This window comes from Vigna angularis, chromosome 3 (assembly GCF_016808095.1).
Source record: "Vigna angularis cultivar LongXiaoDou No.4 chromosome 3, ASM1680809v1, whole genome shotgun sequence".
In the NCBI taxonomy this organism is placed as follows: Eukaryota; Viridiplantae; Streptophyta; class Magnoliopsida; order Fabales; family Fabaceae; genus Vigna; species Vigna angularis.
In genome coordinates this window covers 12,853,109-12,997,287 of record NC_068972.1, presented here as the reverse complement: position 1 = coordinate 12,997,287, position 144,179 = coordinate 12,853,109, and the positions used below count along the sequence as shown (strand labels likewise).

Sequence of the window (144,179 nt, the reverse complement as noted above, 5' to 3'; positions counted from 1 at the left end):
CCAGTTGTATGAAAACACAAAAATTTGAACTGACATAGTCCCATGTCTGGTCAAATTACAGATATATGACATAATAACTCATTTAAAATGTTGTCGTTTGGTTGTTCCTTGATATAATAATTGAGCAAAGAATCACAGTACCACAAAGGTAAACCTAGGAAGTTGATATGCAATTTCTTTCACAACAAATAATAGAGTTACAGTTCAGAAACACTCATCCACTCACATTTTTAACATCCATATAGAATATAAATAAGGGGGGAAATGGCACAACATATACCCTATATCTAATTGCTACACCAATGAGTAAACAATACTAAAGATACATCTGGAGAAATGACAAGTGGAAACCTAACAAACAGATTTGCCAACTAACACCTAATACAAAACAGTGCAACTTTTGAGTCAAAACCATCGCGTGACACCCATCTGACCATCAGAGTTGTCTTGTAAGTTAACTGTCAGCAGTCAGTCAAGCATGAGTGAGGAGCCTAAAAGAGTTGACTCTGCATGATATCAAATAATTCACAGGGAATGTTTAGCATGCAGCCTCAGCGTTTGATTGGCTTATATTAGACTCCTTGTCGGGTAAAGGATCTCTATCATCAGGAGCTGCGTTCCTAGAGTCTTGACCATTGTTAAAAGAAACAATATTCTCTTCTTGAAAAGCAGCAGGTGTCATAATAGGCTTTACTCCACCGAAACTGACTTTTAGTTCCTCACTAGAGATGATATTAACAGGAGAAGGGGTAATAGTTGATATATGCTCCACCCTTTGCTTCTTGTTTTTATGCTCCAACTGGTGACCAGGAAGAAAACTGCCAACAACAACCTGATCCAGAAGAGCGTGAGAGAAGTGACTACTGATATATCAGTTCGTAGGCATAATTTTGTTGTTCACAACATTTTTTGTTTCAATTCCTACTTTTCCATGGAAATTGACATAGCATAAAAACAATCAGGAAAATGTCTATCCAAAAGCATTGGTAATCTAACCAATAAAACAAATTAAAACTTGCTTTATGATGATGGGAATAATTTGAACAATCAATATCTACATAGAATTAATATTATCATGTTTCCTTACAAAGGTTATAAAAATCTCAGATTAACAAGTCATAAGGTTCTTGAATATTTTATTAAATATCCCTTCTATGTAACATAAGGTCTACCTGAACTGGACCAGCGGCTACCAGCAAACCAGCAAGCCCACCCCCCATTACTCTACCATCTGGACCGGCCAAAGAGACACTCATGCCACCAGATCTGCTTCTTGTAACTCCATTCTCAGTTGGCATAAAGGAACCAGACAAGGAAAGAATTTCAAACCGTCCCTGTAAAAACAAAAGAGTAAGTTTGAGCATATTTAATCAATTCACTTTGGTCATAGCTCAAACAAAATTTCAAGATACTTGCAAAATCAGTTTGATATTAATGAATAAATCACAAGGGATGAGTTATCTTTGTTGAGGAAATTACTGATTTAATCAAAAGCAATGTAAGTTTTATCCTGAGACCGGATAATTAATACCCATAACAAGTATGACATGCAAAGAGACATTAGTTTTCAAAAAGAAAAAAGAAAAAGAGGTGGTCCAAAGTGGTTTTTGAGATGTGAGCAGCATGGAAACTAAAACTAATTGTGGGTTTGGTTATAAGTTAGCATGTCTAGGTGGGTTGAATAAAGTGATCTGGGACAGGTGGATACAAAAACAAATACTGTACAAGGGGGATTCATCCACGGTCTTCAACTAACATGATGCCAACCACTACATTCATAGTGTTGAGTTATAGAGGTAAAAGCAACAACAAAAGTCCTATCCCAGCAGGAGAGATTAGTTACATGAATCACATGACACCATTTGGTTCAGTTAAAGACAAACTCTTCAGAGATATTATTTTATCCTGTTAAGGTAACTAACAAATAAATTTACCAAGAAATCATGAATATATATAAACATAACAGCCTCTCAAATATAGAATTCGTAGTTAAGAAGCAAGAACAATTACAAATTACAATAGCCTTTGTACATATGTAACTTTAAAATTAGTTAAAAAGAATATCATAGCTGAAATACAAGGGAAATTTATACACTACAAGAAAATATCTAAATAATGACCAATTTTAGTGACAAAAAATAATTAGTCCCTATAGTAGCCTATTTAGATACCAATTTATAAACTAAAAATTATTAAAGACAAACTTAGAGATCAATTATGTTAGCAGCCAAAACTTTTGGCAACTAATGTTAGTGATCAATTTAGAGACCAATTTACCATAATGACCAATTCACTATAGTGACCAATTCAGAAGTTATTTTAGTCACCAATAATTTTTAGTTTCTAAATTGGTATCTATATAATTACCAATTATTTTTTGTCACTAAAATTGGTCATTATTTAGATATTTTCTTGTGGTGATAATTTTCCTAGAATTGGAAGTTGAAATGTTTATTTCCCATGCTTCTGTTATGCTTTAACAAGTAATATGCCCACAAAACAATGTTCTCAGGAATGCTTTTAGCTAAGTTTACCATAAAATTGTTCTAATGCGGGAAGAGTGACTGTAAATTTCCCGAAATTAAATAAAAAATATTACGATAAAAAAACCATGTTACTCTTATTTAATAATTTAAGTAGCGAATGACTAAAATTGCTGGTATTACTCTTTAACTTCTGGGAAGCTTGAATAAGTCTTTGTAAAGATGCTTAAGGCTATCCAAACAGATTTTAGTCATTCTTAGGAATTATAATTCACAAGATTCATGATTGCCAAACCTGTAAAAACTTCTCTTGTAGCACCTCATAAGTATAATGCATTAATACTTTTGCATGAGAAGCTTGAATAACATCAGTTTCAGATAATTTTGCACGAGAAGCTTAATCAAATGATTTTTGGAATCACTTTTTCTGGGAAGCTTGTATTGGTAAAAATACTTACGTCTAACCAAACAGATTTTAGTCATTTAGGATTCATGATTCACAAAATTCATGATTGACGAACATGGAAAACTTCTCTTGTACAAAACACTTCATAAGACTAGTGCAACTAATAACATCAGCTTCGGATAAGTTTTCATGAGAAGCTTAATCAAATAATAAAGGTTATCCTGGTCCACTAGCCAAAATCAAATATAATGAAAATGTTTAACCAGCAAACCCTGATTATTTAATCAATTTCTGTTAAAAAATTAAAAAACTGCATTTGATGCATCCATTTGCACTTCCATCCAACTGCACAATTCTTTGTAAAGTAGAAAAGGCATTTAAAAAAAATAGCGTGTGATATCTAATACCAATATATTACAATGCCATATAAACAGAGCTGCATACATAACACAGGCACCAGTAACTAGTAATAAGTACTATGAAGTTGATTTCTAGTAGATAAACAAATATCTTAACTTATTTTGTTCTGACGAAGACATAAGATATAGCTCACCTCATATGTTAAAGTACCCCCACAAGAAGATGGTTGACGAAGTGTAACATTTGAAATTGTCCCAGTTGCAGAGAGAATGCATATAGCACGTGATCCTTGTTGTGAGAAGGACATGATTTTCATAGTGACATCCTGGTATAAGACCATAACAAAATGACAAAAACAAGTACACAGCACAAAAAATGAAATTAAAACATGTAGTCGGTACTTTTCATCCATAGTAATGAATACACAATCATAAATATGATCCACACAACTTAGTCATGTCACTGTTGCAGATTTAAAAAAAAAAAACTATTATGATAACATTGTAATGAAGTTAACATGCTTCCAATTCAATTCATAATTCATGGATAAATTGTACATTACAAACTTGTAATTTAGAGATCACTACAAATAACTTGTTTCATTTATTTTTACACAACTTCCAATCAAATGAAGCTCACCACCACTTGGCAAGTAGGGGCACTGTTCATTTAAAATGTCTAGCTAACTCTCAGACAGAAAAATAGCATTTAAATCAAATAATCTAATTGATATCCTAGTTCCTTACAATCAGTACTGAGCAGAAAAATTATCACAAGAAATGTTATTGGATATTAAACGTAAAGGACAAAATAAAAACACTATTAAGGGAATGAGCAATGAAAACATATACAGCATAGAAACAGATATGGAGTTTGGATAATATACATAGAGAAAAGAACATATTACGTTGTCTCCCTTCTCATGAAAAAATTGTTTTCATGAAAAAATAAATGAAGTGTAACCAAGATAAATGGACTTTGCATTCACAATGTATATATGGCATTTAAACACAAATTGACTGGATTTGAACTATTTTAATAAAGTTCAGCATATAGAAGAATACCTCGCCAGAATTTACTGTGAGAACATGTGGTGTGAAATTGGCACCAACGGAGTATGATATTCCATCACCTATAAATGCATACATGGGAAGATAAATACAAGGAGAGAGACACAAAATGAAAGAAAATGCAATAATAAATTCGTCATATAAAGTAATTGATTATATCAAAGAAATAAGTTTCAAAATAACAAGATAAATTTGGGAGAATAAATCATGTTTATACTCTTTAGCCAGAAATAGAAGATGCATTCAACAAGCCACATATGTCTTATCTTTACCTCTTTGTCTATTAAATGGACAGAATAGTGAATCGCACACATCAAAATATACACGATAGAGACTTAGGCTATTTAATGTACCCTATTATAACACTAATTTCAGATTCATCATTACCCTTAATCTACTCTGTGCCACCAGTTACGTCTATAAACATCCGTCTTTCTATGTGTTGTTTATTAAATTCTAACCTCTGCTAACTATACCATAATATAGTGGATACCAGAAGCCACACCTATCCAGTACCCACACAAGATACCCCATAACTTGGTCCCAACCCCGGAATTATGCTTAAACTATCAAGTCCATTATGTCATATTCTAGACCTCCTACAGAACCATCAAATGCAAAGACAGCCAAACCTATGAACCTGGTACCAATCTTGTTCAGGGCAATTATGAATGTGGAATTAGATTCAGGATAAACGATGGAACATCGGGAAAGATATGGAAGTCATGTTGAACACCAAGTACATACAGCACAAGTATGCCTAATATCTTGAAAAACACATTTCAGAGCTCACATATCTCCTTGTCAAGATGTGGAACTATATATAGCACTTAGCGGTATGTTCGGGTGTTACCCGAGAAAGGAAAAATAGAATAAAATACAAAAAATAAGAGAAAGAGGGATTATGTAATGATTTATTTCTTTACCTTTGATTCAATGTTTAAAATCACCCAAAATTGGAAGAACATTTTATTGTGCAAAAAAAAATGAACGAAGGAAAATTAATAATGATCTAACGATGATCCCATATGTGCTAACTCTCTTTTATAAAAACGTCAACACATGGGAAAGTCCACCCAATAACCTTCAATAATGTTCCGTCCAAATTTAGGAGACCACAGATCTCCTGCATGAACTTTGAAAATCTCTTCATTGCATTTTAATGTTATATAAATTATCACTATCAGTCTCTGAAGCCACTCTCGCATCCCTTAATTAATAAGCTCCACTTTTCAAAAATATTCCCGACAATATTGCAATTACGAAATCCAGTTTCCAATCATGCCAATATTCAACAAGGAAGTTTTACATGCTGCAAGAAATAATTATTAGAGTAGACTTTAGACCAATTCAAGCGTGGCACATCAGCTATCAAACACTGTTGGACTCAACCTACCAAATAAGCTGGTCCCTTCATTTACTCTAACCGTTTTTCCATGGTCAGAAAATTCAATCCTCTTCCCCTCACAAAGAAAAATAAAGAGTACCATATGCTACCCTGAAACAAAAACCAACCTGACTTGTCAACCACAAAATATCCCCATCCACCTCACAATTTGTATTCAGATCTGAAAAGGAATCAGAGCTTTGGGTCCACTCGCACCTCCCACACCACCCCCTATATAACCTCTCACAAAAGCAAAAAACCAAGTCCAAAAAGTTCACTGCACGCTAAAACACAAGATCAAAGTAAATAACTAACTGGTCCAAATGATTTACCCCAAAATCAAATCAGTTGGAACTCCCAAAAAAAAACATTATGATGCTCTTCCATTAAAGAGCTAAATGACAAGGGCCAACAGGTTAGAAGGATTCACTCGTTTATTATGACTTTGATACTCTTGTATCTCAAAAAACTGCAAATGAAACAGTAAAAAACTAAAAATAAAACCTAGGCGAAAAGATTAAAAACATCAGCGGTGACTAAAATTAAAAGACTACAATTCAAAGTCTTCAATTGAAAAGATCGAAGAACTATATAATACCTTGAACAGGGCTTTCAACCTCAAACTTGAACGATGACTTTTTGATAGATTCAACAGGCCTTCCTCTACCCCTCTTCCAAGCGGAGAACTCGCCGGTCAACGGAATCGACGATGAAATCGGCATCGGCGAAAGCGCCGTCACCGCCCCCACAGCCACCTTCCCGTCCGGCCCATACTTCCTCGGTCTCCCTCTCTTCTTTTTACCCTCCGTCGACGGCGCAGGCACGATGGCCCTTGAAAAGTCCAAGTTGTTCTCAATTATTCTAGGAGCAACATGGAAGCTCTCGGGGGCTTCATCACCCACCACAACACCAAAACTCTCTCTTCCCTCCATTTTTATGCAAATCAGAGAAAAACCAAGACACCTAAAAACCTTAAAACTTTACTTAAACCCTGACCATTGAAGATTCAAACTCTTCCACACCCAATCAGCCAAAAAATCACAAAAAAAATGAAATTCTCAAAGGGGGTAAATGCTAACTTATTTAAGAGAAATCAGATTTGGGTAACGGGAAATTTACAATCTCACAGAAAACTTTAAGGCACAAAAAAATTGCTGTATGAAATGGCGAAAACAATCCCAGAAACGAAATTGGAGCAGTTTGAGCTTGGCCTCCGAGAAAATCGCAGTGCTGTAAGCTCAAATCTGCACCATTGCGTAGAACACAGAAAGCTTGGAAATGAACAGAAAATATTCAGAAAAAAAAATCTAGAATTACAGAGAAAAATACAAACTCCGGTTCATAAATTCTCCGGAGTGGTATGTGAATTTAGGGTTTTCCAGGAAAAGGTGGAGTAAATAAATAAAGTTGATAAAAAAACTGGAAAATTAAATAAATGTTAAAATAAAGTAATTAAATAATGGGAATTTAATTATGAATTAATATTTTAATTATAAAATTGAAAGTATAAAATTTGGTTAAGAAATTGGTTCAAGTCCGTCTTGGAAATTTAATAAAGGTGATTTAATAAATGACTGTGAATGCAGATACTTAATTTGAATGCATTAAAAAAATACGTAACATTTTTGAAAAGGAAAGAAAATGGCTTTTTTTATATAAAACCGGCATTTATTTATTTAAAGGTTTTCTTAAAAAATAAATATTCAAAGCTGTAAAGCTAAGATAGGAGCCATTACATTTTCCCAACTACTGACAAGTTCTTTGTCTTTTCAGTTAAATTAACTTAAAGTTGACCAAGAAACTCAAATTCATGTTGAAATTTGAAATGCCCTTTTGATTTGGTGAATCTACTGGAAATGCCACTGTAATGAACACAAGGCATGCTCTCTGCATCTTCTTTTCTCCGCTTTCTCCTCCCCATTCACAGCTTCTTCTGTTGACCAAGCCAGTGTTTCCTTGTTTCCCCACTTTTTCCCTCTTTCTTACCAAACATAAAACCAAAAGACAGACACACTATGATGTTTGTTAATGTTTGGCAGAAAAATTTTGTTGAGATTTATTATGATGCTGAAAATCTGCTAGCTTTGAATTCTGGGTAGGTACTGTAACTAATGAGTGATGCAATGGTACCACTGTTCTGATATGATGGACCCGTTACAGTACGTCAGGTCTTTCAACCTCTGCTACCTACTGTACTCCTAAATTACCCAGCTTTTCAGCTACTGTATTGGTACCACTCTCTCACCATTTCTGTGGAACCCACTTCTTTAGTTTCCATTTCTCTCTCTCTCACCCTTCATTCATACAAATCAAAATTCATTTTTAACCTAATAAATCTCACATCTTTCTCTCTTTTATTGGATATTTCAAACACCCTTACCTTTTTATAAAACTTCCAGGTCTGTAGCACCACTTATTAACGTTTTTCTCTAAATTAAATTTTAGATTAATTTATTTCTCCTAAAAAATTAAAATATCTTTTAATTCTAATTAACTTTTAAGTCTTTTATAAGTTTAACTATTTTTAAAATTTATTAAATAATTTATTTCTATTAAAAAATATTCCAATTAATTTTTAAAATTTGTTTTTTATTTCAATATTTTATGGTTTGATTTTCTCTTTTTCTTATTGTCAACTCACCTTCTTACAATTTATTTTTTCCTCTTTTTTAATCTTATTTTCAATTTTTTTATTACAAGTATTATTATTATTATTGCTCGTGTTGAAAATTAGACTCACCTAAAACTTATTTCTGTTCTCCAATCACTTATTGGGGGCATTGTCAAACAGAGTAGAAATCGGCTTTTTAGGAATTATGTTTTGCCCTGCTTTTCTATCTTTTTTAGCATTTTAGAAAAAATTTAAAAAAAAATATTAAATAGCAAATATAGTTTTTCATCTAAACTAATTTATGTGAGAGTCCAGAAATTTCGTTTTATGAGGGGAACAAATGTTTCAAAATAAAGAGACCAAGTGTTGTATGAGTATATAAATAGAAAATTTAAATAAAGATGGTCTCATTATTTTCAGACTCTGTATATCTTTAAAACAGAATCATCTACCTTTTATCTACCTTCTTTCTAAAAATTCTCACTTCTTCTTCATCTGATCATCAATTAGGCCGTGGCTGAGCTTTCATGGTGTCAAGAGTTTTCCTTTGCACCGATCAAGTGTTGTTTTGAGCTGGTAAGTTCAATTCTTTTGTCTTTTTGAAAAATTATGCGTTTCCTGTCACATGCAAGCATTGTGCGATCTTGCATGTGTTCATCAGCCTTTCATTCTGATTCTATTTCTGGTTCGGTGGTTGGTTTCCTTTCACCGATCCAAAGTCTGTAGACTATCTTAGTATCACTTGCGGGTTAGCAAACTGTGGAGAAGTTAAAGTTGTCAAGTTGCTTTGAGGTAAGGGAAGCTAGTTAATTTAATTGTTTGGATTTTGATGTATGAATATGTTGTTCATGATTCTGCATGTGTGTGAAATTGAATTATTTGATGTTCGGTGATCTTGGTGTGGACTGTTATATGCTATGTTCGTGAGGTTTGGGATTCTACATAATTTTGGTTCAATGGCCGAATGAATTGTGAGGATGTGTGATGGTGAAATTTGGGAAAAATATTTTATTTTGGTAAATCTAGCTGGTTCATAAATCTGCAGAAGTATTGCAAAATTAGGTAGAAACTGAGTGTTCGTTGTTGACCGCTCGTTCATGTTTATTACTCGGTCATTAAGTGGGTTCGATCTCTTTAGTCTTACTCGTGCATGACCGCTCCGTCTTAGGTGAGTAGTCGGTCTCCTAGTCGTAATCGGTTTTATATTAGCGATCGTTCTTAGTAGGTGGTGAGATCTATTAGTAACGATCGGTCTTGTACTAGTAGTTATGCTAGTGTTAGCGCTCGGTCGTGTACTAGCCGTTATGCTAGTGATAGCGTTCGGTCTTGTACTAGCGCTCGTTCTTAGTAGTTCAGTCTTGTACTAGTGTTCGTTCTTAGTAGTGCTCAGTCTTGTACTAGCGTTTGTTCTTAGTAGTGCTCGGTCTTGTTCTAGCGCTCGTTCTTAGTAGTGTTCGATCTTGTACTAGTGCTCATTTTTGGAAGTGCTCGGTCTTGTACTAGTGCTCGTTCGGTATAGTGCTCGGTTTTGTACTAGCACTCGTTCTTGTTAACGCTCGGTCTTATACTAGCAGTATGCTAGTACTAGCGCTCGATCTTGTACTAGCATTTATGATAGTGTTAGTGATCGGTATTATTGGGTTGTGTGTCTCTTATTAGCGCTCGTTTTTATACTAGTGCTCAATATCGTACTTGTATTAAGCCATTAGTGTTCAGTTTAAGATAATAGTATTCGACATAAGCCAATAGAGTGCGGCCTAAGCTAATAGTGTTCGGCCTAAGCCAATAGTGTTCGGCCTAAGTCAATGGCGTTCGGTCTAAGCCAATAGTGTTCGTTCTAAATCATAAGTGTTCGGTATAAGTTAATGTGTTCGACTCTTGCTTGAGTCTTACTCTTTAAATGACCGTTCGGTCATGTTCGTATGTAGGGAGAGTTTCTCCTGTTCGGTCTTGTTCATAAGTTATATTGATCTTTTACGTTCGGTCGTGTTCAAGGGTGGTGGTTGTTTTACTATTTGGTTTGATTTGACTTAAATGTGTTATGGATAAGGAAGTATGTTGGTATTGAAGTATGGTATGATATGTGGATAAGAAAGAGAATTACAAGGAGGAATATCTCATGGATGGTTATGGAATTGTAAAGTATGAATGTGGTTATTGTTAAACTGACGTTTATCCTGATATTCTGTGATTATTCATTCTCACGTAAAGAGGAGTAACTCATGTGTGAGAATGACAGGAGGTCCTAGTCCATAAGTGTAACTTAGGCGAGGTATAACGGACTAACCCCGGTGGCAGCTGTTGAGGGCATCCCAACTACTACACCATCCAGGTGCAAAAACGTCGTAGCTACACAATTCATACAGTCCAGACAGTCAGAGTAAAAGTGGTCGGTTATAACATGATTGTATGGTTTCTATATATGTATGATTGTATTATATGTGTGTCTGAATTGCATGTTCACATGGTTAATTAAATTACACTAGCTTACCCTTATTTCCTGTCTTGTCATGTTGTCTGTTCGGTCGTCTTTGTCATTGCAATGATCACCCTATGGGTGTGAGCAAAAGGTGACGAGGGTTCTCTGGAGCAGGCGCTAGCAGGAGAGGATGATTTCCGTTGGAGTAAGACCGCCGGTCGTGTGCTTATTTTTATATTAGTGTAGGACCGTTCGGTGGGTTCTTATGGTTTGTTTCTGTATAAGGTTTCTTAAAGTTTTTAATTTATGGTTATTTTAGGATAATTATACTGTTAAAATACTTTAACAACTCATGGATAACTAGTCTACTATATTACTATCTGCGATTGATCTATAATATAGTTTATATTATATTTTGGGATGTTTCAATTTCAAATATTGTGATAATTTAAAATAAATATTTTAACATAAAGTAACATTAAATTTTGTAATAATTTATTTTCATCATAAATATAATTTATTTTAAAAAATTATAATTAATTTTATAACACTCCGGATCAGTAGAAGTAATCTATTAATTAAAACATTTTTTATGATTGGTATTAAGCAAAAATAACTATATAAATATCTCTCTTTTACTTACATAACAAAGTTTTTCAAAATATAATTCTTAATCAAAATAATGGAGAATTATCTACGACAAAAAAAAATAGATAAGCTATTCCACTGTCTACACCACTATAAGACTAACTGATTATTCAATCTCTCATATAGTGTTTTTTATTTTTGTGAAAAATGTGTGATTACACTGAATAAAAACAAAATCACAAAAGATAAATTAGTATATTTAAAAATAAATAAACTTATACATAGCTCAAATAATTAATAAAAACAACAATCAATTTCAAACAATTCATTCACTGCAAGCAATTATTTATACAAATTCATTTATAAAATTTGCATCATTCATAAGAATTCTAATAGATTTTGTCATATATTACTCCGGCTTTATTCGAAATAATAGATTTTGACATATATTACTCCGACTTTATTCGAAATTATAAAAGAGTTAGTTCATTATATCATGTTAGTAGTAGATCTTGGTCGATAAATTTAGAAGAGTCAAAATAATACATTCAAAATCTATCTATATAATTATTGTCACCAATACAATAGATATTAATTCATAATTTAATATAATTGAAACTACAAAAGATATTACACATATCTATCATAATGTCTTTCCTTCTTTCGTATTATTCAATTGATCAATATTGAATCAAAAATAAAATTTTCAGTTATTTCTTTTTCAATTTAAATAATCATATTATTGACAATAAATTCATCTTCACAGGTAGTTTCTCTTTTATTATTTTTAAAAAATTAAATCTATTATTTTATTCTTCATCATTTTAATTAAAAAAAATGTTAATATTAAAAAATAATTTATATGATTTAATTAAAAATTAAAATATGTAACTATTATAAGAAAAAATTATGATAATTCAACCACAATTAAAAATTGATTATGAAAAACACATAATACATTATTTTTTCTTCTACATCAATAAAAATGAATATATAAAAACTCATGAGATAAAAAAAAACAATATTAATTATTAAACTAATATTTTACTATCAAGTTAGATAAGAGAAATACCTCCCTTTCTTCAATAATGAAAGATAGCATCCGATAAATGAAAGAAACAATAGTTAGTTTGTATCTAACTTCATATTTTCTTTAGACAAAAAGAAAACATGTGGGAGTCAAATACGAGTATAACCTGTGAAAAACTCAAAACACAACAAGAAATAAAATAAAATAAAATAAACATCTTAATAAATATTTCTATTCATTGTAATATTTAATTTTGTTTTATTTTAATAACTTTAAATGTTGTGTTTTATAAAAAAATAAAAAGATATCTAATTTAATTTTCATAAGTTCCCAGTATATATTATATATAATTTTTATTTTTTTTAACTTTATAAATTTCTAATATATAAATTTCAAATTTCAAAATTTTTAGGAAACCATGACACTCTCGATCCCTTAAAATATCTGCATTGATGTAAGGAAGACTATCTTTCAAGTTTTCGTCATAGGAACCTTCATGGACTCTAGTTACTTAAATATGTGTCTATGTTATTTCATTGCACGTCATTATCACATTTATATCTACACATCTTCATCCCAAATATATTTCTTGTCAACAATTAACTATAATTTATCATATTGAAAAACTTTTCTACACATTAATCTTTCCCAAAATCCAATATAACCTTTTCATTTTAAAAAATATCACTTTTGTTGAGCGACACTATGATTTGTCCAGTGAGTCAATATTGAGAGAAATATCCCTAAAAATTCACCAAAATGATAATTGTGTTCACTCAATGAATAAAACTCATCGGAGCAATTTTCACAAATATATCAAATAGAGTTTTATATTGTCCTTTGAGTGGAAAGCTCTTCTTTGACTTTCACTTAAATATTATTGCTTAGCAAGCTATACACTCACTCAATGAGTATGTATAATTCATATGAAATATGTGAAGTTATTTAATTGGCTTAAACACGTAATTTTTGTTTCCTCTCACGAGTCAAAACAAAGTATACGAGTTCAAATATTATTATTAGGATAATTATTAATTTATTACTATTATTATTTATATTACTATTATCTATTATTAATATTATTATTTTAGCAATAATTTATATTATATTCTATTTGTTATATTATTTTAAAAATATAATAAAATCTAATTATATAAAAATAATATATATAGATAAATATAACAAAATAAGTATATATATATACCTATTTTATTTTGAATGTTAATCCTTGTCTCCAAATTTGTGCGACGAAAGATTTCAAAAATAATTTATATTATTTTCGTGTAATTCTTTGATGATTTTCGAGTTTTTAGCGAATTAATTACTCTCATAGTTTCCATCGTCGGAAACAAACACAAGATTAAAGTAGAATTGTGAAAATGGATGAGTTTGTCACACATTTGTTTTCGATAATTTTAGACTATTTGGAAACACAAATTTACTAGAAAAAATAACGAATCATTGACGCATAAAAACTGAAATAAGAAGAGATGTATTGTAAAACTCTATTTGAATGGCAAAAATGACTTTCATTTTAATTTTAAATAACGTTGTGCATGAGACAATGTTACGCCCACATAACTATTTGAATGACATATATTCACGTCTTATTTTAAATATTATTTTTACAAATCCTTTCTACAAATTTTGATATTATTTTAATATAATTTTCATGACTTTTATTTAAATTTATATTTATAATTATCTATTTTTAACCATTAAAATACATTATTTATTTGATTATTTCTACCGAGTTACCAAAATCATTTCTTTGAGTTACCAAAATCCATTTACACTTTTTCTAACATCAATTTCAATAGATTAAGGTTACAAATAAGTCATAAATGACTCAATAACAAACCCCAAATTATCTCTTCTTTTTCATACCTCCTAATTTAGAATCTCATCATTCAAACCCCTAACTTGAACATAAAACTTACTTAAAACTCAACATATTAACTACTAATCCTTGTTTACATCAATTTCCTCTTAATTAACAACCTAAACAAGTTTCAAATAACTAAAAACCTACGTCAAAAACTCAGTTTCTTCCTATGCTTATTCCTTCAAAATCTCAATTCCTCAAAATGGATCTAGAACCTTCCTAAAATCATCACATTGACTCTTCCTTCTTTCTTATCATATTTCATTAACTTAAGATACCAATAAGTCTTAAATAACATATAAATAGACCTGCAATACCATATTTCATAATCCAAACACTATCTCACAATCTTACCTATCGAAACCTCCATTTTAACTACAAAACCCTTAGATTTTTAACTCGTTACTCCGTAAACTTTGTAACCAATTCCAAACATCAATACAACATTATAACATACAATTCATGACAACAATATCATCCAAATTAATCACATCATAAATTCATCATCAAATAACTAATTACACACATTTAAATGAACCAACACTATCATAAATATGGAAATTATAACTAAATCATTTTAACATGCATACAAGCATCAAACTTACAACACAAACATATCTAGCTTCCCTTACCTTTTAGAAGACCAACCGTTCTAGAAAACCCTATACCGCTCACACAACTTAAGGAGCTCTGTATGTACTTACAAACAACAAAATCATGATCAAAGTATACCATTAATACCATAGATCAAGAGAGAGTTTTATAGAAGACACATACATTACATGTAAATGAGCGAGCCCCACATGCAACAGAAGAAAGAAAGGACCAGAAAAACGAGGTCGAAACTTAATTTACTCAAATGGAGAAAATAATTGGTTTAAATTGAAAGAATTCGTCGTCATAATCTCTTATACGATCTTAGTCCTTCAATTAGATGAACAGAGAAGAATAATTCCTAGAAAAAAGTCAAAAAATTTTAAAAAAATTATTTATGAAAAGATAATGTATTTTAAAATAATAAAATTTATTTATAATTAAATTATTTATATTAAAACTATTTATTATTAAAATATTTGAGTTTCACTGTTTTAATTTACTATCACTTTTAAAATACAATTTTCTATATCTTCACGATGTAAGTCATTTTGTCTCACAGAAACGACTCTTTGGAAGCACACAAGTAATAATTATTTTGTCATTGTCTTTATTTGTATAAAAAATAATTAAAAAAAGTTTATTTTTAAGTACGAACTTAATGTATTTGTGAATTAAGTTGTTTGGTGCCATTACAGTTTTAACTTCCCGATGGTGCCGTCAAAATGGGTTGAAACCCGTGAGCCAACCTGGCTCACCACGGGTTTAAGCCGGGTTGGGTTGGAAAAAAATGCAAATTTTTTTATACGAGTCAATTTTGACCCGGCTCACTAAGAACCCGGCTCACACGGGTTGAACCCGTGGTGGGTCGGGTTGGCTCACCAACCAACCTATTTTTTTAATTAAATTAAATTAATTAAATTAATTATTCAAATCCTATTTTTTTATTGAAATCAAATTAATTAAATTAATTATTCAAAATGCACAACCTTTACTTAGCGATAGAGCATTTCGCGTTGCTGTCTTTCCAAAAGTTCCCCTTCGTAATTAAAACCCTAAGATTATAGATTGGATAATATTATAGATGGAGATAAAGAAGAAGATGTTTCAAGAGAGCATAATATTGTGGATTTATCCATTCAGGACTCCAATTTAATAAATGAATAATATTATAGATTGGATAACTCGGGGAATATATAATTTGTTTTATCTTGTTTTTAGACCTATCTACAAGCATGACAATTTTATCTTGTGCTATATATTTTTGTTAACGTCTATACGTAGTTTCTTGTATGTCTCACTGAATTAAATTGACAAAATTTTACGCTTGATAGCTTAGAATATATATAACAATATATTTTTTTTGTTTCATTTTCTTTTATATCAATTGGTTCAATTATTACTGTTTCAATTTGATCGATCAAAGTAACATGTTATAAGAATCTGAGAAGAAGAAGGTTAAAAAAAAGTTACTTAAGTGAACCAATGAGCCAACCCGTTTAACCCACCAACCCGTGGTGGGTTGGGTCGAGTTCGAATTCTTTTGGCTCACTAATAAATGAGCCGGGTTGGATTGACTTACTAAGTGGTCAACCCGTGGTGGGTCGGGCCGGGTTACCCGTTTTGACAGCTTTACGATCCCCTAAACTCATGTTTAGAATCCCAAGTTTGCATTTAATTTAAGAGATCACATGTGTTTTCGAAGTAAATAATCTCAAACTAAAAATTATTAATTAAATTAGAATGATGTATGATTTGATTTACGCGTTTGGTGATATTAATATGTCAATTTTAAAATATCTTAATTTTGTCTCTCACATTTTTTAATAATATACCGTGTCATGTAATCTCTTTTATAAATATTTTTAAGTTAGATGTACAAAAACTAAATGTCTTACTGTTGTGAAAGTGATGTTAAGTGACCTTGAAATAACGAATAGTTTTTTAGATCTTATGTTTTAAAGAAAATAAAATAAAACTTTATATTAAAGAAATTAAAATTAAACTTTATATTAAAGAAAATAAAATAAAACTTCATATAGAAAACTTTAAAATAAAGTTGATTTATGTTAAAACGATAGGCTATTTAACCCTACAGAACTGAAAATTGTTATTTAATTTCAGTTTAGTAAGTTGTGTATCTATATAGGTTGTCATATTTGTAATGGTCGAATTATCTTTTACCAATTACATAATAAGACGAAAACATAAAAGAAGAGTATAATATTTTTATCATACTTTTAATGAAATTAGTAAAGTTTAGTATTATTTTATATTAATCATAATATCTTTTTATATTAACTACAAAAGTTATATATTTTTTAATATAAAATAAAGTAGACACAATAATACACCAATCATGTCACATATTTAATAGAAAATTTAAATGAAATATATTCAATGGAAAATATAAAACATTTAAGTACTCAACAAATAAATATTAATAATTTAAAATACTTAAAACTTAAAATTTAATTAAATCTAATTAAATTTCAATATTATAAATTTTCCTATACAAATATATAACTTCATATTGGTTCAAACTCGTGATTATATAATGTTATTTTAGAGAAATAACCTATAAAGTGAAAAATTAAACACACCCTTACAGTAATCATGTCATTAAATTAAAAAAGAAATAATAATGACCTGATTAAAAAATATTTTGAATATTTTATAGACAAAAAAATTATAATAAAAACTCAGTTAAAAATATTCATATTTGTGAGAAACTTAAAACTTAATTAAGCTTTATTATTATTATTATAAAATATTGACTTACATTTGATCACTGACTTATGTGCAAGCAAAAGAACACCAAAATTAAGTGGAAGGTTTTACTATTTTGGAGAACTGAAATGATATTTTATTGGAGAATTTTTACCTAAATTCATTTACAAATTTTATGTGTGAAAATCACCAAAAAAATCCATACGATTTTATTTATGTCCACACATATTTTATGTTCAATAATTTAAGGAGTTGTCTAATATGATGACTTTATATAGCTTTCAAGGCGACAAATGAAGAGCCGATGAAAAATGAATAGGTTCGATGGCACTATAATCAGCATCGATTGAAGTCAATAATAAATAATTTTGACGATACAAGTCGAGAAAGTGGCAAGACAAAAAGAAAAAGCTAGAGAATGATATGATACGATTTAACTTGCACGGGACACATCTTCCCAAACACCTATATCACCCCTTGTCAATCAAGGCTCCCCACTCAAGAGAATTACAATAAGGCAAGTAAATGCTATATTTCATCATCAAATATATTGAATCAAAGTGTTAATAATAATCCATCTCCATTAAGATATTTTTGTTGAACTCAAAATACGGCAAGGCCATTCTTAGATGAAACAATCTTTGCAATGAAAAAAACTAAATGACAATTAGACCGCAAAAAAAATCTCAAATCAGTGTACGTCTGTTTCACTTCTCCAAATGTACACCACAATCAGGAAGCCAATTACAATTGACTTGTGATTAATCCATCACAGGAAGTAAAATAAAACACCTAAGAAAAAATCATGCTAACATCATATAAGCGAGCCTTTTTTCCTCAAAGGAATAATCAATCTCTTGAACCAAGTCATTTCCATAAGGAACTACTGTGTTTGTGAGAGTTGGATTCAAGTTTATATTCTTTATAATTGATGAAGGAACTGGAGTCATAGCCATACTCATTGGAATTGATACTGTGGATGGTGTAGCTGGGAAAGGAATGGGCATTGTCTTTGGAGTTCTATTCTCTTCATCTACCAAAGTAGTAGCTGTCTTGGAGGGAGTAGTGAATGGTACATTGTTAAGCGACAGTGTTCTCTGCAACTTCTCACCCGGTTTATGTTCATCTGTAGCATTTGCCACATTAGCTTTTGAAGCTACATTGTTAGAACAGATAGGAGAAAAAGGTTGTCGTGTCAGAGGAGATTCTATGATTTGAGTCCCAGCACCAAATGAGTGTTTTTTAACAGGAACGCCAGCAATATCCAGCCCTCTTCTAGCTGCTCAAACACAGGGAAAGAAACAATTAGTTCTAAACAAGCTCATGAATTACAAATAAATATAGATAGTAATACATCATGTAGAATGTTTGTGCAACTTAGTATGAAAGACAAAACATAAAGGGAATGAGAAGTGCCGTATAAGACAGGAATAAATCAATAAATCAAGGGAAAATCTACCGGCTGTGATGTGTTCAGACTTCCATTTTTTAATATCAAACAAGTAAACAACTAAGTGTACTGAATCCGATGGAGCTTTTTTCTACTAAAACAGAGGAATAAATGGGCCGACAATATCGAGCCTGGCTTTTGGGGACAAGTTGAATAAAAGTTTGATACCAGTTATGTTTCTTAGTTGAGATTAATGAAAGCACCTGCTGATAAACCTGAAATGCCATCATCCAGGTAACTTAAATGCTCAATTTGGTGCCCTTTGTCAGTCTTTCTCATGGCACGAGTAGCTTTAGAATCAGGCTTTGGAGTTTGAAGCATTGCTCCCCCAAGCGAGACTCTCCTACTAGTTGCTCCTCCTGTTGACATCCTAGACCCCTTTTTTACACTCTGGGGCTTGGAAGGGCTTGGTTTTGACCCATATAGTGCCTCCTGTTCCGCTATCATTTGTCCCTGTAGTTTCTTCAAATCCTGAAACAAAAAAATAGCATTTTAACAAGTTTTGTTAAATTATATGAAACATCTATTTCTCGAATGATATACAAAGTAAAAAAAAAAGATGTTGCTCAGGGTTTCAAAACACAGAGAGCTAGGGGAAATATTAAAGGTTTTATGAGTTGAAAATCTATCTGGAATGCAATTAGAAGACATTACCCGCTGCCTACGGCGTTCTTGCTCTTTCTCTTGGCGTAATATAGTGTATTCTTCAAGCATAGAGAGTAGACGAATCTGGAAACCACAAAACAGAAGGACATTTTGAAGCAGATTTGCTTGAACAACCAACTAAAAAGAAACTAGTATTTAATTCACTCCTCACCGCCCGCAATGCATCTAAATAACTACTAAGAACTAGCTTCTTGAACAGAGCACTTACACCATCATATGTGAATTCAATGCCTTTTTCCTTCTCCCATGCAATAGTTCTGGAAGTCAGACCATCCACCATTGCTACACGCAAAAAAGAGAGGCCATTTTGAAATTATACACAAACACAGAGGCAGGAAAAAGAAGTTTCATCCAACAAACAGAATCAAATGGCACGGCAGAGAAATGAAGTTGAAAGACCAATATAGTTTAGCTTGAAGAAAACAATATCAAACCAAACAAATAACTAAACTGGCGCTCATTTACTCCATAATTGCTTATGGAACTTCACATCCAAATTGGCACCTTTGATGACGCTCCATGAAAACTTTGGTCTGACCCACAACACTACAATTTAATACGTAATCCACTATAATATTATGCTAGTTCGTGATTCAGTTTGATGTTGCATAAATTAAGCCATGACATAACAAATAAGAAAATCATGACAAATATGGTAATTATTGTGTACCTGGAATTTTGTTGACCAAGGCACGAGCTTTCTCAGCTCGCTTGAGAGTAAGATGAGCACCTCTCCCAGCATTGTATCGATTATCATCCTGGAGGATAAACAAAACAAAATACATAGTTAAATTTTCAAATGTAGCTATGGTTAAAAAGTGGGTCAAAATTGGCAATGTTGAAGCACGTTACAAATTACTAACCCTGTTGTACTCCTCAAGCCAAGACTCTTCATCGCATGCTGCCAACCATTTCTCAACCCTTTCAAGTATCTCTTTTCTGCTAAAAGCTTCTTCTTTGACTTGGGCAACCTGAAGTTCAATTTGTTCAAGCACACAAGCAGGGTCCACAGAACCTGCATAAAAAAGGAAGAGGCATACTTTTAAGTTCGCAGAGAAAATAATTGCAGTGAACTTGGTAGAAAGTAGAAAGTTACCAGATTCTATGGCTTCAACAGCATATTCCACTGCATTATCTATTTCTGGAATCAAATGAGTCTTTCGACAAATCTCCTCCAGCTCTGTTCTCTTTTTTAATACAAGCTCTTTCATCTTGCTTGATTTCAACTTTTCTAACCTAGCTACTTCCGCCTCAACCTGGATGACATTATTACTTTTCCATGAATTTTGAACCATAAAAATCAAGAAATATAATCCTATTACCCTCAAGCTACTTGTAACTCACCAAATTGATGAACTCCACAGACAAGGTGTTTGGTTCAGTTACTTCATGTTCTGAAGCGGCTATATTACATGTAACATTTTGAAACATCTGTTGCTCTTCAACAGGGGTATCCATTAAGTTCCAGAGCTCCAACATTGAAGTAGCAAGATCTTGGAGCTACGAAACCCTAAGTTATTACAAATATAACCAGAGGGGAAAACAACAAAATTCATAAAATACTAAATAAAAATTGGCAATTAATTTCTAACTCAATCTTTACCTTCTGCATTCTCTGCAATTTAACCTCCCGCAGTTCTTCTATAGCAACCGCTAATTGTTGAATGGTGTCATTACTTACACTCTTAGATCCTTCTGATTCCAATAAACTAGGATGAATTCCATTAATTGTCTGCTTGAAGTCCAAACCAAGCACTGAACATAGAGAATTTAATGTATACAGGTACTCCTGGACTTGCTTTAAGCGACTACTCTGCATGCGTATAAGATACGAGCACGATTACACATAGCCAAAAGGAAGGATGAAAAGGTGATGATATGAGTTGAGTCAAAGAAACAGTTCAAAATAACTTAAGTATAAGCAGATAATTGACCTTCTCAATCTGAAGTGCATGTAACTGCATATGCAATTCTTCAAGTTTTCTCACGGATAAATCAGTTTCATCTATGACAGCGGAAATATACTCTCTAGGACCATGTATTTCAATTGAAATGCTCTGAATCTGCTCTTGGACTTCTATGAATTGATTTCTACGCTCAGATTTCCTTTTTTGCATCTCCTCCAACTGCGGAAGAATTCTTGCATGCTCTTCCTTGAGGCTACCAACATTTTGATCAGTCTAGAAAAACGAAAGAGATAATGTACAAACGAATTAGCAGTCTAACTGTAAAACAAATTATCTTGACAAAAAAAAAAATCAAGCTTGTAAGCTATAGGGTGGTCATCCACTTAGGGGTGCAGTTTTTTTTAATACAAATCGAGTATTAAAACCAACAGCAAATAAATTATAGCAATTCTTAAAGTATCTAACCTGACGAATATGCACTGGTCTCTCTCCCATTGATGAACAAATAGCGGCAAGTTCTGCCTCACAATCAGCGATAGCCTGCCTTAATTGAGCCCTAGATCGATTTGCCAGATCTACCTTCCTTCTGTATACTTCTAGGCACTCTTGTTCAAGCTCAAACAACATTCTATCTCTGTCAGTTTCAGACTCCCCAACTTCGTCCCATATTATCTAAAAAGAGAGATGAGGCAAACAATGACAAATTTTCACAACCTTACAGAATATTCTCCAACCCAACTGCTGGAGATGCGAGGAAAGGGATAATTAGAAGGACGATCGCATCAAAATTTAATACGTACCTGAAGCTCATAGAGAAGTGTTCCACAAGTTGTTTCCGATTGCAGAAGGGGATCATTTTGAGGTTTGGACATTTTGGACACTTGTATCTGGCAGACACATTCCCATTAAAATTCAGAAAGATCAATGGCAAAACAACTCTGTCTAAATTAACTAGATATTTATAGAAAAAAAAACACTCGTGACAGAAAGATTTTTAATTTTGGTTTACGTCCAAAAGCAAATTTCGAAGCTAAAGCGGCAATGCGAAAAACGCAGCCGTCCCCATCATGTTATGACTCCACTATATTTGTGAGTGAAACCATCAAACAATTCTTCGTTGCTGAACCGTGAATTACTAATATAGAAATATAGTCCAAGAACCTCAAAAACCTAAAATCCACACCTTTATCTCAAGGACTCGGCAAAAGAACTCAAGAGAAACACTATATGAGTGAAATATCTACCAGTGCTGAAGTAGCACATTATTTTCTCAATCCATTCTCAAATTTGAAAAATAGAAACAACTAAACACTACTGGGAAACAAAAAACTTAAGCGACCCCGGAATTCAATCAGAACTCAAATTTGAAAAGGAAAGAAGAGCACAAAAATATATCGTACTAATCCGACTCAGATAAGCGCCACATCGATCTCAGCTAGCAGAAAGTGGAAGCAGCTATGCAATTCAAATTTCAAAACAGCGAGAAACGAATCATAAACTCGTGCAGGTTCAAGAAGCAAGAAACAGATCAGTCAACGACACAAACTGAATTTCCACGCATCTAGATTTAGAAAGGGGTTTCAATTTCGAATTACGAATTTGACTTGGTGCATTTCATCAGAATGTGAAGAGCGAGCGAGAATATAACTGACCTGAACAACAGAAGGGATCTATGAATTGTCTCGTGTTTAGATTTTCCGTCGTCGCTGTTGGAAGAGGAATGAGTTTATTTTCTCTCAGAGAATGAAAATGGGTTTTCGTGAGAAAGAGTTTGAAGTTTGAATTGTAGAGAGAGAGAGAGAAATATAGCCGTTTTGAAGAAAGGGACCGTTTTCGAAAGCGCTCGCTGTGGATTTGATTTTGATTTGAATTAATTGTTGCCCTTCTTCTTCTCCCTATCTGTCTTTGAAAAAACTGATATAAAAATAATCAAAATTTGTTTCTTTTTGAAAAAAAATATTGAAGTTAAAAAATACGATGAAATGGGAAATTATAAAGAAAAAGGCGTTTGAATTTCAAATTCAGAAGAGAGAGAAAGTCATTAAGTAATACTACCAACTTAAAGGATAGAATTGGGATTCTATTATTTATTTATTTTTATTATCGATTAGTTGATAATTTTTTAGTGAGGAGAGTTACCTCTCTTTTTTTTAAATTGGAATTCTATTTAATTTGATTGATAACTAAACTAAATAGTATTAATGTTTTTTTTAAAAATTGCTTGTTGGTTAAATTAGGATGATTTAATTTGGGTGGTGTCGTACTTAAGAGTATAACGTTTGACTTGTTTATGTTAAGGTATTGTTGTTAAATAGTGATATTTCTCGCACCAAACAAATGCAGTTATTAAGGAATGTAAAATGTTTATTAATTTTTATTTAACATTTTCAATTTTGCATAATTTTTTCTTGAAATAAAAGTAAAAGCTAAATATCAGAATATTTATATTTCTAACATTTTGAAATTATATTGATAATTAAAGTGGTACAATTTAGATCGGAGTTAGAGCATAATGGCTAGATATATTTTTTTTTTGTTTTTAAAATCCATATTTTTATGTATTTGTATTTAGTACTTTCTAAATATAATAACAACATATGTAGGTAACTTTTATTTATGATTCATTTTATATTTATAAACATTAGAATAAACATTTTTTAATTGAAATTCATTGATAACAATAAATAAATAAATAAATAAATATATATATATATATATATATATTATATTCATCACAATCATGACAATTTAGTGGACAAAAATTACCTGTAAAAGTTTCAACACTCAAACTAGTATAATCATATATAGTAGTAAATTTATTTACCTTTACAACAACTATATTTAAAAGTTACAGTTACACGTGTAATAATTGTTTTATTGACTGACAATAAAAATAACAAGTGATTTTCCTTATGCATATTACAATGTTTAAAATAAAGGTTAGTTAAAAACAAACAATATATGTTTTATATGTTCACCATTTATCAATAATAAAATAATGTCCGACTCATATTTAATTTTAATTTGAAACTTATATTTAAAAAATAAGAAATTAAAGTTAAAAAAAAATCTTTTTGGTGAGTCATACTTTAAATACCCATAAATATATAATTAAATTTTAAAACCGTTGGGTAAAGACTTTTATACCTCGAATATAAGATATACAAAAATGTTAAAAACTCCTAAGATTAGTTTCTAATTATTAATAATTTCTTGATTAAAAAGGGCTTAATTTCTTAAAACAAATTAACTTTTATCTCATCACCTGTCATCTAATATATATGTTTGTTGTACTCTCTTTGTGCTTTATGAGTTGATATAATTTGGTAACTTTTTCTAAGATGTATTCCAAAAAATAGTTATATGATTGAGATTGAATTTAGTGAAATAAATGGTAAATTTTTAAGTTATTTTATTATCTTTTTTATTATGGTTTTTGCTTTGTATAATGACATTTGTGTTTTTTTTTTAAGTGTACATGTCTTACTGCTTCTGTTTTTTGGTTTTTAATGTTAATTAATTTTAAGGTGTCGATTTTTTTATCTCTAATTGATATACTATTTTTAAATACATTTGTTGATTCTACTATATGGTTTTGTGTGCTATATGTTTTAATTTTGGGATTTTCATAAAATTTTCCAATTTTGTAAATTGTAAAGTTTTGGAATAATTTCAATTTGAATCTTATTAATAATTGATACTAGATTAATAGATAGTCCAAAAATAGATTTTAAATCTAATTCAATCTCACAATTTATAAAATAAAGTTTATATTCACCTTATATATTATAAATTGGTCTTACTTATATATTATAAATTGGTCTTACTTATATATTATAAATTGGTCTTACTATGTGAAACTGACAAAAGTGTCTTATATACTAAATTACTTATTTATACATGCATGTTACTTTTATTTAAGATGTTTTAAATTCAATTTCATTTTTGTTTTAACTCCATATGCTAATAGATTCGTTTTTTAAGTTGTTTATATCTTTATGTGCTTCTATTTAAAAAATTTAATATAAACTTCACATTTCTATATATTTCAATTTTTTAAGCTTCCTACATTTGCATGTATTTCTATTTAAAAATTGTAATCTCAATTTCATGTTGCTCTAATTTTATTATAGGATTAATTTTACAATATAATTTAGGTAATGTTATGAGAGTTGTATTATAAGTATTCATACATAATCAATTTTGTTATACTATCTGAAACACGGTTGATCAGAACTTTATTACTAAATATATATCATTATCAGATTATTTAGTATGATGTTTTAGTTATGATGAGAATATTGTTTCATTATGCTTTTTAATTATTATTATGTTATTATTAACTATGTTCTTTTGGAATCTGTTGTTGAATGATTTTGTAGATTGTAATTTAGCTTTGCAGATTGTTCATCAAAAGCACAAATAACATTTCCATGTTGTTGTACAATCATTGTATAATTCCCTAAAATAAACCAAATGAGAGTTTTTAAGTTGAGCCACAAGCTTGAAATTGGATGGGTTTTTTTTTTTTGCTTTTGGATTTGGGATTCCCATCGGTCTTGCTATCAGTTATTTTCTCTTTATTTATGTTTATGAAGGTAATAATTACATACAAATTACATGAAATGGATTTCAACATAATTTTGTATTCATTAGTTCCTTTATTTCCTTTTAGATACAAGTTTAAATATAATTTTGTTTGTTTTAACGAGCTAAGTAATGTCTTCTTGTGAATTTGTGTACATTGGAATTATATATAATAATGCTTCTTTTCTTATCTTAGTCTTGGAAACTTTGACATTAATTAGCAGTTTCTCTGTGAAAAATAAATAAACATATTCTGTCTCCTTAACCAGTATTGTTGCTTTAGGACAGTTCATTTGTTCTATTTTTGTTTCTGGTGAAATTTTATGATTTTCCAGTTATCATTGATTAATGAAAAACTGTGTTTATGTTGTAAATATTGGAAAAATGCTTACATTGAATACTTTAGTTTGCGAAGGAAGCTAAAAATTTAATTGTAAATTTTAATCACATGTTTTATTACTCATTACTAATTAATTAATGTCAATTTTATAATTTAAAATAAACAATTTCATATATAAATACTATTTTAATCTTATTATCATTATTCTTAGTATTATTGTTATTAATAATATTATTATTAGTATAATCTATAGTTATTATTAATATTGGTATTATTAACTGTATTTTTTATATTTCATTACTTTAACATAAAATAATCAATATTAAAATAATATTATTTATTTTTAATTAATTTTTTATAAAAATATTGTTCTCATATTATCAAATTCATTATTTAAATATTGTATATATGAGTACAACATGTAAATATAATTATGTAAATAAATTATTTATTTTAATATAATAACTATTATTTTAATTTTTAATCCATATTTAGAAAAGAAAAAAAAAAACAGAAAAAGAACCGTACTTTCGCACGGATCTTAGACTAGTTTTATAGAAAAGAAACTAAGAATAGATTGAAATACTACCTAGAAATAACTCAATTTGGCTTCCTTTGCCAAATTCTCAAAAGGCTGGATAGCTTAAAAAGGTAGCAAAATATGTTGAAAGGTTATTGGAAATCCACCATTTTCCTCTTGGCCTTTCAGACAATTTTCCAAACAAGAACAGTGTTTAGCTTTAAACTTCAAAACAATGTTTATCATTCCAATATCTAAGAATAAATTAACTTATCTATAACAAATAAATATATTATATTATTCTATGAAAATATTCAAGTGGTACAACTACCTTTATCCCTCCAAAAAGACAGTCAGATTTCTACACAAGTCGCAACCTATTGACTCGAGTGCAGAAGCACATCACAGAGCTTAATAGTAAAAAAAAATAAACAAATCTCATGATGCACTTCCACCTTCAAATTCTCTCCTAATAATTTCAAAAACAAGTTCATTCCAGGTATCAACAGGGCCTGGCATGCACCAGTGCAAGCAATCCTGTGGTGGTGGCCTTCCATCAGGGCCACGTTTTGTAATCTTATTTGGGTCAGGACTCCTGTAGGGGCCAGGGTGACCATCATGCCTGAACTGAAAGGCTTCAGTGATATCCATTAGCCTCAACTTCGATCCATCTGTTGACTTTTCCAAAGCACGTTTAAAACCTGTCACCTGTTGCTCATGCATTATGTTTGTGTGCAAGTTTTCCACCCCTTCACCAGGTGCTAGAGGCTTAACCTTCCCTGTGCATGATCCACCAGTGTTCCATGCCCCACCCTCATAATGGTCAGGTGAGTAGGAACGCACAATTGTAAGCCCTTTGTAATTTGGAATTGTAGCAATAGCCGTTAGAATTGTTTCAACAGATATACCATAAGCTTTAACACTGTCAACTTTCATCTCCCGAGACTTGTCTGGCCACCACAACTGTCCTCCCACTATCTCATTGTTCAAAATGTACACAGACTTCTTGGCAAACCAATGACCAGAAGAAAGAACCACCACATCAAAGTTTGGGATGTGTTCCATCAACTTCTCATCTGGGGCATCAAGATGGAGCTTATCTACACCGGCTGGAGCATAATCAAATGGTTCGGTTGTTAGTTTGACAAGCCACGAGGACCATATCCTGACAATCATAAAAGAAGTGGACCTAAAATAATAACGTTGCATATTATGATTTCCCCGATTCTTCGGTGTCTCTACCTGAAAGTACAAAATTTTAGTTAAGCTTCTCACCGTCATAACTCACATAATCCGATATCCAGAAACCTACGTATGTGAATATGTATATTTATAGTCAAATGCATGAAACTGCCAGGAAACAAACCATTTTTTATCGTGAACATGGCATGGTGCAGGTGTAGCACCAAGGCCACACGATAACTCCATCCACTTGGAGCTGTCTGACCTTCTAAACATTTTTATCAAGGATAAATATCACAGATAGATGTCTCAAATAAAAGTAATCAGGTGTTGCATCAAGATGCCAAAAAGGATGTATTTGAAAAGTGACAAGAGGTTTTCTTGAAAGTTTAAAATCTAAGCTTGTATGATTTGATAAGCAACCAAATCAATAAGAAAGACAATTTATTTCTTCAGGTGACCCTAAACAAAACAAATATGAATGCCAAACTATGATCACATGTTGATGATACAATCCCAATCTGTTTCTTTAAAGAATTATCATGCTTATGTCAATAATTCAGGATACAAATTTCTTTAAAGCCACCCCATACGTTTCTTTAAAGAATTATCATGAAGTCCTTCCCTTGAAAGAGTAGCCTTTAGATTATCTATGATTTGCAGTAAATGGTGGGGTTGTCGGCTGGAGTGCTAATGGAAACAGACGGAGATATGGTGGAAATGGGGTAAAACAGCAGTAAAAGGAGACAAAACGATAAGAGGACATCAGAAATAGGGAAGAAACACATTTTTTTGGAAAAAAAAAAGGCAGTAATGAACAATGGGTCCACCCGGCGGGCAAGGATTCAACTAGGCTCTAGTTACTATGTATAAGTAATGATAGATAGTCATATGATGGAATACTTGGATCTCACAAGCACGACAAAAGAACATATTATATATAGTGTACATTGAATTGAAATACAAAGAGGTGGACCTTGGCCATTACAGTAACATGTATCTAAAAGATTGTAATCACGAAAAATATGTAGCAGCCATAAGAAGATATTAACAATGACAAGTTAGCAAAACACTGAAAGTATGTATCATCTTAGAATCATTTTATTTTCCACACAAATTAGATCAATAAGGAATAAAAAAATAACCTGCCACAGAATACACAACATTGATTCCATCTGGTTTCGGGCTACTGAATCTCCAATGAAAGCCAAGGTCTTCCCTCTCATCAGCTCCAAAAACTTTTTCGGATCAAACCGTGGGAGGTCACACTGAGAGGGCTTCCATCGCCAATTTTCATAATCCTTGTCAGGCCTCCCATTACCCTGACAATTCTGCATCTGTGTCAGTACAGGGCATGAATTGTTTGTGTATAATGGTCCCAACGGATCATGTATCCAATGTCCATGGTACAGATCACAACCTGCCCATCAGAACGTTGAACAACAATTAAAAAATTCACGACACACTGTAATTCCAAACGATATAATAGAGAAAAAAGGTTATCCCTCTATATATATGAGGAATTTTAGTATCAAGATCCAACTTCCAACAATTAACATATTTTGAGAACATTCAAAAATATGAAGCAACACAGATGAAATCTCTTTACTTCAAAAAACACAAGAGTAAGATCAATGGTTCGGATTCTATGTTTGTTTGTATGTGTTGACCAATATTTGTGGGTGGTGTGGTAAAGTACCATTAGTGGTTAACAGAATATGTCCAACAAACCTTACTTGAATAGACATTGATATGATCTTAGAAAATGAATTTAAACTTAATTCAACTCTACAGAAAACCAGCTTGCAAAAGTAAGATTTATACTCACTTATATATTATAATTTGGTCATTCACACAACACTAACTTACTCAAGGCACAGTGGCAAAATTCCAACCCACAACATAATCAGTTTTATGCTCCCCATCATATTTATGAATCGTGGATAGCAGTACATAGCAACCAACTCTAAAATGGGAAGTGGGATGGCTGATACTTTAAATATTAAATAAAAGATACATAATTTATACTACATATATAAATACACAAAAGTAATAAATAAAGAAATTAAAGATAAATAACATCACACTTATTATTTTACACAACAAACTACATCATAAAATTAGGGACAAATCAAAATTTTACCGATAAATATCCTTAAACAACAATATTTAGGCGTAAAAACTGTTTTAAATCTTGAAAAGACACAGATAGTGGCTGAAATCAAAAGCGCTATTATAAGATAGCATATAGCAAGATAGTTGCTATTGCAAATAGTTTCAATTGTAAGATTTGTCATACAGTCTGCATAATTTATACTATCTATATGCAGTTAAATTCTCAAAAATGATAAAACCTATGCAGAATTCATTTCATAATTAACAATATAAAATCAGAAGTGTCTTAAACAAAATATACAGGTAAAATACAAATAAAAGTTTCCTAGATAGGAATCAATGATCATCCAAAGTTATGAATCGTGAACAATGGAAAACAATCTTCACTCTTAATTAACCCTACTGAAAATTCACACAAAGACCAAAACAAAAGGAAGGGTACACAGTGACTCATGCACAACAAGCTAGTGTAGGTGAAAAGATTACAAGTGAAACCTGAATTTACCAAACCAGCTTACCAGCAGAGGATGTGCTTTCTGGCTTCTCTACGGAAGCTGGAACAGCAGTTGATGTGGAATCATCAGAAGACGGAGAGGTCTCATTTGATGCGGTACTTACAACAGTAGACTGGTTGATCGAAGCCACAGAAGCAGGTTCTTCCATTCTAATATTACCTGTTTCATTGGAAGAATTGGAACCTGCCAATGGCATAGTTTTACTTGAATTCGAATCAATTTGTGAATTTTCTTGAGCAGGCAAGCCACTATTGGCTATATCTACACTTTCTTGAGCAGGCAAGCCACTATTGGATGCATCTGCACTTTCTTGAGCAGGCAAGCCACTATTGGCTACATCTGCACTTTCTTGAGAAGGTAGGATACTGTTGGATACATCCGCACTGTCGCCAACAGTAGTCACTGGCTCTCCTGAACTAGAAACTGCGGGATCTTTGTTCACTTCCTTGTTCATTGGAACGTTCATTGGAGTAGACTGACCCAAGTCTACTTGCGAGTTTGCTTTAGTATTAGTTTGATCTATCTTACTATCATTAGACACATCATTGGAAATTGAGGAAGATTGCAGATCCTCAGACGGCGGTTTATCATTCACATGATCTAAACTCGTATTCCAGTGACCATCATCAATAGAATATTCATTCAATGGAGAAACAGGCAAATCTAACTTTTCTGAACTACTTACACTATAAAAATAACCCTGAACCCTGGAACCAATTGGGGATGATACAAGAACCCAGGAAGCACAAAATAAGAAAACAGCCAATGCTCCTACTATAACTACAATCCAAGAAAGCGGCCTTGGATGAGAAGATGCTCTAGGAGAACCTTTGAGAGCAGTCCAAGCCATGTCATTCGTTTAATAATAAAGCTCAACACTAAATCCCGAAGCACGAAATCTTTCAAAACCATACAAAATATCTAAGCTTTCAGTGATGAGAAACACAAAGATTAGGTAACTAGTGCCTGAGATTAGATCAATCCCGAGAGAAACCCTGTCATAACCACAAAAACACATAAATCAAAAAATTGTGACCGAAAATATGAAGAGGCGGAAATACCTAAAATTTGTCTTTTAAATAGGAAACAAATTTCAAGAAAATGAACATACCCGAAAAGAAAATGTACACCAAAAAGAAAAAAGAAAAAGAAAAAAAAACAGATTTGGAAGACATAATGAAAGAAAAGCATAAACCTTAGTGAGGATATTTTTCGGATGTAGAATGAAGAGAATGGTGAAAATGTTGGATCACCGAAACAACGAGGAAATTGGGTGCAGTGCCAACAAGTTTTGCCTTGTGTTTCCGATGCCTGACCCAGTGCCCGAGGAATGGAAGGTGATCGAAAACAGAGAGAGAGAGAGAGAGAGAGAGAGAGAGAGAGAGAGAGAGAGAGAGAGAGAGAGAGAGAGAGAGAGAGAAAGAGTCTCAGATGTAGCTGATCGACAACAAGAATCTTACCTAAAATTCATGGCCACTTCAAACTTCTATATGACTTGCATGTGCTTTTTTACCTTTCGCCGATGGTTCTTCATAAGAAAAGAGGTAAAATAAGTTTTTCCCCTTTAAGGGTTTAAATTTAATATTTAAAATGTCCATTTTTAATCTCGCAAACTTTAAAATGCATTATTTTTTAACTGAAGAATAAAATAAAATTGAACTTTAACTATTTCAACAAAAATCCAAAACATATTTTATCAAAAGATATGACAGTTTTGATAATGGACACACTTCAAATTCAAAGTACAATGGATCATGTAGCCAAATATCCCGTTATGTTTGGACAATTTAGACAATTTAGTTTTATCTTTAATTTATTGTCGTTTTTTTTAAATAAAATCTTGAATTATTTATTATTTTAGTTGGGTTAACTTATGTTTAACTCAGTTTCTTTAAATAATGTATCGACATTAAGTTTGGTAAACGAAAATAATATAATTACTAAAATTGATTAGTTAGATTCTCCAAGATCATTAAAAATAATAAATAATTCAAGTTGTCACATGTTGACTAACTACTAGAATGTGAAATTGATTTTATTTTGTTTTTCTGAGGGTGAGATATTTAAAAGTGGAATGATTTTTTTAAATTATATGCAATTTTTTTTTAATGAATTGTTGCTAGCTTTGATCATTGTATAAAACAGTATATATATTACTATTCAAGTTCTTCTTTTTATTGTTGTTTAAGATTTTCTTTTAAAAAAAAGAAGGAAATACAATAAATTTTATTGACTTAAATAAAATATTTATAATACATTTTTTATTATTTTCGTTTCTACATCATTAATATATACATATGTATATAATCTAATTAAAAATTGGGGGAAGAACATTTAAAAAGGAGCAAAAGAAGTAATTAATAGGAACTATATATGGGTATCTAATCATGATGCTCGTAATATGATAATTGTTATAAACAAAATAAACTTAATTTTTTCTAGAGTATATTCTATAAGAATAACATAGAATGAAGTTTTATTTAATGTACATAAATTATACTAATATTTTAGACTCATCTGTAACAGCCAAATTGAGTAATATATAAGAACAGATGTTAGATTTCACAAAAATAGATGTTAGATTTCACAAAATGAAATTGTGTTTTAAAACGTAATACAGAAGGTTTTATGTTTGAAATATGTAAATATTAAATTATAATTCATTAAAATAGGATAGCTTGACAAAAAAAAAAAGCTCTTAGCTTAATTACATTGCACTTTATTTTTCCAGAATAAACATTAATTAAGGAATTCCTGTAGTTGCTCCATGTCTTTTCGCTGTTCGTAGTATATATTTATTTTTACCTGTTATGAATTTGTTGTGCTTGTGTCAGGTTATTCACACAAATTTTATGAAAAACTATTTGTCTGGTAAAGTTGTCCTATTAAATAATTCTCATTTAATTTATTTTAAATTATACTTATTTAGTGGGAGATATTATTTAAAATTATGTGGGAAAGAAAAATATATACATGTAAATCTCAATTCCTGATCTTATCTTAACTTGCACCACAAAGTTAAAATTTTTTTTGTCAGTGGTACGGATTTATTTAGGTGAAAGAATAAATTAAGAAAAGATTAAGGATAAATAAACTTAATACCTAACCCAACTCAACTCAATGGAATCAAAATTATTAAATTACATTGATATTAATAGTCAAATTACTTTATTATCCAATTAAATAAATGTTTACTTTAAATATTAAATTATTCAATTCTTAAAATATTAAATAATATAGTTAATTTTCTAAAAAATCTTAATATCTAAAGAAAATGTTTTGAAATTAAAAATGTTAGCATACAAATGTAACCAATTAACCAAACTCATTTTCACTTAATCAAAGGTAAGTTGAGTTTGATTAAGTATAATAAAAATAAATAGAGAAAGTCAACCTGGTTTAATACAATTTTTTTAATTGGGTTCAATTGTAACACCCAAATATTTTAAAGGGTATTACTGATAATAGAGACTAAATTAATTTGATATCTCATATAAACAATCAAACTTTATTTCAATTACTCCAAAGTACAATACCAAACTTACAAACTTTAAACAATATAGTCTTCACCATTGAAATTTCAACTTATAAATTTTACACAACATAATCTTCCCAATACAAATTTATTCTTTTTACAAAAATCCCTGAAAGTTTTTCCCCGCATCTCTCTCATCTCTAAGCTTTTTCAACCGCATCTGCAACATTATCTAATCACATATAACATGAGTTATATGATCATAGTACAAACAAATAAGGGTAAGCCAACAATGTCATAAAATCATTAAACTTGTAATAAAAATATTATAATCATGTATTTCTGCAATTGATAAAATATCATTATTTCGATGTCATTAATTCATCATTATGAAAATCATCTTTTTCATTTCCATAAATCTTACAAGTGTACCATGCTTACTCATGAAGCCTTATGGTCAGACCCCTCTCTGCCTGCTTCCTTAAGCCTCACTTATATACTATGTCTTACTTTCTGAAGCCTTGTGGTCAGACCCCTCTCTGCCTGCTTTTATAAAACTTAGGAATCATATGTTTATGTCAAAGTCTTATGGTCAGACCACTTTCTGCCTGCTTTCATAAACCTCAGGTGTTACTTTGCTCATACCAAACTCTCATGGTATAACTCGAACATACTACTCCCGGTAGTAACATCATTTCATAAGTAATGATTTCTCATATCCACCCCAACATTTCATAAAACCAACAATTCATACCCTCTTATCCACCTAACTTAATCATGTTCATTCTTTAATCATGAATTCATAATAACCCGTTTTGGTATCAATAAATTAAACATATTGCCAGATATCATGCTTCATATTATAAACTCATTTTGCCCATAACGAGTATAACTCAACGTATTTTCACCAAACAAAGATCATGGATCAACCAAAATATATCAACATATCTTGGGAACTACATATTAAAGTCTGGGCTCAATGTAATAAAACATATATGAAATTTTTACCATGATAATATTATGCATCTACAATCAACTTGTTTTATTTTATTTTCATCCTAGTATAGATTTTTCTTTACTCCAATTGGTCACCGGAGAGGACCCAGATGTCTGAACGCATCAAACTCACCTTCGACGCCAGCACATATGACTAGTCACAACTGACTGGACCAGGCCAGGGCTGCTCTATGATCAGGGATGTGCCAACTCAGGTTTTTAAGGTTCCTCTATCCTACCAACAAAGAAAGGCCCTCAATAATTAACAATTGATTTATTTAAATTATCTACCATGTTCTCTTATGCTCTAAATTTGAAATGCCAAATTTTAATGTGTTCACTTCCTCTCATAGCAACCTCAAACAATATCTGTACATTATTTAATACCCATATATAAGCTATTTCAGAACCCTTACTTCAGACCTTCGAACAAGATCAATTTCAGCCAACAAACTCATTCAGAACAGATTAAATTCATCACATCACAACATGTACAATTTCACAGTTTCAGTTATCATACCCAATATAATAAAAGTCATAAAATAGTTTCACAAGAGCACACCAGTTCAACATTCATATGCAAATATTTTATAAAATAAATTCATACAAAAATAATTAGCTCTCATTACCATCAAAATAATATTAATATAAAAATTTAGAGGAATCAAGAAGTTGAATCTGGCAGAGCCGGTTAGACAACTTCTCATCCTTCCAGAAAGATGCAATAAAAAAAATAGATAAAACAATAAAATTTCTAGGGAAACAAGAAGTTGAATCTGGCAGAGCCGGTTAGACAACTTCTAATCCATCCAAAAATACAATATAATTAAATAACACGAACAATAACATGTCTGGGGAAACAAGAAGTTGAATCTGGCAGAGCCGGTTAGACAACTTCTAATCCTTCCAAAAATGCAATAAAATAAATAAGTAAAGCAATAAATAGTTTGGGGAAACAAGAAGTTGAATCTGGCAGAGCCGGTTAGACAACTTCTAATCCTTCCAAAATACAATAAAAATAAATAAGGAAAGCAATAAAATGATTGGGGAAACAAGAAATTGAATCTGGCAGAGCCGGTTAGACAATTTCTAATCCTTCCAAAATAGAAAAAAAAATAAACAACTAATAACATACAAATGGCATAACATAATCAATATCACATTTTACAATTATCACACTTGGATATCATCACAGAAGCATACTCTTATTTAAATTTCAAGATCATACAGAAACAAAGTACTCCATATTCAAGATTTAAGATCAGACAAAAACAGAATATAGCATATTCTAGACTCAAGATAATACAAAAGGAAATACTCAAAGTTAGCTCCCCTTACCTCTATTCCAGACTTAGTTTCCTCTTCTCAAACCGTTCTCCAGAAACTTCCAGAATTTCCCCTCTTCAACTAGAATTTCCTCCAACTCTCTTCTCTCACAATTTCTCTAGAATTTTGGTGTAAATCTTCAGCCTCCCCCCTTGGCTATTTATAGCCAAAAATTTTACTATTCATTTTTACTATTCATTTTTACTATTCACTTTTACCATTCATTTTTACTATTCAAAAATTATTTTTTATTCACCATTCTTATCTCTGAATGATTAATTCTACGTGGAGTGTTGTCTTCCACAATTTATTTTAATATATTTTTTTTTTTTAACTATTCACTATTCACTATTCACTATTTACTACTCACTATTCACTTTTCTTAAAAAAATCCTAAATATGTTATCAAAAATTTGAAGCTCTCCCTCTAGAATTACTATAATTTTATATCCAAAAATTTACATTTTTCTATCCATTAAAATTATTATTACTAATAAAATGCTAAAATTTACTATTATAAATATATATATATATATATTTTTTTCATGGGTCTTACATCAATGACGATAGATTTTTCTAAACCTAACTAAATTTGTATTCTTATATCTTATGATTGAATCTTTAGTACAATTTTTTATATGAGCATATTTTTTTACTTTCATGTGGATGTAACTACAATAATTTAGTCAACTTTCTAATATAATTTTCTATATAAGTGCATCTTTTAACACTCGGGTGGGTGGCTGCAACCAAACATTTGTGATTGAGCATCTAATAATTTTTTTAGAGCAAATCTTACACTCACATATGTGTAACCACACCCAGGTTATTTGACAAAGAATGAGAGTTTGACAAAAGTGTGTAAAAACTTGTCTACATAAGTCATAAATGTCCTTTTTATTAGACTTCACATATTAAGATATCTATATTGTTTTATATGTTTTTTGTTTTTCTCATGTGACACATAAACCCATATCTATGAAATACAAAAAACTTATATTCATGCACCTGATTAAATGTGGCTAATTAATCTCACATTGTCAAGCTTAATCATTCACAGAATAAAAAATATTTAACCAATTCATTTTGATATGTTACAAATTTAGCTTTTTGCTTGTGCTTTTATTTTCTTTATTTAAAAAAAAACACATAATAGGTACCTTCTTTTATATCCAGGCCAACTTGTGCCTAACAACTTGTGAAACATTTTTGGTTTGACTCTTGTCTTAAACATTTGTAATTTGGTTCCATATAAAACACATTAGCTTAACCCCCTAGAACATCTAACTCAATCTTACGTCTTAAACATTCCTAGCTTGTCTTTATATTGTAAATATCTTTGACTCAATTTTATGCTTAAAGTATCTTTGACATTATTACACTTTAATTATATTTAGTTCGACTTTACATTTTGAGCACCTCTAACTCAATTTCACAAATTTAAAAACTTTAACTTGATCTTGTGCTTTGAACATTTGTATCTAAATCTCAAACCTTGAGTAGTTATTTATATCAAAATCATTATCAAAGTAATAACTAAAAATTGACGTCAACTACTTGAAAAGGAGTTAAAAACAAAATTAAATTATATAATACAATCGTTCCAAAATAATTATTGAAAGATGCACTTGTTCAACAATAAATAACAACTATCAAAAAAGAAATTGCGTAGAATATTACTAATAAATGAAGGACATTTACATGTAAATCAATGATAACTTGATCAAGTTGAGGAACATATTTTGATTTTCTTGGTTCTTGGATTATAATTCTGAATTTATCAAAGATTAACATCCTTGTGGCGAATTTTCACTTGACTTACCAATCCACTAGATTGTGGTATCTCACCCCTGTCTTATTCCACATTCTTCTCTGATTTATTTTTGTTGTGTTTCTTGAAGATTCAAATTTGAAAATAATCGTACTCTTTCTTGGACATGATTGTATTAGGTTAGAGTTGATGTTAAGGTTAAAACGAGTACGATAAATGTATAGGGAGAAGGGGTTAGTGTTAGGGTTTTGAGGTAAAAAAGTAACATTCATATATACATAAAAGGAGTTAGTGATAGGGTTTAAGATAAAAATAAGTAAGATTAATATATAAGTAGAGTGGGTAGTGTTAGGGTTTATGGTAAAAACACTACAAGAAAATTCGTATGTAACATTCAAAATCCATATATAATGATTAATTATATACGAAATACATACGGATAAAAATTCGTATATAATATACTCGTAGGTAAGTTATATACAGATTTATCTGTATGTAAATTACATACAGATAAATCCATATATAATATCCGTATATAAGTACATATATAATTACATATGTAATTACATACGGATAAATCCGTATGTAACATATGGATAGAAAAAAAAAATAATTCCTTTATTTGTAAAGATCAGGGAGCCTTAAAACAAAAAACTTATAAATACAATATAATATTATATAAGTATATTGTCATTAGTTTCAACTTTCAATAAAATGAGTGAATAATTATGATTGACAATAGAACTACGAGCCTTAAAACAAATAAAGAAACTTATAAATACAATATAATATTATATAAGGTTATTGTCATTAGTTTCAACTTTCAATAAAATGAGTGAATAACTATGATTGACAATAGGAGGGGCAACGTCTTCTTGTAAAACCAGAATATAGAACCTATTACTATGAAGGCACAATTGCAAGTGTCGTAGCAGTTTTTGTAGCCACATCTAAACTGGGTTGTTTCTGTCTACTTTAAAAACACTTCTTCGGAAGTCAATGTCCTTAAATCTCTCCTAACAAGCATGGTCCTTCTCAGCATTTCCACCTGCAAAAAAGCACCCCAATAACATTAATCTTTTTCTCTCCACATTAATTAAATAAAATATATAATTAAAAAGGTATATTATCTTCAAATTTAAAACCTAAAGAACAAACTTTTTTTGTCAAAATACTAGAAATAGTGATAAGGATAAAAAAGAAGATAGATAAGAAGTTAAATTGAAAATAAGTTTATTGACTTTTCTTGAAATTAGTGAATGACTAAGCATTGAAGACGATGTGTATTTATCTCTTTAAGGGTTATTTATGATGATGGGTTCTTAGCAGAAGCTAGAACTTTATCTTTGTCTAGCAGCAAAATTATTTTAGATTCATAATACTAACTAACCAAAAGATGCCATAATTGTAACATAAGAAATCAATATAGCATGGCACAACATAAACTAAACAGCATATTGATTTAGGTAAATCCCGAGACTCAAATCCCCAGGAGAAATCCCCATACTCAAATCAAGATTATGGCAAGTGCATGCTTAAATTTAAAGTCAACTTTCATGAATCAATGTTCTCCAAAATTGCTCTCCACTTTTTCTTCATCATACTTGACAGAAGACTTAGTATAAAATCGACACAGAAAATACAAAATGAAGAACCCTTTTGGATTAAACTCCTTATTACTCCACACCATTTCATTCATATAAGGACAATACATTCAGTATCCTAATAAATGACTATTGCAGACCTTTATGTTTGGATAACCTTGTCAGTTGGCACACAAATTCATGAAACCTTATCATGGTAGGATAAAAAATAAGTAATTGTAGCTCTACTTGATTTTTATATAAAAACTTTTAGATAATAGTGTTTGATAACTTGCACAGATTTCATATATAAAACCAGATTAACTAAGATGAGAAACTAAGAATATAATGAACTAAATTTAAAGTTTAAATTTGAATAAGGTATAATGCTTGAAATAGAAGTTCTCACGTCTTGCTAATAAATGGTCTTATACTTTGTTCTCCTTGACCACCTTTGTGAAGAGCTAAAGCACTTATGTGAGTTGCGTTTCTCCTCAATATTTCACTGATTTGTCGATGAAGAACAAGCACAAACTCTTCCTTTGTAAAAATTCTCATCTGCAACTCAATCAAATCATGAATTAAACTGACAGAAAAATCAAATAAAATTGATAGCCTACCATGTTCAATACCTGCTTCAAATCCTCCTCATAATCTCCCAAACTAAAGTTTATATCAGCATTTACTCCATGATAGCAGCCTTATCGTATGCTCTATGAATAGAACAATATCATCAATGCCTGAACGTGGTGGGCCACATTCCCCCATGTAAGCTTTTCAACATTCATCAAGTCAAGAACCTTTTTAGGCATAGGTTCTGCAGAAAAAATTGTTAACAATAAAATAGTTAAGGACCTCAACATTTCATTGCTATCACCTACCCAAATAATCATAAGAAGCTTGTTAAAATAAAATTCAAGGAAAGAACAATTGATAAGAAACAGAGTAAATTGTACAAACAACTATTGAGGTTGTTCAAACACAATGTTCTAGCTTTTTTATGATCACAATAATGGTCCTTATAATATTCACACAACACAATGAATAACAAGAAATGGTGGTGTAATTCATTTCAAAGACTGGGCTAAGCATGTCTGACTGATTAAATGACAAAGGCTTGATGCAGAAAGTCTAGAATATGTATACTCCTTGATAAGCAATTTGTAAACCACAAATTCCACCAAGGCTTGTGGTATGCCCCAACCTTTGATTTCAGTAGCCACTTCCATTAACTGTGCCAATGATTTACCAAAACAACAGCATCTAGCCAAACCTAGTTTCTCTGATTACATATATCAGAAGACTAAGATGAACCCAGAAGTCAATTTTGTTCAAAAGATCTAAAGATGAAAGCAATACATATTAGTGTTAAATATTTAACAAGTGAAATAATCTTATGAAAAAACAAAGAAAAAATCCAAATGTTCACTCGAAAAGAACGTATGCAAGTTTTTTTCCAACACAAACGACAAAAGTTTTTGAAAGTCAAGATTGAAGAACTATACCATGTTGACTATAGATGTGCTTTCCATTTAACCATTCCCATAGCCATTCCTAAACCCTGGAAAACCTAAAAAGCCAGAAATTTGAATCAATTACAACCATCAAAACACATTAAAGACATGACCACGAAAAAACCAAAAGCGAGTGAGCAAATTGAAAACCAAATATTATTGGAGCGCAAAACCAAAGAAAGAAAAAAGGGTTAGATAGATGAAACCCTAGATTTTGGGGGTGGAAGTGGGAAGAAAGATTTGCACCTTGCGAAAGAAAACCCTAGATTAGATAAATTTAGGATAAGAAGGTTAGGGCTTGAAGAAAGAAGATTAGGAACTTACTGAAGAGTCACCGCCGATAGTGAACGACGACGACAGTGAGTGATAGCCACACTAACGAAATGCCGGTGTGAGAGTTGAAGTGGAAGGGTTCTGAGTTATGGGAGGAAGAGGGAGAAACGCGATTTTGACAGTGGGAGAGTGCAAATGAGAGGTTGTGTGAGGAAGAGGAAAAAAAATGCGAGTGATTTCAAGAGAGGGGAAAATGGAAGAGGAAGGGTTCTGTGAGTTGTTGTGGGAGGAAGAGGGAGAAACGCGATTTTGACGGTGGGAGACTGCAAGTGAGAGGTTCTGTGAGGAAGAGAACGCGAGCGATTTCTAGAAAGAGGGGAAAATGCGAGTGATTTCGAGAGTGTTAGGTTAAAGAAAAAATTAATTTTAATTTTTAATCATTAGATACAAATCTTATATACGGAAAATAAGAGGCAAAGATATTTTCTATTACATGATTTTTTTGTATCTAACTCAATTTTTAATATCCGTATATAATATCTGTATATAATAAGTTTTTTATATACAAATTTAAATTCGTATATAATAATATGTAGATAAATAACTATTTTCTTGTAGTGAAATGAATAAGATTAATAAAGGTATATTATTTGAATTTAATGTGTGTTCAAAGTCTCACATAGATAAAAATGATAAGATCATTGATATATAATTAAAAAATGATTTATAAATCTATTGTGTATGAGGTTTATCCTCGTATCATGTAAAGATAAGTAAGATGTCAAATTATAAGTAAAACAATTTAAAAACCTAACAAAGGAATATTTAAATATTCAATTTGAATATTAACCCGTCTCGAGTAAAAAATGAGTAAAAAGATGAATATATAAGGAAAAAGAAACCCGAACCTAAATGATCCAATAATGTTACAAATGATTCATTAGTCATAATACATAACTATGCAGTTGTTTTAGGTTCACTAAGAGAATATTAAAAAAATTCTATCTTTACCATAAGACTGAGAAGAAAAAAGAACATGTTAGGAAAATTGTCATCCTAAAAAAATGTATATGATGAAAAATATTACAGTATATATACATGAATAGATAAATGATTCACCACTTAGGTACAAGCATTATTCTCACAGAGTTGATAGTTGTTTTTAAGTGACTGGTTTTTAAGTCAGTTCTTTGTATTTTGTATAGCACTTTATTTTCTCTATTATCATGTATAGTTTGATATAACAGTTATTACTAACAGAAATGAATCCCCTATAAATAGTTTATTTGTACATGACTTAAACAGTTTTTGAGATTAATAAAACAACTATATATATTCACGGTTCATCTTCTCTCTCTACTCAATTTATCTAAGAATATTTGGTTTGACATGTATGCTCACCAAAAGAACTGATATGTTTGTTGTCTTTGCAAATTAGAGTAAAGCTGAAACTTTCACCTGTCTCACCTATTAAATGTCACGTACAACGGAACAAAGCATTTTACTTCATAGTCAAGAAGGTATCAAGAATAACATTTTAAGCCAAACAAACTTTTTTATAGCACTAAGTAACATTATAAATCACCAAAATTAAATATATGACATAACCACTTAAAAAAATATAAGAAAAAACTAACCAAAAAATATAACAAGTGCATTACAAAATAACCCTTACTGAATCAGAATCTTCTTTTAATGAATTCGGCATTCACTTGCTAATAAGCAACAATTATATCTGAAATACATTAAATTATATTGTAAATATAATAATCCAAAATTACGAACAAAAAATGGTTGAATTTAGGGAAGATTAATACTGAAATTTCCCGTGTTAACTGTTGTTGAAGTATAAGGTGAAAAAAATAGGTACATAAAGAAAAAATCCTAACTACAACGCTTTTTGTCCAATAGTAGACATTTTTATTATGTCACCGAGTCCTTATCATAAGGGACAACCCAAACAACCCAACTCCTTTAATTTAAAATAAATAAAAGTAGGGTTATTGCTTCCTGCACCCACACAATCAGTAAATTCACTCCTATTGCTATTAGGAAAATATTAAAACACCCTTCACACTATTGTACACACTATTAGGAGTTCTTATTTGAGTGCTTAATTATTTTAATTTCTTCTAAAATAAGATCATATGTTTATGGGTCACTCACTTAATAGAAGGTTTTTTCAAAAGTTTCAGTCCCAAAATCTCATATAAAGAATAGGTTGGAGCAGGTTAGAATCTACTTTATCCTAAAACTAAATTAATTCATTTTTAATAATTTTTTTGTTATTCATTTTTTTTTTCGATTTCTATCCCTTAGTTTTCAAATTTCACATTATATTTTACTAATGTTTTTTTTACTCCAAACATCTTTATGCTATATTGAGTATAAAAAGATTGTAGTTTGAAAATTTTATTGCATAATGGTAATTTTTTTTATTATCTAATAAAAAAATAATTTTGAAAGAAGTTAATGTAATGATTATTTTGTACAGATTTTGAAAAATGGAAGTTAATTTATATTTACTTCATGAAAACTTATTATTTTCAAAGAGCATATAAATATTGGTTTTATAAAAAGCTTTTTCAAATAATTTTTTAATTATAATCATATTTTAGATATATAATTTCACTATTTTGAAAAGTTGAAAATATAATATATATTGAGTTTGTTTAAATTTAAAAATAAAGTAATTTAAAAAAGTTCAAAAAAAATAATTTTTTATAAGTCCAAAAATTACTTGTATTTCGATACAATGGTAAAAACACTTTTTTTTTATTTCTTTCATTGTTTTGAAAATTTTTATAAACTTATTTTGATAAACCATTTAAAAAATATTATATATAAATTAAATTTTAACTTATTTTTAGTTTTGAACATAATAAACGAATTTTAAAAAAATGGTTTTTTCTGGAAAAAATAATCTATAAGAAAATCAAATAAGTTATTATTTTTATAAAACAATACTAATATAATATAAATATTTTTTTATATCAAAAATTGAATAAAAATATACATAAGTTTATAAAGTTTAAAAAATTTATATGTTAATACAAATATATAATTTGATTCAATAATATACTATTAATGGAAATCATTATGATAACTTAAACAAATAATTTTTAAATATTATTAAAAATAAAATACTCAATATGTTAAAAAAACCAATAAATTAGTTCAAGAGTTTCATGAGTATTTAATTATGTAAACTTTTTAAATAAAATAATTCTTTTGTCCTATAAATTCTTTTGGTTCAACTATTACCAATTTCTATGAAATAAATTAACTTAAAATGTCTACCACCGTTACTACCACTTTTGCCATCAGTAACGTCATACTGCTGTGAGAGGAAGAAGAAAAAAGAAAAAATCTGTTTCTAAAAACTTTTTCCAAAGTGTATATGTTCTGGAATTTCTTCTAAAAACATATTTCATGTATGAATATTTCAGAAAACCTATTCTAAAAGGCATTTTATGAGTTTCAGAAATTTTTTTTCCAAATATCTCATTCTGGAAAAAATTGATTCCATAACACATTTCTCATGTTCCAAAAATTTTATGTCGGAAATAGTATTTTGGAAAACTTGTTCCAAAAAGCTTCCGGAATATATAATTCAGAAATCACTTTTTAAAAGGGTAAAATGGATATTTTATAAGTTTTAAAGATGTGCAAAGGAACTGTAGGGTGTAGAAAGTAAAAGCCTAAAAGTTGTTATTGAAATGGGTAACTAAGCTGATTAGCATTGCAATGCACGTGGTTGTGATTTGTGAGAATGAATAATTCGGTCTAGTACGTGCCTACAATGATGATGACACACGTGCACATTATGGTTGATGAGTGGGGGGCAAAAGAGGAAAGGCAAGAGAAAGAACATCATCTAAGTCTTTGCTTATTCACCTTTATTTTATTATTTTATTAAAGGAATGTCTACTCAAAGTGGGACACAACCCCTTCAATTCTCAGGAATGAGAGGTCCTAATAAATCCATTTACCCCTTAAATTAAAGAAAAAATTATGTTGACAAAACTTTTTTTATAATATTTTAACACATTATTATTTTTTATTAATTATTTATTTATTATTGTGTTAACGTACTTTAATATCAATGAGAAAATAATACTATAATTTGTTAAATGTTGAAAAAAATGTGTTAATATATTATTATTCCTAAATTAAAGAAAATTATTTTAATTCATCTATTATTACTACATAGTTATTGGGTGAACTTGAGACTCTTAATTTCCAGAAGCACTATTTATGAGTTCTTGGTAGGCCAGAGTTATGTCTCTATCAAATATGGGGCAGAGAGAGAAAAGACAGAGAGCAAAATGAGTGTTTGTTCGGCATGAAAAGAGAACCTTTCATTTATTATTATTTTATTTTCAAAATGTCTTTTAAATACTTTTTATTATTTGGCTTCTGGGTCCTCTTTAAAACAATTCTCACCACTGGATTCCATTTTCATTTCATTTAAGACTACCTTTTCATATATATATATATATATATATATATATATATTATTGTATGGAAATTTTGGTTGGTTATATTTTATATTGATTAAGTACATATTTATATTTGGATGTAGTTCTTTGATAATATATTCTTTTTCTTGTGTCATACGAAAAATCAATGCGTATTGTTAAAATTTGTTGTGAAATATAAAAAGTGATAATTATATACTAATAAAATATAAAAGATAATTTTGTGAACGAGAGAGTCAGATAATTTTCTTTTGAAAAGAAAATATTGAATGAAATATGCTTGTAGTTTTTAAACTTGGATTTAAATTTGAAATTTGTATTTGTTATAAATTGGATATATTTTTTCTTCAAAATTTAAAAATAATAAATATAATTTTTTTAATTTAATGACATTAATTTTTTTTATGTATTAAATAACGTTTTAAACTGTATAAACGGTTGAATGCTGGTCTAAAAATACTGTTTAGTATTTTAAAACAATTAACATAATTAAATTAAAAGGATTATATATTTTTAAAAATTGAAGATCAAAGAGATAATAATATAAAAAAAAACATATTCATGCATAATTCATTTATCATGTATCTACTAACATATTAAAGTTATGCAAGTGAAATCAGTAAAGTGTATAAGAATGTCATTAAGAATTCTTACAATTAGCTCAACAGTTATCAATGAAAAATACTTTTGTCACTGTTAATTATTTAAAAGGAAGACAATTATATTGTCTGTGATTACTGTATGGTGCATGGTATCTAGATCATAAAATATGTTAGTGTTGCATATTTTTTTTAATAATATGATGACACATCTAAATTATTTTTGAAAAATATAAAAATACTATTATTTATTATCCTTATATATTACAGTTTTTGTTTTTCAGTGTGGAGGAGTCATTGGGTATGCAAACAATTGAAAAAGTTATTATAAAAAAAAACTTTTAATGTATTAGAAATTAGTATTTATTAGAGTATGGTATATAGACACTTAGTTCTGATTAGTAGCTTATTTAATATTGATTGATACTTATGATTTAGTTTAGAATAGATATTATTTACCTATGACATTTAAATGTTGATGTTATTAAATATCGTCTTTATATTCTAAATGAATGTTGGAATTTATTTTGTTGGTGTAATGGTGGGTGAGAGAATGAGGAGAGAGTGAAATATATAAATATACAAATTATATTATATTCATTAACAAATAATTAATATTAACTTTAAACCCTGTAACTATTTATTAAGACATCAATATAATTAAGTTACATCAATTTTGATTGATATAAACAAGATATTATATAAATTTATATTAATTAACATAACATTATATATCACTTATGTGAAGTAAATTTCCTATTTGAAAAAAACTATTATTTAATCAAAAAATATTAAATACTCTTTGTAATTTAAATCCACTCTGAAGAAAATATAGACTGTGTCTTGATTTTGAAGGTCTCTACAATGTAATGATATTAACACTTTTGAAAAGGATTTTGCTTATTTTAACGATATTGGATTGACCCAATTAGGAGCTTTTTCAGGTTAGGCTTAATTATGATTTTTTTTTAATTGTTTGAAAGATTATTCAAGAAGTAGACTACGAAATGTTGAATTATTTTGTATAAAGATCAGAATACTACTTATATTTCATCTAAAGCTTCCAACAAACTATATGATGACAGTGGAAAATTAATAAACTAATTTTGATTTGAAGGTGGAAGATATATATAGTCATGAATGAGATTTGCTGGAGCCGAAAGTATAGAAGAAATGCTTTGACTTTATCCATCCATGGAAACCCACCTCATGCCCCAAATGAATCTTTATGTTTCCATGGCTTTCACACTGATATGAGCTTTGATTGCGTGCAACTTTCTCAGACAAAGGTTTCCCTGCCCCACTTATGGAAAAATCAGTTCGAGTAATCACTATATATATACATGATCTTAGGACCTAAAGTGACATCACACATTATGATTGCAAACTTCACAATTCTTCTTCACCATTATAGTACACATGCTTTGGACTGCATATTTATGTATTTATATAAGTAGATGTAATGAACTCACGTAGCTGTTTTTGAACACTCTCCAAAAGAAAGACATTTAGCCCCATAATTTTTTGTTTGAGGAATTTGTGGTGTTCGTGGCATGCCAGCGTGCAAGCAAGCAAGACAACATGCATGCTTATATAACCCCACGCATGGTGCAACGAATATGCACCCTTTTCTGTGATTGATTATGAATTTGCAACGAATATATGCTTCTTACATAGCCCCACGCATGGAACTAGATTAGGATGGTACCATCCAGAACAAACTACACCTCCTTTTCGAACTTTCTTGGTGCATTGAATGATGTTGGTGTGGAGAGTATGCTGTTATGTGTGCTTACTTGTACACTGCAACGTGTACAAGACAAGCATAATGAAAACACAGAAAGCTCCATTAATGGCTTAGGTGAGATCTGAGTATCAACACTGTAACGTTTATCTGCATATAATTTGGAAGCTGGAATTATTCTTCATAGAACGTATCTATCAATTGATTTCATCTTTCTATGTATACAGTGCTGATCAAATTGCAGTTGCAAAGGAACAAGTATATATGTTTAACTTTTTGGTCTATAATTCAGGAAGGTTCAGGAAACCTCCTCAATTGTACATTACTACATAAAGAGGAATCCGTTTCGTGAAAAACAATGATAAAGGTGGGTCTATAATGCTTGATCTTTGGTTAACCTACCATTTAAGAATATTGCTTTTTTTCTGCATCCTTTTCATCACTTTTTGTGGGGATTTGATGTTCATTATATTGTTAACCTGTCATTAATTATAAGTGTTGCACAATGTCTGGCATGAATTATTAAGGTAAAGCTGTACTTGGGTACTTTGCACAATGGGTTCAGAATCTAATATCTTCCTAGATTGTGCAAATGGGTTCGTTGCATACTTACAAAAGGACAAAGTAAAATCCACATTCTTTGTTTCGTGAACACTCTCAAACTTATCCTCTTTTTACTGATTATTGACTGAGATTTATGAAGGCGACACTCAATCAGTTTAGGATTACCGAACAGGATTGACCTTGTATATTAGCCATTTTCACATGACACGTGCCACATTCAAGGTTTCACTCATTGGATGCAAGAACAATTTGAGGTTTCCTTCCCCAAAATTCTCTTTTAAATATAAAAACATTTGTCTAGGATTTAGCAAGGTCAATAATTTTCTGTTCCTTAACTGCATATCCCTATCCCTGCGGCTATATATATTCACCTCGATTTCATGCAATTAATGGACATATTGGATCTCATTGGATTAAGGGAGATATATGAGGAAATAAAGCTAATTAAGATGAACAGAAACGAAAAGAAAAGAAAATCAATTTGGAGCATCCCAATACTGTAACGTAAGGCTCTATCAGTTATACTTTTATGTTCCAATTTTTGCTCCATGTGCAAAAGGTGAATGAAAGAATATAATAATAGAAGTAGCAAGCTGTCTTTGTATAGGAGCAGAAGGGAAAAATTATTACAAAGTTAGAATAACTGAGAGGAAGGAAGAAGGGTGAAGGAATGCAAGAGTTTGCTTTTTAAAGGCATCAATATCAATGCAGAATGGGCTCATGGTTGCTCTTTCATTTTCCGACAACGCAACATACAAATCCTTTGGCCTTCCATTGGTTGGCTAAAGGTAAGGCAAAGGTTGAAAAAACAAGCCTTTAATTAGGACTCCATTTACTTTTGGCACATATATAGTATCTCCTAATTCCTTCATCAAAATCTTAATTACAAAATCTTAATTACACCTTCTGAGACTCCCAAGTAGGCATTGAAAAATATATCCCAAAAAGAGCATTTGATCCCACCAACACACTCTCACTAACCATGTGATGTGAATGAGTGACCTAATTCCCTTAGACCGCGGAGGAGGCTAGCTAGGTGTATTATTTTCTCACTATCTAAAATTAATCTGCACCATATATACTCATATGTCTATATGCTGCATATAACAGCAAAATATCATCCTCTTTAGCACACACCACTATCTATATGTTTCTTCCACCTTCCTCCATCTCATAACTATTCCTAGTCAAACTTCATCCATTAATTATTCACATAACACCACTGCTTTCTGTTTTTAGCAGTTGACGTTACTTGCTTGGAATTCACATAATTCTTTCATACAAACAAACACATTACAGAAAGTTAAACTGTTAATTAAAGAGAAAGGAAATTAGTATTTGGGATGTAGTTAAGTGGTCAAACTGTCAAATTGCAATTCATAGCCACATCCATGCTAGCTACCTATAAGAATATTCTATGCCCATTTGATATGTGGGATAATCATAAACGCATAAATGATTATGTTAGGTTTGATGTTATGTATAACTGATTTTGTTAATGAATTTCTTATTTTTTTTATTTTCGTTATTTCTAAATATGATGTGTAATGCCAACAAAATTATCGTCAGAGATCACTATATCTCTACCTGGTTTTATTCTCAATGATGATCTCACAATCTTAAATAATTGAAATTGCCATAAGTGAACCTTGGACCTCTAAAGATTTAAGAAATATATTATTAGTCAATGGAATTGATGAAGGAGCAATGAATACACGCTTTTATTTTGACACTATAGCATTTTCACATCTCATTAGTTATCACTCACTACCCTCTTGAAGTTCTTAATTTTAGGGTAATAATCTCACAAAGGAAATCAATTGCTTTTAGAAAGACGAAAATAAAAGGGAGGAGCGAGGCAACAATAATGAGATGGCCCTCAATCGTAAAAGCATACAATGACATTGAAACAAAAGTGTTTCTTTGCATCCAAACACAAACATAACAGAAAAGTTTCATTTACCAACAACTACACAGTAGTAGTATGTATCAATAATTCAACAACCTAAGAGACTAAAAAATCCAGAAAGTAAAAACCAAAACATAAAATCACAATCCCCAACTTAAACAGACAGAAAAGAACACACCGGAGGAGCTTCAAGCTTCATAAATCATAATCACAAGTTAAGCCTCTTCCACGCGCTTCTTAGAGCGACTGAACCTTAGACCAGAAACACACCCTCTGATGCAACAATCCATCACGCCCTGCCACTGCATGTGGTTTTAAATACTTTAACCACACTCACCTCTTTCTCTCTCTTTCTCTCTCGCGTTAATAAACACAATCAGTCTCTTTGTAGCACCCACTCTTGATCGAACACCCCACGAGCCTCTCCAGCATTTTCAATCCTCTTCTTCTTTATCCTTATCGCTCTGAACCAAAACCTCCCCACTCCTCAATTATTTATTTATTTATCTCTCCCACTTTTTCTTACACATTTTCTCAAACACATGGTACACGTTACTTTCCTCTAGCTCAACGCTCAACCCGCAAATCACCCGGAGGAACTTCACCTCAAACTCAACCATGGCCCTCGAAACGCTCCTTGTCAAGGTCAAAACCGCCATATCAAATAGCTTCGACTCGGTTCCGCCCAAGCTGCTGAAGAAGAAACCCTCGTTCAAGTCCAAACCAAACGTCGGCGTGTTGGCGTTCGAGATCGCCGGCGTCATGTCGAAACTCCTCCATCTCTGGCACTCGCTGTCCGACGCCACCATCGTCCGCATCCGAAACGACGCCGTCAACCTCGAAGGCGTGAGGAAGATCATCTCTAACGACGAGTCCTTCCTCCTCGGACTCGCCTGCGCCGAGTTCGCCGAGTCGCTCCGTGTCGTGGCGAACTCGGTGACCCGACTCGGCGTGCGCTGCGAGGACCCCAACCTGCGCTCCTTCCAGCGGGCCTTCCTCGAGTTCGCGGACTCGGGCTGCGACCCAAAAGAGTGGGCCCTTCCGGGCCCAAAAGAAATCGAATCAAAGCTCAAGAAAATGGAGCGTTACGTGACGCTTACGGCAGCCCTCTACCGCGAAATGGAGGAGCTCACGGTTCTGGAAAGCGGCTTCAGAAAAGCTCTGATCCACGCTGACGCCAACAACGTTGGGAGTAAAGAGCAGCAAAAACTCTATGAACTTCAGCAGAAGATTTTCTGGCAGAAGCAAGAGGTGAAGGATCTCAAAGAAAGATCCCTGTGGAGTAGGAGCTTCGACAGCGTTGTCGTGCTCCTTGTAAGGTTCAGTTTCACTGTTTTAGCTAGGATTAAGGTTGTCTTCGGAATCGGTCACCGCATGCCTTGTCTGTCACGTACCTTATCTACTTCGGCCACTGTTTATCCATCTGATCAAAACCCTAATGATTTTGTTGTTTCTGGGTTATTAGAGGAAGAGTCAAGGTTTGATGAAGCGGTAAATGAAGATGTGGAAAGTGGGTTTTTTGAGGCCAACTCGAAGCTTCTTAAACCACCGGAGAGCACTTTGGGAGCTTCAGGTTTGGCTTTACACTATGCAAATTTGATAATAGTGATGGAGAAGATGATAAAGTCACCTCACTTGGTTGGAGTAGATGCAAGAGATGATTTATATGGTATGTTGCCGAGGAGCATAAGGTGGGGGTTGAGAGGGAGACTGAGAGGGGTGGGGTTTTGTGCTAGTGATCCTGTTCTTGCTGGAGAATGGAGAGACGCCTTGGGAAGGATATTGGGATGGCTATCACCTTTGGCACACAACATGATCAAATGGCAAAATGAGAGAAGCTTTGAACAACACAATTTGGTGGCCAAGACCAATGTATTGCTGTTACAGACTTTGTTCTTCGCCAACAAAGATAAGACTGAGGCTGCCATAACTGAACTTCTGGTGGGGTTGAACTATATTTGGAGGTTTGAGAGGGAAATGACTGCTAAGGCTTTGTTTGAATGCGCCAATTCTAATGGGCTTTTGTTCAAGTTGAATAAACCAGCTAATGAGATATGATGAGTTTCCTTTTGTTAATCTTCCTTCATAGAGACTCGAATTTTGTCTCTGGAAATTTAATTTTATATAGGGTTGCAGATTTTAGATGAACTGAACCGGTTGATCGATGAGTATCAGATCCTTCAGGTTAGTTTGTTTTGCTTCCAATTAACCCACCAGGTCTGTAAATGGAGTCAGTTAATCGGCGTCTGTAAATGATATATGATTTTTTAGTGACATCAAAGTTCAAGAAATGAATTGTCCTTCTTGATCATGAGAAAATATTCCCATCTGTTCAATTATAATTTGACCATGAAATTTGTTATTGATATTATTATTGGCAGAATTCATTTGTTGCGGGCTTTTGTGGCTGCACCACCAATTCCTGATTCAGTTCTGGGTGCTCCATGTGAGAAGTGATAAACTACTAATTATACTCAACCTTTTCATATCTTGGGAAGCATTAATATCGTATTAAAAGACTACCAAGAATGGACCCCGCCTATTATTCATATACTTAAGTTTGCACTAAATAATATATATATATATATATATATATATATATATATATATATATATATATATATATATATATATATATATATATATATATATATATATATATATACCTTATTGGATTCATTGATAAAAAACCAAAACAAATCTGAAATGATTATGTTTAAAAAATAAGCGGAATATAATATGCATGTTATGATTTGATTAAATTATTGACCTAAGATGACGGTAAGGAAGCATGCCTTATTATTAGTAAGAATTCCAAAGAACCTCCCTTTCCTTTTCCCTCTTCTGGCCATCAAACAATTTGATCATATTCTTTACTCTTTTTTTTTTCTTTCTATTATTACTTTTGTTTGGTCCTTTTCTTCTTTTAAGTGGATACCTGCATCTTTTTTCCTTTCACATTAAACTTTTTCATTCATGATAATTTAAAACCAATATTAGGAGTTTCTAAACCACTCCAGTAAATCACCTAACCTTTAGATTTAACCATAATTAAAATATAAAGTTACTCAAATGTTAACCATTATTGAATAGTTTAATTAATGTTAATATATGTTTATAAGATTAAAATTTACTCATTTTTCTGTTATTATAAATTTTCATATAACATGAATCACATCAACAAAAATTAAGAGAATCTACACTATCATATCCCCGTCTTTTCTGTGTCCATTCCTCCCCTCCAATTTGCATACTAACTTGTATAAAACCATGAACTAAAAGCTTATATCTCATGAATATTTTACATGATAATTTTATGTGGAAGAGAACATGCCTAAATCTAAAATCTCTAAATACAAATTTATTAAGTTAGTTTGTGTTGGCTAAAATTTATGGAATTCACTATCAAGTTAAACTTTGCATCATTTACTCTTTTCCTTTCATTTCTTTATCTATTAGAAAACAAAGTCCAAATGTATATCAGATATTGCGGGCAAAAAAGTAATTTTATAACTGTAAATATTTTGAGCATAATTTTATAATTAAAATATAGGTCATTAAAAATCACATTAAATAGTGACAAGATTATTGTAATAAAACTTTAATCTTGTTTGACTTAAAACAGCAATGTTAATGCATTTAAATTTAATATTTGTTGAAAGAAAGAATAGGAAATTCTTGAACTAAAAGAATTTATGGAGAAATTTGATTGTGTTGGTCCCATACTGGGATGGATTTATTCAAGTGGACCAAACTCAAGTGGACCAAAAGTTCATCGTCCAATTTGTGAATTGATTTGTGTGAAATAGTCATTGAACTTTTATGGGGTAGTTGTCTCAGTTTATTCACTAGTTTTAAGTTCAAATTCTTAGTAGTCATACACTTGAAAAGAGAAAAGTTTTACTTGTAATTTAATATTGAACAAAATTAACTCTACTAAGAGTATATATAGGTTATAGAAAAAAAAAAAAAGAATGAGCACCTTAGGCGATGTGGGAGTAGGTCTTTAGTTGTATAATTCAATCCAATTTGGAAGATCCTTTTCATACCCAAAATCCACCAAACTAAATAGCAGTTAGTGCCTTTCCCTTTCTCATTTCTGCTCCTCTCATGTCACTTCTTTAGCCACATATTCAATAAATTTACATTATTTTTTTTCATACTCAAAATTTAATGGAAAAAAATCAACTTTCATCATTTAATGTTTCATCCTCTTCATCCTTTCTTATTTATAAAGGAATTATCATAACGTATTTCACATAAACCTAGACACCGAATACTTCGAAGAAAAAAATATATATTACAAATTTTTTAAGAATATTTTGATACAATATACATATTATTTTTTATTAAATTTAGAATATATTAATATAATAATAAATTAATAAAAAAATGACATATATACTATTTAAAATATTATCAAAAAATTAACATGAGATATATTTTTTCTAGTTTCAATGTTCATAGCTGTCAAAATGGGTCATCCGGCCCGGTCCACCACGAGTTGGTCACTTAGGGTGTGTTCACTTGAGGGAGAGGAATTGGGGGAGAGGAATTGGTGGAGAGTAAGTAGATGAATTTGAGGGGATTTGAGGATGAATTAATTGTTGTTTGTTTGAGTGGATTTTGAGGTAAATGAGAGTGAATTTGAAAGTAAAGTTTATAAAAATTACTGTAGGATTTGATTGATGTGAAGGATAAAAAAAATTTGTTTAATTGGTAGGAATTAAGAATTATCAAAATACCCCTAGTTATTAAAGTAATATAAAATTGTATTTATTAATAAATGATAAAAGTAATATAAAATGATATTTATTAATAAATGATAAAAGTAATATAAAATGATATTTATTAATAAATGATAAAAGTAATATAAAATGATATTTATGATTAATATATTTTTTGGTAAAAATTATTTGAAATAGTAAAATTAAAAAAAAATTAATATACAATACATTTTCTTTAGGATACATTTTAAAAAATAATAAAAAAATAAAATAATATATTTTTATCCTTAGTTATAAAAATAATGTAAAATAAAATATAATTAATATTAATTCAATTATATGCATATTCTTATTTTAAAAATACATAAAGGGCACTTTAGTAAAACAATGTGAATATTCTCAAATCTCTTTACCAATGCGAGGATTCATTTCCTTTTGTAACCCGCAAATCCATTCTCTCGTATCATTGCAAATCTTCTAAAACAAACCCAATAAATCCCGTAAATTTGTGCTCCTATTTTCTCGTGAACAGTAAATCATCCAAAGTGAACATAGGTTTAGTGAGTTAACCCAACCCGGTTTATTTATTAGTAAGTCAGAAAAATTTGAACCGGGTCCTACCCACCACAAGTTGATGAATAAACGGGTTGGTTCATTGGCTCATTTAATTACAAATTTTTTTAAATAAAAAAAATTACAAACTTTCTATAATTTAAATCTAAACAAATTTCACTGTTTAATTAATTTTAAAAAATAAGGAACTTAAATAATTTTTTCAAACAAAAACAAAATAATAAATACCTTTTTATAAAATTAAAATTAAATTTTAATAAAATAAAATTAGGCAGATGGGTTGGTGGGCCAACCCGGTCCACCACGGGTTCAACCCGCATGAGCCGGGTTTAAGACTTTGTTCTTTTGTAGGGATTTGGGGGAGATGGTTTGAATGGATTTGAGGATAATTTTTTTTTAGTTTTTTTGAGTGGATTTGTAGGTAATTGAGAGTGGATTTAGAAGTAAAGTTTCTGAGAATTAGTGTAGGATTTGATTGATGTGGCAGATTTAAAAAATTAGTTTAATTAGTAGAAATTAAAGATTACCAAAATGCCCCTAATTATTAAAATAATATAAAATGTTATTTATTAATGTTATATTTAATTGTAAAATTTTTTATAAAAAAACCAAAATCATAAATATTTTTTAAAATTAATTTTTAAAAATTATAAAAATTATAATGTAGTAAAATGGATTTATTTTTAAATGTAGTATTTGTTTGTAATATAATTTACTACCAAGTAGTATCAATTTATTTGTTATGGAAGTAAAGTTGATTAATTTTAAACAAACATATTCGATGTTCCATGACCTGTGTATGTCATTCAAGAGCAGTACATAGTCTTCTTCTTTGATTATTTACTTCTTTCCGTTCATCTATGATTCGAGAATTGTTAATGTTATATTTAATTCTAAAAATGTTTATAAAGAATAAAAATATATAAATTAATTTTTAAAATGTAAAAAATGGTAATTTAGTAAATTAAAATAATAATAATAATTATATTATTATTATTATTAATATTAATATTATTATTATTATTAATTATTATAATAATAATAATTATTATTATTAGTTATTATTATTTATATTACTACTATCATTATTAGTTATTATTATTATTTGTTATTATTATTATTATTATTTATTATTATTATCACTATTATTATTATCATTCTTATTATTATTTATTATTAATTGTAATATTTCAACATGATGGGTTTAAACCTTAAAAATTGCTCCCTTACCTCCGCAAAAATTGCTCCCTATCCAAATCCCTAATTATCATCTCCTTCAATTCCCAATCTATTGCCACAGTCGCAAACGTCGCAGGGTGCTCAAGATTCACGCCGTGCCACAACTTCCCCCTCCCTCCCGTCCGAAACCGCGTGTCCTTCACCGTGAAGAGCCTCAACATCTTTCTCCCCTCACGCGCCGCATCCACCTCCTTCATCACAAATGGAAACAGAACCATCTTCCCGTGCTTCTTCCAACACGAGCTTTCTCCTCTTTCTCCGTACAGGGCATATAAGTCTTTCTCTACTAAATCAAGGCAAATCTTTGCAAATTAGCGAAATGATTTCAATAGTGCTATTTCGCTAATCATCGTAAGATAGCTCGTTTTCTAAATCCATCGTCACTAATCACCGTTAACAGTTATTTTTCTTGAAACGAACACCTTTTCAAATCCAACCTATGGTGAACTAAATTGATCTATAGATTATGACCCATTTTCACAACTCTACCCAAATATCAAGATCCAGATATAAGAATCGATTGAGATGTCCAATACATGTTTTTCTTTTACGTGATCACATTTTACAAATATGGTATTTAGTTTAAAATTCACTTTCTTATAAAAGAATAATTTTAAAAAATTGATTTTAAAATATGGTATTTTTGTTTTTTTTACTGAGTTGCTTCTGATTCCATTATTAAAATAAAAATTATTGTAACATGTGACAATTTTAATTGTTGTCATGGAAGGAGTACCTGTCACCTACATTATTCCTGGTTTTTTGTGTGTCTAATATACAAAATATTAATTAACTTAAGAAAAGATTATAAGATTCAGTTTTAATATTAGACATTTTAAAAATTTAAATATACAAATAAAACTAAAACAATAGTTATAATTGTAAAGGATAAAATTGGAAATGGAAAATTGTAGACCAAAATATTGTATCTCTTTGTTATAGATTGTTATTATTATTATTATTATATTTATAAAATCAAATATAAATAATTTAATTATAAATAAATTTTATTTATTATATGTAATTTTTAATTAAAAAATATTTAAGTTTTAAAAAAATGGTTAAATTGAAAAACAATTAAATTTAAGAAAAAGTCATTTAAAAGACAAAATTAGTAAAATAACTGTTGTAATTTTTAAAAAAATATTTAAAGAATAAAATTGAGAAACAAATGTGGACACCTAATTAAAAATGTATTTAAGTTTAAAGGGTCAAATTAAAAAATTAATTAAATTAAAAAAAAATATTTAAAAGATAAAATTAGTAAAATAATTATTTTACTTCAAAAAAATTATTTAAAGAGTAAAATTAGAAAACAAACACGAACACTAAAAAGAAATACTTTTAATAAATATTACTATTATTAATAATAAACAAACAAGTCCTATAACATCAAAATAAAAACATGTCTTTCTTTATCTTTCAAACTCTTTTTATTTAGATAGATACTCTCCTCTACTATTCTTTTTAGTGTTTAAAACTTCCAGAAGGAATGCAAGTTTGCATATATAGTTATAAAATTAAAATTAAAAAAGCTCTCGAACTAAAATGGTTAGAACATTGGAATTCTCGTATGTTAAGTAAAAATCATGATACAGAGGTCTAGTTCTTTGTTAAACAGTCACAAACAGAACAGTGCAAACAAGGCCAAAAGTCTTCCTGTCACCTACACAAAATCTCAAACAGGAAAAAGAAAAATCAAACAAGGTGAGTAGAATAGTTTGTTTCTATTTTCAGTCTATGTTCAATATTCAACTAAAAGGACTCCAAAGTTTCAATAGTTAGACATCATTGCATTCCATGAGCTGTGCCTTCCCTGTATTTTACTGTGAAATGGAAGTACTATTATGGCTTAATGTTTGTGCACCCAAGAACATTGAATTTCACTTACAAAAAACATACTAAGCTTTGAGCTGCAGCAAGAATGAACTCAGTTCCACAAAAAGGTTTTTTTAGAAATCTTAAACTTGTCAATCTAGTACTTTTTATTGATTTTGTAAGTGCATACATCATTCTCTGGTTGATGAAATACGATATCGTAGGCCATTTACTTACCTAGTCCTGTCAATAAGGTTGTAAGAACCTGACTTTGCTTTGTCTGTGTGTGAATAAAAAATCAGAATAATTGATTATATCATACTTCACTACAGAAAGATGAAAAAAAATAAGTGTGCAATTCCTTGAAGTCAATAAAATGATAGACTGAGAATGAATTTCTAACAATGCTTGAACTTGTGGTCAAATTCAAGGATTAGCTTTTTGGTCTGAAATCATATACAGAGTAGTGTGGTAGAAGATAATCCGTAGTCAATGTATAAGTTTCCTCCAAGTAATCAAACCTTAATTTCTTTGTTATAAATTTAATGTAGCATTAATATATGTGGAGGTCCATTTTCCAAGTCACATGTTTCAGATCATTTCTGCCATGCTACAGAAGGAAGGAAAATTTCAAACTCCATGATACAACAAACTACCAATTGATATAATCTGAGACCTATGTCACTTGGTAAAAGTCATACATATCTAATGGTAAATATGAACCAATTAAGGCTTTCTTACCCTGGGAGCACAGAAAATATTGAACCAAAATTACAAGAATATTAATTTAATTTTGAGTTGGAATGGATCAAATCCACTGGGGGGTTGACTAGCCATTTTACTACTCGGTCATTGCTAAGTACAATACAATACAACAAAGAAACAATAATAACCACACATTATTTCCTGGGAGGAAGATTGGAAGCCAATGAAATTCGAATAATAACAATTTATCCAATTCAATTAGGTGAGTGCTTCATCTAACTGTCATCATCATCTTGACAAATTCATCATAGTTAACTTGGCCATCACCGTCCAAATCTGCTTCTTTAATCATCTGCTCCACTTCCTCATCAGTCAGTTTTTCTCCTAGGTTGATCATTACGTGTCTCAACTGCACAACCCAGAAACAGATATAAATGTTTTCACCATTATCATACAGTAGTATCTACATGTGTGTATAACTTATCTATACTTAGAGTGAGAGAAAACAAAAGAAAAAAGATTCTCTACAACACTCAAATGTCAAACCCAATGCATTTTTTAATCAAGCAATTGATATTCATTGCATGCGGAAGTACGGTCTACTGTCCTAGTTGTTATAGATGTTACCTATATATATATATATATATATATATATATATATATATATATATATATATATATATATATATATATATATATATATATATATATATATATATATATATATATATATATATATATAAATTACAAAGTTTTCCATGTCTCTTGAGTCTAGATAATACTAACATTATATTATTTTAAATGTGGAATATCAAAAACTTTCATTGAAAATAGCGAGCTTTTTCATTATTAAAATTTAGACTTGTATATTTAAAAGATGGAATAAAAAAGTTGAAAACTCTCTATAATTATTAAGGTAAAAAGAAAAATGTCAAGAGCTTTAACTCTTTCAAGGAAAAGAGCTGTAAACTAAATTTGCAACTTATATATTGGTCCACCTACATTGTTCAGCTCAGCTCAGCAGAAAACTTTATCGAAATTTTCAGAAATCTATGATGTGGATGATAATGGAGATTTTCCAATGGCCTTGTCATCAAAGAAAGAAAACCAATACAACAGAAAAATAAATAAATACCTCACTAGCTGATATATAGCCATTTTGATCTTTGTCAAAAACCTTGAAAGCCTCTTTGAGCTCTTCTTCTGCATCAGTGTCCTAAGTGAGAAAGAACACAGCTCACAACTTAGTCTTTGATTATTGTACAAAGAAAAAGGAGATGAAGCTTTGGCCACACAAAAATCAAATATCAACCGAATAGGACTTGTTGAAATGAATGGAACAAAAAGAAATCAATTTACTTTCACTTTCTTGGCCATCAAGCTCAAAAACTCGTCAAATTCAATGGTTCCATTGCCATCTGCATCGACCTCACTTATCATATCTTGGAGCTCTTCTTCTGTGGGGTTCTGATCCAATGACCGAATGACAGTGGCCAGTTCTTCCACAGTAATGCAGCCTAAGATGGACACAATTGATCACAACAACATAAGACACTGACAAGAATTCTATCAATCTAAAGATGAATTCAAGGGAATAAAATAATAGATACCATTTTATGAAAATTATAGAGACAACCAAAAAAGGAGAAATTTTGCTCACCATCTCCATCTTTATCAAACAACCCAAAAGCCTCCTTAAAATCAACAATCTGTTCTTCACTCAAGACATCTGTCATAGTCATGGTGTATTTGTTTTTCAAACAAGAAAAAGAGAAAGAGAGATAGAGAGAAGGGGAAGAGAGAGAGTTGTATTGTTGAGTATAGCTCAATCTTAGCTGGGGTATATGTAGAAGTTGAGTGATGGTAGCCAGTCTTGGAAGATTTGGTTTAAAATTTGAATTTACCAAGTCAAAATAAGTTTTAATGGCTGCATTTTGTTGTTATACTTGTGGCATTAAGGTGGAAAGAAGAATGAGAGAGTAATTGTTAGTACATAAATGGGGTGGTGGAGGTGGTGGGGCAGGATGATTTAAATGCAGTGAATGATTTTATAATAAGTAATGATATTTATTTGATTAATATAATGCAGTGAAAATATTGACAGCTGGAAGGGTTTGGTGTTTAGGGGACAAAAGAAAAGAGCTTAATTGAAAGTTGAAAGGGTAGAGAGTATGGAGTATGGGGAAGAGTGTAGAGTCTGCGTCCTCATCAATTTCCAATTTCCAATTTCCAATTTCCACCCAAAGACCACGCTGCTTGCATTGCTTGCACCAGAAGAGAGAAATGAAATACAAATTAATGCACATTTTATTTTTTTCTCTCTTCCTTGTGATATGGGTAATGGAGATGACAGTGTCAACACGCTTTAGGAATGAGAACAAACACACATACGCGTTGTTATGTACTTTTTTTTCAAAAGAAATGAAAAATAATAATTGTACGTGTGAAGAATGTGTTGGACTAGCTTCTCTCTTCAACCTGTTTTTTCTTCAAATTCTGTCATTTCTAAACTTTGAAGATGGATGGTGAAAATTGTTTCCTAATCTTTCACTCCAACTCACACTGTTCATTAACACCGTTTTTGAAGGACAATGATTCGTGTGGTTTTTTTCATTTTGTTAAGATTGCTTTTGCTAGCTGCTTTAGAAGTGCTTTTTGACATTTTACCGTCAAAATAATCTTTTCATTGTTTATTTGTCTTGCCAGAGGAGGTGGGTTCCACCTTATGTGTCAACTTAACGCGGCAATGTGTTATAGACTCGGTTTATATATAGGAATATATTCATTTGGGTCAATGAATATGACGGTCAGACTCTTTTAAATATTTTTTTATTCATTCAAAATTATACTTTTTACTAAGTTTTACATTTTGCTTAATGACTTTTTTTCTAATTAATATTTTTTTTATAAAACATGATGTTAATCTTTTTACCAAATTTTATAACTAAGATTTATCCTTTTTTTTCAATTGACAAAAGAAAAATACATTAAAAGCACACAAGATGTATTAAATATAAAATAATAAATATATAAATATATTTTAATCTATAATAAATACATTAACATACTTTTACAATAAAACATTGAATCATCTTATACTTCAGTCTTACTTTTTAAGTTTTGTTTTGATTATGAAATTTTGATAACGAATGATGTCTTCACGAGGATGAAGTAGACAGATCTTAAATATTTAAAAAAAAAACTAAAATAATTCACTTATATATTCTTTCTTATTTTTTATTATCAATAATTAAATCAGAACTAAAAATTTATGTTTTTTTTTAATGTAAATAATCATATTTTTTTGACAAGAAATTCATCTTTCACTGTAGAAAATGATCTATGTGTTGTAATTATAGAAACAGAAAAAAATAAAATAAACGATTTAAACTATTAATCAAGTAAAATGTCATTAACTTTTCTGTTTCTGTTAAAGATTAATAAAATCTGTTATGAAAAAATACATACTATAATAATTTTTCTTATATATTCATAAAAATAAATATACAAAAGACTTATGAAATAAATTAATGATACTTGTTAAACTAATATTTTACTATTAAGAAAAAAAAATTCCTTCAAAAATAGAAAAAAAACGTATGAAAAATGAGAATAAAAGTAATTAGTCGAGAAATGAGAACAAAAATAATAAGTTATTTTTTCTTAAGAAAACAAAAGAAAACATATGAGAAAATTATCTAAAAAACTTAAAAGACAATAAAAAAATAATAAATATCTTAATAAATTTTTATTCTTTATTATATTTGATTTTATATTTTATTATTTATTAATATTTAATACTATGCTTTATAAAAGAAATAAAAAGATACTTAATTTAATTTCTATCAATTTCTAGTATACCATATATAATTTAAAATATTTTTCCAATATATCAAATGTAATTTAAAAAATTCCAATAATTTTGGGACCATGACAACCTTGTCCCTTCTAAGATCCTGTTCCTGTATGGACACCTTTTCACTCTTTTTTCTTTTTTTTTTAAGTGACTGAGTTTATGAAGGGCAAATTAAACTTTTAAAAACGTAAACTTTTACAAAAGTATAAAGTGTTAATTTTTAATCAATTGATACTTTCAAGAAAACCAATTTTAGGCAAAAATAAAATTGTATTTTCACTATTATTTAGTCATTAATAAGGATTAAAAAATAGTTTTAAGTCTAATTTAATCTTATAAAATGAGTTTATAATGTGATATTTACATTTAATTGTATATTATAAATTGATTTTATTTTAAAAAAAAAATTTATTGGGAATCCAAGTGTGAAGTTTCACATTTGATAGAAATGATAAAGTAGAGCATTATATAAAGATGAAAAACCCATTAACCCATTGCTTTAAGATTTTGGATAGAAAGTGATATCAATCTCTTATATAATTGGACTGAGATGTCCTTGGTGTTTGTATCTCCCTAGTGAACCCCTGGTTTGTCTTAGTGACTGACTCAGACGAGTATAATGATCCTTATACCGAAAGTCTTCCTAACAAAGAGTATTCAGGTAAGCGAGTTCCGTTAAGATAATATTGTCAATTCCTTATATGGTTGGACTCATATTTCATTTATATTTGTGTCTCCCTTCATACATCCAATACACAAAAAATAAATTCTAGTTCATGAAAAAAAAAATTATTCAAAGACTAAAAAAAAACATCTTTAAAAAAGCCGATATGGTGTGTTTAAATACTCAAGAATACAAAAATAACAAAAAAAAGAAGATAAAATGATAAAAATAACTACACAGTATGAATACAATTTATATAAGTTATAAGAAATAACAGAAAGAGAATAATTAAAAAGAAATATCATAACAAGAAAATTATTTTCAATAGAAGATAATATAATTAAAAAAAATTATGAAACAAGAATATTTTTGGACAAATTTTAGCTCAAAGAAAAAAAAAATGATGGTTTTCAATATAAATTGGTCAATTTGTGATCTTGATTACATGATTCCTCTAAAAGAGATTTAAAAAAATATTTTGAAAAAAATGCAAAGCTCTCACTCAAAGTATTTTGAAAGGTTTCGTATTAGTAAAGTTTGAGTTGATTGTATCTAAAAGAGTAAAAACTAAATTTGCAAGTCAGTATGTAAAATATAATTACTTGCATATAAAATTATACTAATAGAACTTGAATTTCCTGCAAAGAAACACTCGCCTCGGTCTAATGAATTATTTTTTAATAAATTTTCAATGTATTTCTTCATACCAACTTAGCTAATGTCATATAAATTGAGTTAATTAATGAAAGGATCATTCAGAAATAACTAATATGTTAAGTTTAAAGTCAAATAATTGGAACATCGAAATTAAATATATAACGAAAACAATATTTGATTAGAATTTAGTTACTTCTCAAATTTAACCAATCTAAACTAAATTTTTCACTAATATATACATAAAAGAACATTATACAATTACAATGTGTGATAAAATTTGGGAAAAGGGTTCTCGTCCGTACCAATAATGTACAATGATGCAAGAAACCTATCAAGGATAACTAATGAAAAATTAAGATCACTTATAAGTAAATCCTAACTCAGTCTTATAAAAACAATCATAACATTAATTTATAGTCTCTTTTTCTTTTTCTTTCTTTATATTGATACAGATTTTTTATTAAAAAAATAATAATTAATATCTTAAAAACCTTACGTCATATAAAATGAATATTTTTCTCAATATTGTTTATAATTTATGTTTCACCATCAAACTTTCCAAAATTATTTTGAGGAAATTTCAGTGACAGCTTTTGACATTGGTTTTGCGGATAAGTGAATATGTGAGCTATAAAAAAATATTTGTACAAATTTTATAAAATGATGGAATTGTCTTATAGTCAGAAGATATGGGACATTAGTCGTGTAATTTTTTTATCAGATGTCTGGAATTTCAAAACTTCAAGATATGTCACTAGATTTATTTTCTGATTATCGATGGTATCTTAGAAAAATGAACAACTTGCATACATGAAACTAGCTAATAGAACAGCAAGCCAGATATATTCAATGTATATAAGAATTTAATTATGTTTCCCCAGACATGATTAGTGAAATTTATCCAATGAAGATACGATAATAACGTCTGAAAGACAATGAAAAAAGAAAGAACTAGCATATAAGAGATTCAGATTCAAAAATACTATAATGGACACAATTCAGAAGTTAGGTTATATATATATATATATATATGTGTGCGTGTGTGTGTGTTTTTTATTGCCATAGCTGGAGAATGGCTGGAAAGCATAAAATAGTCTTATATAGATTGGGATAAAGATATTCTTTCATTAATAAAATATTATTTGAAGTGCTAACATAATAGTATTGTGTAATGTATTCCTATCTTTATTATTTTCACAATTTATATAAACATTAAATCAAAAATAAATTTTTACAATGTTATATATAATTTTAAAGAGAAATTGACATCTGACTGTAATTTATATTAATATTCCATCATCTAATTTTATCTTGTGAGCATCAAACATAAATTATGCGTAGCTAATTAGAATAATAAAGAAAGTGTAATATTTTACAATTATACAAATTTAACAAAATATGACACGATTCATATAAATATTATTTTACGGCAAAAATAAAAGGAAGGAGAGTCTCAATCTTCTTTCATCAAATGGGTATATATAAAAATATTTCATTTTCAATTAAATTAAATATTTTAAAAATACTATATTTCAGTTTATGTTTGTTAGAATAAACTCCGCAGTTTTTGTATAAGTTTCTTATAAAAATACATATTTACTTCAACATATTTGTTTAATTATGCAGTGAACTGTAAACTATCATAGACGACTTTATTTTATTATTTCATATTATAAGTTATATATGGATGGGTGTCCAAGATCTTGTAAAAGAAATCTTAATCATTAACATTCACAAATTAAACTTTGCTTTTGCACTTGAATGAGAAAATCCATTTTGTATTTTACTTCATGCAATAAGAATACCAGCAACAAAAAATAACTTGAAGTTGATCATCCCTTCATATAATCCAACTAAATCATAAGAAAAAAAAATACATATACATACATATATATATATATATATATATATATATATATATATATATATATATATATATATATTACATTTTGTTGAAAGTTTAACATTTTTTAATAATAATCCTCTTTCAGAATATAAAAAAATGTGTATGAATTACATTTATATAATTTTACAAAAGTAAATGGAGCGACAAGCATTAAAAAAAGTTTTTCATATAGAACAAAAACACATCACAATCGAAACTACTTCCAATTTGAGATTAAAAAATATATACAAAATATAAAATAAGAAAAGTTATGAGATCCGATTTTTCAAAATGTAAAACATCTTATACTTTTGGTTGACTTTCTCTTAATGAAAAAGAAACAAATAAATATAATAAGTTATCTCTCTACAAATAAAAATCATAAATCTTTTATATCATTTCTGCATTATTATATTCATAATTTTAAATATTTTTAATTTGACTCTTCATTAAATTAAAAACATAACTTATGATATCTACACAATTAATCTTTTATAATATATACGTCTTTAGTTATAATGTTATACTAATTAGATTTCTTTATTATTTTTAATTAATAAAATAATAATCTTAAATATATATATATATATATATATATATTACATTTCTTGAAAGTTTAATATATTTTTTAATAATAACCGTCTTTCAGGTATTGATTTTAAGCATGAATTACAGTTATATATGTAATTTTACAAAATTATACGTAAATGGACTCACAAGACTTTATGCATAGGTAGAGTATGGTGTTTTGTATGTGCTAAGTATTTTAAAATCCCATCAATATCTCTATTTAGTTTGTTAACATTAATTAGTTAGTTAATTGATATGCTTGTCTACAATTATTTTTCCTTAGGTTTACAAATGAGTAGTGCAATTATATTGTCCCAATGATTCCTCAAAAATAAAATATGGTAATTGCTTTAGTGATATCCAAATGTTGTTATATATAGATTTTGTAAACCTTTCAAACTGTGAGAATTATTTTAACTCAAATATTTCTTCAATTTACATATATACCTTTTTTTATTATGTTTTTATAATTGTGTTAGCATTTCCACCAAAAGACTCTGGTATTTCTTCAATGTTAGGTTCCCATCCTGTGAGAGATGAATTTTCATCACTTCCATATTACTACAATTTATAAAATAATAATCTAATGTTTTTATTTCATGTTTCATATGTTCAAATTCAAAGGCAAGATATATAATGTTTTCAAGGAACACCACATCCATACATTGTTATAACACAATGAGTAGAAAAATAATATTTATAATTTTTTTAACATATTTGACATATAAACATATGAATGACATGGGAATAAATTGAAATTTCTTGGAGTGACTTTTAAATCACTTTAGATAAATTGTGTTAATATCTTATATATTCTTCTTAATTCCTTTATTTGACAATATTTTGAAAGAGACTTCTCATCCTATATATAATTATAAAGACATTTTGGTTCAATGCAAACACTTGCATATTCTAATTTTACATGTGATTTCATCTTTCAATATTCATTTTTGGCATTACACCATTTTTTATAATTTATGAGTGGTTTAATCTTTCTAAAAGTATACGAAGATTTGTTTCTTCTGATAATATACAATAATAAAAATGGACTTTTATGTGATCCAAACTTCATCCTCTTCATTTTGGGAGTTTTTAAACGGTTAAAAATTTGTTAAGCTAATACTAAATTAGAAATATGCACTAAAATATATCTTCATTATATTATTAAAATAAAATAGGTGGAATGTAGTTATAATATAATACCAAAAAACTTGCAATATTTTGCATCTATACAAATTATAATCAAATATGAATCCAAAATCAAAAGAAAGAGAATATATAAATAATTATGAAAAATTAAATAACAATTAAATATTTAAGTTTCATATATCAACTCCTATTTATTTATTAATTTTAAATATAACACAATTCAAGTAATTTTATTGATTAAAAAAATTATAAAATTATAACAAAATATATATATATATATATATATATATATATATATATATATATATTAACTTATGTAATAAGTGTATTAAATTTTAGTTGAGAAAAATACATTCATATATTATGAATTCTAAGTTTTAAAGTTAAGTATTATAAATTTTAAGGTTAAAATTATTTGAATAATTTTTGATTTTTTTTATTTTAAATTTAAAATAAAAATTATTAAAATATCCTGTATTTAAAGTATGTCCTTTTTTTTTAAATCGAAATATTTTTGTCAACTAAAATTTGATACACTTTAAAAGGTTACTTAAGTTAGTAAATTATATATATATATATATATATATATATAAATATAATAATATTTTAATATTTTAAAACAAGTTAAAGAAAAAAAATAACATAATTAAACTATACAGAGTGAATAAAGTTAATATATTATGATAAGAGAGGGTTGTGTAAAATTTTACGTTTTAAACTTTACCACACAAATTGTGGTTGACAAATTTGATCAGAGAAGAATATTATAAAAACTTGATAAGTGATATTTTTTTAACAGAACATAAGTGATAACTTTTGAAGGAATGAACTTTTGTTTGTAACAAAAAGAAATAACAACTTTTGAAAACAATTACATTTTTTTTTATTAAAATAATTGCTTGGCGTGTGCGACCACTGACATCTATTAGGGGAAGCCTTTTTAATTGTTTGTTTTCTTTACTTCCATTCTTGAAAAGTAAAAAAAGAAAAAATACAAAACAAAATTGAAAATTCCAAGTTGGGGCTCTCACGATTTCAATTTCCCTTTCTTCCACGGACTCCGATTCTCCTTGTAAACAGGAGTGCCAGGTTCGATCTTTTCGTTCTATGATGGTTAATGTATTTTGCACGTGATATCGATCTGTTAACTGTATAATTGACCCAACGCAAGTTTGATCGAAAATCTGATTTTCAGATACTTCGTGTTCCCGGGTTTGTCTGTTGATTGTATAGGATTTCTTTAAGAAGTACATAGAGGATGGGGGCATTGATGTCGAGGTTCTGGTTCATGTTATTCCCTGCAAAAGAGTATAAGATTGTTGTTGTTGGATTAGATAACGCTGGAAAAACCACCACCCTTTACAAATTGCATCTGGGTGAGGTTGTAACTACCAATCCTACTGTTGGTAGCAACGTCGAAGAGCTCGTTTACAAGAATATACGATTTGAGGTCCGTTCACCCAACTCTTGTTTATTTTATTCATGCATTTTGTTTCATCGTGTTGATCTTGCTAGGAGGGTTTCATGTTATCTTTGTTGTTGCCTAATATATGTATGTGTGTGAGGGCTTGTCTCTGCTTACTTTGTTATTAATCTTATTAGTAAATCATAGGCTCTAAGTAGATAAATTTGCCAGCACTCCAATTTAATTATCTAGAGGATTCGACTATAATAGAAAAATTAAAAAATTAGCCATTTGACTTCACCACAATGACTGTTAGTGTTCCATATGATTCTGTGTACTTGGACCGGACATACAACTTTGTCCTGCTTCTATTTTCTAATGTGTTTGGGTGAGATGTGTCAGAAAGGACGCGTTTGGGTGATTTCTTGCAAACTTGATTTTGAACGACCTAGATTTTGTAAAATTGATTTTGTTAAAAGTAATTTTGAAATTATTTTGTTAAAAAAGAATGTTTGATAAAAATCACTTTTAGATGTGTAATTATACAACATCAACAACAACTAAGCCTTCTCCCATTGCATTGAGTTGGCTTGCACCATAAAGTTCTGTCATTATGGAGTGGAAAGACAGGCAATTTACCTCTAAATGTATCCCAATGGTTTGATTTGTAAATTTCTTCATACCTTTAAGCTTTGGGTTATCTTGCATGAGCGGTCAACTGCCTCCTCATGTACCCAAACTATCAAAGACAAAGTTTTACCAATTTTTCTGCTCTGGGAGGTCTCTACTTTCTCTCTATTGATTGTGCTCATTCTCAATCTTGTCTGGAGTGACCTCTCATTCGTTGTAGCATTCTCATTTTCCACCATTAAACTTGCCAACCCTTCTTGATGTTGACATATAAAGGCTATTACACTATGAGCATTGGGTTATCTTGCATGAGCGGTCAACGGCCTCCTCATGTGCCCAAACCATCAAAGATAAAATTTTGCCAATTTGTCTGTTCTGGGAGGTCTCTCTACTTTCTCTCTATTGATTGAGATCATTCTCAATCTTGTCTTGAGTGACCTCTCATTCGTTGTAGCATTCTCATTTTCCGCCATTAAACTTGCCAACCCTTCTTGATATTGACGTAAAAAGGCTATTACACTATGCTTACATGCAAGGAATACTATTATTAAGGATGGATATGAACGGATTCGAGAGGATGAGTTGAGTTTGTTTAAGCTGATTTTCAGGGATTTGAAAAGAAAAAGTTGTAGCCCCCTTGCTTTAGCTCTCTGCAGATTCAAGAGATTTGTAGGGATAGCCACATTAGAAGGTGGCCATGAGAGAGAAAGAAGAAGTGAGAACTTTCACTTTAGGCGAAAATGCAACATAATAGACTATGTTTAATCGATTATGTATTTTGTTGCATACATAATCAATTATGTTACTAAAACAAAAAGTGTATTCTGTATACATCAACTATTCTGTATGCATAGTTGACGTATAACGGCTATTACACTATGCTTACATGCAAGGAATACTATTATTAAGGATGGATATGAACGGATTCGAGAGGATGAGTTGAGTTTGTTTAAGCTGATTTTCAGGGATTTGAAAAGAAAGAGTTGTAGCTCCCCTTTCTTTAGCTCTCTGCAGATTGAAGAGATTTGTAGGGATAGCCACATTAGAAGGTGGTCATGAGAGAGAAAGAAGAAGTGAAAACCTTCACTTTAGGCGAAAATGCAACATAATAGACTATGTTTAATCGATTATGTATTTTGTTGCATACATAATCAATTATGTTACTAAAACAAAAAGTGTATTCTGTATACATCAACTATTCTGTATGCATAGTTGACGTATAACGGCTATACACTATGCTTACATGCAAGGAATACTATTATTAAGGATGGATATGAACGTATTCGAGAGGATGAGTTGAGTTTGTTTAAGCTGATTTTCAGGGATTTGAAAAGAAAGAGTTGTAGCTCCCCTTTCTTTAGCTCTCTGCGGATTGAAGAGATTTGTAGGGATAGCCACATTAGAAGGTGGTCATGAGAGAGAAAGAAGAAGTGAAAACCTTCACTTTAGGCGAAAATGCAACATAATAGACTATGTTTAATCGATTATGTATTTTGTTGCATACATAATCAATTATGTTACTAAAACAAAAAGTGTATTCTGTATGCATAATTGATTGATTATGAGACATCCTTAATTTAAAATGGGTGTTTTTTTCACTTTTTAACAGTAAGTAATCAAAAAATAATATTAAAAATAATAAATAAAATTATTAATGGCAAATAAAATCATCTTACATTTTCACTCATTTCATTTCCACTTTCTTTCAACTCATCCAAATAACCTTACTTTCCTCTAATTCTCTTTCTTTTTTTCACTCCACTTTCTTTCACACCATTTAAACGAAGGCTTAAAGTAAAATACTTATATTGAATTATGGAGCGAAGGGTTTTGCTTTTCACTGTGAAAGTGACATGTCAAAACTGTGGTTTGAAGGGCAAAATTGAGTGCTTACAGTTTTGCCGTAAGTGTTGGGACAGTGAACAACATGTGTTTGCGTCCACTGAAATAGCTTTTATGGATGTCAACATTTTTCCAAATGCTGGCTGATGCTTGGCTGCTTTGATTATTTACAAGCTCCAACCACAATTTGGCATTTGATGATTAAGGACCGTAGTTGTTTCTTTATGAGCGCCATGTGTTTGTGTCCACTGAAATAGCTTTTATGGATGTCAACGTTTTTCCAAATGCTGGTTGATGCTTGGCTGCTTTGATTCTCTACAAGCTCCAACCACAATTTGGCATTTGATGATTAAGGAGGCTAGTTGTTTCTTTATGAGCGCCATGTGTTTGCGTCCACTGAAATAGCTTTTATGGATGTCAACATGTTTTCAAATGCTGGCTGATGCTTGACTGTTTTGATTCTTTACAAACTCCAACCACAATTTAGCATTTGATGATTAAGGACGCTAGTTGTTTCTTTATAAACACTGGATAATCACATAAATTAACGTAGTCTTTGCTTTCTCTTTGTAACAAGTGATTGGGGGGAGTGCAATAGCATTTATTTCCACTTCTTTTGGTTTTTGCGCGGGCCATCATTTTAAACCTTTGCTATCTTCTTTCCTTCCTGGTGAAAGGATGGATATGGTTTTGATAGCAATCCACATTAATGTTTTTAAACTACATTTTGTTGAATATTCTAATTTTTACTACTGAGTAGGTTGAAGCATTACTTACTCCACGTTGTCATTCATTTCAGGTCTGGGATCTTGGTGGACAAGAAAGACTGAGGACATCATGGGCAACATATTACCGAGGAACTCATGCTGTTATTGCGGTGATAGACAGCAGTGATAGAGCCAGGATCTCTGTCATGAAGGATGAACTTTTTAGGTTGCTGGGGCACGAAGATTTGCAACATTCTGTCGTTCTTGTCTTTGCTAATAAACAAGATATCAAGGATGCTATGACTCCTGCTGAGATCACTGATGCATTATCTCTTCACAGTATCAAGGATCATGATTGGCATATACAGGCTTGTTGTGCCCTCACTGGAGAAGGGCTCTATGATGGTCTTGGATGGATTGCCCAGCGAGTAACTGGCAAAGCCCCAACATGATGTAGGGCTGCGGGAATCCTGAGATATTCATTTTTCATGTATTGAATTTATATGACGAGGGACAAAACTCTTATGTATCATTTATACTTCAAAGAGTCAAACAAAGATAATGTGTTTGATTTGCTATGATATGAAGAGAAAGGTTATTCAATAATCTGATTAAGACACGTTAATTCTCAATCAAGTTTATTATTCAGGTGAGAGGAATACATGAAAGGAGTGAATTTTAATCACGTTACTAGAATTGCTGGTTTAAAGATCAGAAGAGCTCTTTAAAACAATTTTGATCGTTGATATGGTAATTTGAGAAATTTTCTCATTTGCACCACGTATGCTCTGTATTCTTGAGAGCATGTGTTTGATGGAAGTCTTTGATATCACAAAATTATTCATGCTATTGTTTGGTTTGAAAACTTTATGAACATCCTAGTTTTCTTTTTCCAATTGGTATAACTAGAAGCTTCTGCACTACACAAGTGCACCTTCTGTGTAGTCGCCAGTTTCTGCTACTATGTAACTCCGGCTTATCATACGCCCCACGTATTTTCTCAGTATATTGGATTTCTTTTTATTCAATGAAATATTGCATTAAACTTACAATAACGAAATTTATGTGGTACAAAACTAAAATCATGCGAATGAATTTAAGCTAAACCAAATTATAACCTAAAACTAAGGGAGAATTATAAAAACTATTTCCTCTTTTGGTACAAAACAAATTATGCATTTAAATGATATATATAATGATTAAATATAACTTTTGTTTCTAAATTTGAATGTAAAATTGAAATTTATTCAAATTTTAAATTTTGATATAATTGAGTCTTCAAAGTTTGTGAATATATATATATATATCTATATATATATATATATACACGTGTGTATTTTAATACAATTGTATGAAGGTATTTTAGATTTTAGATTTTATTTTATTTTAAATTTACAAACTAAATCCATAATTTATAGTATGAAAACATAAATATTAATAACATTCGAATCTAACTATACAAAGAATTCACGTATTGATTCTTTACTTAAAATCTTAAAATAATGAATTAACAAATTTTTTACTATTATATAATATTTTAATTTTTCATTTTTATTCCATACGAAACTTGGACAAAAGAGTCTCGTTGTTAAAGATTTTGGGTCACATGATACAGACTAATTAAAATATTTAAAGAAAACACTTCCCCATGAAAAATAAAAGGTGTACACAGATACAAGTGTAGATGTCTATCACCTGAACGGTTCTCCTAACAAATTAAATTAATGGTTTACACTAATAACGATGAAAGGGATTCAAGTTTTTTAACAATTGAATCCGGCAAAAGCTAATGTGCTTCCGAAGTGAACAGTATTTTTCATACCTCGTAAATAAACACTAAAAAACAACTCATAAAAAATGTTCTCATGTTGTAGTTCACCAGTACTCCAGTATGTTAAACTAATAATAGAATATAACTTAGTTAAAATAATCGTTTTTCATGCAATCAATACTCTGTCGTCTGTCTTATCCATAGGAAAATGAGCAAAAGGAGCACAATATTTATTGACTCCTCCATACATAGCTCACGAATGCTGAGGCAGTCTAGCACATGGTCTATATATGTCTGCTAAAGACATGCATTATGCACAGCCACACTTCAAAATTGCACTGAACATAAAAGGTAGGAAAAACAAGCTTCCAAATAAAGTATATTATTACGTTTATTGATGAACATTGACCTTCATTGTACACTGATATGAGGAGACATTTAGAAGAGTTTGTTGGTAAAGAGCTTTTTTATAAGGTTCTCGATAAAGTTTATAAGGTAACAAGAGTTTATTAAATAAACATCTGATAGTGTTTATCCAAACGCATCTAAGTCACTAGCACACAATCTTCGTTGAGAAAATCAAGTTGATTCCCATATTAAATAATACTTTGAAGTCTGAACTGCTAAAAAGTAGCTGCGATGCACAACAAAAGTTTTTTGAAACCATTCAATATGCTCTTCCTCAAGTCTGCAAATAATGTAGAAAACCAAAAGTTGGGTATGTTGGACCTATAATACAAGCTTTGCCTCCTATTGCATCACCCTCAACTATATATCTTGCATTCTTTCAGGAGTTGCTTATCATTGGTATTGGCCTTGACCAGTTGGAATGGAGACTGATCAAGGATTGTGAAATTTTTAGCATCCACATGCTTCACTACATACCAAGAGTGCTGAATGCAGTTCCTCCCTCAACGTCCACCACTCTCATTTTACGGTCATAATTCTTGTACAAGGCCCTCTTGTAAGTTAAGACCCACTGAACCTAACCCAAATGCATATATACATTATTATAACACTAACGAAATCTGAATCCAACTGAATGATAACATTTTTTATCAAAAACTTAAAACGCAATGAATTGTAATGATTTTTATTATTATATAGTATTTTACTTTCTCATTTCTATCCAATTTCTGTCCAAAGACTTCCATTTTGAATTTCTAATCGAAATTAAAACAATTAGAAAAGTTGAAAAAATACTACATAAGTGCTATTATTATATCATGGAAACTATACAAGGATGGTTTGGACATTGAAAGTGACTAGGAAATGGTAAGGCTTACTAAGGATTATGCAGAAAAAAGATCAAGACAAGACACGGAACTTGGTGCTGCAGCAATAAATAAGTGGTTACGCACCACTCAACGGAAGCTAGCGCTGAGTTTTTCCTGATGGTACTTGATAATCTCTTGCTCTATTCACCACTGAGCTGTTGCCATCATATGATAGCTCTATTTCTTGGATTTTTCTTTTCATTTCAGTTTTTTGTGTAGTTAATACGCGCAGGCACAGCCATTGTTTTCAATTGCGGGTTCTTCATGCTTCATACTGCAAGAAAATTACAGATAAATGTCACTGATTGTTGTAGCCATAACGGGATTGCAGATTGTAGACCACAATTTAAAGCATCAGCTAGCAGAGATTAATGAGGGAACAAAGGAACACATATAATTATGTATAAGAGATTAATGAGGGAATAAAGGAACACATATAGAACAAATTTTAATAATTTTTTACACAGATAATATAGTTATGGTCAACCTTAAATTTTAGTATAGAACAAATATTAATAAAAGAAATTAAACAATACAACATATAGTTATGTATATGAGATCCTAAGTAGTCAACCTTAAACTATAATATAAAACAGATTTTAATAAACTTTTAAACATATTTTAACCTAAACAATTTATTTATCATCATAGTACTATTATTTTAAACTTAACAAATTTTTACACATACTTTACATTCATTATTTTGTTTTCAATCTCTTTCTTTCTTTACAAATATAAAAATTAACTTTTTTTTAATAAGCAAAATACTTTCGTTCTTTACAAATACAAAAATTAATTTTTTTTTAAGAACCAAAATACTCTTAAAATATAATTACAAGCAGTGGATCTGGTGTAAAAAAAACATTTTCCTTCTTTTTCAAATGTTACCAATAAACAGAGCCATTGTTTTAGAAAGCTGCAAGCAGGTGACAGCTACAAAACAAGAATTGTAGCCTAAATGAAAGCAACATCGGGAAGAGTGAGAATCTACTCCAGCTAGTCTTACGAATTTGTCCATGACAGTTATCTGTTCATGATCATGAAAAGCAGACACAATAATTGCCTTGAAGAAAAGTTCATCCCAAGCAGCACATAAATTATTTAGACAGAGATAACACCAATTGAGATACATTTTACTCTTCAATGCACACAGAAACAAATTGAAGGCAGTGATAGCTAACCCCAATATGATGTGGAATGAGCTTCATGTTTCGATCTACTATTCTATCTACATATACGAAGAAGAAAAATTAAAGCAAACATGACAGTATAACGAGGATCCGCAAAAATTGAATAGTAGCAGCATTAGTCAAAGGCCGTAATGATAAAGAACCAAGAAAAAACATTGGAAAAGCTTAGAGCATGATGATCATAGTGCCAAATCAGAATAAGGACAAACATTTAATAGCTTATTGGGCGGTTGGAATAATAAGGAGACCAATAAGCTGCTGCTAGCTGTACATTTCCATAGAATGCTTAATGATGGATATGAGATTGTTGCTCAAAATCTAACATAATGAATTCATAAGGCATCTTAAGAGGGCCAAGCCATATACTAATAGTAACATTTTTTTCCAAAAGGTATGTATATGACTTTACATAAAGCAAAAGGAACGTAGAAAGTGTTCTTCCCTGTGCAGCAACATGCTTAGGTTACCCAAAAGAAAATGTCTTCAAAGAAACAGTTAACAGAAGGTTTCTCACATGAATCCGAGATGAAGGGTGTTTTCATTAAAGGCTACAAATGTTTGTCTCAATTTCAAAAGTTGGTTTTTTGTTCCTACTTTACCATCTCTGCGTGCACCATATTACATTCCCATGTCACTTTTACACGTGGGAAAAAGCTCAAACTCTGAAATTGAAAAGTTAAACAATTTTTAGTCTAAGTTGGGTCCAGTGAGATAAACACTGACAAATTCCAATTTTGTTGAATTGTTATTGGTTGGTCTTTCACCTAATCCATTTGTTGTGAAGATGGAGATGGATTAGTTGCTTTAGTAGCTAAAGTGTCACGCGTGGTTTTGGTTCGTTGACCATGAAGAGGGCCATTAACAACACAATTCTTTTTTACATTTTCTTGGTCTTCAATGAAATTAAATATCTTAAACTATGATATACCCTATCTATCCTTGGGACTCGCCGATCTTCAAAAGAAATATACATAATAAGAAACTAATATAACAAATCTATATACCAAGTACAATTATATCACCACTATACAATAAATACAAGATAAGCTAATCAATACAAAATACTGCATCATATATATATATATACCCAAAATTTTGAGAAACTTAAATCAAATTTAAGAATCATTTTTATAATTTATTTTTAAAATTATATCTATTCATTCATAAACATTATTCAGTTTAAATAAGTTTATTGAAAAGAAAAAAAATAGAAATCAAAATAGATTAATAAAAAATAAAGATAACTAATTATTCTCTTTCTTCTAAGAAAAATTATAATTTATTAAAATAAATTTTTAATTCATTGAATATTATGTACATGTAGTGATCATGTACAGGAATTAAAATAAATTCATGTTTAGGTGCACATCATCTTATGACTAAACATGGAATATATGAATGTAAATGAACTCATATTTAATTATTCATCATATCATAACTAGGTATGAAACTTCTTCTAGAAGACTGATATATCGTAAATTCACCAAATCTTAGTTGATCTATTATGTCAAGGTAACACATTCACTGGTAACATAACAAAATAATAATATATACGACTTTAGTGCAAATCTCAGTTTTAAAATTAGTTTGTAAAGTTGAGTTAAACATAAATTGACTTACTAAAATGATTAAAAATCTATCTTAATTTCCAATTAATTTTATTGGAGTTATTGTCTCACTCATTATTTGATGTTAAATTTATAAACCTGTACTGTTTATTTTAAAATCTGATGATAAAATATTATCAAGTCTCGTAAAATTCATTTAAATTTATTGACCAATACTTTGTTTTTTTTACTAGTTTTTAAATAGTTTCACTCTAGCTTGAAGGTTTTTTCTTAAATTTTAAATCTTAAACCCTAATTCGTGAAGGATTTAATAAGTTTTTTGTGAATAATTTCAAAAATATATTGAAAAGAGAAAGAAATAAGATAGAAATATGTTCGAAATCCAAGTGTGAATTAAAGTCTTACATTGGATAAAAATGAAAAAGTAGAACATTATATAAAGATGAAAGACTCATTAATTTATTGTTTTAAGGTTTTGGTTAGAGAGTAGTGTCAACCTCTTGTATGGTTGGACTCATATCTCTCATTTAGTATTGTGTCTCTTTGATGAACCTCTTTCTCGATAGATCCAATAAAATAAAGTTAGGATAAACAAAGAGAGAGAAAAAAATGAGAAAAATGAAAAATATATATACATAGAAAGAAAATAGTGTCGTAAGACATAAAAAGTACAAAGAATTAAAAGAAAGTAAATCTTCAAATTTGATAATTTTAGGCTGTTAAAATATTTTATAGTTTCTAAAAGTTATATTTTCATTAATTTTATTCGAATAATATATTTCACTAAAAAAAGTTACTACCTTATAATATTCCTCACATGTAAAAAAGAAATCATATTAATAATTACTTCTTATTAATAATCATATAAATACATACTGATTAAATTGACAAATACAAAGATATGGCTTAGTAATTTTAAATAATTTTATGATTGAACAGAAATATTAAATATGTGAAAAGGCAAAATATTGAATAAACTTTTATTGTGTATAGAGGAAAAAGTCGAAATAGACGTAAAAGAGAATACATTAAAGTCATATGTGAAATTATTAAAAGTGGTGGGACATGTGAAGAGCAGGTTCTTGGTAAACTAATGTCCTTTTAGTACTGTACTACGTGAAAGTTTGGAAAATCAAACGGGTATAGCGAATACAGGACTCACTGACAGGAATAAGATATTTAATTTTCTCGCGTGTATATTTATATTTATATATAATGAATATGTGATTAATTCACGTTGAAAATTGCATTGTTTGTGTTAAATATGTGTGGTGGACTTTAGGATATTGTAGATGTATCATAGTACTGATTTGGCATGTTAAATAACCATTTTTTTTACCTTGATTGATGTGGTTTTGAATTAAAAGTCTAGAAGGATGGATAGGCCGAAGGAGTAATTCGATAGGTATGAATTACAGACTCATTCGATAAGTATTTTATTTGTTTAGTGATCACATAAGTTATTTTTTATTCATTTTGGAGTGATTGAATGTATTTGAGAGAATTTGAAGATAAATTTTTCTGTTATTTATTTGAGTGGATTTTGGAAGTAAGTGAGGGTGAAGTAAATTTTTTTAAACCTTAGAGAGGGAAAGTCTTTTTTTTTTATGAATGACATATTTGTTAAGTGAGAATAAATTTATGAAAGTTAGAAAAGAAGGTGTCTCTTTAGACGAGATTTTGAAAATTTTTTCTAACGATTTTATTCATTAAATAAGGAATATGTTTATTGAGGAATTTTCAAAAGATTTTATTTTTCATGCTTACTTATTGGGGGAGAAATTCGATCAGTAATATGGAAAATTAAATTTTAAGTATAATATTTGTTTTTATTGTAAAGAATAAAATGTTTAATTTGAACTAAACATGATTGAAAATTTAAAATGTAATGTTTGAATGTAGATGAGTTTAGAGTATAAATATGTGTGGTGGTATGGTTTGTTAAGATATAAATAAAATTTTATATTAAATAAAATAAAGGATGAACGTAAGTTTATAAATTTATAAATTTATAAGTTTATGTAAAATATCTTTCTTAATCTAAAACAAATAATTTACACAATACATGTTTTTTAGGAAGTAATTGATAATAACGTAATTGAATAATGTTTATTTAATGATATGAATTATCTTATTTACATTAACTTTTTCTTTTAATTGTTGATATGTGATTTAAGTATGATATGATATATATTAGGATAGTAAATTGAGCATCAGTTAAAAATGATAAAAAAGTATATAACAGATGTAGTTGATGTATATACATCAATTAAAATTATCTTTTTTCTTTATTTGTTATATTTTAAAAACATTAATGTGTTAATATTTGTTTTAAACTACATGGGAAATTTAACAATTATATATACATACGTATATACTTTCTTTTCTTTGATAATGTTCGATATATCTAAAACGTGTATATATTAATAGTTTACCATATTCAAGTTTTAAAAAATAATATCTATATTTTGAATTCAAATAGGTTTTTGTTTTGTTTTCTTATATTTCTTTTACTTTGTTTTTATCTTTTCAAAATTTTAAATTGAGAAAATACTTAAATTAGTCTATGGAAAATTGGGACATAAAATAATGAGTTTTTCTTTACTAAAATTTAGATTTAATTAAGTTTTAAATCCTTTATAAATATAAGTGTTTTTAATTAAATTTTTTCATCCATTGAGTATTAAAACAAATTATTTTTCAATTGTACCTCTATCATTTAAATTTTTTATTAATTGGATGACATAATTGTTATTTTGTCTCTTCATTTTAATTTATTATCTTGTGTTAAGAAGTTTGAATAAAATCTTAAATTTCTTAATATATGGAGACATTAAGATAACATGTACCTCACTCAATTAATAAAAAAATTTAAACATTAAAAATTCAATTAAAAAATTAAAAAAAATTAAATATCTAACCGGCAACTTAATTTTATAATAACTCAATTGAAAATACTTAAATTATGAAGAAATTATAACTTAACCAAATCTAAATTTTATGTAAATTTATCACTGAATTATTTATTTAATTACATATAATTTTCTTTTTAGGCCTTTTTCACTTGAATGAATTTGTGGGAGAGTAATTGAGGAGATTTGAGAGCATTTGAAGATAAAGTTTTTTATTGTTTATTTGAGTGAATTTGGAGGTAAATGAGAGTGAATTTGGAAGTAAATTTTTTTAATCTGTCACGTCAATAAAATTCTACACTAATTCTCACAAATTTTACTTCCAAATGTACTATAATTTACCTCCAAATTCATTCAAATAAACAACAAAAAAATTTATCTTCAAATCTTCTCAAATCCCTTCAATTATTCTCCCCCAAATCTCTTCAAGTGAACAAGGTCTTCCCGACCTACTTCAATACTAAGATTTCCCATTTTTCCTTTATGCTGGAGAAAAAGCTTGCAGGCCCGTTGGCCATAGCTTTCATGCAACCCAAACCATAGCTCTTTCCGTTTATGATAGGCCGAGTCGAGTTGTAGTTTGTGCCTTAGTGAGACTTTTTGGGAGAAACGTTCATATATAGGATAACATTTTTCAGTCTTATTGGATAGACACAATTGAATGATGCTTAATGCATTTATTAAAGAGTTCAACAATCTTTCGTATGCAAACTTCTTGCTTCTATCACACGGCCATTAAGTTAGGAAACATTCAATGAAAACCCTTTATATTTACAACCAAAAATTATTAAGAAATTTATAAGCCACAATCTCAATCTTTCAAGAACTAAATTCTGTCTAAAAAATTATCTCTAGTATACACTAATTACAATTTATATGTTAAACAAAAGGTTAAATAATAATTCAAAATGACAAATAGTAATGTTGTAATATAATATTAAGTGTACCTAGTAAACGAAAACATCCTCAAAAGGTAAACTAGATCATCTTAGTCATCTACAAACGACATCAATTAGGATTAATAGTCTAAGCATAATTACATGGATAATTTAATTAATTTAGAGATGATATACTATTAAAAACAACGGATTGTGTCAATCCGGTCTATTTTAAGAAGAAAACCCCAACAAAACTCTATAAATAGATTTAAAAGTTTGTTATGTAAAAACAAATTAAATAGTATTTATTACCCGTTATTAAAATACTAAGTTGACATTTGGAGAATACAAACCACCTTGACTTAAATAAAAAACGTTAACATATCTTATCAAAGAAAATATTTAAATTTGTAAAATAAGTATTATTAGTATATCTTAAAATGAATATTAAAGTCAAAACTCACATAAAAAACTATTTCAAATTTAATAAGATAAAAAAAATCAATTAAAGCTCGTCAATTTTACATAAATTGAAAACGAAATTAAATGAATAATGTTTAACTAAATCATCTAAAAACAACAACTTCACTGACTTAACTAATGAAGTTGCTTTTTTATCCGTTTGGTTCATATTGTTTGAGATATGGAGGTTGAAAAATCAAATCACTCTACAAAATGGTGTATTAATATATTGAATTCAACTTGCTTATTTTAGATATGAATAATTTTTAATTTATTGAATGATATTTAATTTACTAACAATTACTTTTATATCTAAATTTAATTATCATTTGATAATTTTCTTGGAGGGTCGTTTCATTCACTTTTATATTTTTATAAATTCTCTTCCTTTTTCTTTTTATCCGGCACACTCGTAACGAGAACTCAAATCATGGTTGGTTCTATTTATTGTACTAACTTTTTTATTGTCAAAAATAAATTACAATATCAATATATTCAGACTGAATTCAAAAACTCTTGATATTTATGACGTGGTATTTTTTCTAATAAACAAAAATAAAATATTTTAGTTAAATTTTGTAATAATCATGTTGAAAACATCTTTAATTAATTTATATTGTAATAATATATACTAACAATTAATTTATTAAGACACTTACATGTATCTATAATACAGAAATAGATATTGCTGTGAGTATTAAAGTCATATTTTCTGATAATACTCATTTTCCTTTTGCCGGAAGAGTATCAAAAGGAAATATAGCAAAAGAATGGTAGAAAGATTTTTCAATTTTTCCAGCTTAGGTGGGGTTTACCTGTTTTATGTTATTATGAAAATTCAGCTTCAATTCAAAGAATCTTACTTAAGGGATAAGATTAGTATTCCACAAATAGAAACAAAACAGTATTTTGCATACAGAATAATCAATTCTTCAGGTGATAATCAGTAGTTATAGAAAATCAATATTTAATTTTTTTGTTTCTATATCTCTTTTTATCTGTTTCCATTCCTTTTTTTTTTGTTTTGTGTTAATCAGAAACAGCTAATCTATCCTCTAAGACTGTAAAATCTCACATGGTGAAAAATCCAGTTCAAGAACAAATGGAAAGTGAAAAGCAACAGTAACTTTCGTTTGTTTGTTTGTGTTAAAAGAAAAACACATTACAGTAGGTAATACTAGAAATAGCATTTTACTATTCTGTTTTAGAAAGGAAAGAAATATATATTAGGCAGTGAGAAAGCGAAGTGGTCACAGTAAACAGAGTGAAAACACCGTCACCGCGTGACATTGCAAGAAAAAAAAAAGAGTCTGAAAGTCAGAAAGAAAGAGAGAGAGAGAGAGATAGAGAGGGTTTTGAAGACAAAAAAGACAGAAAAAACGAGAAACTAAAAAGAAAACCAGCTTTGTTGTTGTGTTCCAATTCCAACAACAGAGCCCAAAAACGACAACTTTAAGTTCAACACAATACTTGAAGCCAAGTTTTTCTTTTTCACCCAATTTTCCGCTCCACTCTCAATCCTTTCAAACTTCACTCAAAATACCCTTCTTTCTCTCTCTATTTCTCTTATGTTCTTCCCCAAACAAACACAACAACACCCGTCTGACCTGTCTCTTTCTCTGCGTTTTCAGTACGCTTAGATCCTGCTCTATTGTTTTCTGAACCCCTCCATCCTGCTTCTATGGCCATCCCTTGATCATGGGGTCCATCAAGGTTTATTCAAGAATGCACTCAAATTCAATCACTTCTCTTTCATTATCATAATAAACTCTTTGAAACCTAGGGATTTTAGATTTTATATTTTAGATTTTCCATCGCCACCACCTCACTCTCACAGAATGCAATCGGGTGGGCCTGAATCCGCTAGCCCCGTGACCCACAGGGTTCAGTCTCTATCTTCCGCAGATACCAGAGGGAAACATAGGATACATGCTGAACTCAAGCGCTTGGAGCAGGAAGCAAGATTTTTAGAGGTACGTACTTTTTCTTTAAAATAATCATAATCTATTGGGGTGTTTTGGTCGTCGCTGAAGCTTGATTTTTTCTGCTACTTTGTTTTCTCTGTGTGTCGTTTTTTTTTCTGTTGGCCTTTTGCTTTTTGATGGGTGTACTTTTTGTTCTTCTGTGTGTCGAAGAGAGATAGTAAAATGAGTCGGGAAAGGTTTAACTTTTCTTTATTCTTGTGTCGGTATTATCAGAGACAAATGTCATCTGTTAGACTGATGAAGTTGCCTACAAATTAACAAAAATAAAAATTTGTTTAGTTGATTGCTGGGGTATTTCTCTGTCACCTGGATTTATGAGTTTTGCTTGCGGAAACACTGTTTAAGAAATTAATGTTCAGATAGGAGGAGAGGTACTTGTTACTGTGGTGCGGGAACCTGAAGTCTTGGGGTACCTTCCTCCTGATAGTTAAATAGGGTAGTTGTTTTTATTAAATGCATAGTTCTCCAAAGATACACTGACATTTACATCAATTTGGTCCTACAAGATTTTTGACATCCAATCAGCCCTCTCAATGTTCAACGGTGCGTTTGGATTGACAGTAGGAATCAACTTGTAATAAAAAAAATCATGGTGAAATCAGCACAAAAGCAACTATTTTGTTGAACCTATGCAGTACCGAACACGCACTAAATTGACATCAAAGTGGTTGAAGTTGATGCCGTATATAGCTCGAGAGAAGGGTTGTTTTGGTGTATATTTTAATCTAAGGACTATTTTTTATGTTTAAAATCTTTGTTGGATGAGATTGATGTCAGGTGTATCTTTGGAGGACCAAACAATCAGTTTGGTCTCTTGTTCTCCCCAATGAATATTTTCTGGTAATCGCATTTAATGTTTTGCATTAATTATTACGCAGTTACAGTTAACAGCATTTCTGTTTAGATTACCAAATACTCTTAACGAAAAAGATGCACTTTTAGCTGGAAAATTTGTCTTTTGAAAGACATTTTAACATTTCAGTTGAACATTTCAGTTGAAGATCAATCTTCGGTAGTTCCTGAGTTTGCATTTAGGAAGCTTCATTTGTTGATGCTATGTGAATTAATCTGTCATTACAGGGATAGAAGCTTGATTATTGAGATAGTATAACTAAACCAATGTTCTTCTTTTTCACTCTAATTTTTTGTCGTTTCTTGTTTATTACTGTCGAGAGTTGTGGGTGTGGACAAGTTTGTATTTTCTTTTGTAGGCAACTTCCACAAAGTCCATTAAGTTGCATGAAGGAGCATAGTTTTTTATATTTTCGATATTTTGTAACTTTCCTTTATTCCCTAAAGCTAGACCATGACACTTGTAGGGCTGTCATTCATCGGGATAGCTAATTAATTTAAGGTTTGCACTCTATTGAATAATCAATGATGAAATATCAGTCATTATTGTGTTGTCTCTTGCTCTCCTAATGTTTGATTCTAGTATATAGTAGCCATTCATGTGTTTGCTTCCTAAAATTGGTGTTTTCATTCCTCCTACTGTATCGCTTGGAGGACTGCCTCCAAAGTATTGTGGCAGAATTAGATGCTCTACCAATCTCTGCTTAATTGTTCTTTGAGATGTCCCTGAGACAATCTATTTTATCTCTCTCTTTCGAAACCATATATAATGGAAAACTATTAAAAAAATAATGAATATGAACCTTGACTTTTGAATTTCATTGGTTGCTGAAACTCAGCAGCTGCACTATGTTATGCATTTTCGGGTTTTACCTATGTTAAGAAGTGGACTTTAAGTCTAACTCAAGTCCACAAAACCGGTTTGTAAGGTGAGGTTTGCACCCACTTATATATTATGAATTGGTCTTATCTCTAGTCGATGTGGGACTTCCAACAATCTATAGCGAGGGAGAGTGACTGAAATCTAGGTTACCAAATAACTATCTACTTACAAAGACTCATTTTTAAAAAATGAAATATTGGGTGACTTTCCGCAAATCAACTTTAGTATTTTGTGTTTATGTGATAAAGTTGGCATGTTCAGGGAATGTACAAGTCTTTTTGGCTCTGAGTATTTCTGTAGTCAGCACTAAGTAAAAAGTTGGAGAATTTTAGCTAGTCTACCTCTCTGTATGTATAATTGCAATTGACACAGTTGGCTTAATATATGGATGTACCTTCTTTGTTAGGTTACCTTCTGATGAGTGTTTATTAGGATTGGCAGGTACTAATTTCATGCAATAGGGAATCCATCCATTCCAATATAAATCCTGTTTGTCTTTGCTGCTCTTTTATCAATAGTTTATTACTTTTTGTTTTTATACAGTTTGTTTAGTTATAGGAATTAATAATTTGACTTTTTGAGTTCAACTCCGTTTGGGAATAACTGAGATTCCATTTCTCAACTAGCTATAGATAGAATATGATTTATCACCAAGATCCCTTCAAATTTATGATAACTGTTCTTATATGTGTGCTGGCAAGGTTTTAATTTAGATCATGAATTCTAAGTTCTGACAAAATAGAAAACTGAAAAATAATAATTTATTAGATCACTTACCGGAGGCACTGGATATTGAATTGGAGAATGCTCTAAGAATGTAAGTCAGATATTTCACTAAATCAAACTATAATTAGACCCTGCTGCCTGCAATTATCCTGATTCCTTACCAACCTAAAAACTTCAAATTTAGGTTTGAAGGAAACATAGAAACATCAGATTGGGCGTTTGTCAAACTTAAAAGATTGTTGCCAAACCTTTCTGAGCCCTGTTCTGCTTATATGCAATTAAACAATTATGATATCGTCATTGAATGTTCAAAGAACTAGCAAAGTCCCATGCTACCCTTTGGACAGGAACGATCAAAACGTTTTTGGACATGCCTGGGAAACTGCTTCCTTCCATTCATTATATACCCCCTTGTTGTTGGCATAAGTTCATTGTTAAGACTTAGGAGTCTTGCATTACTCTTACGTCTGAACAAATGGTTTGATTGTTTTCCCTTTGTATCTTAATCTTAAGGGATATGGATATTACAATTCTCTGGATATTAAATCTCTTTTGTGCATATTATTTGAAAGGTATAACTTTCAGAATACCATGTGGAATATTCTATTCCTGTCAGCATGACTAGATAAAGGTTCCTAAAGTCAAAGGGGAAGGTAATTTTGTAGCACTTGACAAAAGGGTAGTCCAATCCTCTCCTGAGTAGTGTTGTTTAAATTCCCCTTTTCCATTTTCCCCCTTTTTTCTCCTTATGTTGAAAGGAAACCTTTCTAGCACTTGCAGTAAGGGATTTTGGCATTTGATCTATGACTTTTCTGGGATTAGATTCCTTAGTCTTTGATGAACCCATCTGGTTGGCTTTTCATGGGAAGGTTGATTGTGATTCTTAGCCTCTTTTATGAATGACATGTATTTATATCCAGTTTTCAAATTTGGGTTGCAAGTGTCAATAGTCACTATAAAATGAATGCAGGAAGAGCTGGAAAAACTTGAAAGGATGGAGAAGGCGTCTACGGCGTGCAAAGGGTAAGTTTAAAGGTAGAATGTGATACCGTAGTAGATAATCGGTGTTGGTTTAACTTTAATTTTCCATCTGGTGTCTGTTTTGCCAGACTGCTCAGCAACGTGGAAACAAAACCTGATCCATTACTACCATCGTAAGATCTCTCATGGGAACTTGTTCTATTTGTGTTGCAACCACATGTTATGTTATGTTATGTTCATGTGTGACAAAAAATGTATATATTTTTTCTTTGACAGAACAATTGGACCCGTAAGTCCTACATGGGATCGATGGTTTGAGGGCCCCCAAGATTCTAAAGGCTGCTGTAGATGCTGGATTCTCTGATGAACAATGCTAATTGCCAATCCTTCCTTCTTCCCTTTTTTAATCCAAGATTGGTTTAGAAATTGTGAGTTTTGAAACAATATTGTTATTGGCAATTTTTCATGATTGTTCCTATGTGCGGATGACAATTATAGCAAATACATAGCTTTTATGTTTCAGTTGACAGCTTAATTACTGAGACGATAACTACCAAGCCATGATGACAGTATATATGTATATAATTTTTTTTTTCCATTGCAAATCATCTGGTAGACGATGTTCGTTTAGACAAAGTAGACTGGAAAAGAATCTACATACTTGCTTGGCTCGTTGAAGTATAAATGATACAAGAAAAATTAATCTCGTTCTAAGTTTTCAGCAATCCAACCTCTTGGGAGGGCACAGCAAGATCATGCTAAGAAAGATTAGCGCACCAGTGATCATGACCCTCGGAAATATGTTACCTATGATGTTCTTTCTTGTCGACCAAAGATCCAAGACCTGAAATGAATGACAAGGACGAATGAGTAATATTTGAATCCTGCAGAATCGAAAAACTTCGGAATATTCATGCCAAATGTTGTTTACACACATTCAAGTATTGATTTACAGTTCTTCATTTATATTTTTTTTATTTATCTTTACATTGTATAACTTTTTAAAAAATATAATATTTTTCACAATTTTGTAAAATATCATGTTCTCATTTATATATTGCATAACATTATGATATATTAAAGTTCTTTACATAATATTTTTTGAAAATTTAATAATAAAAAGTTCACTATTATTGTTTAATCAAATAAATATATTTTTTTCTATAATAGTTAGCATAATTAAAAATTATTAATTTCCAAATCTTCCTTAGAAGAAAAAAAAAATAACACGTTTTCTCTTCAAATTATTAAACCAAATGAGTATAATTTTAAAAAACTTCTATCTTCTTCGTTCCACCCCATCCAAATGGAAATCTTTTTTATTTTTGTAAGAAACCAAATATTAAAAAGCTTGGTGTCATTTTTTCAGTATTGGTATCAAGTGCAAAATCACATCAGTATTCCAACAGTTAGAAGAGTGATGCATTTTTGTTTTTTGAGAAAATAGAAGAATGAATCTTCAACTAATTTTCACCCAAAAAAACAACTCATTAAATGAATACAATACTTTCTCCTGTTCAATTGTAAGGGGCATGCAGTACACTACTGTGATTATCTAATGTCCACACAAAAATGCCTAGGACTCCATTTCATAACCAAATTAACGGTTGGAAATGTATAATAATTTTCTATACTTTGTGATTTGTTGAAAAGAAAAATGTATAATAAGTAAAATGATATTATTTAACATTAAAATTGTTAAACAACGTTTAAACATCTTTTTTGATTTTGATTAAATAGAATCTGCAATTAAACTATTATTGTAAAATTGATATTGGAGGCATGTAAACTTAGAAAGCTTGTGTAGATAAATAGAAGGACGGTGGCATTTACCCTAACGAAAAAACGCAGGTCTTAGACAGCACAAAACAGAACAGAGCGCGCCTCGTAGTTTCCGCAGTTCCGTTTGGAGGGAGACAAGTGCAACTCCGTTAGTAACGCCCAACACTCCAAAAAGTGAGACACAGTTTCTCCTCACTTCACATTCGCTCTTCGTTTCATTTCGTTCCGCTCTGTTTCTCTCTCTCTCTCTCTCTGCCACGCGCCACCATGTCGGTCTCGCATTCCCTCAACCTCCGCCTCTTTGCCCCTCCTCCCACCGCCATTCCTACCCACGCCTCCCTCCCCCCTCCCACCCTTCTCTTCCCTCGCCATCGTCGTCTCCCCTCCCTCCGCGCCTCTTCCTCCCCGGAAATCCTCGTCTCTGACAACAACGGCGTCCCAGCCCCGCTCTCCGATCCGAGCTCCATCGAGGTGGACTCCGTGACGGAGGCGGAGCTTAAGGAGAACGGATTCCGCAGCACTCGGAGGACGAAGCTGGTGTGCACGGTGGGCCCCGCCACGTGCGGGTTCGAGCAGCTGGAGGCCCTAGCCGTTGGAGGCATGAACGTGGCGCGAATTAACATGTGCCACGGAACGAGGGAGTGGCACAAGGAGGTTATTGACCGCGTCCGGCGGCTGAACCACGAGAAGGGCTTCGCCGTTGCCATCATGATGGACACTGAAGGCAGCGAGATTCACATGGGTGATCTCGGTGGCGCTTCCTCTGTCAAAGCAGATGTACTTATTTATTACCATGTCCTCTTCACTTCTTTCCGTCCTTTGCTTCCTCTTCAACACTCACTCATTCTATTTATCTTGCTTTCAGGACGGTGAGATCTGGACCTTCAGTGTGAGAGCCTTCGATTCAACTCTCCCCCAACACACCATCAATGTCAATTATGAAGGCTTTGCCGAAGGTTAACCAACTTCTTCAAACATTTTATTTTTGCTATTAGTTTTGAACTGCTGTGAGGTTGTTGATGGAATGTGATGTGATGTGGCAGATGTGCAAGTGGGGGATGAACTTTTGGTGGATGGAGGAATGGTTAGGTTTGAGGTGATTCAAAAAATTGGCCCAGATGTTGAATGCCGTTGCACTGATCCTGGCTTATTGCTTCCGCGAGCCAATCTCACTTTCTGGAGGAATGGTAGTTTAGTGCGAGAAAGGAATGCCATGCTCCCTACTATTTCTTCCAAGGTTGCTTATCCCCCCTTTGCCTTTTGCTTACTTGCATCTCTTTATTGCTAATTTTGTTTACCTGCATATCTTTAATTTTGTTATTTACTTTACCTTTATCAAACAAACAAAGCTTTTCAATGTTGTAGTATTACTATCATATTGTTATCCAATCCAAGGTCACAGTTGGGAGTAATTGATGCCCATGGGCTCATATCTCTGGCAACCATGAATTATCGAGTTATAATACTAAGATTTATTGTTGTAGAACTCTGACATCCCCCTCGCTGTGTTTGTTGGATACAAGATACATTAACCATGCAACTTACAGAGCAATATGCTTCCTAATTTTCATTTCAACTGTTAATTGGTATCTTGTATTCCGTGTTATTCCTACTTAGTGGGAAACACTCCACAAGAGACATGCATTGACGCTTGGACTCTTAGATATGCCCACTGCCTGATTAGTATGCTTAATGCCTGAGTAAAAAGGAGTCGACCCAAGTTTACCATTTCTGCTAACCTTACACTGATTGTGTTGTTGGAAAATGTTTTGTTACATCTCCATGAGTTTCCAAACTGGTTATCGTAACATATACATTTTTTTATGGCAATAAAGACATGCTATACAAATTCCTACATTCTAAGAGTGAATTTTAGAACAAAAGAGTGTCTCATTCTTGAATTATGTAAATAAAAGTATAACTTTGACATTTTGTAGTTTTGAACTCCAAAGTGTATTATGTTGTTTAATTAAATAGTTGTGGCAATAACAAGTTTTTATATTGACTTTTTACCTTTGTTATACCTAAAGATAATGTTACCCCTGAAAAGCTGTCTCTCACCTAGATAAATTCTTAGTATCTTAACTATCTCATACGTTCTAGTGATCACTTAAAACACTTACATGAGTAAAATACTTTAAACACACTCTGCTTTAATTTAAACTTTCTGAACATTTTTTGTGTACCATCATTATTCTATAGTTTTGTGTTGGTTGGTTCTAGGCATGTAATATGTAACTAGCACTTCTCTTGATAAGGGCATTTTTGGGAGAGTTTATTCATAGTTTATTTCGACTTATTCTATGTCACAAACACTTTTGTAAAGTGTTTAAGTAAACTAAAATAGTATGTTATCTCTATAACCTATTTCCAGCTTATTTCCTATAGAACATAGCTTATAGAAAAACATTTTAACCCTATTTCCTATTACACTAGTGAATCAACTTATAAAGAAGTTCTTACATGATGAATAAACATATTAGTGTTCAATTAAGCTGTTCACTCAAATGCATCCCAAAATATCCAAAATTTGTGATATTTGTCTTGAATCAATGCATGAAGTTTAAGATAAGTACAGTGAGTTCTTATCCCAGACAAATTATATGGAAATGACATTCTGAGGACATACGTCTGGACTGCTTTTTCTTTTTGCTAATATTAGTAAAAGAAATAAATTAGGAATTTAGAATAGATATTATCATGTAGAGCAATGGTCTAACAATGGAGTTACACGTTAGTTATAACTTTTGATGATTCTAAACTGTATTTGTTGGATGCTATCTTAAGATATAAGGTAAGGAGGGGGGAGGACGAGAGAGGTCGGAAATCATTAGATAGTTTGGAATGGCTGTTGCCTTTGGAAATAGAAGTTTTCCTTCTTTGATAGGTTTTATTTCATATAGTTTCTATATCTGCAATTTCCTTTGCAATCAGAGCCCTGCTTTCTGAGTATTTTTCTCTTAATATTGGTGAACACCCAAAGAATTGAAGAACTCACCCTTAGAAGAAATCTGATAAAGGGGGAGAATAAAGTACTTAAATATTCCACTAAACATCCCATACTTCTCAATCTGATAACCAATTTTCTATGATATTGCATCAGCTCCAAGATCCATTGTTGTGGTAGCTCACACTCTGATGACACCTTACTCTCAGTGACACTTCACTCAAAGTCTCCCTTGGTCATAACCATCCATTGATCATAATTCTTTGTTAATAACTCTTTTTGAGGCACAATCTACAACCATCTCTAACACCATTCATGACCACCCAAACACTTGGGAACCCACCCTTGAAAGCTAGTGGGTAAGGGGAAGAATCAAGTACTTCCATATTCAACCAAACAATTTATGGGACTTAGTCTGCTCCACAATACCATAGGCAGTTTCATTTTCTATCAACTATTTTCAGATCCCAGGTCTAGTAGTCGTGGCATGGGATGCAGGATTCAACAATGAAAAAGGTGGGAAAGTAGTGAGAGGTTGACATTATTGAAAGATGTTTGAGTGTTTGAGGAAGGAAGAACAGGAGACAAGGGCATTAGAGAAAATTGAAAATTCCAGAACTTGAAGGATATATTGCATATTGACAGTTGCTGAAGGTGGATTAAGTTGCTGCAATAAGAAATTTTGCTGTAAAGGCTCTTAGGGTTGTGCTTTGAATTGGTGGCTTTGGTGGAAACTGTGCAACTCAAACAACTTAATTTAAGTTTTTGAAGGTGGTGCTGAAGCAGTTCCTGCTTGAGTATGATCCAGATATACCAGTCTATGCACTGGATGAAGAGGCAAAATGGGAGTGATGTGATAATTTTTGGGAAAGGCCATGATAGCAGAGTGTTGTTTGATTCCTTGAGATATCAATTAGGTTATATTCCTCCAATTATCTAACTCATCCCCTAACTCTTCTAACTGTTTTGCACTAACTATCCTTGCCACTTTTCCCTTCCTTTCCATCCTAAAGTATCACCAAGGGGAAATTAACAACTTAATTTTGCATCATTACCCATCCTTTCTCGGCTTTGGGGAAACATGTGGACTGTGATGGTGTTGATCTTGGTTCAAGTTGATGACAAAACCATGTCCCAGACCTTAAAAATTTTGAACTTTGCATTGTGGATCATTATGGGTTTCTATGGATTTCTAAATTCTAATAATTATCAAAGCAAATTTTGTGGGCTTTATTCTTTTAACGATTCATATTAATTTCAGGTGATTCATGTATTGAAGCCAAATTTCCTTTAAGCGGGGATCTGTCCTATATAATTTAATTCATTTATCTAATTTTCAATATGCAGGATTGGTTAGACATTGATTTTGGTATAGCTGAGGGCGTTGATTTTATTGCCATTTCATTTGTCAAGTCTGCTGAAGTTATTACTCATCTTAAAAGCTACATTGCTGCACGGTCTCGTGATAGGTATGCATTGACCTTAATTAAATATTTCTATTTGAAACTGTTATCAACATATTATTTCTATTATTATTATTAAGTAGCAATGACCAGAGTACTTTTATTATTTACCATTTTTTTTATATTAAGAAATCACAGTACAAGCAGCACAATTGACAATTTTATGAATTATGAATCTGGTGATGCAGTGATATTTCTGTCATTGCAAAGATAGAAAGTATTGACTCATTGAAGAATTTAGAAGAGATCATTCAAGCGGCAGATGGAGCTATGGTGGCACGAGGAGATTTGGGTGCTCAAATACCTTTAGAACAGGTTCCATCTGCTCAACAAAGGATTGTTCAACTGTGCAGGCAATTGAATAAGCCTGTTATTGTTGCTTCTCAATTACTTGAATCGATGATTGAGTACCCTACACCTACAAGAGCTGAAGTTGCAGATGTTTCTGAAGCTGTCAGGCAACGTGCTGATGCTTTGATGCTTTCTGGTGAGTCAGCCATGGGCCAGTACCCTGAGAAGGCCTTAACTGTTTTAAGGAGTGTCAGTTTAAGAATTGAGAAGTGGTGGAGGGATGAGAAACGCTATGAAGCTATGTTGCTCCCATCAGTTGGGTCTTATTTTTCAGAAAAAATATCAGAAGAAATCTGCAATTCTGCTGCTAAGATGGGTAAGCAGCCTTTAAAGCTTAAACTTGCGTTTTTTTCATTATTTTTATCTTACCATCTACATTTTATGACTTAAACTGTTGTGTATTTGTTTTGATTTGTTGCATTGGTGTATATACTGTTCGAATTTGAATTACTTTTTGTTGGTTGCAATACTACTTTCCAATAGTTATGCTTTATAATCAAAGTACTAAGCCTAAAACCATAATACACGAGGCTTGTTTATCTTTTTCTTTACCATATATAAGAGGTTTATTCTATTCTTGATCATTGGTTTTCTTTGACGAGGAGTTCCACAGTTTATAGCTTTCACATATCTGAAACGCTATATAATGATTATTGACTACTTAGTTAAAATACTAGTTTCACTCATAATTTTCAGTCTCATCTAATCCAAAAACTCTTTTCTATTTTTAGTTTTATTTGTTTTTTAGTCGTCTGATTATGGGTGCTTACTTGTTTTAAACTTTGGCAGCCAATAATTTAGAGGTGGATGCACTTTTTGTGTACACGAAGACAGGGTACATGGCATCTTTATTGTCGCGATGCCGTCCTGACTGCCCAATCTTTGCTTTTACTACCACTCCATCTGTGCGTAGGCGTCTCAATCTCCAGTGGGGCTTGATACCTTTCCGTCTGAGCTTCTCAGATGATATGGAAAGCAATCTCAATAGAACCTTTGCGTTGCTCAAAGCAAGAAATCTCATCAAATCAGGTGACCTTGTCATTGCAGTCTCAGATATGTTGCAGTCAATACAAGTGATGAATGTTCCTTGAGAACATGTTTCATTCCTTCTGAAAGCCAACATAGCCGTTTGTTCAAAACCTCGGATGCTGCTAGATTGCTAAATTGGGACTGAGACTTCATGAATGAATTTTGTCATATTATAATTTATAGGACGCAACTAAGTTTGGGAGAGTTTATGTTATTACAATGAAGTTCTCTATTTTAATGCATCAACCTTGAAGCTTTAGATTTCTTTTAGGCGAGTGGGGCAATATAGTGGATAGCTACCCTTTTTTAAGTTGTATGACATATTAGCATTGCTGTTTTATTTCTTTGTAATTTGTATTAGCTTACCACTTCAATGTTGGCTAAAATGTGAAGTTTTCAAAAAGATTCCAAAGCAGTCGCATATCATTATGCACAATGTATTTGTTCTGGGCAAACTCAATGCTAGTAGAATAAGCAAATTGGCATCCAAGTATACTTTGTTGGAATTGTGGAGGTTGTTTAACAGTTAAGTGCACAAAATTCCGGGGCAGGTGTAATTACTCTGTAATTCTTACTCCTTTAAATTGGGTATTTTATTTTCCTTCGCATCCATTTCTAGAATAAAAGATGGGTCAAGATTTTTATACAATTGGGACTTGTTATGTTACCGTTAGTAGGGATGTCCGCGCCACAGCCAGAGTGTTGTGGTCAATCCATGTCAGGATGGGGCATCTTGTCGGTGTAGTTGGGTTTTATTGGGCTAGGTAATCTGATGATTTTGGGCTTTCTCTTCCCGTACCTAACTATTACTAGCTGCACCCCATACTAACAGAAAAAGCCTAAAATATATTTTCTCACTACACCACACCATGATACTGCTGTTGTCATCATTGCTATCGTTGTGTCGTTACTGCTGCAATTCTGTTCATTGCAGAAGCAGAAGAAGAAAGAGAGAGCTCGTTCTAGAAAGCTTGTTCCAAAACAATGAAATGTATTTTGGAAAGCTTGTTTCGAAAGGTATTATATACGTTATTGAAAGCTTGTTCGAGAAATTTTGCTCTCGAAAGCTTGTTCTAGAATGAATTTCACGTGTTTAGAAAAACTTTTTCTAAAAATCTTATTTAAAAGATTCTATTATGAAAATCTAGTTTAAGAAATCATGTTCCAGAAATTCTTGAAAGTTTGTTCTGGGTGATTTAAAGAACAGGTAATGCAGAAACCACTTTTACAAAAGGTAAACAAAATGGTCTGGTCATTTTGAAAAGTATGGGGCTGCAGGAAGAAAAGACGAGATTTTGTTGGGCTGGAGTTAGGCCCAGATTCGGTCCAGGAAAGTATTGAAGCTCAAGGGTAAAATCTTGAGTTGCTTCACTTGACAATATTAGAATGATACTTTTAGGATAGTCTTAGTGTGATTGAGGAATAATGTATGTATGATGTCCTTACAGTAGATCTTGTAAAGGAAAGGAGTGAGTTTCCCAAAGCAACGTTACCTTCATCTTTTTATATTGTGGAGCAGGATTGGGTTTGAGTAGAACCTCATTTACTTCACTGTTTCTTTCGTCTTTTTTCTTTTTAGTTGGTTCCTTGCGGGCAAAAGCATGTAGAATGCACGCTACAAACTCAAAGATTAAATCTTAAACGGATACGCGTTGGCTCATTCACAAAGCATCTGTTAAAGGTTTGAGTTTGACAAATTTATTTTTCCAAGAAACTGGTAATACGCTGTCCCTGCTTTTACACAATCTAATGCTTGCTTTAGAACATTCTTTACTCATCAAATTCAAGTCCAGTTTCCGTACAAATATATGCTTAAGACTTATAAAGAATGGAATTATTCAATGTTTTTCTTTCTTATGTACCCTACCACAATGTATACGGCAAAGTAAATATCATTACCACCAGTAAGTGAGAACATAGAAAATGGATGAGGACATAATGTCATTACCACCAAATCTTCTACTCTAATTATTATTACTTTTAGTAACATTCATAAGTTCCAAATCTGAAACCTGAAGCAAGGTGTTGCTCAGCCTTCTTCACACTTAATTTTTAAAAGCGACAAAGTATCTACTCAACAAAAATAATGGAAATCCCTGATCGAATTTGATGGGAAACTGCATTCTTCTACTTATAAAGATTTTCATTAAGGTGCATCAGTTTGTAATGTACACTATTGAAGAAAATTTATGTATCTCATTTATGGCATTTGTTGTTTCTTGTTAAATACAGATATATATCAGCTATGGAAGTTATGATATAAAATCAGTTTAATAGCTATACATTGTCAATGTAATACTTTTTACAAGACAATAAACCAGAAATGATTGTTAATACAACTTTTAAGATAAACCATGAAAGTCTATAAACTGATTTGATTGAATGACAGAACAAAATTACTTATATGGTGATTGCACAACCCTGTTACCTCAGTTTAATTTGATTATTTTTACCTGTCAGTGAGAAAAACAAAAATCAAAATTTCTTTACTTTTTTATGTAAAAACAAGACTGGCATTTAAAAATAGTACATTAAATGTAATGTACTACTGGTTGTATTTTTTTAATCCATTGTGTATACAGTACTGAGTCCTACAGTATAAATGAAGTTATTGAATGTCATCTGCCTCGTAAATGAACTCAATTGCAGTGAGTAATTAAAATTTTTGACTGAGTGATGGTATTTACAATTGTTATATGGTCCCCTGAACAGGTACCTTCCTTGGCTTGTTTGTCCTCCATTTCAGGCCAACCCCACCCAGAAAGGGGAAAGGGCCAAAAAGGAAGGGTGAGAAAAAGACGTGGGATGGGTAAGTGACCTTAACTACATTGATAAAAGTCATATATATATGCAGTGTTCCAAGTCTTTTTAAGCTGCTTCCAAGCAATGCAAAAACTCCATAGGTGCCCTTTAACTTTCACAATTAAAATTTGAATAGTGGTACAACTGCTCTTTTTGTTCCTTCTTTATTGTTCTTTTCTCTTTAACTTGAACCTCCAAAGAACCTAAAGATACACATAGAACAAACGAAAGAAGAAATTAAATACACAAAAGAGAGCCCACCGTCTAAAAGACCAAAAAACAAAAGGAGAGAAGATGCTTATCTGCATACATATTTCACATGTATATTCAATGCATTCATTCATGTACCAATATCATTCACTCAAGTTAAACATAAACAACCTATAAGGTGCCTTGTTCTCATCATCTTAGCCACATTGCTTACAATTACAGGCATGCTTTTTAGAATGAAATTGTTTCCAGAATTTATAAAAAAACAGAAGAAACTATTGCATGAAAAAATAAGTCCAAACACTGAATGCAGTACATTTATAATAAGCAGAGTATTCTGAAGTTATGTGTGATATGCATTAAGTAGTGGAAAAATGATTTCCTTTTTCTGATAGCAGAATAACAAGAATGGTGTGTTAGGAGTCAGAAGTATTGTAGTGCAATCAATTGAAAGCACATAGTAAAGTGGCCTTCAACTTACCACACAAGGCCAACAGATTCGGCTCAAACTATCAAACTCCAACTCCATAATTCAGTGGACCCGCATTTGCAATTTCAAGTTGGGGAAAAAGACGTGAAGGTAACTTGAAAACTTGAAGCAAGCAGCATATAACACCTGCTACACTCCCATTATTATGGTCACTGACAAATGACATAATGTCCTCATAGTCCTCAAGTTAATCCCAAGTTGGGTTTGGTTAATAAATATGTACACTCACAAAGATCATACAAACTGAACCTTTGATCGTCACACGTGAGAAGATATTCTTTGCTGAGGTTAAAATCACTTGATTCAAACGGCTGGTTAAATCATCTAAGAAAAAACTGTAACTCTGATGGATTTGTAATTTTGTGGAATTTTTATCATCATCGCAGTGGGCCCCACCTGGAAAACCATTAAGTGGCTCACAGATTCATCATCAGCCATGACTCTTTCAGCCCATAATGTGTATAACATCATCATAGAACAGTTAAAATGTGCCATTATTTGAGCACACCTATAGCTCAAATCAAATCAATGGTACAAACTTAGTATCAAGCACTGTGTTTGGCTTTTGGCATGGGAAAACTCAACAACAAACAAGAGTAAATAGGATAAGTACTCACTCACACTGTAAAACACTCTTCCTGTTCAACATGATCTGAGTTTATGGTAAATTTTTTCATTTCTAGAATTATTATTTTAAAGCTCACATCAATGATAATATTTTACTAATTTTAATTAAACTCCAAGCAAACAAAAATCCCATAGATGGTTTTTTGGTGGGGAGGAACATGGTCTGAGGTATGGGGTCCGGAGCATCATGTCCTGTTTGGCCTTGCTTATCAAACACTTTGTGTCCTTATCAGTCATCATCTGCAGTTTTATTTTATTTATCTGCCTAGAAAAATTAATGTAGTTGAGACACCAACTTTTGTTGCAATTGATACAAACAAACACATATTTATTTATTATTTGAATAACCCACGATGAAGCGGCCATTAATCATGATGATAGGCCACACATTTGAATGTGGTGTGTTTAACATATTCACAGCAAAGAAAATAATCAAGCCGTAAGACGAGTTCAAACGTCTCGTAAGCAAGAAGATTGAGCAAGTACACTCACAATTATTGCCTCAGAGCCATTATATAATTCAGAAATCTATATCAGCAAGGAACCGTAATAACATAATAGTTAGATATATTGATAGATTGATAGATATAGACCGATAAGAAAGAGGATTTGAATTAATAAATGCTGTGTTTGGACAATAGCTGCTATATCCATATCAATTAGTGGAACTAACAAGGTCAAACAAAGCCCTCTTTATCATTTTATACACCACACTCTAACTCTCTCAGCAAAATCAAATATTACTTACTTGCAATCAACAAAAGTGGGTCCATTCTCATGTGGCACATTGCTTCAAATTATACAAACATGAGATTTCAAAAGGGTGACTTAGGTGAGCAAGATATACCAGTTGACTAGGTATACGGGTAAATACTAAATCATGGCATGGTAGGCCAACGATTGTGGTACTTTTGGGAGGTGTGGACAGTGACCACCATGTTTCACAATACCCTCTCTCTATGTAGATAAGTGCTTAAATATGGTGGATACCTATTCTCTAGTTTTCGCTTGCTTTGCTTCTGTTGGGTGGTCACCCACATTTTTGACTCACTACATCATTATGCTTTTATATTCCCAATTATTTGTCATGTATTTTGGAAATGTTCATCACTTTTTATTCTCGTGGGTTTGCTCTATAAAAGAGGGTAGCAATTGCGTTGTGTGGGGATGTATAATAAGAATGCATATCCAGCCAACAATAAATTTGGTTAGGATAAACTCTAACTCATGACTCTAATACTATGTTATAAGAAATAAGTTTTAAACATTACTCAATTTCACAAAATCGATTAGTAAGGTGAGATTTACCTTCACTTATATGATATGAAATTGTCTTATCGCTAGTCGATGTGAGATCTTCAACATTAACGTGTCGTTTGGTTTTTGTGAGACAGTGAAAGTCGCATGAATGAATTATTCTTAAATATGTGGCTTTTGATTTTTGGGAAAGATGTTAAATTTAAGGAAGTGGCAAATAAGTTTATTCTACATTGATTGATGGGAAATTCTACGAAAAATGTGAGGTAAAATCTTCTTGTTTACGTTGATTGATTCGAAATTCTATGAAAAATATGACATAAAATCTTTGTTTTAAATTACTAAAATTAATGTAGTTTATTACATAACTTAACAAATTTATCTTTCTTGTTGTCTATTGTACACAGATTCATCTCATATGGAAAATCCTTTTTCTTTTCTTTTGTTATACAATATTTCACTCTCTTTCATTTATATTTACAAAATCCACTTAGATGTTCTAAATATTTTTCCTTTTGTTACAACCTTTATTATACATTTTTTTTCTTTGTATTTTTTTAAATAATTACATTTAAGGAAACAAAAAAATTAATTTTGCATTAAATAAAATAGTCTTTGTTTACACACACTTCATTATTATTCATTTTCAATATTTGTATTTATTATTTATTTTTTCAAATGAGAATATCTCAATTAGAAGCTCATTAAATAATTGAAAATATCATTTTTAAAAAATATATATTATTTAATAATTTTTGCAACAATAAGAAAATAAATAATATATATATATATATATAATTATTGCGTAATGAAAGTAAAGATAAAATTTTCATATTTATTTGGTAATGAGAATAAAAAAAAATTTATAATTTAAAGATGATGACAAAATACTAAAATCCAGACCATTATGTTTTCTGATTATAATTGAATATACTATAAAAAAAACTGTGATATGGTTTTTAAATAGTTATAAATTGATTTATTTATATGAAACGGATACACGTGTGGTTACATTTTTGGCTTGTCAACACATTTTGAGGGATTTTTTATTTAGAAAAATGGAGAAAAATTAGATGTAATAAAGTATTAGTTTTCATAGTCTATTACTTAAGAAACAAATAATTAACTGATTAAAACTAATAAATCAATTACGAACTTATTTTTAATTAATAACTTTATAGATTTAAATTTTGTTCTAAAATTAGTGGTAGAATTAAATAATGTAGAACTAGTGATTATATTTAAACACCCGTATTATATTTGAAGAATATTATTTTTTCTATAAATGTTCGTGAGTATTGTCAAGATCTACTTATATGAGTTATGTCTCAAATAAAGAAAGGATACTAAAGCAAGTTAACATTTAATATGTATGAAAGTATTCTGCTGTTTTCTTTATAATTGGGATAAAATAATAATTTAATCTTCTTACATAAAGGACAGGAAGAGTATTGTACAAAGTTACCGTACCACTTGTTGAATAAACTAAAGACTGACCTCTGCTTTCATCAAAGACAATAAGAGAGAGAGAGAATGGTATTTTTTCCTTAAAAAAAAAAAAATAAGGATCTGTACAGAAAACATTTTCATACAAAAACAACGTTTTCTTACTCTTTTTGCTTTCTTTTTAACGGTGATGTTTAAGATTTTCTTATATACTATTGGAAATATAAGTATGAATCCAAATTATAAAAATAGAAAATAAACATTATATGAATATAAAAAATTTATTAACTATTATTTTAAAATTTTAGATTAATAATGATATTAATTTTTTATATAATTGAATTCAAATGTTATTGGTATTTATATATGTTTTTCTTGATCGATCCAACATATATATGATTTTCAAAATTATGTTATGAAATTCTTATAAAAAGATTTTATCAATAAAAATATCATTTTAATATAAATATTGTGAATATGAATTTTTAAGATTAAATAAATTTACTTATATTAGTGAATATTCTTTAACTTTAAAGTAATATTCATAACCCAATGCTAAAGTAATATTTTTAATGATAGAAACTCTAGTCAAACAAGTTTCATCGAGACTATTTATTACTTTTGAGAATATAAGTTTTGTTTCTTTACTGTGAGTCATGTTTATATATTATATAGCACAAATAAGGTTATATTGTGATAATTTTGAATACATGTTGAATGATTTAATAACTATATATTCAGATATAACTATAATACTAAGAAAATACATTTCATTCATTACAACGTATATTGTAGACTTTAAATTAGAATAGTCTGCCTTCTCAAAAATGGTCAAGGTCCAAGATTCTTTCTTTACTAAATAATGAATGCTAGTTAGTAAATGAGATTACTACTATTGTAGCATTTTCTCATATACAATCTAATTCGTAGCTTCCACCAAAATACAACACACAAATTGAAAGGGAAGTCCAGAAAAAAAAATTTATATATATATATATATATATATATATATATATATATATATATATATATATATATATATATATATATATATATATATATATTCACACACACACCGTAAACTTATGATTTTGTCCACATTTTTCATTTATGTTGTCAAGCTTATGTTTCTTTATCCTTTTATGGAATTCTCAAAAGAATCTAATATAGATTTTAAGAAAATTAAATGTATTTTAAATTTGATGTATCGTATGAAATATTAATCGAGTGGTCCATCCGCCATTGGTGAACCCGGTCAAAGGGTTTGAGTCGTAATTGGACCTACAAGGCTAATAAGCTACTTCAAACGGTAATTGGGTCAGCACTTAAGTTGTTACTGAGCCAATAATCCAGTGAATAATAAAATAATTCAAGATATCTATTTAAAGATATTTGATAAACCAAATCCAAAAATATTTCGTTGAAGATATTGATGAACAGGATTTTCAAGTAATCTGTTTATATCTTGTTTTGTTTATATTTTATTGGGATTTTATATGATCTATGAGGTAAATTATAAATACAAAGTCAGGGCCACAAGTCAGGGACGTTTTCACTTAAGCATTATACACTCTCCCTTTACTCTCCAAATATACAAACAGTGTCAGGCACTAATTATCTCATTAAGAGTAAACACTCTTCAACCACACACCTAACCACACACCTAACTTGAGCGTCAGAGTGCCTTTTGCAGGTACATCCTCCCTCGTCAAGAAGGAGACCGATCGATGTGTGCCAACACCGATCGACCAATAGCAGAAGTTTAAAGCGAGCGAGCGGCCCAGACACGTCAGCAGGTTAGTCTCTGAGTCCCGAAAATATTTGTAGAAACAAAATTGATACAAAATATTATTATTATTTTCACATGAATAACATAAACCAACAGAAGAGTTATATAAAAGAAAAAGTTCAAACAAGAAACCTCATGAATAGCATGTTATTTGTTTAGTAGAGTTCAGTGTTGACCACTGAAACAAAAAGATTATATATGAAATGAAAAATTGAACCAAAAGAATCAGTGGAAACTTTTAGAAGACTTAAACACTCATAAAATGTAAGGACTAAAATCATATTCAAACTATATAAATTTGATGTAGCAGTACCGTACGTTATCCCTTATGCATTATTTTTAAATATTAAAATTTGAAAATTCAAACCCTAAATCTGAGGTTGAATGAGTCAATGTTTTTTATGTATTAGTAGTGTCAGTTAAATGTTGTTAAATTGAAAGCTAAATGTTATAAAGTTATATATCTAAATTAAAACTGTTTACTGTTGAAGTAAGCAATAAATGTAGAATTAAGTATAAAGTATACATTTTTATATCATATTTTACATAAAAATATTTAATGTATATATATTTGATAATAATAATTTAATTTTTTTAATTGAACTCAATCTTTTATAATATTTAAAGTAAATATCAATTACCTAAGATTTTCTCGAGCTACACCGATATTAAATTATCCTGCTTTTATATTAAACGTGCTTCTTTTATAATTTAAAATACACTACATACTAAACTAAAAAGATCGTTGCAATGATAAATAAAAATGGAGTGTAAATATGATTTGAACAAAATCTACTTTAATATAATTTACTTTAATTTTTATTTATAAAGATAATTATTTCAAATCATTTTTACCTTTCTGTTTCGGTTATAGGGCAGAGTCACTAAACACCTTCACAATTTGTCCTTCGTTGTCCGGATTTGCTCCTTAGATCCTTGATCCGTCAAAGTTAGTAATAAATGCACAGTAATTGCCCCTGTCTACTTGTTACCTTTGACTTACATTTATAGTTTTCGAGCATGAGTCCAGGATTAGCGATGTTTTAATCTCGGTCTAATCCTGGTCCAGTATCCTTAAACATGATTTACCTTAATCTCCTTAATCATTATTTATTTACACTTATAAGGTCGGTTGTCTCGACCGATCAATTTGTCTTTTACTAGTCGTCCGATCATGTCTTTGTTGTGGACACTGACGATCGTCCAGTTATATGGTACACTTTAAGACTCTGTTTTTATGTTCATTATTCACTTATAATCTTGTATTATATATACTTCAAAATATTCTCTAAAAAGTTACAATAAAATAGAAATAAAATACACTTAAACAACCTTCTTGCTTTCGTTATGGTTATTTGTATGTTAACAATATTTGAAAAGTTAACAAAAATATATGAAATGTTAAATGGCAAAAACATAAAAACTAAATGAAAAGAAATCTCAAAAAGTGCTATATATAGTTTAAAGATATACATCAAATACTATTATTAGCACAAAATATTTTTTAACTAATTAAAAAAATTGAAGTTAACTAAAAGAAGTTTTCAAATATGTTCTAAAAAAAATAGAAGTATGAAAAGAATTTATAAATCATTAACTTTAACAGTATTTATCGTAAGAATCATGTGTTTCACATAACTATTAATTTCCTAAAATGTATTATTTTTATTTAAACGACGTAATGCATAAAAGTTAAAGTATGTAGTTATTTGATTGGTAGTAAAGAAAAATTATTGTGGTGCAGCGGCACTAAAAAAGCTAGGAATTAATTAAAAGTTTGGGGGTTTGTTTTGAGGCTTAACTAGAAAAATGTAGAAAATGAAGCATTAATTTATAGGCCTGCTTCAATGGTAATGTCTATATGGATAAAGACACGTAGCTACAGCAATTTGTTTCCTTTAGTTCTATAGGCCAATGCAACCCTATCATGGATTATAAGTAATTACTTATTATTATTACATTTAGTTGTTCTGAAAACACTGAATGAAAGTAATTTTTTACATTTTATCATGATTTCTTATACATCTCTAATTGAGTTTATTATAATAAAGAAAAATAATTTTCATTGAAGTATTGTGAAAGAAGATGATGGATAAAGTGTGGTTAATTTTGGATAGGTTAATGAAAAGTAGGTTATGTATCTAGGGAATAAGAATGAAGTACGAAAGAACAAAACTCATGTTGATCTTGGAAATTATGAAGGTAGGACCCTCTCAATGAAATTCTTTAAACTTCTCACCTAACAAAAGGGAGCAACTTTTTGTAAGTCACAAAAAAGCAAAGTCCTACTATAATTAAAGCATTTGCATCATCTACAAAGATAGATAATAACAATCCCGTGTAATGATGCCCTTTTTTTCAAAAGAAATTTGAATACACATCATCAAAAGAAGTTCACTAAAGCACCATCCATATTAAAGTTCTAACATGCAAATTTAAACCCCTATCTATTCTCTTTAATCACAAATACCACATCATTGTGTTTCCCTAATTGCATACCCTTTACCTTTTTACCATCCTAATATAAAAACAACACAAAAAATACTTTATTTTACCAATAAACAATCTCAATCACAAACTTAACAACAACTTTCATGTTTTCAGATAAAAACATTTTTTGTCTAAATTCATCAGCTTCCCACTTTCTTCTTCGTGAGAATCTTCCTTTCACTAATATTTTGTGTTTATTTGATCATGTAATTCGGTTTGAATTCTTAATGTAAAACTTTGACTGTCTAACTATAGTTTATAGATGTGAAAACAAATTCTATGAAGGTTGTAGGCCAATTATATTTAATTTTTTGTTCATGGCATGTATTTGGAAATATTTTATTATTTAATTTGATTAAGATCATATCGGATATAAGAATGGTAAAACCATTCTAGAATTTGTCATTAATTGAATGCAATGTAATAAATAATTCTTTCTTAGAATAAATTTTCTTAATAAATATTTATATAATTATGTCTTGTTTTTAACCATTGAGAAGAGAATTAAAATATCGCAGTAAGGTAGAAATATAGTGTAAGAGATGTGAGAGAGATGCTCTTATTGTAAATATTATGTATAAATGTTACTGGAATTACATTGCAATATATGAGTAGTTGAACTTTCTCATATTGAGGTTGAGTGTTATCAATTCTAATTTTTTATACTCCTACTTCTTGAATATTATTTGTGCTTTTATTTAGTAGTTTATGGTTTGATTTATGCTCAATGATAAATTGACAACTCATTTTAATTGGTTTGGGTTGAGTTGGAAGATTAGTCTCAAACTATAATCAAATAATCTCATTCTTGTTAAAGACTTCTATGTGATCTAGAGAGTGAGTTGGATAAAAGAGTAATGCACTCAAGGCAATAATTCGTTTTACAACAGGGAAAGTTCTTAAGTTCTAAGGTGTAAGAATGAGGCTAGATCTACATTAGAGTACTCATAGGACTTTGAATGATTTGTATAGTAAGTATACAAGATCAATAGTGGTGCACTAGAAGAGAATGAGATGAAATTCAATCATATCATCTACTCCACTCAATCTATATAATATATATTGTTATATTTTCATACAAAAAACCAACAAATTATCAATATCCTTGTTAAATCTCTCTAAATACCATAACACTCATTCAGGTGTACTACAACTGACTTGATGCACTTGCTTATAGGTCATACAAAAAGAATAACTCTTTTAAAACTTAATATTGAGCGATGTTGGAGCTTAAACCTAATGGACATAAAATTCTCAACCCAAGTTTATGCCATCAATAGTATCCTATAACAGTGAAAACTTGTATAATTGTGTTAGAGTCAAAAGGCTTAATCTAGTTAAGGAAATGCAGTCCAATTTTCAGATTGCAGTATAACTTAGATTGTTTGGTGTGAGAGTTACTTGGTCACCAATTTTTTATAATGTTATGATATTTTATGCGAATATAACAATTAATATTGATGAAATGAGTGAAATTCTATTAAGAATGAATTAATGTTGATTTGTATATTTTACATGTGTATTTGAGTAATACGTATTATGATGATTATGTTTTTTTTATGAGAAATGGATACGGATTATGAATATTGAATGAAAAAGGATTGGTCAAAAGGTTTTGTGTTTAGTGAGTTATTGAGTAATTTTTATATATCAAATTGTTCTATGTAAACACATTTTTTAAACTCAATGTAATATTTTTTAGGCTTAAATGCTTATTTCGTCCTCATGTTAAGATGTGAATTTCTGTTTAGTACCCGGTTTTAAAAATGAAGACATTGAGTCCCTATGTTATGAAAAGTGTATGAATAAGTCATGTCCGTTAAGTTGACAGCAACGATGTTAAGTCCATGCTGATGTGACCGTACTTTTTCTCTTATCTCTTCTGTTGTCCAGCTTGTTATCTCTCTTGTTCAGCTTTTTCTTTGATGATTTGTTGAACTTGTTCTTTCTTTGTGGACCTTATTCATATACTTTTCATAACATAGGGACCCAATGTCTTCATTTTTAAAACCAGGTACTAAACAGAAATTCACCTCTTAACATGGGGACGAATTAAGCATTTAAGCCTTATTTTTACTAGGAAAGAAGTAAAATTATCCTTGAATTATCAAATATATTTGTTAAGTGTTTCTGAATTTCCAAACTTATTGAATGAGTCATTCATTCGTTGAGAGAAATTTTTGTTTTTAAAATCCATTGAACTTTCTATGGTTTACTCGTTAAACTAGCCAAAATTTGTCAGATAGGCCTTTGAAACTGGACTCCTAGGTTTTGGGTCGTTAGGAAAGTAAATCACTTACCGAATAAAATTGTTTTCATAAAAAATTAGAGAACTTTGAGTAGTATGGTTCCTAAGCGAGTTTAGTCTTGTTGGGAAAATTTATTATGTTATGCTCCTAGTACCTAGTTGCTAGGCAAGCCAATTTTCTTGTTGATTGAAATTAATTTGATAAAAATTCAAAGAGAACAGAGAGACTTGGTCATTGCTCAGAGAATTAAGCAAGATTGTTGATATTAAGGAAATCTTATCGGAGACTAAAACCGATTGTAAGCTACATTTGAAGAATATTATAAACATCCTTGATATTTCACCTCAATTTGATCTATATACAGGTACTTGATGAAGATGGTTATCATAATTCCTTTGATAATGAAAAATGGAATGAACTAAATAAAAAATGATGGTCGCAAAAAGAGAGAAGTGAAATATTCTTTATTGGACATCAATATAGTTCTTTATGCTTCAAGTGAATGCACTTGATGATTGTTCCATAAGACTATAGCATAAACAACTTGAGTGAGAAAGACCTTGTTACAATTGTAAAACGAGTTACTTTCTGTTAGAGGTTTGTCTTTTGAAACTTGTTCCTATTGTCTTATTGGTATAAGCAAAGTTTTTTTTCTCACTTGTGCTCCTAGTAGAAAACCACATATCTTGGATTTGATTCAAATTGATATTTTTATTATGGATGCTAAATCAAGTAGTCCTTGCTTTTATTTGTTACTTTTATTGATATTTGAGTATATATGAACATGAGTAATACTTAATTTTTTAAGTTGGTTGTGAGAACGAGGAAGAATATATACATTTCATCCTCTCTCTCCCATACCTATTGTGAGGACTACCGAAAAAATAATATATATACATATATATATATATATATATATATAAATATATATATATATATAATAACAAAAGGTATTTTGGTCTTTTTTAAAAGAAAATTGAATGGGGAGAGAGTGATTTATCCATCACAACACATAGGATTCTTCACATTCAATGCATCCCCTTTAATCTCTCATCTTTTTTCTAAAAATTCAATTTATCTTTGGAAAAAGTCCTTTAATCTACTTTGAATAATTTAACTTAAGATGAGTGAAATTTGTCCTTGAGATTGTTTTTAGGTTTTGTAACGCATGCAACATTCTAGGGTTGCGTGTGATTTCTTCCTTGTAATCTAGATGAAATTTCATCTACTGTTGCTCATAGAATCATAAAATTGATTATTTTATGGTTTAATTGTGTATATAGGACAAATTTTGAGGAAAACTGGTAGTGCTCAAAACAAAAATTCAGTTAATATCCTCATTGAGATAAAAGAAGTTATTTTCTTTTACATTTTAACTTAATATTTTTAATTTAAATTACTTCGGTGTGATGTTATAATTGCATGTTGATTTCAATATCAGAAAGTCAAGAAATTATTTAAAAAACTTAATTAAATTGGGTTAGAAATGTGATGTTGGTTGAGGTTTTAATGCTTTGAAATTTAGGAGTATCTGAGTATCAATGTGGTTTGTGTGGATTTTGTTAAACATGTGATTTATGTTGGATTGACGAGTTGTTTGAAAACATGACTAAGGTGTTAATTCTTGAAGCTAAGAAAATATAGAAAGGAGAACAAAATTTATATTTGGTTGCTTAGTAGAATGTTGTGTGTGTGTAAATCTTATAAATTATGGATAGGAATGAGAAAAATATGAAGCGAAGATAAAATGTTACTTTTCAAAGAAACTGATCTATTTGTGTTGGGCAATGGTTCTTTGACATTGGACGGTACCTATGTGATATATTTTTCATACTTTGAATGATTTATATCTTGTTAAATTATTTACATGTATAATACTTTTTACAATTTTTTATCATATGTGTGAAAATGCATCTATTTGTGTGAACTTTTATTTTTAAGGTCGTTAAATTAACTATTTTCAAGTGGAAATGTTAATCTAGGATAAATGTAAATGTATTAAGGAAACTTGAGATGTGAGATTATCACTATTTAACTTAGATAGAGGGAGATAAGTAGGTGGTGAAAGTCAAATAAAACTTTATATAACAAATAATATGATATGAAAAAGAATCATACTCAAAAAGTTAATAAGTCAACCTTGTGAATGAAATATATAATGTTTCACTTTATTTTGTTGTTGAGAAGGAAAGAAGAGACAATATGACATAAATATAGTCTTACAAGTCTATAATATACTAGTCTATTTAATACTTCTAAAAATGATATTTGTTACACATATTCCTTTTTCAAATTTCTAAAATATATTTAATTTATTAGATAATCTAAAACACTTATATTATTGGAATTTATTTATACGAAACATTTTATCATTTTTTATTTATCTTTTCTTATTTTATATTTATACAATTTTATTTGATATTAAAAAATAAAAAATGTATATGTTCGTTTATGTTGAATATTTATGATATTTTTTTGTTTATATTTTTTATAAAAAAAGATTTATTTAATATTTAAAATAAAAATATATATAAATATCAACCAAGTATGAGTATATTGCTTTTTATACCAATTAAACATCTCAATGAATTTTTTCTTTAAAAACAAACATAAAATTGCCAAGAAAGTTGTTAAACCCTAACATGTTTCCCCAAATCTAAATCTATATTACACCTTTTACTTCCTTAAGCAACATTTAAAATTGTGAATTAACAACTTGAATGAATTATTAAGTGTAAGTTTGTTTCCATGTATCTCACTCAGTAATACAAGTTATTGATTAACTTCTTTAATAAAAGTTATTAAAACTGGTTATATAACTTAAACACAACTAATTTTATTTTCAAAACTACTTCAATTATTTTTCGCGTGTTGATAAAAGAATTTATTAACAACTCACTATTATTGATAATTCAATTCCCCTCAACTGGTTGTTACTCTATTAGGCACTTTAGCTTTTATAGGAAGTCATTATTCTGTCTCAAACTTCACAAAATAATAACACAATCCATTATTTTTCTTATCTTCGGTGTATTATAAACTAATAAAAATATTATAATTAATTTAAAGTTTTTCAAATTGTGTTTTTCTCAACATCGTCATATTAAAATGATCTCTTCATCAACTAATGCAACCACATTTTTAAGTTTAAAACTGGAATATTTCATACAAAATTTCTATTAAAACATGATAATATAAGCTGAGAGTTTCATATAAGATGAAGATCATCAAAATAAAAGTGACACTTTTACTGAAACAAAATACGAAGAAAATAAATAAAATTAATATAATATTATGAAACCTCAAAATAATATGACCTAAAATTAATCTCAAAACAAAAACTGACTATTGTATTGAAAATAAAAAAACAAAACACAATTGCTTTTACATTTAAAATTTTTAATTTTGAGAATATTTTAAGAGAAAATAAATAATATATATTAAATTAAATCCAGCAAAATCTTTTCCTCTCTTAAAACTTGTTTCCCAAGACTTTATTCTATTGATCCACCACTATACCATGGTCTTTCGTACACACCTCACGAAAAAAACTCCATCTCTCATTTCACATCAATGGGTTCAAATTTTCTCCTTTGTCTTCACCTTTTTAATTTAAAATTTCAAAATCAATAATAACAAATAAATTTTTAAGAAAATGCTGGCAATGTATTAATGCAGAATCGCCACGATCACAATGCAGTGGGGGTGGTTTTCCATAACCCCCAGAACACGAGGGGCATCTACCCGATATTCCACGTAGTGGAAAGGGTACCACTGTCAATTCATCTAAAAGAACCCCAATGCTTACAGCGCAAGATAATCTTCTCCAACACGCGTCACCAACCTAAGTGCTCCGTGATTTTCTTGGCTATGCAGATCATCCATTCCTCATAGATCCTACGTGGCATATAAAGCCATGTCAGCAACTTTGCCTCTTTGCTATAAATACCATTGCCTCCCTCACTTGCACCTAATCCAGAAACCTAAACAACCAATACACAGGTGATTTTGTTTTTTTAACTCTTTAACTTTCTTCACTGTTTTTCTTCCAAAACTCGTGATCCACCTCCGGCGACAGGGATCTCGCCGGTGAAATGAACATCCCGGAAAAACTATCTTCTCTTTCTACGAACAATGCACGTCTCTCTTATAATCGCAGTCATGTTTTCCAGGAAAACCTTGATTTCCAAATGTTTTTCAACTTCTCCTCTACTCTCTTAGTCTAGAAGTTATTAGATACTTCTTCCCTTAAAATGGAACATGCATGATAGAGTGGTTCTTAAAGATAGATACAAGTTTTCCTAAGATTTCTAGTTTCTAGAGGTTTTCCTCCTCTGCTTTGTCATTCATGCCTCCAATGAAGATCCAACCCATACCTGTGGATTCACAGAAGCTAGCGGTGGTTCGGAACGACCCCGTTAAGCCGGTGCTGAAGTCCCGCTTGAAAAGGCTGTTCGTGTTTGACCGTCAGTTTCCGAATGTGCTCAAGACTTCCTACTCCTCCTCCTCGGATAAACCTGCTGCCGGGGAGCCTCCTCAGTCCAACGGTAGAGACGTGGCTGCGGAGTTCGAGCCCAGCTCCGTCTGCCTGGACAAAATGGTGCAGAGCTTCATAGAAGAGAGCAACGAGAAACCGGCTCCGACCACCGCAAAATGTGGTCGCAACCGCTGCAACTGCTTCAACGGCAACAGCAACGATAGCTCCGACGAGGAGCTCGACATCTTTGGCGAATCTATTTCCTCTGGCTCGTTCGGCGAAGCCAGTGACGCGCTCAAGGTAACTAGCAAGCTAACTTCTCAAATTGCCAAAACCTGTATAGCTAGTTCAGGATTTTCTCTGCATCCAAACACTTTAGTTTGAATTACGTACTAGCCTTTTTCGCAGAGCTTAATTCCTTGTGCGAGTGTGGCGGAGAGGAACCTCTTAGCTGACACATCCAAGATTGTTGACAACAACAGCAAGGTCTACAAGCGAAAAGACGATTTAAGGAAGATCGTTACCGAAAGCCTCTCGTCTCTCGGTTACGATTCCTCCATATGCACATCAAAATGGGACAAAACGCCAACCTTCCCTTCTGGTAATCTATTTTACTTATTTTCCCCAAATTTTCTGAAAAAGAAAATATCCAGGGTTCTTTAAATAATTATGGAGAAGTGACTGTTGTGATGTTGGTTCAGGTGAATATGAATACATAGATGTGATTGTGGAAGGTGAGAGGTTGATAATTGATATCGATTTCCGATCCGAGTTCGACATAGCACGATCCACTGGGACATACAAGGCGATCCTTCAGTCCCTGCCGTTCATTTTCGTCGGGAAATCGGATCGTCTTTGCCAGATCGTAGCCTCTGTGTCGGAGGCGGCTAAGCAGAGCTTGAAGAAGAAAGGGATGCATGTTCCACCGTGGAGGAAGGCGGACTACATGTTAGCCAAGTGGCTCTCCAACTCCTGCACCAGGGCAAATCCGCCGTCTTCCTCTAACGTCAATGGGTCGACGGAGAACTTGAGCGTCGGCGACGGTGCTGCGGCCGAGAGTGATTGTGGTGAATTAGAACTGATCTTCGGCGAAAAAATATCGTCGCCCGGGTTGGAGATTTGTTGCAGTGGCGAGAGGAACTTGCCTCCGGTTGCGACTCCGCCGTGGCAGCCACCTGCATTGAAAGTGAGGAGTGTTGAGAGAGGAACGAAGGTGGTCACCGGATTAGCCTCCCTTCTCAAGGACAAGCCATAACAAAATTTTGCACTTAGTTTTTTGAAAAAAAAAAAGTTAATTAAAAATTAAAAGTATAACCAAAATATTTGGATAAGAGCGCCCTTTTTCTTTTGCCCTTTCAGTTTTACTCTTTTTTTTTTCTTTTTTTTAGTGTTGCAAGGGGACTCTGTAAGAAGCATCAATGAGTACTCCATGTAATAAACATGAGTAAATATTTGCAGAATCTAACTTTAGAAGAACATACATTGTTTATTTGAAGTTCCAAAAACTGCATTAAGTTATTTCTCTGTGAGAGAATAATTGTTTAATTATATCTGTGTTTGGGTTTTTATGTGTGTATGTTTGTAATGATTTCTTGAAACAGAAATAGTTCCATTAGGAAATTCTTGTTTGGTAATCATGATGTATTTAGGAAGTGGGATTTTAGTAAAAGGATTTCTAAACAGCTTAGCCTTGAACTTTCACAAATGGATATTCCATTACCACTGTCGTTGTGGTTGGGTGGTTGATTTCTGAGATGGAAAGCAGGGATAGAGCAGTCACAAGGTCTCTGTCCGTGTAAAGGGGACAGCGGGTGAAACTTTTCTTTCTTAAAATTTACTCATCTTTTCGTTAAATTGTATCAATAGTATTAAAACTCGTATACATGTTTTTATGACTTCAATTAGTAAGATCACAGTTTATGTTTTCATCAGACTAGTAGAAAAGCAGGTAAGGTGAGATGTGTAGTGATATTGGTGACAGCAGCAGAGGAAGCAAGGTTTGTGTTTTTTGGTTTGTTATTTTTATTTTTTCCTTTCATTTTATTTCCAATATTGCCCTCATGTTTCCTATCTTTTCTCCTTCCTTCTGCTTGTTGCCGACACTGGTTTCATTTGTCGTGCTCAACGGCATGGGCGCCGTGAACATCATATGTCTCCACTACTGGAGTTGATTTCCCGCAGCTGCGCTTCATTTGTTTTCTTTTTTCCTCTTTCCTTTTTTTCTCTTGTTTCCCGCTTTCTTTTTGTTTCAAACCAGATATGGAAATTCTCACCCATACTACAATCCAAGAGAAATTGGAAAAAAAATTATTTACTACTATTAATATTAGTATTAATCATTAAACTCACTAACACGACCTTGCGAGACGTGAAAGGGGAAATCGCTGGCGCTGCCCTCTTTCCACGACGGGCCACCGCCTCCTATGGCCTCGCCAACGAAAGGGTTGCAGGTAGTGGCGTTGTGGTGGATGGGTTGGTGGCGTGATGGTTATTGACGGAGGACAAGGGACAGAGAGAAAGAGAAAAGAGAGACTTAGGGATAAAAAGGGAAGTGACGGAGGAAAGAAAAGATAAAAAAGGTAAATTTAATCTCATCCATTAATCAAAAAATTAACAGATCTAACGGAGAAAATTGTGTCTCTTACCTTGGGACATACGGAGGGGTTCCCCACCCTATTCGAAATGAACTAAAACAGGAAATCCGTGAAGAACAACAGAGACTACCTTAATCTATCACTTATATTATTCTGGAATTTTTATATTTATGCCATTAGAAAAAATATGGAATATTATTAGAAAAATTTATTCTATAAATGTTAAAAAAAATAGTGAAAATTGGTTGTCCCCATTTATGGTGTATGATTTTACAACGGATGGAGGGCCCACAGTAAAGAAAGAAAGGTGAGAATGCGTGAGGAGGTAAATTAAGCTAATTTGACTGTGACTCGCTAGTAATGGCATATTATTCCACTTTCTCTCAGTCTGTGGGAACACAGGAAACTGCCTTCTAAATGCAGGACACGTGTCTGCCATCACATTTGGTGTGGCTTTTGAAAATGCTGAATTTAAATCTTTTCATACTTTTTTACATTATTATAAACCAATCATTTTTAAATTATTATTTTTAACTAGTAATATAAATAAATCTTCTTGATGGCCTTGTTAACAGAAACAAAATTAAATAATTTAATATGCAAGAATATTTTTAATGACAGGGATTTTTGTAGTTGAAAATTAAACTAGTTAGAGAAACCTCGATACTCTCGCAAGTCACCACTTCCTGAGTTATAAGTTCTTACCACCGACCACCGTTTTACTCTTTTACCCTCAACCCTTGCTCTAATTTTGCCAAAATACTTATTCAAATACCTTGGTGAAATCTCAATTTATTTTTAAATATTGTGAATTTCAGAAGACGGATTTTTGTTTTCTTGCATAAAGATCCAACTTGTGCTTACAGTTAATAACAGTTTTATCTATTTCAAACATATTTAACTATATTTTACTTAAGTTAAACTAAGTGCTATAAATCTTTCCTTAATTACCTTTGTCGTCTTTATAATTAAGACATCATTGATTGAAGGAGAAAATCAACCCATTTTTACTCCACTATTACTTATCTTTGGTCTAAATTTTCATGGCTGATCATAATTAGTGTTTATTATTTGGAATAAACTCCTTTAATGGCCTTTCCAAACAGAGAGTGGAAGGTAACTTAGCTTTAACCAATCCAAAATCTATACCCAACCCAATTTGGGATGGTTAATTAGTTATATTTGTTAGTATTAAATTTAAATTATCTATGCTCTTTGTGTTGTTTTTTCATACCATTTAGACTACAAACATATTTAGATTTATTGTTGTTTAAGTCATAATAGAGCTTTAAATTATTGAACTTGAAATTTAAGCCAAGATTTTATTCTGTGTGACTTTATCCTTAAAATGAAACTAAACAATTAGTATCACTTTTACATCTGGATTGAAGAGACGTGAAATGTGGGATATCATTTTTCAACTCCAATTCATAATAAGCATATTTACTTATTAACTATGTACAGTAGTCAACTTGTTGTAGACAAATTAAATCTAATAAATAATCATATAAAGAAAATTAATCACTGATAAAAGGTAAACTTTTGACCATAAGAATATAGAAAATTTCGCATTCTTACGTAAACGTAGTTACTAATATATTGAGATGCAATCTCAATGTTAAAAAAAATTAAAATGTTAAATTTTTTACTTTAATTTTTATCACCTCAATGAAATGTATTTGTTAAGTGAATTTATTGTATTAAATTTTACTCCTTGTATTTTTTTCACACATTTATATTATTTTAATTACATGCCAAATTCAAGCTTTGAGTTAACAATTTTGGAATGGAATTTAAAACTAGACTATATCCATTATGAGTTAACATTGTACTTTGTTTGTGTATGTATGTACAATATACAATACAATACGAATACGAATGAGATTGGTGTCAATGATTGCAGTGGGCCTGTGTAATGAATCCACTGTGCTATGTAAAGACATAGCATACGTACCCTACAAGGTAATATTCTAGAATTTGAAAAGGTTTATAATAGGTTATTTATTTTTTCTTTAAAATGGGTAAAGCTAATCACAAAGTTGTCAGAGATATTATAAGAAAAACTGTGGGGTCCTCTCTACTCTCATCTCTTTTGCGACACCTATTCCCATCTTTATTATATATTAAAGTAATTAGTTAAACCTTATTTGAAGAACATCTAATATACCTAGGACAAAACTTAAACACATTTTTTATTTTATTTTAAAAATAAATTAAGTAATCTCTTTGACATTGTATCACAGAAAAAATTAATTTGGTATTACTTATTAGATCAAGTTTAAAGTTCTATCTAATTTAAGTAATATAAACTGAGATGTTAGGTTCATCAAATTATTAAGTTGTTGTGGATGATGATTAAATTTAAGAAATCCAAGCACCATTGAAGTGAAAAAATATTAAGAGTATATAACCTACTAAATCTAATCATATATATAGATGATACCGAAGGAACTTAAAAAGAAACAACAACACAAATATTTATAGAGATAAAGAAATTTATGTGTTACAAAATCCAAAACTATGTTCAATCCTAATAACAACAGATTAAATCAAGCTGTGTAAGTTTTCTTCTTGAGATAAAATTTATTATATTTTCTTAAATTTACGAATTACACACAATAAACAGAGAGTGAGTTATTACCATATGTATTATATTCATTAAGGATATTATTAAAAAAACAGTCATTTCCCAAATATTTTATACAATTAATTAATACTGGAGTTGGATCCCACATAAATTTTAAAAAGTTATACAATTTCTGCAATCATAATAAATTTAGTTAATAAATAAAAACCGTGTTATAAAAATGTTTCAAAAAAACATTTTATTAATGAAAGTTTTTTTTTTGTTGACATTTAAGAACCTGATTGAACAAATTATTTAATTCAAGTGTTTTTTTCTCTTAAAATTTTTTACGAAAAAATTGTCCAAAAACTTTTAGAAGTTAAAATTCAATAAAATATATTTAATAGTTTCATATCACGTACCCATTAGATAACCCCCTATCCGTTAATCAGTAAATGAATTTTTTATTCAAAATTAACAATATGTTGATAATATAAAATAATTTTTAAAAAACATAGGTTTGATTTAAAATATATTATCAATCAATTTTATACTTCCTTTTACCTATTTCCACGATTAGCTTAACAAAATTAATTAATATATTAAGTATTTGTGATATGGAGGTCAACAAACATTTATTAGTCAACTTTGGTGCTATTTGGGCCAGAGCCCATTCGGTGCGCAAGACTTTGACTAATTAATGTTGTTGGAGAATGGGAATCAACCACTGACTCATCTAATCAAATACTCTACTATGTCACAATATTCATGTCAAATTGGAGAAAGACACAAGGACAAACAAAATCAATATTACCCTCTCAATTTCTAGCATCTCTTTTGCTCAACTATCTCTTTAATTTTCTTTATAGCAACTGCATTTACAAGTTCTTCAAACATTTCTAAACCTAAATCACCATTGCAATTAGTTGCATTAGGCAAAACATTGATTTCTAAATGCATACACAATGAGTGAGTGAGTGAGTGAGAGAGAGAGATAGTAAAAGCTTTTCTACATTTTTTGTCAGTAGTAATGGTTCTTTCAGTTCTGAGTTTTCAGATATAATGCCTATTATGACTCTCTGAGGAAACTAAATGCTTACTTGTTTAGTATATCGCTGTGCTACTGAATCATATTTAAAATATAATTTTATTTCTTCTTAATTTCTCCCCTTGGATCTGTCTTGACATTGCTGAAACTGAAACACCCATTGTTGTGTGTGTGTGATGAAGCAATAATTGTGAAGATGAAGAAGGAAATGGCAAAAGATTCATTAAATTATTGAGTAGAAGACAGCTTGCATCAGAGCTTTAGGAAAGGATACATCACAGAAATCAGAGAAAACCAGAAAGAAGTAATGATATTAGCCTTGGCTCACTTGGATCATGAGCTTCACCACATTATGCTTACTTTTAAGTTTTGCCTTCTTTAAGCTAAAGGAATCCTAGAAACTAGTGGTGTGATCTCAATACAATAAATGACATTTGCAGATGGCAAGTAAGAAATTCAAAGGGTCTTGCCAGAATTCAAGATAATCAATACTTTTATCTACAATATCTCTTATTTAACCCTTCAGTATTTACCACTCTCTTTCTTCATGATGATAAGGATAATAAAGTTGAATAAAAGAATTCATCTGAAATAATATATAAAGGAATAATGTTTTCCATATAAAGCTTGTGGCTTTGGGATAGAACTAGTGCTTCCATCGTGGTTGTTTGTTTGCACTGTGCCGGAGACATGTTTGTCAAAATGCAATTACCACTTTGTGATCATTAATTTCCTAATTAAGGCTTACCACTGGCAACTTTATTTTCCAATTCCACGCCGATCATAAGGATTTATTTTGAGTTGGTGGGAACATGCCAAAGAAGCAGTCACGTCACATTGACACAGACCAGAATTGTTTTATAGCAGCAACTGTGTTATACAATACTATGTGATTACCTTTTCGGGTACTCATAGTGCCACCAAGATTTTGTAAGATAACAATGTTTGGAGTATTCAACACACAGAATTAAACCAATTACCTGCTATATAATTGGTTCAGCTTCTAATTTGTCATAATGTGGGCATCATCGTCTAGTCACTAGTGGGTGTTCTTTTTTATTGAGGAGACTATTCTTTTGAGGCAATGCTTCGTTGGTACTGAAATGTAATTGGTGCACTGATCTCCATCTCATTAGTACTCTACCGTGTGAGGTGTCTCAGCCAATTAATTCAACATTAAACTTAACCTCGAACTATGTTTCTGGGTTGGTTCAAATTCCTTATGAAGATAACTTGTTTAGTTTGGAAGTTGAAACCCAATACCCTTATTTTATTTTTTTTCATTTGAAAGCAATTTAACAAAGCAGGAAGAGGTTTTTGTGATTAATTTTTTTGAAAGTATTTACACAAAATCATGATGAATTAAGCCATGCTTGGCATGGACTGAAACACTTAAAAGTATATATTGTGTGCGTTGTCCAAAGCATCTTAAATTTCCCTTCAGTGAGTTTGGAATCTCAACAATAAAATTTGTGCTCCCACAGCAGTAAAATAATACTTCTTCCCACTTATGCCTCTGATTTGACGACCACTTTACCTTAAAGTACTTTAACTTAAAAGTTCAGTTATTAAAACTAGTTACAATGGTACCCCACCCATCATACAAAAACAGATACAGATAAAGACAAGAAAGATGAGCATTTCCCTTGAAAAATTTATGTCATCTTTAAGTCTATGACTGTGATTTACTAACTGCAAATGTATATACATATATTTGAGGTTATAAAAACACAAACCATATCAGAGTAATCTGAAAAATCAAGAACATGAAGAAATAGTTTAATTTAGAAGTTATATAATACTTTTATGATAATATGAAAATGAAATGTTACAAAAAGTCCCATTACTCTTATGACCTCAACATACAGGAATAGCTAATGCTACAAGGATTTGCAGGATCAAGAAAAGCACCTACTGCAGAAACATTAATCAGCAATAATGATGTTAAAAGCTTTAGTTATGATGCAGAATCAACCCATCAAGCAGTTGATAAGGGAAAACAAGGTTCGCATAATTAATATTGCGAAAGGTAAGAATAAAGCATGATAATACATTTTGCTGTTTCATGATTAACAAACAGGTAAGTGGTCCTGATAAGATTAGTCTGTAGCTGGCTGGGCCATGTTCAAGAGAATGATGTGAAAAGCTAGAAACTGTGTTGACTATTATGTATACAGTTTTTAATACTTTTAGTAGGCAATTAAACAGTGTTAAAGCACACTTGGAAAACAAGATTATAACTTACTGATAAAAGCATCAATGTTAGAAGACCCAGTTTAATAGTATAAGTTTGATCCTCATTGAGCACCAATTTAGAGACCCAGCTAATTTATTATGCTCTACAGGAACCATAAAATCATTACTTACACCCTGCAACCAAGCTGACACTGTGCAACAACTATGTCACTTCTGAGTAAAATATAAGAGATATGCCTAAAAAACTGAGTACTTCTGTAGTAAATAACCCCACTAAACAAAATTTGTCAGAATATAATAGTAAAGGAACCCACAAGTGACAAAGCCAAAGAATGTATAATGCAGTAAATTAATCATTTTAACACTTCTATTTAGATCCCACAATATTCAAGAAGTTAAAAGAAGAGGTTTAGCAGCTTTTTATGGCTTCTTCCCACATGGATTCCTTTGTCATGTTACATAAAATGTTGAAATTTTAAACACTCGTGAAGTTCTCCGTAAGCTGCAGTTTAGACCTTGACATTATCAACCAAATCAAATGGCTCACCAGAGTTAATTACTGTCTTACATTGTACAATTCAAAGTACTGTGTAGTGAATTCCTCTTAATATTTCAACCTTTTAGAAGATGGTACTTATTTAAAGTACAAAATGTATATTAGGAAATAATGGTCACTTATATCTATCTTTGAAACCAACTATTGCATCAATAAATTTATTAACCTGAAAAAACCAGCATCTTAACGTAATAAATTAAACTAGTTCTAAACAAAATTAATGGTGGCAGTACTCAGTAGTCGTCTACTTGCTGCCAATGTACACAAGCTGACAATTTGAATAGTGTAGTTATGAAATGTTGGCATGTGTACATTGTGTAGCTACTGTCTAACAAAAAAACATATATGTACTTACACAGAAAGAAAACAAGATATTTTGCGCAATTTATTTTGGAATTATAAATCTAAAACGAAAAATCGAAATCCAAGCAAAGGTTATACAAGTTGCTTTTTTATTTGAATATATTTTCACTTCCACCTAGCCAAATAATATTTTTTTTTTAAAATTAATAAAATTTTAGATTATAGGTCAAGATTAAAACTAATTTTTTCATAAAAAGGTGTTATTAATGTATGTTTAACATCTTTTTCTTTTCTTTGTTTATCTTCAATAAAAACGTCTTTAGGTTTTATTTATTTTTTTCATCTATTTTCACTCGTCATTTTTAACTTTCATTACCCTGTTTTCCCCTTTTCCTCAAGCAGGTGATTTACAATTGCGCAACTAAAGAAGCCCAAAGCCCATTAGCCTCACCCACACTTCATTAGATTTCCTTGTGGGCTTAATATTCGGATCGTAGAAAAGGCATTTTCTTTCTGTACTTCCACAATTTCTTTGTGCACCCTCAAATTTTCAAAATGACATTTTACCTTTTGTAAAAGTGAGTTTCACGTTTCCTGTTATGGAAAATTTTCAGAACAAGTTTTTCAGAAGAGATCTTCCAAAGTAAGACTTATGGAAGGGGGGGTTTTGAGAACGGGATTTTTGGAATGCATAAAATTTATTTTGGAACAAGTTTTTTAAAACGCATATAATATCTTAATGAACTTTCAAGAATATATGAAATGTGTTTGAAAATACTTTTCAGAATGAGTTTTTATTTTTTTTTTCACAACAATTTATATTTCTCTTTTCTTCCTTTGCAGGTTTTCCTCTTTTCTTCTTCCTCTACAGTGGTGACAATGACAGCAACGGATACAATAGTAAGTGAAGGTATTTTAGTCTTTTTCTGTTCATGCAAAGGGGAGTGCAGGAAGCGAAATATCAAGAAAATCGTAGAAAGAGATCCACAGATCCATTAATGTAAAGCCTATGTCCAATATATAACTGATAAGTGGGTTGTTAATGTCACACTAAAACTCAACCAAAATATATCATCTCAACCTTCACCACAAACATATAATCATTGCAAATTTTTTGTTATTCTGACACAGATTGGGAAGGATGTACTGGTGTAGAGCAAAATATCTTGGCCCAATACTTCTTCTTTGCTTCATCTCTTGTTTCATGGTAGAGCAAAATGGAAAGTATGGTTTCTAAGTCTTCATCAGAAACAAGAATATCATGCTTCATTTGCAAACTACTTATGAATTAGAATATATTATTTATCTATTCCAATATTTGCAAGTGGCATGTTATAGGCTACAAGTATCATATTGTGAAAATAAAAAACGTTCTTCATACCACAACACATATAATCTTTCATGAATGTACCAAACACCTTAACATATACGGTCATTTAGTTTAAGAGAAGTCACAAACTGGATTAAAGTGACTCTTAACTGTTGAGTCACATTGTCTGTTCATATATATATATATATATAAATGATAATGAGAATTTACATATTTTTTTCATTAAAATCTTTCCCCTTGTTTTTTAATCTTTCCAAAACCTCTAATTTAAGTAAAATATTAATTAATATTAGATACTAATTACGGAACCAATTTGGATATTCTATATTCGCGTTAGTGCTTTTCAAATAATCATATGAATGCTCTATCTTCTAAACTCTTGACTACAAAACCAGCCTTCCAATTTCCAATAGGACCATGCGTTGTTGAACTACCCACTATAAGACAAATTATTCGTTGTAGTATTTAATAATATCCTATAGACCATAAGCATCTTGAACCAAATGCAATATGAAAGTTATTCTGATTCCATGTTGGAAAATATGGCAATGGCATAAGAAAAAACAGGTAGGTAATAAAGGCCAAGTGCTGCATAGAAAAAATGCGTATGTAATTAAGTTATCGTGCTGCAGTATCCACGTCCATAAGCTCCAATGGCCAAATATTAGAGTCAAGTTCTGATACGTACACATGAAAGGCTTCATCATTTATGCATTATACAGAGAGACCCTTAGACATCAAAAACATGACCTACAAATTAATATAACCCTGTCACTGCAGAGTTGTGTATAACAAGAATCACCCTGCTATTATTAGCATAGATAACATATGGCACAACGACCTGTAATACAGCTGGGTGATACAGAAAGTAGCTTTGAACTATTGATGTGATTGTGAAAGATCGATCAATAATTTTTCAGACCCTGTTCAAGATGAATCCACATTTTTCTGTTCTTTTATTTCCACACCCAGCAATGAAACTTAAATTTATTAGCTTCCCTACAAAAAATACAAAATATATAAAAGCTTAATATCCCTTGGTTTTTTTTCAAAGTCATTTTTCTATTTTTAAATTGTTTAGAATGATACCATATTTTATAAAAATTGTTCAAGTTGATTCTTTTTGTTGATGGTTTTAAAAATACTAACGACATAATGTCTACCTTAGATAATAGTGACCTATCTAATTTTTCATTACATGGCAATCGATTTGGGATTGAAGAATATGATAAAATTCGTCATCTAATTAATTTCCCTTTTGTTAGTTCAAATTTCAAATGATACTTTACCCTTTACCTTAATCAGAGTTTTAGAAACTCTTTGGCTTCCATCTTCGGAACTTCCTTTTTCTAGAACAAACTCAACAGTGTGGATTCCTTATCGTGCAAGGAAACACCATCTTCCTTCCTCTTCTTTGTTTTTGGATTGGCATCACATGAAATCTTTCTTCTTTCCTTATTCTTGTTCTAGTTCTATTCATATTAGGGCTCTGAATTGATATCCTATTTTTGGGATTATGACATCACAATGTTGAGTTTCTTTCTTTGGATTGAGTTTCTATTTTATTTTCTTTACAGGTTGATGGTGTAATGGTTGAAGTTTTTCAGTGATCTTGTGATTTAGAAATTTTAAGGTTTTCATTTGCGTTTGAGGGTTAGAGTTTTTGAATTGGGATTTTATTTTTGAATTTTACGTTTTGGGATTATATGCAATTGCATTGTGATATGCAACTTAAACAATTCAAAAATAAGAAACCACTTTAAACACTACTAACAAAATTAGGAACCAAAATTGGTATTAAATTAATATATAAATTAGTGAAAGCCTCCCTTTCGGTCACCAAAAATACAAAGTGTCACTATTTTAGTTATTCACACAAATTTTACATCATTCTCATGTGAACTTAATATCAATTTGTTTTCTGGATCACTATTAACGTATCAATATAGGTCTTTGGTTTTGAGGTTATTTGGTGAAAGAAGTAGAAGAAATGAAAACAGAAAAGAAATAAGTTGAAAAAAGATAAATATAAGCTGTCAGTATACCGAAAAAAGATATTGATGGAACTATCAATGACTAGAGAACTAAATTGACGTCAAAATTATTTATAGAAACAAAGTGATGACACTTCTTTCTTGAGTTTAAAAGACTAAACTGGGATTTAGTTCATTAATTATGATGACCGTGTCATATCAGAAAAATGGGCCAGAAGTTTGTTCGGAACGTACTGTGAGTGAACTTAATTATTTTAAGTGGAACCACCATGCTGGTGGGCACTGGGCACCACTAACTGATTCCAGATAAGTTAATGATTTCTTTTAGACAAGGTGCACGCCGTGACTGAAGGACAAATTCAGCGGTAAGCAGAAATTACACATGGATGGGATCAGTTGTTAACCTTGGATGCATCAATTGTCAAGGAAAGACCCAAACAAACTTCAATTTTTGCTATCTCGCCAACTTCACACTCATACCTGTTCCTTTCTCTTCATCACAAACCAACACGTCAGATATATTTCTGATTCCAAGTATTTCAGGGTTCAAGATAAAACAAAGCCGGAAACATAGCCTGAATAACAATCGGGTTAATTTCGCCTACAAATTTTTCATCCAAACATATACTACAATCTTATTGCATAATTAAGGAATTTAACTTAAATTTCTATAAACAACATTTGTGAGTTGTAGTAAGCACGCCAGTCGTTTTGCTCAAGCAGGTTGTGCAGATAGCTTCACTTAGGAACTGAAATTTTTGTTTTAAAGAACAAAAGCATAGGAAATGTGAAGTAGACAAGAGCTTTAACGTTATCAAAAGGGAATGCTTCTCGGTTCTCTGCTAGAGATGGAGCCCAAAAAGGCTTCTTCAGCTAAAGGAAAAGTGCAGAAAGGGTTCTTCGGTATTACACAGTTCCCAGATTCCAAGCTCTAACATCTCTCAACACTCCCACAAGTAAATGGAAGGAAAAAATGGAAATCTGAGGCGAGGGAAAATGTGAAAACAAGCTAAAGTAAGAAAAAGAAGAGAAAGAAACCTTGTAAGTTGTAACCCCACTTGAGGCATTCACGGCGACTCGCTTATTTGTCTCCCTGTACCATGCGCATCTGCAACTGCCAGCATCCCAACATGCCCACCTCTTCCCCAACACCATTCCTATCACCTCATAATTTTTCACACCCACCAACCAAGTTCCAATCTTTTCCATGGATCACGGCCAGGGTTTCAAGTTTCAACTTCAAGGACGTACTTTCTGCTGCAGAACGACCCCATCCTTCATCCACCCCCAACACCAAGCTTAGGGGGTAAAGTAGTAAAAAATAGAAAACAAAAGTGCCACTAGTGAGTAAAGTAAAGCAACGTAACATGCCTACTGTTATGAACGAGAGAGTAAAGTAAACTAGTAAAAGGCCTAAAAGGGTTAATTATTCAACAAGATTTCGAAAACAAACAGAAACAAATGTAAAAAAAAAAAAACAATAGTGTGAGAGAGAGATGAAAGAGATATTTATGATTGATTTTGGTGAGAAAAGTGCGCCCACACATGGCAGCTGTCTCCAGCCCATGTTCCCTCCTTCACTTGAAAACCACATAAATATCCTTCTTACCATATTCACTCTCACCCACATCACACACCACTCCTTCACTCTTTTTCTTGCTCAGTTATCACCATGCCATTATTCCCCAACTTGCTCTTCTTCCTGTTCCTGCTAATTGGTGTGTGCAATTGCAGAACTACAACAAAAAATGAAGAGGGCCATATGCAAATGCAGACACAAACCCTTAACACAAACCCAACTCTCTTTAACCCGCAGGTCCCACCCCTCCGAACCCTCTCTTCCTCCAAGCGATTCGAGGGGTCCTCGGAGTTCGTGAAGCTCAAATATCACATGGGGCCGGTGTTGTCTTCCCCGATCAACATCTACCTCATCTGGTACGGCAAGTGGCCCCAATCGCAGAAGTTTCTCATTAAGGACTTCCTCCTTTCAATCTCCGCCTCCGATCGCCGGGCCGCCCCCTCTCCCTCCGTCTCCGACTGGTGGCAAACTGTCTCCCTCTACACCGACCAGACCGGCGCCAACATCTCCCGTTCCATCTCCATCGCCGGCGAGTACACCGACCTCCTCTACTCCCACGGCACCCACCTCACGCGCCTATCCGTGCAGGAGGTCATCGCGACCGCCGTCCGCGCCAAGCCCTTCCCCGTCGATCATCGCAACGGGATCTACCTGATCCTCACGGCCGAGGACGTCACCATGGAGGACTTCTGCCGCGCCGTCTGTGGCTTCCACTACTTCACCTTCCCCTCCAAGGTCGGCTACACCCTCCCCTACGCCTGGGTTGGGAACTCCGGCAAGCAGTGCCCGGAGGTGTGCGCATACCCCTTCGCGGTCCCCGGGTATATGGGCGGAGGCGGCCCCGGCCACCTCACTCCGCCCAATGGCGACGTCGGCGTCGACGGCATGATCAGCGTCATCGGGCACGAGCTGGCCGAGCTCTCCTCCAACCCCCTGGTGAACGCCTGGTACGCCGGCGAGGACCCCACCGCACCCACCGAGATCGGTGATCTCTGCGAGGGCTTGTACGGAACGGGTGGTGGAGGTGGTTACATCGGGTCCGTTATGAAAGATGGAGAAGGAAGAACGTTCAATATCAACGGTAGAAACGGAAGAAAGTTTCTGGTGCAGTGGATTTGGAGCCCCGTTTTGAAGGCTTGTGCTGGCCCCAATGCTTTAGATTGAATTCACTTCATACATTGCATAGTTACTTCAATTCCTCTTTCTTTTTTCTTACTTACTATGTATCATATCTGATGATGCTTTATCATTTTATTTTATTTTTTCACTTCCCTACTTCAAAGACCAAATTAATTCATATTATTTTTTTCCACCGTTTGATTTCACTCCCTGAGTTTATTAAACTGTGGCAATGGATTCTGCTATGATTCTCATGCACAACAAGAAGGACTCGTATTCTTCTCTGACTAAATAAAATATTCATCTTTAATCATAAAAATATCTAAAGCCAAGAAACTATCTACAGCACTGTACACCGATAATAATTGAACACCGAGAGTAAAAATACAGACACTTTTTCAAATTAAATTTTTTATAAAATAATAATAAAAAAAGATATGCTGGAAATATCACTGTCTCAGATAGATATAATCTCGGTACTAAATTCGTTGAATAAAAGTTATATGCATTGCTAACCTAATTAATCTATTATTTCCGTATTATGAATGGAATTAAAACTTACTGAAAGTGAGCGATGATGATGAGGCTGGGCAAGAATCTAAAATAGTTTGATGGTGAGTATACATAATTGTATCAGCGAATCTGTCTTATTGTGTGCAATAACTTTTCTTTTGTAACGGTGGAGCATGAAAGTAATGTTTTCTAACTCGTTTAACATGTTAGGCTAAAGCTAAATGATTTGGTTATGCAATCATCTACAGTTTTAATTGCATTCGTGGTGCCAACCTTCCCCTTTCCACGTTGTCATTATAAAACTTGGATGTAAATTGGTTACCTTTTTAAAACGTTGGTTACTGTATCAATTTCTTTAAAAGAGAAAAGAAAAAGCAACCTCCAATTTTGTTATGATAGTAAGCGCATTTGCTGTTTGAAGAAAATCATCACCCACTTGGTTGGTTGAAAGAACTAAAAGTAATTTATGAAGATGTTTAAATTGAGGTTTTAACGAATAATGAAAAGTCCCGTTTGAGTAAGATGTATTGTTTTCCAACAGTATGTTGTCATTGATAGATATAAAATTGGTAGAGTGTAGTTTGTATGTACCTACCCAAATGAAAGGATTTTGAGGTGGTACTGAAAACTGCACATGCAAACGTGAATGCAAAAGGAGTAGAAAGAAGGGAGTAAGGGCAATGATGGCAGTAATTATGTTTGTTTGTGTTCCTTGATTGTAGGTTTTTGGCATGTTTAGTTTTTTGCTTTTGACATTATTGGATTGGATGAAAGGGTAGAAGAAATTTTGTCGATGGCGAAAGGTGTTAGCAAATTCAGGCCCACTTTTACTGCAATATTTGTTGTACACAGCTAATCACATGTCCCACTCCGTGCACAATTACAAATAACACCACCCGTCTTTTCAAAATATTCATACACATTTCTGTCTTTAATACTTTCAAATTTTTGGTGGTTAGTTATTGTCTAGTAGGATTAATATTTGTGAGATTTGTAATTTTGCTGAAAAATTTTGTTTAATTTTTCAGTTATATTTTCTTTTTAAAAAAAAACTAAAGCAATTAAGTTTTTGTCGTTGCTTTATAAAAGAAAAAAATGATAATGAGAATTTATATATATTTGTTGTTAGTTATGTACCAATACTATTAAAGGAGGTATCACGTATCAAGAACCTAATAGGACTTCGAAAATAATTAAACCTTATATTTTATTATTATCTCACACAAATACTTAGAAATACAACAAATTTTTTTCATTTTTCACTACTCTTTGATACCTTTCATCTTTTCCTAAATACAAAAATTTCTTTTTTTATAATATTTTACCATTATCATTAATACAATATGAATGCTTTTTTTTGTCAAAACATATTTTTCCATTAATATTAGGATAAACTTATTAATTCACAAATTACTTTTATTTCTCCCAAAAACTAGAGACCTTATATTTATTTAATTAAAAATAAGATAAATTTATAAATAAATATAAATTTTATTTTAAAAATTAATTTTAATTGAAGTTTCGTGTTTAAATATCTTTTACACTCATATTTTAAATTAAAATAATTAGATTGTTTTATTTATAAAAGTAGATAGCAGGACATATTCTTTTTTATCTATTTTTTTCAACACATTTTTATTTATTTATTTTATAACTGTATTAGTATACTCAAAATAAATAGTGGTAGTATCTTTTAATGATATTTTAATTAGATGTAACTAAATAATTTATTAAAGAGAATTGTAAAGTAGTTGCACGCTTTCTATGTTTTATTTATATGTCTGGTTTCTTTTTTATTTTCTGAGATTGGAAAGACAAATTTTGAGAGCTTGCACTACAGATTTTTCTATTGCAAATTCAAATGGTACAACTAAGCTTTGCTCCTACACTGGTCTAGTAAATTATATTTATTTATAATTTTCATACTTTTATATAGAATTTATTGAAAAATTAGTGAGGTTAGAATGATGATCCTCCAATGAAGTAACAAACTAATTTATGAAATTAGTAACTTTTAATGTTATTACTTCTATTTGTTACTATTTGATTTTATTATTAAAAATATTGTTTTTAAACTATTTTATTCATTAATTGAAGTTTTGGAGTTGTAGTTTTTATTCATTTATTGAAAATTTCTAATGTAGATTCATAAGTAAGAGAGGAATATAACATTGAAAAGTGTTATAATATATATAAAATTTAACTTGATACATGTAAACAAATTTCTGTACGCGTTTACACTCATTCAAATAAAGTAATTAATTAATATATTTGATTGAGAAATAGATTCTAACTTTAATTCAATATGATAAAATAACTTATAAAGTGAGGTTTATATATATATATATATATATATATATATATATATATATATATATATTAAAATAATTTTATTTGTAGTTGATATGAAATTTCTAACACTTTTTCTTTTTTATGTTGAAATATATACATTTTGAGATTAAAAATTGTTATAATATATATCAAACATAACTTAATAAAAATATAACACACAAATGCATTAATTTTTATGTTTACACCCATTTATATAAAATGATTGACATTGTTACAGAAAGATAACTCATTTTTAAAAACTAACTTATAAAGTAAGATTTGTATCCATTTATATATTATAAAATTCATTAGAACATATTCAAATTTATGACTTTAATACTCAAATTAAGAAGTAATGAGTTTTTTTTCTAATTCAATCTTACAAAATATAAAATATAAAGTGAAGTTTACACATGTTATAATGAATTTTTCATATATTATATATTATAAAATCTTCTTATAATGAGTAGATGTGAAATCTTGGACAAATTTTTTAAATTTATATAATATTATGGCTAAGATTTTTATTACTTTTAAAATATTATTATTTTAAAATTGGATAATTTACTTTTAAACGTTATGGATTTTAATAAAGGAATATAAATTAGTTATATTTTTATAGTTAATTTTAGTAAAATGATTTCTGTATATTATTTTATAATTTTAATTTATTAATTTTGACTTGTTGTAATATAACTCATAAAAAGTTATGCTTTTATACACAAAAAGACAAATAAAGTACATGTGTGTACGTAATTAAAAAGAAGTGTAATAAAATAACTCGTTGGATAAAAAAAACAATAAAAAGTTAAAGTTAATAATATATTAGAAAAATCATATGTAATAATCATATTGGTATAAAATAATAAATAATTATTTAACTAAATTATATAATTAAAAATAATTTAAATGTTTTGATTTAAAATATTCGTCATCATTTTAATTAATATGTTCCAGTTTATTTTAAGACTAAATAACCACGGTTAATACGTATATAAATAGTTAAAAAATTTATAATTCTGAAAAAATATATATATATTGTCGTATAATTATTTGTATGATCTCAAACCAAGTATAATTGATTAATTTTCAATTATATAAAAGTTCAGTTTAATTAAAGTCATCATCAACTTAATCATCATAAACGCCATTAGGTGAGTATCAATTTTTAAATATTATCTACCCAATTTTAACTAAGACAACAACAATTTCAATTGAAATATATCTTTAGTGTAACTTTAAAATCGAACATTATCATTTCAATCTCAATGTAATATCAATTGAAACATTATTGATTCAACAAGGTTTTATGAACTTAACTTTAATTGAAACATTCTTCAGTTAGACATTAATTAATAGATTGTGGACTAAATTTCAATCTAAACTTCTTCTATTCAACTTCTACTAAAAGTATAAGGTCTTTTAAACAATCATCTTTCAAACAGTATGATCAAAGACATGTTTTAATCCAAGATATAAATTTAAACTGTCTCTACTTCTAAGGCTAAGCAATATAAGACTTGGGATAGAAATAAATATAATTATGTTGTAACTTTAATATAATTTTTAATTAAGTATACCATATTGGATTTAATACTTGATTATGATTTAAATAAATATTTTATCAAAATGTATTAGAGATAGATATACATGTTAGTTAAGAAAACTGTTTGTGTTAGTTATCAGTTTTTGGTCTCCCTTTCTGTTATTTGTTTTTAATACATAGGTCTATAAAGTTATTCTCTTGTACTCTTCTAAACTTGAGTTCATTAATAAGAAGCTCAAACATATCTTTCTTATTCTTTGTTCCATCAATCCTTTGCTTGGCGGCGGTGTAATCGTACGGTGATATCATGGTTAACACGTAGACCAACTATCAAACAGTTTGTGATGTGGATAGATAATGCCTTTGACATATGGAAAAACTTGAAAGAACGATTCTCTCATGCTGAAAAATTTCGAGTAGCGGATCTTCAAGATCAAATCTAGTCTTGCAAACAAGGTGATGGAATTACATCGTTGTGTTCTCCTCTGCACATTCCCCATAACTTGTTCTTGCGGTATTCTTTCCCAGCTGTAGTTATCAAATTTCTTTGTGGATTAAATGATGACTATTCATAAGTCCACTCTCTAGTTATGATCTTGGATCCAATGCCATCGATTGCGAAGACTTTCTCCATGATTCTACATCATGTGCGTGAGTTCATTTCTGTCCCCTCTCAGTCATCTTCTCAAAATTTTGTTGCTTTTGCTATTCAATCCAATGATCCTCTTAAGTCCCAAAATAATAATGAGTTACCTGTTGGGGCAACCAAGAACAACAATCTTGGAAAATTGAGCAACAAAAACAAGTATTGTGAGAAATGTAAGAAACATACAATTGAGACTTGTTATTGGATAAACGTGTCACTAAAGTTGTTTTCTTAGGTTTTAAACCAGGCACTAAAGGATACATTTTATATGACATATTCACAGAGGCTTGTTTTATCTCTCGCAGTATATATTGTTCTTTGGGACCCATTTTAATATAAAAGTATGGATCATTCTAAAAGAAAGTTGAATTACTTCCCATCTTATTTATTGTTGTTTCATTTGTTATCTTCTTCGTTATCTCTTTACAATAACTGTGGGAGAAATAGAATCATCCAAAACTCTTGTGCTGAAAAGGAAAAAAAAAAAAAAGAAGAATAGCCCACAAAAAGGTGGAAACTTGTACAGGGAGAAGAAAAAAAAAGTTGAAAAATTGTAGAATGAGAAGAAATAAAGCCGAAAAATGAAGAAGTAAAAAATGTTAATCTGGTATAGATAGAGTCAGCGTGGAATTTGAAATTTAAATTGTGAATGAGATAATGACTGTTCAGACATTCATCAAAGACACTGACACTGACAATTCTGAATGAAGGAATTGCTTCTTCAAAACTCACGAATGGGCATTCTAAAACGTCTACGAAAGTTGAATTGAATATTTCGATTTTATTCATTATTTTATTATTATGATGTAAGACTAAGACTGAATATTTTACTAATATATATATATATATATGAATTTTATTTCTTATTTGCTTTAATTTTTTGTGTATATATTTTCTTCTTGACTTGAAATAAATAATAAATATATATTATTTTCTTTTATTTTACAGTAAATATATATTTTCACGTATCATTACAAAATAATTCTATTTAGCAGTTGGTTTTTCCTGATCAAGTGCATGAGTTTCGAGGTTTAGCAATGATGAAAACTTAAACCTTATGAAGTTTTCATTTTTCATTCTGAAGAAGTTATACATTTTATGAAAAAAATGTGTAAAATGTTTCATTGGACAATATAACTGTATGCACACTCTTACAATTTCAACACACTAGAACAAGATCAAAGAAACTGCGAAAGCAGAAAATCTGGTGGAATGAATCTTCTCTTCTAATTTGCACACCTCCTAAGATTAACTATGAAAATATGAAATAATTAAATTTTCTGCGAAAAAAAAGTAAGAGGTTCAAGCTAGGAACCAATGGTTGCCACTTTAGGCACATGAACAGGAAAGTCGTGAATCTCATCCATCCAAGGATTTTTCTCCTTGGCAGGATTAATGGTCCTCAATGCACGCCACACAGCACTGTTGCACTTGAAGCCAGAGCCAAATGCTATCTGCCAAGTCCTGTCACCTTTTCTGATCCTCCCTTTAGCTTCGGTGTAGGCCAGTTCATACCACAAGGAACTGCTAGAAGTGTTACCAAACCTGTTGAGAGTCATTCTTGAAGGCTCCATGTGCCAATCACTGAGCTCCAGATTCTTCTCCAACTCATCCAACACTGCTCTTCCTCCAGCATGGATGCAAAAGTGCTCAAAAGCTAGCTTAAAGTCAGGGATGTAGGGCTTTATCTTCATCTTGAACACTTTTCTAGCCACCAAAGTTGCGAAAAACAAGAGCTGCTCTGACATCGGAAGTACTAATGGCCCAAGTGTTGTGATATTGGTCTTCAGGGCTTCTCCAGCAACAGCCATTAAGTCCTTTGAGAGTGCCACACCAATTGTTTTCTTCTCATCCTCTTCTTGGAAAACGCAACCGTAGCATTTGTCATCTGCACCCTTATGAGTACGCACTGTGTGGATCAATTGGTATTTGGCTCTTCTGCGATCAGAAGACCTGTTGGAGAGAAGGACCGCTGCTCCACCCATTCTGAAGAGACAATTTGAAACAAGCATTGACCGGTTGTTGCCAAAATACCAGTTCAGAGTGATATTCTCCATGCTTACCACTAAGGCATAAGAATTTGGATGAACCTGTAATCACAAAAGAACTTAATATTAGTTTTTTAAATTTATCCCGAGTAAAGAAAAAAAGAATTCACATGTACAAAACCACCAATAAAAATTAATTTGACCCAGTCACTGTAATGACAACTGAGTGTTAACTTGAGATTAAGTTTCATTTCCCCCAATAGTGCCGGTGTACAACTATTGACTGTTAAGAGATGTAAGAACATCCAAAAGGGTCTATTTCTATTGGATTGCTCGGACCCTATTAATTAAATTGGATGGCAAAATAGATGACCTAACAAAACTGCCACCAAAATTGACAATGAGCAAGACCAACTGGACATGTGGACAACTGGGGCAACAATTGCCACAAGAAACATTTCCCCTACTTGTGGTCCCACCTGATGTTTTTATTGAACATACTGTTACATAAATAATTTGCTCCTTTTTTTTTTTAATTTTGCTACATGAAGATATAGACCACAGAGGCATGCATGGTAGACAGTCAAAACTCGAACAGATATGAAGTGATAGCTTAATAATAATCATGAGCATAACAGGTCGATCGTGAGATTAAGGAAGGGAAGATTTTCTTAAAGTGCAAACAAACCTGGAGGAGCTGCTTGGCAAGGTCTATGGAGATAAGGCCAGCGCTGCAACCCATGCCACCAAGATTATAACTTTGGATATTCCCTCTCAACTTGTAGTGGTTCACAATCATTGCAGAGAGAGATGGTGTGGGGTTGAACAAGCTACAATTCACCACCAAAATTCCAATATCCTTTGCCTTAACCCCAGTTTTTGCCAGAAGCTGGTCAATAGCTCCAAACATTACTTGCTCCGCTTCTTTCCTTGCTTCAGCCATACACGGGTTTGGTGGGAGACTCAAGATTGCCGGAGGCAAGTATGTCTTCTGCCCCAAACCAGACCTCTCAAGTATTTTCTTCTGAAAGGCCAAATTCTCCTCTGAAAACACCCCGGTTTTCACAGACCGGTCCATGAAAGTCTCCCTTGTGCAGGTGCAGTCCGGCTCTGGTTTGTAACAGGCAAAGTCCACCAAGTAAACACCTCTTGGACGGCTCATGAAGTAAAAGGTAACAAGGAACACTATCAGACTAGAACATAGAGTGACCGAGACAAGATTGAACTTTAGGTTTTCCCATAGTTGAGCAACATCTTGGTAAGAGAAAGTTGAAAGATGAGCAGAAGCCACCCCAATAAAGGGAATGAGCAAAAGGTACATAGCATTGGAGATTACATAGTGGTAGCCAAGCTTGACATACTTAAGTCTGACAGATAGCAGAAAGTTGGGAAGCTTATTCCTTCTTTCTCGTGAAGCTTCAACGGAAACGGTTCCTGAATCCCGGGTTTGATCTGCCATGAGTTGGAGGAAGAAAAGAAAGAATGGAAGTGCAGAAAGTAAACAAGAGTGTTAGAATGAGAAGAAAAGATGAGGAAGATGAATGGTTGGAAAATGATGAAAGATGGAAGGATTTTAAAGGGTGTGAGGAGAGAGGGAAGAGGGGAAGGGGGAGGATAGTGGATACAACTACCCCAACGAACTTTTAATTGTTACATGAGGGGGCATTGAATAAGCCAACTGGGTTGAGAGTTGTACGTGTTTTTTAGCCTTGTCTTTTCCTTTTTATTGCTGCTTTTGCCACTTTTCTGATTGATTCAGAGAAACGGGTAGAACACTGGCATACCACCCACATGCATGCGTGTTAATGGAGTCCTACTACTGTAGATTGGTAAACAGTCTTCTTTTTCGGTCAAAATCACACGTTATTGATTGGTGAACGATAAACAAACAAATAAATTATGTTTATACGTCTCCTTTCTTTCTTTCACTTTACTATTTCTTTCTTTTTCCTTTTTACTTTTCACACACACAATATAAAACACTTTCATGCATTTAAACAACGCGCGCCGCCTCACCTTGTATTATAATTCAAAATTATGAACTATATTTCGAATGTCTTCTCCCTTTCACTCATGTAACCAAATCTTCAAAAATTAAATAGTTTAAAGATTGTGTAATTTGTCTACAAAATAAATTATTATATTTGAAAGTATATTTTGAAAAAAAAAAATAGTGTGTACTAATAGAAAATCTGTATTATATCACTTCAAAATGATGTGAAATTTCACAATTTTTTTTATCTTAATTAGTTTAATTGGAATGAATTAGTGCATAAACTTCTTTTCTAACCTAACAGGTGTAATTTATTTCTTCTTTTGAAAACTAACATAATTAGTATAGAAGATGGTGTACATTAAACTTTAAATACAAATAAATAAAAAAGACAACAAAACTATTTTAGTTTAATAATTATTTGTTTATAATAAATTTAAATTAAATATTAAAAACTATAAGAATAGTATTGGACAAAAACTAAAACGTTTGTAGTGTCAATTTTTATTAATTTCATATATTTAAAATAAATAAAATACAAAAATGATGTCATATAGGTATTAATATAATATTGACAAGAAATTTTTCATTTTATTAATATAATTTTTTTATAATTCTAAAATTTAACCCTGAATCAACATAAAAATGACACACTTAAAAAGATTTTTTTTTCTATTTACATTTAAGAGGAGCTTTATAATCTAGATGCGCTTTTTTTTTTGTGTCATCAAAATTTCACGTTGATCATCACAACGAAGTTATAAAAAGAAAAAAAAATCAAACATAATGAAGAACGATCTTTTTCATTAGGGATTCAACTTCACATATACAAATGCATACTAGTTCTCTTAGAGAAATAAAACCAACACTTTAAGATTACAAAAACCTTGTACCACAATTTTGCATGCTATTTTAGTTAAAATTGACTAGAAACTATAAAATCATTAGTGAAACTCATTATAATAAGTAAAATTTTCATTTTTTTTTATTTCTAATAAATTTTAGATATAAAATTTTAAAAGTACTAATATGTAAAAATGGATGCCACTAATATGCCCTTACATGATTATTTTAAAGTGAAAATAATTCTTAAAGAAGACGGGAGACAAAGTATTAAAAGGTTAAGAAAAGTACGAGTCTCACTTCTTTTAGCTGTTTATTTCGTTTTATTTTATATCTGGATAAAACTTATACATGATTAATTACGAATAACATTTTAGTCTGCCATTTTTAGAATAAATAGTTATAAAATAAATATTTTAATATTAGTTAAAGTATATAAACTACACTTTTTATATTTACAATGAAAAGAATTAGTATATGTAATGTAGTGAGAACAAAAAACTAGAAGATTATGGTGCATAATAGTGCCAAGTTTTTGTTTTATTAATCAACATTTAAAGCCAAATAAATTTGAAAATGGGCATTTGTATTTAATTTATTCCATTATTGAACTCCATTTTTGCCTCTTACTATTATAATCATCAGTAGGGTTTGTGTTTGTCATTAAAATGCTATAAAATCATTGAGGAATCATCTCTCATCTGTACCATTTAATGATATCAGACATCTCAGCTTCTATGTACTGCTATCAGCTTAATTAATATGATCCCATTGTTATTTTCAAGCTTTCATTGTGATATATAAAAGCATTAATGACAATGGCTTATGTATATTTTTTTATACATATATTAACTAACATATGTTTGTATCTTCTCGTAGGTCTCACACTAAATCAAATCGACTCAAATACTTATTCAATTTTGTTTAGGTTCAAAACATTAATCTTAGCTCAAAACAACCTTGTGTTTTATCGTGAATATGGAGATTGTCTAATTTGCAAATGTAGTTGAAAACATTCATATTATGTCTCACTACTTATGCTATTATTTCAATTGTATGTTGTTAACAAAAATTGCTAGTCTATAATAATAATAATGAAAGATAACAATGAATTGTATAATTCAATGGTTGTTGACAGTCAGTTGTTTTAATTATCGGTTGATAATCATTATTGGTTGATAATCACTCTTGCTAACATCAGTAACGGTGGATAATGACTCTTGTTATAATCTCTACAACAATGAAGTGGATGTAAAATTAGAAAACTAAATTAAATCAATTTAAAATAAAAAATTAAGGGATAAAAATATATTTAATTTTTTTTTCTTTGACGGTCGCAGAAAAATTCAAAGAGAAGTTAAAAAAATGATGGCGCAATTATGATAAGTATGAATGGGTGAGGGAGGTTGAAAATAAGAATAAATGAAAGCGTGAAATAAAGGTCTGACTCAGCGTCTCAAGGAGTTGACTTGAAGTTCAAAGTCAGTCACTGCTTACGCTATTCCGTGTTTGGACAGCTTCTTCCATAACTAACTATTCCTCTCTCAAATTAAATGCCACAACTTCCCACCAAACCAAACACCCCGCAGTTTGACCTTTGCTTCGCAATCGCAGTCCCATGTGAACCACAATCTTCTTTGGTTTTAAAATTGTACAAGTAAATGGGTAATTTTGGGCATAAGATTATTCGGTGTTTCTATTGGGAGTTGGCAATGGTAGACGAGAATTATGCCTCACGAAACAACCTACCATCATTTCTCTAATTGCACTTTCCCATCCCATCATATCATATGCTTTATTTTTTTAAGTTCCAAAGTACTACTGCTACTGCAATTTAATGCTAAATCGGTTTCTTCACATTTTCCAAACTTCAATGTTTCTTCCTCTCCTCTCTTTTCCTTTTCGTCTTCATTCGCCTAATCTTTGTCAATTGGATCAAAACTTCAACAAACCACTCACGCAAGTTTTCATTTTCCATGCAAATGGAATATTTTAATTTAATAGCTTTTTTAACGTTCGTGTAGTAGTTGTTTCATGGCTGTTTTACCATGGTTATCGTTATCGTTGTCGTATTATACGTTGTCGTATGACTTTTTGACAAAATTAGAGTTGTAAAAATGATCACAATCTGCGGACTAATCCGGTCCACCACGAGTTTGAGTTGGATTGGGTTTAAAAAAATTATATTTTTTTATGTGGGTCAGATTTTAACTCGGTTCATGCGGATTGAACCCGTGATGGATCGGGTTGGCCCACCAACCCACCTACCTAATTTTATTTTATTAAAATTTAATTTTAATTTTATAAAAAAATATTTATTATTTTTTTTTGCTTGAAAAAATTATTTAAGTTCCTTATTTTCAAAATTAATTAAACACTCATCTTAGGAGTGAAATTTGGGGTGAGTTTTTTTTAGATTTGAATTACAGAAAGTTTGTAATTTTTTTTTATTTAAAAAAAATGTAATTAAGTGAGCCAGTGAGCCAAGTGAGCCAACCCGTGATGGGCTGAGCCAGATGATCCGTTTTGACAGCTCTAGACAAAATTATAAAGGGTTTACGCATATATAATATTATTGTGTTCCATCAATCATATTAAAGAAATAAGTTTATGATTTTTTTTTCTTATATATCTTTAATAATTGTAACTTCTTCTTAGGTAAGAGTTTATGTCATGTAAGAGTAAAATAGTTTCTTAATAAAAATAAAAGTTTCTTCAACATTGGTACACTAACAAGTGAGTGAAACAATAAATCTAACTAATAATAAATTGTTATGATAGACTTTAATTCATGATTATCATATTATATTAAGAAGTGAATTTTAAATCTAACTCAACCTTACAAAACCAGTTTATAGCATAATAGTGAATGAAACAATAAATCTAACTAATAATAATATTTTTTGTTATGATAGACTTTAATTCATGATTCTCACATCATCTTAAGAAGTGAATTTTAAATCTAACTCTGATCTTACAAAACCAGTTTATAAGGTGATATTTGCACCTACTCATATACTGTAAATTGACCTTATTTTTAATCGATGTAGAACTTCCAACATTAAATAAGTGTAAAATAACAAGTTTGTGATTTTTTTCCTTATTATTATTGTTTATTTTATGTGATAGTTTTTTTTGAGGGAAAATAATTGAAAAGACATAACATCAATATTGAGACATGAGTTCAACCCACATATAAGATATTGACATAATTTCTAATTTAATCTTTATAAGGTTTTCCCTTATGATGCTCAATTTCTTTTCTCTTTTACTCAACATGATACTTAGATTCACTTGAATTTTCAACAGAATGGAAGGTTTGATCAAAAGAAAAAAATTAAACAGTAGAAAAAAAATAGTGTTGTCAGAATGAGTTAGAACTCACGGAACAACTTAACCCACCATGGATTCGAGCTAGGTTGGGTTTGAAAAAAAATGTTATTTTTTTTACTTGGTTGAACCCGTGATGAGCGAGGTTGGCTCACCAAACCACCTAGTTTAATTTAATTATTTATTCTTTGTGTTTCAATATTATTTGTTAACACTTTTTTTATTGTATTGTAAATGGAGATAAAGAAGATGTTTTATCCATTCAAAACTCTAATCTTATAAATAGACAAGTGACACAAAAATGACTAATATTAGAAACTTATTTTTTCGCTTTTTGACTTTGTTTTTGGATTAAATTTGAGTTATATATTACTTTTTTTATTTTGAGTTGTTTTTGGAGTTTAACATCATTTTAGAGTGAAATTTATTTAGATTTAAATTACACAATATTATATTTTTTTATTTAGAAAAAAAACTTGTAAATATGTGAGCGAGTATATTAACTCGTTTAACCCCACCAACCTGTGGTGAGACAAACTGTGTTTGAATTTTTTCAACTTATTAATAAGTAAGCTAGATTGAATTAGCTCATTAAGTGGTCAATTCATGGTGGGCTGAACCAGATAATCTGTTTTCACACCACTAGAAAAAAAATAACATTTTTCAGAATTTAAAAGCTCCATTAACATAAATGACTAATGAAAAAAAAATGTCTCATGAAAATATCACTGTCTTTTACTTCATAGAATAACACTACTAACAGAAAAATAATATAAAAACAATAAATATAAAAATATAACATAGAAACTCCACAGCCAAAGAAAACATATGACCATTATTATCTATTGACAACTAACTAAATATTATTATAACGTGAAAAATTTTACATCGCACAAACTCCTCTCTCATGTCTTTTAACTTTAAATACAACAAAAATGCAAACTAAACCTCACAAAATTCTATTATAAAAGTATAAGAAAAGATAAATAGAAAAATGAAATACAAACTTGTGTGTTTTAATTAAATATTTTCAAAAGATATTATTTTTATCCATCGAACAATAATGACATTAAAGAGGATAAGAATGAGATGTTACCTCTATTCGTAAGTTTTTTATTTGGATAATGTCCTTGGGAAGTTTAATTCATCGATAAATTTCAATAAGGTATTGAAGGACTCTTCCTAAAAGAATTTAAAAGGGTAAAACTATAACTGTGGTACAGGTAATATGTTCTTAAAAAATTTGGGAGTGAAAGATTTATTGTGTACGGAGAGTGCAGACGATAATTTCAAATTAAAATGT

The 144,179-nt window shown here is 30.7% G+C and overlaps 11 protein-coding genes and 3 long non-coding RNA genes across 16 annotated transcripts; 6 read left to right on the top strand and 8 right to left on the bottom strand.

The window, feature by feature from the left end:
* Positions 1-149: 149 nt before the first annotated feature.
* On the bottom strand, positions 150-7,096 carry LOC108326587 (AT-hook motif nuclear-localized protein 3). Its single transcript, XM_017560172.2, has 5 exons — positions 6,305-7,096; positions 4,314-4,381; positions 3,443-3,574; positions 1,173-1,334; positions 150-832 (listed from the first exon to the last, which is right to left on the bottom strand). Exons 1-5 carry the CDS (start codon positions 6,636-6,638, stop codon positions 539-541), a joined length of 990 nt encoding a protein of 329 aa, XP_017415661.1. The 5' UTR covers positions 6,639-7,096; the 3' UTR covers positions 150-538.
* Positions 7,097-18,126: 11,030 nt separating this feature from the next.
* LOC108324276 (65-kDa microtubule-associated protein 3) lies at positions 18,127-23,427 on the bottom strand. The gene is made up of 13 exons (XM_017557182.2): positions 23,239-23,427; positions 22,387-22,473; positions 22,052-22,258; positions 21,614-21,859; positions 21,283-21,492; positions 21,024-21,179; positions 20,776-20,935; positions 20,543-20,694; positions 20,350-20,437; positions 19,888-19,961; positions 19,668-19,742; positions 19,217-19,484; positions 18,127-18,842 (listed from the first exon to the last, which is right to left on the bottom strand). The coding sequence occupies exons 2-13, from the start codon at positions 22,456-22,458 to the stop codon at positions 18,367-18,369; spliced, it is 2,184 nt and encodes a 727-aa protein (XP_017412671.1). The 5' UTR covers positions 22,459-22,473; positions 23,239-23,427; the 3' UTR covers positions 18,127-18,366.
* Positions 23,428-27,303: 3,876 nt separating this feature from the next.
* Positions 27,304-32,320, bottom strand: LOC108326351 (protein YLS7). Its single transcript, XM_017559812.2, has 4 exons — positions 32,041-32,320; positions 30,849-31,840; positions 29,361-29,635; positions 27,304-28,275 (listed from the first exon to the last, which is right to left on the bottom strand). Exons 2-4 carry the CDS (start codon positions 31,693-31,695, stop codon positions 27,472-27,474), a joined length of 1,926 nt encoding a protein of 641 aa, XP_017415301.1. The 5' UTR covers positions 31,696-31,840; positions 32,041-32,320; the 3' UTR covers positions 27,304-27,471.
* A 6,862-nt stretch (positions 32,321-39,182) lies between these two features.
* Positions 39,183-42,179, bottom strand: LOC128196037 (uncharacterized). Its single transcript, XR_008248132.1, has 5 exons — positions 41,835-42,179; positions 41,502-41,566; positions 40,629-40,813; positions 40,406-40,554; positions 39,183-39,461 (listed from the first exon to the last, which is right to left on the bottom strand). It is a non-coding gene; the product is annotated as an uncharacterized LOC128196037 (long non-coding RNA).
* Positions 42,180-51,055: 8,876 nt separating this feature from the next.
* Positions 51,056-53,391, top strand: LOC108324987 (protein PSK SIMULATOR 1). Its single transcript, XM_017557958.2, has one exon. The coding sequence runs from the start codon at positions 51,699-51,701 to the stop codon at positions 53,136-53,138; it is 1,440 nt and encodes a 479-aa protein (XP_017413447.2). The 5' UTR covers positions 51,056-51,698; the 3' UTR covers positions 53,139-53,391.
* Positions 53,392-60,080: 6,689 nt separating this feature from the next.
* On the bottom strand, positions 60,081-62,072 carry LOC108325044 (calmodulin-like protein 11). The gene is made up of 4 exons (XM_017558030.2): positions 61,803-62,072; positions 61,502-61,659; positions 61,278-61,358; positions 60,081-60,551 (listed from the first exon to the last, which is right to left on the bottom strand). Exons 1-4 carry the CDS (start codon positions 61,882-61,884, stop codon positions 60,414-60,416), a joined length of 459 nt encoding a protein of 152 aa, XP_017413519.1. The 5' UTR covers positions 61,885-62,072; the 3' UTR covers positions 60,081-60,413.
* Positions 62,073-69,857: 7,785 nt separating this feature from the next.
* LOC108324953 (uncharacterized) lies at positions 69,858-74,126 on the top strand. Of its 2 annotated transcripts, none has more exons than XM_017557912.2 (3): positions 69,858-70,012; positions 70,157-70,373; positions 73,600-74,126. In XM_017557912.2, exons 2-3 carry the CDS (start codon positions 70,182-70,184, stop codon positions 73,957-73,959), a joined length of 552 nt encoding a protein of 183 aa, XP_017413401.1. In that variant the 5' UTR covers positions 69,858-70,012; positions 70,157-70,181; the 3' UTR covers positions 73,960-74,126. The 2 variants fall into 2 exon arrangements, with proteins under 2 accessions (XP_017413401.1, XP_017413399.1); XM_017557910.2 differs by having other exon boundaries at positions 69,861-70,012; positions 70,119-70,373.
* A 10,795-nt stretch (positions 74,127-84,921) lies between these two features.
* LOC108325975 (guanine nucleotide-binding protein subunit gamma 2) lies at positions 84,922-89,597 on the top strand. Its single transcript, XM_017559158.2, has 5 exons — positions 84,922-85,278; positions 85,358-85,538; positions 88,982-89,034; positions 89,121-89,165; positions 89,269-89,597. The coding sequence occupies exons 2-5, from the start codon at positions 85,404-85,406 to the stop codon at positions 89,354-89,356; spliced, it is 321 nt and encodes a 106-aa protein (XP_017414647.1). The 5' UTR covers positions 84,922-85,278; positions 85,358-85,403; the 3' UTR covers positions 89,357-89,597.
* Positions 89,560-91,601, bottom strand: LOC128195721 (uncharacterized). The gene is made up of 2 exons (XR_008247527.1): positions 90,826-91,601; positions 89,560-89,836 (listed from the first exon to the last, which is right to left on the bottom strand). It is a non-coding gene; the product is annotated as an uncharacterized LOC128195721 (long non-coding RNA).
* LOC108325974 (pyruvate kinase isozyme A, chloroplastic) lies at positions 91,042-97,054 on the top strand. Its single transcript, XM_017559155.2, has 6 exons — positions 91,042-91,551; positions 91,640-91,730; positions 91,818-92,011; positions 95,069-95,190; positions 95,373-95,851; positions 96,325-97,054. Exons 1-6 carry the CDS (start codon positions 91,042-91,044, stop codon positions 96,624-96,626), a joined length of 1,698 nt encoding a protein of 565 aa, XP_017414644.1. The 3' UTR covers positions 96,627-97,054.
* A 2,026-nt stretch (positions 97,055-99,080) lies between these two features.
* Positions 99,081-99,849, bottom strand: LOC128195956 (uncharacterized). The gene is made up of 2 exons (XR_008247916.1): positions 99,677-99,849; positions 99,081-99,569 (listed from the first exon to the last, which is right to left on the bottom strand). It is a non-coding gene; the product is annotated as an uncharacterized LOC128195956 (long non-coding RNA).
* A 14,054-nt stretch (positions 99,850-113,903) lies between these two features.
* Positions 113,904-115,890, top strand: LOC108325132 (uncharacterized). 2 transcript variants are annotated; one of them, XM_017558145.2, is made up of 3 exons: positions 113,904-114,701; positions 114,810-115,002; positions 115,103-115,890. In XM_017558145.2, the coding sequence occupies exons 1-3, from the start codon at positions 114,273-114,275 to the stop codon at positions 115,654-115,656; spliced, it is 1,176 nt and encodes a 391-aa protein (XP_017413634.1). In that variant the 5' UTR covers positions 113,904-114,272; the 3' UTR covers positions 115,657-115,890. The 2 variants fall into 2 exon arrangements, with proteins under 2 accessions (XP_017413634.1, XP_017413633.1); XM_017558144.2 differs by having other exon boundaries at positions 113,913-114,701; positions 114,798-115,002.
* A 12,647-nt stretch (positions 115,891-128,537) lies between these two features.
* LOC108326654 (protein EXORDIUM-like 5) lies at positions 128,538-129,879 on the top strand. The gene has a single exon (XM_017560258.2). The coding sequence runs from the start codon at positions 128,661-128,663 to the stop codon at positions 129,729-129,731; it is 1,071 nt and encodes a 356-aa protein (XP_017415747.1). The 5' UTR covers positions 128,538-128,660; the 3' UTR covers positions 129,732-129,879.
* A 5,937-nt stretch (positions 129,880-135,816) lies between these two features.
* Positions 135,817-138,269, bottom strand: LOC108324122 (3-ketoacyl-CoA synthase 11). Its single transcript, XM_017556954.2, has 2 exons — positions 137,399-138,269; positions 135,817-136,812 (listed from the first exon to the last, which is right to left on the bottom strand). The coding sequence occupies exons 1-2, from the start codon at positions 138,167-138,169 to the stop codon at positions 136,030-136,032; spliced, it is 1,554 nt and encodes a 517-aa protein (XP_017412443.1). The 5' UTR covers positions 138,170-138,269; the 3' UTR covers positions 135,817-136,029.
* Between the last annotated feature and the right edge of the window lie 5,910 nt (positions 138,270-144,179).

Bases quoted from the DNA above. Each gene is read 5' to 3' on its own strand.
- LOC108326587 (XM_017560172.2), bottom strand. From the start codon at position 6,638: ATGGAGGGAAGAGAGAGTTTTGGTGTTGTGGTGGGTGATGAAGCCCCC. The intron at 1,335-3,442 runs GTGAGCTATATC...TTGTTTTTACAG, and splicing joins GGGGTACTTTAACATATGAG to GGACGGTTTGAAATTCTTTC. The intron at 833-1,172 runs GTAGACCTTATG...CTTCTGGATCAG, and splicing joins TAGCCGCTGGTCCAGTTCAG to GTTGTTGTTGGCAGTTTTCT.
- LOC108324276 (XM_017557182.2), bottom strand. From the start codon at position 22,458: ATGTCCAAACCTCAAAATGATCCCCTTCTGCAATCGGAAACAACTTGT. The intron at 20,936-21,023 runs GTGAGTTACAAG...AATGTCATCCAG, and splicing joins CTGTGGAGTTCATCAATTTG to GTTGAGGCGGAAGTAGCTAG. The intron at 19,743-19,887 runs GTAAGTGCTCTG...TGTGGTTTCCAG, and splicing joins TTGAATTCACATATGATGGT to ATTCGTCTACTCTCTATGCT.
- LOC108326351 (XM_017559812.2), bottom strand. From the start codon at position 31,695: ATGGCTTGGACTGCTCTCAAAGGTTCTCCTAGAGCATCTTCTCATCCA. The intron at 29,636-30,848 runs GTAAGCTGGTTT...TCTGATGGGCAG, and splicing joins AGAAAGCACATCCTCTGCTG to GTTGTGATCTGTACCATGGA. The intron at 28,276-29,360 runs GTTATTTTTTTA...TTGTACTTTCAG, and splicing joins TGTTGTGTATTCTGTGGCAG to GTAGAGACACCGAAGAATCG.
- LOC108324987 (XM_017557958.2), top strand. From the start codon at position 51,699: ATGGCCCTCGAAACGCTCCTTGTCAAGGTCAAAACCGCCATATCAAAT.
- LOC108325044 (XM_017558030.2), bottom strand. From the start codon at position 61,884: ATGACTATGACAGATGTCTTGAGTGAAGAACAGATTGTTGATTTTAAG. The intron at 61,660-61,802 runs GTGAGCAAAATT...TGTCCATCTTAG, and splicing joins GTTTGATAAAGATGGAGATG to GCTGCATTACTGTGGAAGAA. The intron at 61,359-61,501 runs GTAAATTGATTT...TTTCTCACTTAG, and splicing joins TGATGGCCAAGAAAGTGAAA to GACACTGATGCAGAAGAAGA.
- LOC108324953 (XM_017557912.2), top strand. From the start codon at position 70,182: ATGGGGGCATTGATGTCGAGGTTCTGGTTCATGTTATTCCCTGCAAAA. The intron at 70,374-73,599 runs GTCCGTTCACCC...CATTCATTTCAG, and splicing joins ACAAGAATATACGATTTGAG to GTCTGGGATCTTGGTGGACA.
- LOC108325975 (XM_017559158.2), top strand. From the start codon at position 85,404: ATGCAATCGGGTGGGCCTGAATCCGCTAGCCCCGTGACCCACAGGGTT. The intron at 85,539-88,981 runs GTACGTACTTTT...AAATGAATGCAG, and splicing joins AGGAAGCAAGATTTTTAGAG to GAAGAGCTGGAAAAACTTGA. The intron at 89,166-89,268 runs GTAAGATCTCTC...TTTCTTTGACAG, and splicing joins CCTGATCCATTACTACCATC to AACAATTGGACCCGTAAGTC.
- LOC108325974 (XM_017559155.2), top strand. From the start codon at position 91,042: ATGTCGGTCTCGCATTCCCTCAACCTCCGCCTCTTTGCCCCTCCTCCC. The intron at 91,552-91,639 runs GTACTTATTTAT...TCTTGCTTTCAG, and splicing joins CTTCCTCTGTCAAAGCAGAT to GACGGTGAGATCTGGACCTT. The intron at 91,731-91,817 runs GTTAACCAACTT...GTGATGTGGCAG, and splicing joins TTATGAAGGCTTTGCCGAAG to ATGTGCAAGTGGGGGATGAA.
- LOC108325132 (XM_017558144.2), top strand. From the start codon at position 114,273: ATGCCTCCAATGAAGATCCAACCCATACCTGTGGATTCACAGAAGCTA. The intron at 114,702-114,797 runs GTAACTAGCAAG...ATTACGTACTAG, and splicing joins AAGCCAGTGACGCGCTCAAG to CCTTTTTCGCAGAGCTTAAT. The intron at 115,003-115,102 runs GTAATCTATTTT...ATGTTGGTTCAG, and splicing joins AACGCCAACCTTCCCTTCTG to GTGAATATGAATACATAGAT.
- LOC108326654 (XM_017560258.2), top strand. From the start codon at position 128,661: ATGCCATTATTCCCCAACTTGCTCTTCTTCCTGTTCCTGCTAATTGGT.
- LOC108324122 (XM_017556954.2), bottom strand. From the start codon at position 138,169: ATGGCAGATCAAACCCGGGATTCAGGAACCGTTTCCGTTGAAGCTTCA. The intron at 136,813-137,398 runs GTTTGTTTGCAC...TTGTGATTACAG, and splicing joins TTGCCAAGCAGCTCCTCCAG to GTTCATCCAAATTCTTATGC.